The sequence below is a fragment of the Phocoena sinus genome, chromosome 19 (assembly GCF_008692025.1).
Source record: "Phocoena sinus isolate mPhoSin1 chromosome 19, mPhoSin1.pri, whole genome shotgun sequence".
NCBI classification, from domain to species: Eukaryota; Metazoa; Chordata; class Mammalia; order Artiodactyla; family Phocoenidae; genus Phocoena; species Phocoena sinus.
Genome location: NC_045781.1, coordinates 1,338,021 through 1,479,892, shown reverse-complemented (window position 1 = coordinate 1,479,892; position 141,872 = coordinate 1,338,021). Strand labels below are relative to the sequence as shown.

Below are 141,872 nucleotides of genomic sequence, written 5' to 3'. Positions count from 1 at the left end.
CTAGAAAAGCATATGTGTGACATGTAAAAAAAAAAAAAGTGAAGATCTTAGCCAAGTTTAAGCAAGAGATAGTGAAGTCTGAAAAGCCAGAAAATGAAGCTGAGCCTGTGGCTTTTCTCTCCAAAATGTGCTTCTTTTTAATACTTGAAAACATGGCTCATTAACTGCTTGGAGTGATAGATTGAGACAATCTTTTGAAAGTCTTGCCAGAAACGTGAGAATGAATACGGAAGCTATGTTGTAGTGTGTATTTACTGTTCTAAGAAATGTTCAGTGAGCACCTACTGGGTTTTAGGCACAATTAGGTGAATGTGACACATGTGGAATAGGTTTGCCAGCTGCTCTGTGTATGAAGGAATGTTGCATATTTCCTAAAATTCTGTATTTGTCTATTTAGCATTCATTTGTGGCAAGGCCAAACAAATCATTTCTCTCTCTCGCAATTCAGTTTTCACAGGTTCTCAAACATATTGTATATTTAATATTAATATTACATATTATAAACACCCTTAGAACAAACCCTAACATGTATTTTTTCTTCTTGCTAAATAAGGGATGTGTCCACCTAGGTATTCTGTGCTTCTTTAGCCATAAAAGCATTGTAGAAATTAAGTAACCTCCACTAAGGAAAAGTAAAAATAAGATAAATTCCCTAAGAAAAGGACATAGAAAATGGACCCAGTGTGTCTAACAGGGACCCAAAATAAAATGGAGTCGGGAGGGAGGGGCCTTCCTCCCCACCCCCACTGGGCAGCTCCACTGTCCGCTTCTTAATTCTAAAATATTTCTAGCGCAATGATGACCCCCTTCTCTCCTTGGCCTAGGGCAGCCCGCCCCCTCCATAGCAGGGCTGTTGATCCAAGCAGACAGGGCCAAGGGGCCAATCTGGAAAGGCCAGCAGGGGCCTCTCCCAATACTCTTGGGGACAAAATATATTTAATGGTTAAGGGAGTCATCCCAAGTCTGACAGCTAGAACAGTAGAAAGGGCCAGAGGCCCTCCCACACAATCTTGAACCTACTCCAGGACTAGGATCCAAGGGTAGTTGATCTGCACCGTTGATTCAGTATAGTTCAGAACTCCGCCATGGCATAGATATTTTTAAAATTTATTTATTGGCTGCACCATGCGGCACTCGGGATCTTAATTCCCCGACCAGGGATCGAACCTGTGACCCCTGCAGTGGAAGCACGGAGTCTTAACCACTGGACTGCCAAGGAATTCCTCGGATTTTTTTTTTTATAAATTTATTTTATTTATTTTTGGCTGCATTGGGTCTTCACTGCTGCACACAGGCTTTCTCTAGTTGTGGTGAGCGGGGGCGACTGTTGCAGTGCGCGGGCTTCTCATTGCAGTGGCTTCTCTTGTTTGGAGCACAGGCTCTAGGCACGTGGGCTTCAGTAGTTGTAGTGCACAGGCTCAGTAGTTGTGGCTCGCGGGCTCTAGAGTGCAGGCTTAGCAGTTGTGGTGCATGGGCTTAGCTGCTCTGCGGCATGTGGGATCTTCCCGGACTAGGGCTCGAACCCGGGTCCCCTGAATTGGCAGGCGGATTCTTAACCACTGTGCCACAAGGGAAGCCCTCCCTGGATATTTTTAAAGGAAAAAAAAGTTTTCTTTTCTCCCTCTTCCTGAATATATGGTAAAATTCCAAGTCTTCATCACTGCCTTTCCTTTGGAACCACATCTAAAAGAGAGTAGCTTGTCCTACACTGGTCTACACTTATGGCTAAATTTTCCTGTATTCCTAACTGTTCTGTATATGCTGCATTTAGACTTACTTATGGCAAAGAAGGCATTCTTTTAAATGAAAAATAAACTCAAGAAATCATGAAGATATATAAAAGCTACATACGCCTAAAAATCTCTGAATTCAGGTCCCATTTTCTGTTACATAGGAGTGAACAGAACTCCCACACCCACCCTTTTTTAATATAATAAAAAGGGCCTTAGCATGGTTGCAACTGTCATCACTACAGTAAGCTGGTTTACAGATGTTTTCCATTGAATATCACAATAAAGAGTACCTTGTGGGCTTCCCTGGTGGCGCAGTGGTTGAGAGTCCGCCTGCTGGTACAGGGGACGCGGGTTCGTGCCCCGGTCCGGGAAGATCCCACATGCCGCGGAGCGGCTGGGCCCGTGAGCCGTGGCCACTGAGCCTGCGCGTCCGGAGCCTGTGCTCCGCAACGGGAGAGGCCACAACAGTGAGAGGCCCGCGTACCGCAAAAAAAAAAAAAAAAGAGTACCTTGTGCTATGAAAAAATTAAATAAAATGGAGTCAGGCCGTCATGACAGACCTGGTGTTCAGTCATGTACTCTGTGTTCTTAGAAAAACCATGACCAAAAACTGTAAGGACTTCAGATTCTGCTAAGGGTCCTACCTAGAAAAGTCCCTGAGGAGAAGCTCTAATGACAGCCAATCATCAAAAACTGGAAGTCAAGCTGCATATGTTACTGAACCAAACTTGGGTCCACTTGCCCCATGCACAGTAATGCCAATCTACTGACACTGGGTTGTGGTGAAGGAAAGTACCAGGTTTATTGCAGGGCACCAAGCAAGGAGAATGGGTACCTTATGCTCAGAAGATCTGAACTCCCTGATGGGCTTTCAGCGAGGGGTTTTTAATGACAGGAGAGGGTCACAGGGTGTGTGATCAGCTCATGAACAATTCCTGATTGGTTGATGTTTAGGTAACAGGGTGGTATTTCAGAAATCTCAATTATCAATTACCTGGCTCCAACCTGTCTGGTGGTAGCATGCAGTGAACTTCCTGCACCTGGTGGGGGTTTTAGTATCTGCAAAACAACTCAAGGATATGGCTCAAGATATTATCTACAGGCTTTGAGAAGGAACTAAAGGTCCTTGACTTTGTTTCATGGCTAAACTATCATCATTTTGTCTCACTTGAATGCTTTCCTTTGTTTCTACATTTTCTTACTTCTCTGATTAAATTTGTTCTTTGGAACTGAAAGAAGGCCTAAAAGGCTAAAGCTTCCCAAAAAGTAAGAGGCAGGGGACACAGGGGTGGGGAGTTCTCTTCATGGGAAGGCCATACAGGGTCCTGCTCCATTTCACAAGGGCTTGTGGTCAAGCTGCAAGGACCATCCATTCCCTTTACAAGTCTGCCAACTGTGGCTTTTGTAGGTTTTGCTTTTAAAAATTCCTCACCCCCTTCACCACCCCTCCCAAACGTAGTTTCATTTATAGCTGAATGCTGTACATCTCTGGTTTGCAAACCTCGTGAATGATAAGCTGTCCTTTTGCTTTAAGATAACCCTTGGGGCTTCCCTGGTGGTGCAGTGGTTGAGAATCCTCCTGACAATACAGAGGACATGGGTTCAAGCCCTGGTCTAGGAAGATCCCACATGCCATGGAGCAACTAAGCCCGTGCACCACAGCTGCTGAGCCTGTGCTCTAGAACCCACGAGCTACAACTACTGAGCCCATGTGCCACAACTCCTGAGCTCACGTGCCACAACTACTGAAGCCAGTGCGCCTAGATCCCATGCTCCACAATAGGAGAAGCCACCACAATGAGAAGTCCACGCACCGCAATGAAGAGTAGCTCCCACTCGCCGCAACTGGAGAAAGCCCACATGCAGCAACAAAGACCCAACACAGCCATAAATAAACAAACAAATAAATAAAAGAATGATCTCTGGGAGCTGAGAGAGGCTGTGTACCCCCAAGAGTTACAGTGTTACAAAAAAAAATAATAACCCTTGATTCTTTTCTGGGATTTTTTTCTAATTTAGGAGGGTAGTATAATCTCCACCCTTTACCTCCTGCATGTGACTAGGTTTCATGTGGACATCCGTGGATTGCTGAGACTCTCATTTTTAGAGTGTTGAGAGTTTAGCTAAGCTACTCCGTCGTGTTGCTACCTTGGCATCCATTTTGTTTGGTCAAGCAGCCTGCAGGGGCCTTAACCTGACACTTCCCCCTCATGAAATCACATGCCCTGTTAGCTATCCCCAACAATGCTGAGGAACATGGGACATCTTCTTTGGACAAGGGACCCAACTCAGGCTACTGCCAAATGCCCCTCCTCAAGCTGATTCTGGGAGGCAAATAATCTTCATATCCAGGATAAGAAATTGGTGAGGTCCTTCAGACATTCCCAGGAGGCCTCGTGCAGCAATGCAAACTGAACCAAATATGGACTGACAGCTATTCTTTATCCTCTTGCTATTCCATCCTGAATAGCAAATACAAACTAGAGGTGCCCACAAAATCCGTTCACTGTTTCATTCTGTTGTCAATCCACAGCATACAGTAAATAGAACTCCATGGGTAAATGTCCCTTAATCAATAAGAACTTTACCATCACAAACACCAGCAGTGTGAGCTGGAGAGTCCTGGGTCGGGTGACTTTGAGGGTGGAAAAATCAACCCAACCATTACAAGTCAATCAAATATACTCACTAAGAAGGGCAATCTCCACAAGCTGCCTGCAGAAGCCAGCTGGAGTCCTCTTTTCCAGAACTGGGTAATATCCCACACAAAACAATCAGCGGGAAGGGAATGAGATACCCCCAAAGTCAAGAGATGGGTGAGTCCTCCAGATGAAGGGAGGAAGCATAGCTTCCTGCCTGCTGAGCACTGTACAGATGATTCATACACACTGCGGCACTCTGCGTGTGGCAGAGGAGGGAAGGCTAACGTAACAGACACTGGTAACAACTTATTTCTGGCAAGGACTCCAGGAAGGTCTGGAAGTGCAAGGTGTATCATGAAAGCTTCCAATATACGTGGTACTTAAGAGAATCTCCCTAGGGGACTTTGGTGGTGCATTGCTTAAGAGTCCGCCTGCCAATGCAGGGGACACTGGTTCGAGACCTCATCCAGGAAGATCCCACATGCCGCGGAGCAACTGGGCCTGTGCGCCACAGCTGCTGAGCCCGCGTGCCACAGCTGCTGAGGCCCACGTTCCTAGAGCCCAGGCTCCACAACGAGAGGTCACCACAACGAGAAGTCTGCGAACTGCAGCGAGGAGTGGCCCCTGCTTGCCGCAACTAGAGAAAACCTGTGCACAGCAACGAAGAAGACCCAACTCAGCCAAAAAAAAAAAAAGGTGCTGGACTTCTTAACCTTGAAAAAATATGTTCCTGGTGACACTTGGGTAGATAAAAGGCAGAATTCTGTGTTACCTAGGGCTTAGAATGAGACAAGGGCATCAGGCAGGGCACACAACGGGCTGTACAGGGACACAGTAAGCAACCTGGAGCTGTACGGAGCACCCTATGTATAGCAAGAGGTCTGGGGCTAGCTAGGTCTCTGAGGCTCCCCATGGATGATGTGGCTGGAATAATTTCATGGTGTCAGGAGCATAGAGGCTGTCTCCAGTTGCCTGGTATCCTGGCTCTAGGACATAAGGGATGGTGTATAGCAGTCCAGAGTGTGAGTGCCTGATATAGACAGTGATTGGGTGTGGACTTAATCAGCTGCTCCAAAAGGGGAAATGACTAGCATCAAGCCAGGGACTCAAAACTGGAGCAAGACAGTATTTTCATAAAACTATATATCAAAACACTGTGGTACTGTCATAAAGACAAACATTTAGACCAATGAAACAACAGAGTGCCCAGAACTGGAAGCCAATATATTTGATGAAATAATCGACAAGTGTGCTAAGACAATTCAATGGGAGGAGGAAAGTCTTTTTTTAATATTTATTATTTATTTATTTATTTGGCTGCGCCAGGTCTCAGTTGCATCACGTGGGATCTTCGTTGAGGCATGTGGGATCTTTTAGTAGTGGCATTTGAACTCTTGATTGCAGCATGTGGGATCTATTTCCCTGACCAGGAATTGAACCTGGGCCCCCTGCATTGGGAGCGTGGAACCTTAGACACTGGACCACCAGGGAAGTCCTGGGAGGAGAAAAGTCTTATCAACAAATTGTAGGAAAGTGGATATCTGCCTTCAAATGAATGAAATTGGACCCTTACCTTACACCACACCCAAAAATGAGCTCAAAATGGATCAAAGACCTAACAGTAAGATATAAACCCATAAACTCTTAGATGAAGACAAAGGGAAAAAGCTTCGTGATCCTGGATTTGGAAATAACTTCTTGGCATTGGAAAAGCATAGGAAACAAAAGCAAAACTCGATAAAATTACAAACTTCTGTGCAAAGGACACAATCGACAGAGTGAAACGACAATCTATTGAATGGAAGAAAAACATTTGCAAATCATATATTTGATAAGTATCTAGATATACACAAAGAACTGCTACAACTCAACAATCAGAAAATAATCTGATTTTAAAAGGGGAAAATATAGCCATTTAAAAAAAGAATATACAGGACTTCCCTGGCGGCTCAGTGGTTAAGAACACGCCTGCCAATGCAGGGACACGGGTTTGAGCCCTGGTCCGGGCAGATCCCACATGCTGTGGAGCAGCTAAGCCCGTGAGCCACAACTACCGAGGCTGCGTTCTAGAGCCTGTGAGCCACAACTACTGAGCTTGTGTGCCACAACTACTGAAGCCTGTGCCTACAGCCTGTGCTCCGCAACAAGAAAAGCCACCGCAATAAGAAGCCCACGCACCGCAACGAAGAGTAGCCCCCACTCGCTGCAACTAGAGACAGTCCACGCAACAACGAAGACCCAACACAGCCAAAAATAAATAAATAAATAAATTTTAAAAAAAGAATATACACAATTGGCCAAGAAGTATGTGATCATTAATCATTAGGGAAATGCTAAATAAAATCACAATGAGACACTACACATTCATTAGGATAGCTACTAGTAAACATGAAATGGAAAATAAAATTATGTTGAAGAGGATGTGGAGATACTGGAACTCTGTGGACCTTTGATGGGAACATAAAATGGTACAGCCAATAAAGGAAACAGTTCAAAATACTAAAAATAGAATGACCGGGACTTCCCTGGTGGTGCAGTGGTTAACAATGTGCCTGCCAATGTGGGGGACGTGGGTTTGAGCCCTGGTCTGGGAAGATCCCACATGCCATGGAGCAACTAAGCCCACGTGCCACAACTACTGAGCCTGCGCTCTAGAGCCCGCGAGCCACAACTACTGAGCCCACGTGCTGCAACTACTGAAGCCCACACGCCTAGAGCCCGTGCTCTGAAACAAGAGAAGACACCGCAATGAGAAACCCGCGCACCACAACAAAGAGTAGCCCCGCTCGCTGCAACTAGACAAAGCCCGTGTGCAGCAACAAAGACCCAATGCAACAAAAAATAAATTAAATAAATTAATTTATTTAAAAGAAATAGAATGACCATATGATCCAGCAATTCCACTTCTGGCTATACACCCAAAAGAATTGAAAGCAGAATCTCAAGGAGGTATTTGTGCAGTCATTCTCACAGCTGCACTCTTTACAACAGCTAAAATATGGAAACTAAGGAAGTGTCCATCAATGGATGAATGCATGAGGATGTAGTATATGCATAAAATGGAGTATTATTCAGCCTTAAAAAGGAAGGGAATTCTGAAACATGACACATGATAGATTAATCTTGAGATTATTATAACTGAAGTAAGGTATTCACAAAAAGACACAAACTGGGGACTTCTCTGGTGGCGCAGTGGTTAAGAATCCACCTGCCAATGCAGGGGACACGGGTTCGATCCCTGGCCTGGGAAGATCTCACATGCCACACAGCAATTAAGCCCGTGTGCCACAACTACTGAAGCCCGTGTGCCTAGAGCCCATGCTCCACAACAGAAGTCACCGCAGTGGGAAACCCGTGCAGTGCAACGAAGAGTAGCCCCTGCTCACTGCAACTAGAGAAAGCCCACGTGCAGCAACGAAGACCCAATGCAGCCAAAAATAAATAAATAAAAAAATAATTGTAAAAAATCACTTTAAAAAATATAAATAAAATGCAATACATAAGATAGCAAGTTTTATGTATGTGTGCTTTAACACAGTAAGAAGGAAAAAAAAAAACCCAAAGTACATAATATGTACTTCACAATGCCATTCAGAGCAGACTTTTGGCTGAAGTCCTTTCCCCATTTGCTTCCTTCATAAGTTCTCTCTCTGGTGTGAATTTTTTGGAGCCAAATGAATGAGAGTTTTGGCTATAGACTTTCCAACATTCACTGCACTCAGAAGGCATTTCTCCAGTGTAAATTCAACAATGTTTAATGAGGCCAGAATCATATGTAAAGAAGTTCCCATATTTGCTGTTCTTTTTTTTTTTTTTTTGGCTGCGTTCAGTCTTTGTTGCTGTACGCGGGCTTTCTCTAGTTGCTTCGAGCAGGGGTTACTCTTCTTTGTAGTGCACAGGCTTCTCATTGAGGTGGCTTCTCTTGTTGCGGAGCACCAGCTCTAGGAGCACGGGCTTCAGTACTTGTGGCACGCGGGCTCAGTTGCTCCGATGTATGTGGGATCTTCCTGGACCAGGGATAGAACCCGTGTCCCCTGCATTGGCAGGCGAATTCTTAACCACTGCACCACCAGGGAAGGCCCCCATATTCGCTGTTCTTATAAGGCCTTGTATCAACATGAACTTGCTGGTGTGTAACAAATCTGGCGTTTTACTACAAAAATTTCTCACATTAGCTGCACTAATAAGGCCTTTCTCTAGTGGGATTTGTCCAATGTCTCATGAGTGTGGAGCTGCAACGAAAGAATTTCCTACATCAAAACACTCATAAGACCTTTCTCCAGTATGAATTCTCTGATGTCTAATGAGTGACATGGTACCTTCACACACACATAACCTGACACATATACTTGAGCTGTTTTGCAGAAACTTAGACCCCCACCCAGGTGGAGGATGCTGACCACAACCGTTATATTCCAGAAACATCACCCTCTTACCTCAACACCAACCAATCAGAAGAAGGTCCACGAGCTGCATCCCTCAACCCTCTAAATGCCCGTCCCTAAAATCTATCAGGAAGTTTGGGTCTTTTGAGCTACAGCTGCTTGTTCTCCTTGCTTGATACCCTGCAATTAACACTATACTTTCCTTCACCACAACCCAGTGTTAGTAGATTAGCTTTGCTGCACAGCGGGCTAGAAGACCCAAGTTCAGTTTGATAGCAGACATTAGACATTTAAAAAATATCTGCTACCTACAGCCTTGCGGTTTCAAGAGTCCCCCTTGTAACTATGCATACATTTCCAACTCCAATCAATCCTTGCTTTACAAGCACCCTTACCTCATGACAGCTCCAAATATAATTCTTCATAAAAAATTTATGGAACTAACTGTGACCTTCTGTTTTTTGCCTTTATAACCTTCCTCCATTTTGTAGTCCAGGGGACCACAATTTTAGTGCTTCTCAAAACTATGTCTCCCAGGCTGCAGTCCTAACAAGCCCCAAATAAATGCGTCTTAACTTCAATCAGGTATTCGTTTCCGAAATTTTGGTTAACACTCATAACACATAAAAGTATTATGCAATAGACTATGTTGTCATTAATTTTTACTGTCCATCTCCTTTGACCAGAAAGTCAGACTCATGAGGGTAGGGACATTTGTCTCTTTGGATCTTGATGGGTCCCATGCAGCCAAAATAGTGCTTGGAATGGAGTAGGCACTTAATGAGTGCTTGTTAAGGAGGGTATAAATATGATGGCACAGATGCCCTGTTTGTTTTTAGCATTCTGGCAAAGATATCTGCTCTATGTCACCCTTCAAGCTGGCATTGTTTGGTATACTAAAAAATGATTTAAATAAATAAATAATAAATCACAACTTGGAGAGCTATATCCACAGATTAGCCAAGTTTCTTGTGTACCTACGCGCTCAGCTTCATTCCCTCATTCTCAGACTTCAGTGTTCCTTCAGTCTTCACTGAGATCCTAACCTCTTTCACATGGTCAAGAGCTATTTTGGCCACCACTTTTGCATAACTAAATAATGATTGATTTCAGCAATTTCAACATTTCACAAATATTTTCCTGAGATAAGCTCAACTCTCCATGTATTTTCACTGCACTTGCAGGTGAAATTATACTGACTCACCAGCAAGGAAAGGAGATCATGTAATCCAATCCTTTACCTCTGGGTTCAGATGCTCCCTTTCCAAATGAACTATGAGTCACTCTCCAGACAGAAAGTTACATATGGTAAGTCCCTCTTCCTTTTCAGATAGGTAGATCTTAGCTTCTAGAGAAGAACTGAATACATATTAAAATGTGGAGCAAGAAATATGTGTCGGTCCCTGAATGGGACAGTGTCACAGGCTTTACGTTTTTTTGTGATGGAATCAGAGACACAGAGCCTGGTCCACCTGCTTCTGGCTGCCCCACATCCCTCCTCTGTCTTGCCCTTCATGGCCCTGTCTGAAGTCTTTACTTTCTTGACACTGACCTAACACAGTGAGGCTCATAAATTGAGTCTAAAGCTTCAGCTTACATGTACTGGAAGATCAACAAGACAATGTTTATTGACTGCAGCTCAGCATGGATGCACTTTGTGTCTGAGCGAAAACCCGGTATCATGTGCCCATTTGGTTTTGCCGGTTTGGGGAACATCTTAAATATTATTGTCACTGTACCTCTCTGTGATCAGCACAGACTACATTTCAAGGAAATCTGGGTGCGTCCCCTTTAAGAAACGTGAAACCCCGCGCCGTGCTCACAGCCTTTGTACTTCCCAGCAACCCTCCGGGTGAGGCGGAACATTTCTCTGGAGGTTGGGGGTCACCGCCTCTGCCGGGGACGGGAGCGTTGTGAACTACATTACCCTGAAAGCACTGCGCCGCGCGTCAGGGGCACTGGACCAATGAAGACTCGGGAAGAGGCACTTCCGTTCTGGAGGACGGCGTTTGGGCGGGCCTTCCGGCGTGGATCGGCGACATTTTGTAAACACGGATCTGTTCACTGGTGGTGAGGTTGAGGACGCTGGTCCAGCCCGAGATCAAGGAACCAGGAAGCTGCTGTGCCCGCTGCTCTGAGGCAGCTCTGAGGCGGGTCTAAGGCTCGGCGTGGGTGCCATCCAGCCTGACTCTGTTGCGGGGCCGGGACGGGGGCTGCAGTGCCCGGGCCCCACCTTCGCACACAGACTCCCTTGGCGGCGGCAGCGCTGATGGGTCCGATTCAGGTAAATGCTGCGCCCTCAGGGCCCTCCCCCAACTCTTCTCATTCTGCACTGTTTCTGATCTTACCAATTTTTTCTTACACGTGTCCTATGTTTATATTTATTCGTGCCCCCAAACCTTGGTTTTCCGAATTTTAAAATAATGACCTGCCTGGAGAAAAATTGCACAGAACTTATACATACAGTTGAATAAGCAGCCCTAAAATTAGTATCTGTTAAGCGCTGAGGTCAAAAAATGCGATCCCAGAAGCCGCCAGTGGGGTCCTTCAAAACAATTATACCCATCTCTCAAAAGTTAAAGTATTGTCTGTTGTTTAAAGTAAGCGTTTCCTTGCTTTTCTTGATAGTTTTGCCAACTATGTAGAAAATATTCGATGGCTGTAGTTTAGTTCCGGTCGCTTGTTTTAAAACTTAATTAATGGAATCATATAAGTATTATGATGTGTTTTTCTTCATTTGCACAATATGGTGTGACCTTACGCATGTTTTTCATGCAGGGTATCTATTTTCCTTTTTGTGTACTATTCTGTAGATATGAATACATGAGTAAAATGTCTGTACGTTTTCCTGTTGAAGGCTTTTTTTTTGCCTATGGTTTTTTGTTTGGGTTTTGTTTGGTTTTTTTTTTTTTTTTTCCGGTTTGCTTTCTGTATCTATAAGCACTAGTACTGTAGCCATACTTGGAATGTGTTCTGGAGTATATAAAGCACACATCTGTCTAGTTTATATGTTAAATTTTTTATTGTATTTAAATTAACGTTTCCACTTACTCATCTTGTTTTGCTCTGTGTTACTAATTTTAACTTAGTTCTTTGAATGAAAATTATACTTAAACTATTTCATAATTATATTTTGACACACACTTATGCCTTACATAAACTTACTTTTTTACAGTCTGCACACACACAGAGGGTTTTCGTGTTTTAAGAGATTGTGCTCTTCCACTAATATTTATTTTACTGTTAAATAATTTTCCTCTGGTGATCTTGTAAGAGAAAATGATTAAAATATTTTGTTAAAATACTTGTTTTAAGAGGGCTGAAAAGAATCATTGTAAGGATAAAAAGTCATAATGCTTCGAAACCCTAGCAGGATATTAAGAGCTCAAGAAGATATTTCCATGTCTATGAGGATGGAATAGAGGCCAGGTCCTATATCTTATTTCCTTTCTCTTAAGTTTAAAGAGTCCAAAATGAGGTCCAGTTATCCCCAACTGCTGGAGGCCAAGCACTTTTACTGATTCTAGGAACATCCCCTTTATCAGAGATTCATTTTGAATGCATAGTCAGAAAAATGGTGGTTCTGTTCTCTTCCACCAGAGAGAAAAGCATGTAGGAAATTACAGATAATCTGAATATTTATGGAAAATTTAACACCAAAGAATATGGATAAGTATTAAAAGTACATATTCTTAAATTATACTATACAATGTTATAGTAATTTCAAATCAGAATTTAATCTATGGATTATGTAAGCTGGAATTTTATATAAAACAATAATTTTTAATATGACCAGAGTAAAATTTGAAAAGGAAGTATAAGAACTCCGGGCCACCTGTTAGGGCCAGCTACAAGCTATGGGAAGAGAAAAATATGATATAGGCAAGGGACAAACAGATAGAAAAAGGGAAACAAATGGAAGTGTCTGGAAGTGTAAGAAACAGACCTGTACATAAAATGAGACTAAATTTTGATATTTGTTGCTCAGGGCTTTAATAGTGCTATATGACCTGCCAACACCACTTCCTCGCCAACACGATCCCTTATTCTTCTGGCTCACTGGGCCCCAGTCACACCATCCTCGTGGGTGCTGCTCAAACACACCAGGCATGACTCTGACAGGATTTTCACCTTTTTGTCCCACTTCTGGGAAGCCGTTTCTCAAGTTATCCATGTGACTTTATGGCACAACTCTATAACATTTTCTGCCCTCTTTTACATGCTTTATTTTTCCCTTGAGCATTTATCTTTGACTTCAGTATTAAACGGTTCACTCATTAATCTTCTTTTTCGTCTATGTTGCTGATGGGAATTAAAGTTACATGGCCCTGCTCTTCCCACAGGTTCCACACTCAGCAGAACCACTTATGGACACTGCCCTGGTGAGTGTCAGGTGTCCTGGAACTCTTTTGCTGCCACCCTTCCTGGCCTTGGTATCTCAAGACCCTAGAGAAACCGTAAGCCCAGGTTTCTAAGTCCAGGCCAGAGGTTATATGGACAGATACCCATTTTTGGCAGCCAGTAGACTGAGATGTGAAGGTTGTCTTAGGTACAGGGGTTAGTATGTACAAATGCTTGGGGATGAGAGTGAGATGGGAGTGTTCTAGGACTTCTAGGTCTCTATTAATGTCTGGTGAGGATGGAGAGCAAGGGGGCCGGAGTCAGGCCTAGAGTGGTACTTTGAGAAGTTGCACCTAGAATGGTACTCTCAGAAGTCTGAGAGTGATAGCAGCCATGGTATATTTGGAACAGAGGAGAAAAATGATCTTACTTAGGATTTAAAAGGCTACCCCTGGGTGCAGAGTGCAGAACAGACTGGGAGAGGAAGACAAGGAGATTATCAAGGAGGCTGTTGCAGTCATCCAGATAAGCATTGGTTGTGGCTGGACAGGGTGGGTGGATGTGGAGGTAGGAGAAACACTTGGCTTCTGGATTTGCTTTTAAAGTAGGGGCTGACCAGATTTTCTAAGGTAGAGGGATCACAGATGACTCCAGAGTGTTTTCCCTTTGCATCTGGGAGTGTGGAAGTACCATCAAACTGAGATGCAGAAGTCAGTGGTAGGAGTCCTTTTTAGTGAGAGTATTAGGATTTGGGTTTTGGCCATGTTGAGTTTCAGCTGTTTCAGTGACTCCCAAGTATAGGAGACAAGTGGACAGCTGAACATGCAGATGTAGAGTGCTGGGGAGGGTTCAGGATGCATTAGGGGACAAGGGAGGAAAGGGGGGCTGTGGGTGTCACAAAGACATTCAAGGAACAGGACTGATCATCAGTGGCACAGAAGGGGGTGGTGAAAGTCCAGCAGGTGGCCCAGGTTTTCATGGGAGAGTGGCTGTGAAATTGATGCAAAGGGAAAGCAGAAATGGAGGTGAAGTGATAGTGAAGTCAGGCTGCTGACTTCCTATGCACTCACCAGGCTTTTGTGGTGGAACTTGGGGAGTTTCTGTTACAGTGTCAGATGAGTTTACCTTAGGTGTGTCAAGTGGGTGTGGATTTTAAATGGGTGTTTAAAGGTTCTAATTGGTGAAGAGACATAGTGAGGAATACAGAAGTGGAACCAGACCAGAGGTATTTAGATCTACATGTTTTGACTGAGGTTAAAGTCAGGAACAAGGCCTGGTGGGGAAGCCTTCAGAACAGGGCTGGGGAGCCACCAGTGGAGAGATGGGGTACGGTGGGATCCTGTTGCATGGGCAGGCACTTTCTGGTGCCATGTGCAGAGGATATGTGAGGAGGCAGGAGACATGCCAATTTTGTGGGCCGGGTGGTGGTGATGGGGATCAGATGTATGAGGAGTTAGCCAGTGAGTAATATGCATGTGGGGAAGGTGTGTGACCACGTTGCCCCAGGGCCCTCATGCAAGGAGTTTGAGAGGACGATGAGCCCAAGTTTGTTTGTGTCTAGGTAACGTGATCCTGGGGACTCTCAGGCTGTTGTCGCGCAAGAGAGGGAGGGGGCCCTGCATACCAGGTCCACAGCTTAGATGGCATCTATCTGTCCACCTGCCTGTTGTTGCTGAGAGTTGTACCTAGTGCTCAAGGAAGCACGAAGAGTTATTCGGTACCAGTGCCTTCTGAGTTAGGGAGCTGGGGAGGATGATGAACCCAGAGTGAGTATGGGTTAGGGGTACTTACAGGGTCCTGGGGAGAGAGGCTGCTTATGGAGACATCTGTCCCTGTCATCACAGGGCTCTGTGACCTTTGAGGACGTGGCTGTGTACTTTTCCCAGGAGGAATGGAGGCTTCTTGATGAGGCCCAGAGATTCCTGTACCACGATGTCATGCTGGAGACCTTTGCACTTGTTGCATCATTGGGTAAGGCTCTCACACCTATCCCAGCATCCTGGGCAGGCCTCTGCCTTTCCCCTTTTTTCCAAAGGCAAGTCTGTTTTTTCACAGCTAGACAGTGACCACATCTCTATTACTGCTTCCCTGTCATCTGTGCTGTCAGTGCTAAGGCTGAGTGTGTATATGACCTCCTTTCACAAGTAGACCTAATGGCAAGTGCTCTGAAGTTTTTTCAGTGAAGGTTTTCTGTGTCAGATGACTTGGAATTAGTCCAGTGGGTTTCATTAGTCTCAGCCACTCCCTGCTAAGTTGACTGTAGACCCATGCCACCTCTGTACTCCAGGTTCTGCCCTTTTCTGGCTGTCATTTCCTGGGGCCTGACAGTACCAGGAATTGCTCGGACCCGACATGGTCACTTTTTGTGGGGTCCACCTGGCTGTTGCTGTGATATTCTCCTCAAAGATTCAATATGTGATACTGTTTTTCTTTCCTGAGATTGTTTTGGAATTGATTGCCCTTGTGGGCCAGTGCTGACCGCTCACCTGTCCTGTCTTTCCCTTAGGACTTGCATTTTCTAGGTCGCATGTTGTCCAAGTGAAGTTGAGAGGAGAACCCTGGGTACTTGACAGAGTGTACATGACTCCAGGCACAACATGAGGGGCTCAAAGTGAACCTGGGTCTGGTGATTGGCATCAGGGGAAGGATGTGATATTATGGTTGGAGTCAAGTCATATCAGGAACATGTCCTGTGCCCAGCACTGTTTTGGTGTCAAGGACAGTGACTGTGTACCTCATTTCTATCTTTCCTACCCATTCTTGACACTTTACTTCTGTCATATCTACTCTGACTTCGAACCCAGGACTATCCCTCACTTCTCTGTCTTCCATTCCGCATTGGTCCTCCCCATCCTCACTCCTCTGTGCTTTTCAGTATTGGCCTACACTTAACGTGTCATGAGTTCTGCACCTATCCTCAAAATAGTCCTTGAATACCAGGTACTCAGTGACAATCGGATTTTCCTGGGCCTGGACACAGCTTTCCATACAGCACACATGTGTCACCAGCAACCAAGGCCCTGGTGAAAACCGTTCCTGGAGGAGTGAGTTGTGGACCCCAGCTCCTCCGTGTGCTCCACCCCATCCTTGTGCGTTTTGCCTGGTGAGTCCTCCCTGTTCTGTGACGTGGAGAGGCACAGTCCTGCACAGCTGCGCTTTCTTTACCTGCCCCCAGCTCCCTTGTCCTGAAAACAGTCCCATGGATTATTTCCTTGGTATGTCAGACACATATTTGATATTTGTGATGGGGCTGCCTCCTTCTACCAAAATCTACATGAAGTTCATACATATGTCTGTGCTTTCAGGTTGTTGGCATGGAGCAGAGGTCAAGGAGACACCTTCTGAGCAGAATGTTTTTGTAGAAATGCCACGAATAAATACTTCAAAGACAAACCTGTCCACCCAGGAGGCCTATCCCTGGGAGAGGTGTAGCCCAGACTTAGAAGGTGGTTTGCATCTAGCTGAGGACCTCGGAACAAACCCTGGCCAGAAACTGTGTGGGTCAGGTGTGAAATTTTACCAGCACAGTGGAAAGAAACTCTTTAGAAGAGATGTGGGTAAGGCCTTTATGAACAGCCACACAGTCCATGCATCCAAGAAGTCTTCCACATGCCAGGAGGCTGGGAAGAATTTCCCTGGTAGCTCTAGCCTTCTCCAGCACCAGGTCACTCCACAAAAGGACGCCGAATGTGTGGAAGCCTTTCACAATGAACAAAGGCACTATAAGTGCAGTGAATGTGGTAAAGCCTTCTGCCGCAAGTACAGGCTTGCTCAGCACCAGAGAGTCCACACTGGAGAGAGGCCTTATGAATGCAGTGAATGTGGGAAAACCTTCAGCTATAAACACATACTTATTCAGCACCAGAGAGTCCACACTGGAGAAAGGCCGTATGAGTGCAGGGAATGTGGGAAAGCTTTTAGCAACAAACCCACACTTGTTCGGCACCAGCGAATTCACACTGGAGAAAGGCCTTATGAGTGTAGTGAATGTGGGAAATTCTTTAGCCAAAGCTCCAGCCTCAGTGAACATCAGAGAATTCACACTGGATCACGGCCTTATAAATGCAATGAATGTGGAAAATTCTTTACGTCCAACTCCAACCTAATTAAACACCGGCGAGTTCACACAGGCACAAGGCCTTATGAGTGCAGTGAATGTGGGAAATTCTTTAACCAAAGTCCCAGCCTCATTAAACATCAGAGAATCCACACTGGTGAACGGCCATATGAATGCAGTGAATGTGGGAAACTTTTTAGCCAAAGCTCTACTCTCATTAAACACCAGAGAGTTCACACTGGAGCAAGGCCTTATAAATGCATTGAATGTGGGAAACTTTTTAGCCAAAGCTTTGGCCTCACTCAACACCAGAGAATTCACACTGGAGAAAGACCATATGAGTGCACTGAATGCGGAGAATTTTTTAGCCAAAACACCCAACTTACTCAACACCGAAAAGTTCACACTACAGAGAGGCCTCTTGAGTGTAGCAAATGTGGAAAAGTCTTCAGTGAAAGGTCTGCTCTGACTGAGCACCAGAAACTTCACAGCCCAGACAGACGCTTTGAGTGCAGCGAATGTAGGAAAGCTTTCAGCCGAAGGTCTAACCTCATTCGTCACCAGAAAGTTCATACCGGAGAAAGGCCTTCAAATGAGATGAGGAGAGCAGTGAATGAGCTGTCTCCTTAGTTAATACATCATACTGAATAGGCTCTGTGAGGGAGTCATCAACTGGAAGTTGAATGCCATACATCTGAACAGCCCTAGTGTGTAGATTGCCTGTGAGCACCAGGTTCATAGGAAGCTTTTAAGGAGCTACACTCTACTTTCTAACCTGTGCAGGGCCCTTGCCAGACTAACGTCAGTGTGAGTTTCTGTGGTAAAAATCATCTTACCTCTACCAAGTGGCAGTCGCCTCAGTGTAATCAGCGTAGGTAGACCTCTGTGCTCTTGCATCCTGTGGAGGGAAGCATGAGTAGCCTGAGCACTTGGGTGTTACCATTCTCTTGTGTCTAACTGACTAGGCCATGGACTTAACCAGCTTTGACCAAGGTGACCCAGTCTGGGTTCTGCTGGTGGCTTACAGAGGGTTACCTTTTTCAGTGGCATTATTTCATGTCATACTCCGGATGGATTTTTCTAGCTCTATGTCACCTGTTTGGGAATTTTGTATACCTCAGTCGGGATAGTATCATGGCAGAGAATAGTTTTCATTGCAGTTTGTGTCTAATTTGCATTGCTGTCCAAGGCCTCCTGCAGGGCTTTGTGGGAATAATGTTGTGACCTGGATATCAGAATTTTTGGTGGGTCCTTACCACCCTTAGATGAGGAGAGTTGTGAGAACCACCAGTGTTTGTTTGTTTTTGTGTCATACGCGGGCCTCTCACTGTTGTGGCCTCTCCCATTGCAGAGCACAGGCTCCGGACGCGCAGGCTCAGCGGCCATGGCTCACGGGCCCAGCCACTCTGCAGCATGTGGGATCTTCCCAGATTGGGGCACGAACCCATGTCCCCTGCATCAGCAGGCAGACTCTCAACCACTGTGCCACCAGGGAAGCCCCACCAGTGTTTTTTGGAGCAGCATGAGTTGTTCTCTTTTTCACAGAGGATGTCACATCATACCCCCAGTACTGTTCAAGAGAAGAAGTTCTCTAAGTCCAGCTGGAAAAGAGCCATGAGCCATAATGTCCACAACGTGGTAGGCTGGTGTTGCTGAGCGTTAGATTACAGACATTAGGTGGGAACCATATTTGGTACAGAAACACTCAGGGAATTAGTAGGAAGTGAAAGACAAGCAAACAAGTAGGGATGAGCCTTTTCTAAAGCTGCATCCAATAAAGCAACTGTACTCTGATAAAAAGACAAATTGCTGTAATTTGGGATTTTTAGGAAAATAAAAAATAAAGTTGCATTCACAAATGTACCAGGATTATGGCCATAAAGGATAAAGTTTTTGCAGAAATCCTTAGGAGGTACAGGGCTGTTTCTCTTCTCCTGAGGTCCAAGTCAGTGTCAGACTGAATACTGTAAAGGTTTTAGGATCCCACAGCATCTCCAAATTGTTTATCTCAAGGCCGTTGCTGCAGTGAAAAGAAAAAATGAGGAAGGGGAAAATCGTGTAATCCTGGCATGTTATTTTTATGACTCGGGAAGAGGTCCTGGATAACTCAAGTAGAAACACCTTTCATTGCTATAAAGACAGGTGTCTTTATTGCTACTGTGACAGTCCCTCCCATGAGACAAGAAAATGTGATGGAGTTAATGTGTTGGTTTCCAGAGTTCTACTTTTCCAAAAAGGAGATTCAGATTTTTATGTGAAGCCAATTTTTATTAAAATTTAATCGAGCTATATCGTTGGTAGGCACTCAACTGAATATACTTAAAATGTACAGCTTGGTAAGTTTTTAGTATGTGTAAAATCACAACCATCACTATAATAACAAACATCCATCAGTTCCATATCTACCTTGACATCTCTCCATGGGCTCCCAGGCAACTACTGTTGACTTTCTTTCACATTCAATTAGTTAATGTTTTCTAGAGGTTTAATATCATTGGAATCTTAATGTGTTTACTTTTGTATTTGCCTTTTTCTTTCATGGTGCATAATTATCTTGAGAATCATCCAAGTTGCTGATGTGAATAGTTCTGTTTTTTTTTTTCTTTTTGCCATGCCGCAAGGCTTGTGGGATCTTAGTTCCCTGACCAGGGACTGAACCCAGGCCCTGAGCGGTGAAAGCACAGAGTCCTAACCACTTGGCCACTAGGGAATTCCATAATAGTTTATTGTTTTAATTCCTAAAAAATACACTGTTTGGATATACCACCCTTTGATTGTTTATCCATTCATCTGTTAAATGATGGGGTTTTGTGGTTTGTTTTTGGTTTGGCTATCACAGATAGTCTTATTATGAATGTACATAAAATCCTTTATATGAATATATGGTTTCATCTTCTAAAGTGAATGACTGTACCCTTTTGCATTCCCATCAATTGTATGGGAGCATTCAAGGTCCCCTATATCCTTCACCTGTACTTGGTTGTTATATTAAATGTATTAAATATTAACCTGTTTTAAAAGTGTGTAGAGTTATCTTACTGTGGTCTGATGACATTTCCCTAATGGTTCATCATGTTGAACATTTTTAATGTGCTCATTTGCCAGCTGTGTATCTTAGATGTTCACAGTAGTTATTTTCCAACTGATAGTGAATGTTGGCTGATATTTCACTATAATAACTATATAATAACTAATTTCAGCTATAATAACTAAGAAGACAATAAAAGAAATGTGTTAGAACTTGAGTTTTCTGAAGTTACTTTGCTGGGTGGAATGTTTGTGCTATTCCCAGTGTACAGTCCCCATTAACTTATTCTCCATTACTTTTTTTTTTTTTAATTGATTTTTGGCTGGGTTGAATCTTCGTTGGTGGGAGCGGGCTTTCTCTAGTTGCGGCGAGCGGGGGCTGCTCTTCGTTGCGGTGTGCAGGCTTCTCATTGCGGTGGCTTCTCTCGCTGCGGAGCACAGGTTCTAGGCATGCAGGCTTCAGTAGTTGTAGCTCATGGCCTCTAGAGCACAGGCTCTGTAGTTGTGGCACATGGGTTTAGTTGTTCTGTGGCATGTGGCATCTTCCCGGACCAGAGCTTGAACCAGTGTCCCCTGCATTGGCATGCAGATTCTCAACCACTGCACCACCAGGGAAGCCCCGTTACTTTCTTAAGTCTAGACAAGTAATAAAACAATGAATCGACCCTTGGTTGTAGTGTTTGCCAATATCCCTGGTACAAATACTCCAACTGTGGCAATTTCAAGCTGTGAACATGAGGTTGTTACCAAACCAGGTAGCATTTCCAGAGGTGCACAAGCCAAACACTGAGACACCAAGGTTTGCGGGAGAGAAAAAATTCATTCACAGGGCAGCCAAGGGAGGAGACAGGAGAGCAAGCCTGAGATCCACCTCCCTGGAGTTGGGGTCCTTGAGTTATTTATGGGATAAAGACACAAGGTGGTCTTAGGTGTGGGGAAAGGTGATAGGGTGTGAGAAAAGGTGAGGTGATTGGTGTGTGCGGATGTATCTGCATTACATGCTTCTTCATGGGATACATGTTCAGAAATAGTCACTTTGCATGATCTGAGGGTGGAGTTTTTGGCCATCTGATGTCCAAAGGGCATTCACTGAACACTTGTGCAGGCCAAATTTTACGGGTTGGTAGTTATAATCAGTCTTAACTAGCTCAAAGTGTGTAAGAGCTGACTCTTAAGTTCCTAAAAAAACAACTGGGGGGACTTCCCCGGTGGCACAGTGGTTAAGAATCCGCTTGCTGGGCTTCCCTTGTGGCGCAGTGGTTGAGAGTCCGCCTGCCGATGCAGGGGACACGGGTTCGTGCCCCGGTCCGGGAAGATCCCACATGCCGCGGAGAGGCTGGGCCCGTGAGCCATGGCCGCTGAGCCTGCGCGTCCAGAGCCTGTGCTCCGCAACGGGAGAGGCCACAACAGTGAGAGGCCCACGTACCACAAAAAAAAAAAAAAAAAAAAAGAATCTGCCTGCCAATGCAGGGAACACGGGTTCAAGCCCTGGTCCGGGAGGATCCCACACGACGTGGAGCAAGTAAGCCCACGCGCCTAGAGCCCGTGCTATGCAATGAGAAGCCACTGCAATGAGAAGCCGGTGCACCACAACGATGAGTAGCCCCCGCTCGCCACAAGTAGAGAAAGCCCGCATGCAGCAACAAAGACCCAAGACAGCCAAAAACAAAAACAAAAACAACTGGGGCTCCCTTTACTATAGTGACCCATACATCAGAGGTGTTATTTTACAGGGGTCGTTAGGGAGTCTTGTGATATTACTTAGGCCATATGAAGCTTGGAGCATATGCAACTAAAGAGAGAAAAGCTAAAACAAGCTTAATCAGTGAAGGCAGTTTAAAAGCAGAGGGGTTTTGACAAGCTGTTCCATTAGCTGTGGTTCTGTAAGACAAACTCAAGGATTTCTGTTACTCACCAGCTTCTGTTAACCCTATGGGGCATGGTTTCAAGGTCATCCAGTGTGGACTTGGGAAGATGTGAAGTAGCACACCATTACAGTCTGTTTCCATTATACAGATACCCATAAATAACATTGAGAACATAGATTAGGATAAAATGTAAAAGAATTCCGAAGGGACAGGTTTTGAGTATTTTCACTTGACCTGTGTAAAGGATGACATCACAGGCCTGAGTTGTCCAGTCTATTCATTCCAAAGAAATGTGTGGCACTTACTTGCCCAACTCCTGCGAGACAATCTCCAAGCTCTTGATACATTCACTAATAAAAATGTCTTTATTTACCTGGTCCTTGGTTTGTGCTAGGCAGTTTATGCTAATACTGTGATTTATGGTTGGGGGGCCTTAGGTCTCTGTATCAGTTTGACATTTGGAGAAGCTAGAGAGTAAGGTCAGCCACACAGGTGTCTCTGTGTGTGACAGATACTCCAAAAGAACCCTGGACAACACCAAGGCTTGTGTGAGGTTCCCTGGTTAGCAGTACTCCATGTGTGCTGTCACAAATTGATGCTGTGAGACTTAAGCGAGGGGGCAACTGGAACCTGGCAATGTGGTCCCACTTGGACTCTCCTATAGCGCCATCTTCCTTTACTGCTTTTAATCTGTATCCTTTCACTGTAATAAACTGTAGCTACTGAGCTTAACTTTAACTTTCTTTCACCTGTAACAGTTTCTCTAGAACTATTTTTTTTTTTGGCTGCTTGGGTCTTTATTGCTACTCGTGGGCTTTCTCTAGTTGCAGCAAGCTACTCTTCATTGTGGTGCACGGGCTTCTCATTGTGGTGGCTTCTTGTGGAGCACGGGCTATAGGCGTGGACTTCAGTCATAGAGCCAGTGATGGTGTCCCATCCAGTGACCAACACATATTTCTTACTCCACATTTTGATATGTATTCAGTGTTATTTATTTATTTATTTATTTATTTATTTATGGCTGTGTTGGGTCTCGTTGCTGTGCGCGGGCTTTCTCTAGTTGCAGTGAGTGGGGGTTACTCTTCGTTGCACTGCGCGGGCTTCTCATTGTCGTGGCTTCTCTTGTTGCAGAGCACCGGCTCTAGGTGCACAGGCTTCAGTAGTTATGGCACACGGGCTCAGTAGTTGTGGCTCACGGGCTCTAGAGCACAGGCTCAGTAGTTGTGGCGCATGGGCTTAGTTGCTCTGCAGCATGTGGGATCTTCCCGGACCAGGGCTCGAACCCGTGTCCCCTGCATTGGCAGGCGGATTCTTAACCACTGCACCACCAGGGAAGCCCTCTAGAACTATTTTTCCTAATTTAATTGAGTAACTACATAATCACTGTTAATAACTTTCTCTAATATTCATTTCAAGTATTTTTCAGAGATGATTTGAACTCCCTGTGCATTCACTGTTGCTGCAATTTCAGGTTACTTGATAAATCAGTTCCCATCAAGGAGATGGAATCATGGAATCCCAAACCTTTGTCTCTCGAGTAGGATGCCCCCTTCGTACCCAGGCTTCGAAGGTTAGAAGGCCACAAGCTATCTTGGCAGGAAATGACATGTGATAATTCACTCTCCTTTATGGATAGGTTTCAATCCTTAAATATGCCTGTTTCTGAAAGTCTGCCGATTCCTGAATGCCAGACTTCCCAAAAGCTCATATGAGACCTGCTCTGGCTTTTTTTGAGGTGACTGCCTGACAATTAGAACTCTCCCTTACAGGCAGGCAAACAGGAAGTTTCCTTTTTTTGTTGTTGAATCAGATACCAAGTTCAATTCACTGTTAGTTCACAAGTTTGCAAACCTTTCAACGGTTCAACCTGTTAAAACTTAGTTATGAGTTTGGACTTGTGACAAACTGATACACATGTGAGATTGAAAAGGCAATACTTTCTATTCTTGCTGAACTTGCTGTTATCTATATTTTGCATATACTGAATACAAAAATGGAAAATGCAAATGTAAATTTTGTGATGAATTTCCTGAAGAGTAGATATTCACTAAATGTGGTAAAAGTCCTCTCCGAGGTCTTTGTATGATACGCAGTTGTTCATTCAAAATTGAAAATGATGGACAGGTTACTAACTGTTAAGCATGAGAGATGTATGATTTCCTCAACTAGTGTCAAAGCAAGTGAAAAAATAATTTTTAAGACAAATTCAGATTAAGAAGGTAAAATAGTAATAGGAGAAGTTGTAAAGAGCTTCCACACTGAGTATCATCAGTCCTCCAGCACACACTACTGTTGAGCCTGTGTCTCACTAATCAACGTTCAGTGGACAAAAGGAACAAGATAAACTGGATATATTCACTGTAGAAGCTATGTTACAACCTATTATGTTTATTGTGGAAGTCCCACTGAGATACTGTCTGCACCGTCACCGCAGACCCCAGCCTTCCACCAGCTGCAGTACCCACAGATGTCCCTTGTGCCTTGCTGCTCAAGGTCAACTTGAGTCCGTGAAGACATGGTGAGTCAGCAGTAGGTCTAAACTCTGCTGTGTTGAGTTTCGTGGCTTTTCGTTCTCAGTTTGACACCTGGATTTTATTGTTAGTTCCCTGTTGTTTGAGATAATTGGTGGATCACGCCATTCCTTTTCATACCGTTTTTGATGTCCTTTGAGTTATGTGTTTTGTTTTTTGGGTTTTTTTTCTGGGCTGTCTGGACCACACAGGGAAGTCCTCTGTGCCTGTGTTTCTGAATAGCATAACTATCCTAAGGATGATTTGGGCCTTCAATGGCCACTCTGGGGGACACTTGATTTGAACAAAAGGGTTAATTTGAAAGACACCTTTGAAAATAAAGGAAATAAGAGTTCTCAGGCCCAATGGATAGTATTTTTTCTTAGTATGCAGAGGACTCCAAATTAAATTCTGAAATAAAAGTTACATCACTAGGGCTTCTCTGGTGGTGCAGTGGTTGAGAATCTGCCTGCCAATGCAGGGGACACGGGTTCGAGCCCTGGTCCAGGAAGATCCCACATGCCGCAGAGCAACTGGGCCCATGAGCCACAACTACTGAGCCTGCGCGTCTGGAGCTTGTGCTCCGCAATGAGAGGCCGCGATAGTGAGAGGCCTGCACACCGCGATGAAGAGTGGCCCCTGCTTGGGCTTCCCTGGTGGCGCAGTGGTTAAGAGTCCGCCTGCCGATGCAGGGGACACGGGTTCGTGCCCACATGCCGCGGAGTGGCTGGGCCCGTGAGCCATGGCCGCTGGGCCTGCGCGTCCAGAGCCTGTGCTCCGCAACAGGAGAGGCCACAACAGTGAGAGGCCCGCGTACCGCAAACAAAACAAAACAAAACAAAACAAAGAGTGGCCCCTGCTTGCCACAACTGGAGAAAGCCCTCGCACAGAAACGAAGACCCAACACAGCCAAAAATAAATACACATAAAAAAAAAAAGTTTAAAAAGTTAGATCACTAAAAGATTTTTTGGCCAAAACTAATGAGCAAGTCGACAAACTTCAGCAGGAACAAACTAGACTCATTCCCCTGTAAATCCACCCTCTCTTTGTCCTGCAGTAGCCTCCCACATCCAGTGCTCCCACCCCCTTATCCTTCTGATCTCTCTCCTTAGCACCTCTCCCCCTACTCTTTCCCTTTTGCTCAAACCCCCTACTGTAACTGAGCAAAAGCCAAACTGACATTGAGTGTTTGCAGCAAAGTAAGAGTTTGTTGCAGGGCACCAATCAAGGGAGTGGGAGACAAGTCTGACACCCACTGCAATTGGGTCTTTGAGTTGTGGGGTTTTAGAGGGGAGGAACAAAGAAGCTGGGGTTAATCATCTGGTGACATTTCTTAATCATAGTTTCAGGAATAAGGATGCCTATGATTTATGAGTCTCTGGTCTGGTGGTCCATGACCAGGAAAAATCGACTGTATAGTAATTTAATCATTAAAACAAAAATATTTTTAAACTATAGGAGATTTTCAGACAGACTAGAAAAAATTCCTAATTTCAACAGTTGGGAGTCACAGAGGTGCTGATGTTAAGAGCAACTGTTTCATGTCATTTTACCAATGGTGTTAAATGTGAAGGTGGAGACCTAATTCAAAAATAGAACTTGGAATAATTAGCCCCGGGACATCCCTGGTGTTCCAGTGGTAAAGAATCCGCCGTACAATGCAGGGGATGCGGGTTCGATCCCTGGTCAGGGAACTAAGATCCCGTGTGCCAAAACTACTGAGCCCGTGAGCCTCAACGAAGATCCCACGCATGCCACAACTGAAGACCTGATGCAGCCAAAAATAAAGTAAACAAATAATAATTTAAAAAAAGAATAATTAGCCCCTTTTGAACTACAAAACCTGGCAGCTCATATTTACAAGACAGGATCTGAAGAAAACATGTGTCCTTGCAGATCAGCAGGGACTATGGGGCCCACATCCCAACCAACCACCTATTGAAAAGCACACTTGTAAATACTGTCAACAGAAGAGAAACTGGAAAAAAGCGTCTCCCATCTTATGAAGAAAAACCAAGTTATTTCAAATAACTCACAGATTTTCCCCATTTCAACAGTTAACACTTGGACCATTGACTGAAAAATCACAAGCATTCCTCCTGCTCTGTGATACCATCCCTGTAAATTTAATAGAAAAAAAACTTACTAAACTACACACTGCTAATTATCCTATGGGTAAAAGGAGAAATTACAAGGGAAATTTAAAAAACATAAATATTTTGAACTAGATGAAGATAAAAATGTTACATATAAAAATTGATGTAGGAACTCCCCTGGTGGTGCAGTGGTTAAGACTCCACACCCCCAATGCAGGGAGCCCAGGTTCGATCCCTGGTCAGGGAACTAGATCTCACATGCATGCCACAACTAAGAGTTCACATGCCAAAACTAAGGAGCCCGCGAGCTGCAACTAAGGAGCCTGCCTGTCGCAACTAAGACCTGGTGCAGCCAAATAAATAATTAAATATTTTTTAAAAATCCCCAGATCTACAAAGCCATTATCACTCATCTATATAGATATAAAATACATTAACAAAATACCAGAAAACTGTCTTGGCAACATACACAAAGGATTATACAACATGATCTGGGGGATTTGTCCCAGGAAATGCAAGGTTGGCTTAACATCTGAATATCAATTAATGGAATAAACCATATAATAAAATAAAAGACAATAAGACCCCCCCACACACAGCCACACGATTATTATCTCAATAAATGGAAAAAACTGGAACGGAGAGTGTAGAAATAGATGAACACAAATACATTCAAGTGGTTTTTGAAAAGGGAACAAAGGAAAAGGAATGGAGAAAGAAGTCTTTTCAACAAATGGGCTTTAAAAAGTGATCCAGGGACTTCCCTGGTGGTCCAGTGGTTAAGACGCTACGTTCCCAGGGACTTCCCTGGTGGCGCAGTGGTTAAGAATCCGCCTGCCAATGCAGGGGACATGGGGTCAAGCCCTGGTCCAAGAAGATCCCACATGTCATGGTGCAACTAAGCCCGTGTGCCATAACTACTGAGCCTGCACTCTAGAGCCCATGAGCCATAACTACTGAGCCTGTGTGCCACAGCTACTGAAGCCGGTGCATCTACAGCCTATGCTCCACAACAAGAGAAACCACCACAATGAGAAGCCTCCACACCACAATGAAGAGTAGCCCCCGCTAGACACAACTAGAGAAAGCCTGCACGCAGCACTGAAGACCTAATGAAGACAAAAATATAAATAAATAAATACATTTATTTAGAAAAAAGAAAAAAGACTCCATGCTCCCAATGCAGGGGCTCCGGTAGGGGAACTAGGATCCCACATACCGCAAGTGCGCCTGCGCACTGCAACTAGAGAAGCCCGTACGCCACAGTGAGGACCCAGTGAGACAAAATAAAATTAATTTAAAAAAAATGCTAAGAGATAGTAAAATAGGTAATAAATTACGTATCCTGTTTATAAAATAAATAAATAAACAATAAAAAAGTGGCCTAGGGAATTCTCTGGTGGTCCAGTGGTTAGGGCTCCATTTCCAATGCAGGGGGCATGGGTTTGATACCTGGTAGGGGAACTAAGATCCCGCAAACTGTGCAGCACAGCCAAAAAAAAAAGTGATCCAGACACACATCTTATACCTTTACAAATATTTTCTCAAAACTATAAAACACCTCGAAGATAACATAGGAGACAATGTAAGTTACCTTGGGTTTAGCAATCACTTTTTAGATGCAACACCAAAAACACAATCCATGAAAGAAAAACTTAGTAATCTGGACTTGACTAAAATTTAAAATTTCTGCTCTGCAAGACACTGTTAAAAGAATATGGGGGGCTTCCCTGGTGGCGCAGTGGTTGAGAGTCCGCCTGCCGATGCGGGGGACACGGGTTCGTGCCCCGGTCCGGGAGGATCCCACATGCCGCGGAGCAGCTGGGCCCGTGAGCCATGGCCGCTGAGCCTGCACGTCCGGAGCCTGTGCTCCGCAATGGGAGAGGCCACAACAGTGAGAGGCCCACATACCGTAAAAAAAAAAAAAAAAAAAAAAAAAAAAAAGAATATGAAGAGGGACTTCCCTGGTGGTCCAGTGATAAAAAATCTGCCTTCCAATGCAGGGGACATGGGTTCAATCCCTGGTCAGGGAACTAAGATCCCACATGCCACGGGGCAACTAAGCCCGCACGCCACAACTGAGCTCACACACCTCAACAAGAGAGCCCGCGTGCTGCAAACTACAGAGCCCATGCACCCTGGAGCCCGCATGCCACAACTAGACAGAGAAAACCCACACACCACAACTAGAGAGAAGCCTATGCACCACAATGAAGAACGTGCACGCCACCACAAAGGATCCCACGCGCTGCAACTAAGACCTGATGCAGCCAAAAAAAAAAAAAAAAAGCTAGCCATCAAAAGCTTATTTAAAAAAAAGAAGAATATGAAGATATTCATCATATATTATTAGGGAACTGCAAGTGAAAGCAACAACAATATACTATTACTACACACCTATGTGAATGGCAAAAGTCCAAAACACTGACATCAAATGCTGATGAGGATATGGAGCAACAGGAACACTCACCCACTGCTGGTGGGAGTGCAGAATGACAGCCACTTTGGAAGAGAGTTTCTTACAAAACTAAACATACTCTTACTATATGACCCAGTAAATCATGCTCCTTGGCTTGAACCCAAACAAACTGAAAACTTATACCCACACAAAACCTACACACAATGCATAATGCAGGTTTATTGATAAGTGCCAAAACTTGGAAGCAATCAAGATGTCCCTCAGTCAGTGAATGGATAAACAAACTGTGGTATAGCCATACAATGGAACGTTATTCAGTAATACCTTATACACAAATCTTCATTGGAGCTTTATTTGTAACAGACAAAAATTGGAAACAACCCAAACATCCACTAACAGGTGAATAGATAAAAAACAAATGTGGTATATCTATACAATGGAATAATTCTCAACAATACAAACGAACAACTGATACATGCAACAAGATGGATTAATCTCAAAATAGTTATAGTTAGTGAAAAATGCCAGAGTCCCACTTCCCAGAAACTATATACCATAGGATTCTGTTTATATGAAATACTAGAAAGTGCTTGCTATTACTTGTGAATTGTGAGAAAGGGGGTTAGAAAGGACTGGAAGGAAAGGATTATAAAGGGACACAAGGAATATTTAGGTTGTGTGGGATATCTCCATTATCTTGGTTGTGTGGTCTCATCAGTATATACACACATGGTGAAACATAACACGTTTTACACTTTACATATATTCATTTTATTTCATGTCACAATACCTCAATAAAGATGTTAAGAACTCAATGTTCCCCATAAAAATCCATATTTACCATTCCTCTTGGAAAGTCACATCTGGCAACTGTTCTGGTTCAACCATATCCCTCTCCCCACAATTTAGGGGGATAAGCCCTTCCTCAATATCAGCAAAAACTGGAGAGCAATGAAGTCCACATCCATTACTGTCACTAGGAATGTTGGCTGGGTCAGACAAGCCCGATCCCTGGATCTCCCTTTTGTCAGTGCTGGGGTTCCTACCTGTGCCTGTGATGGCCATAACATCAACAGTCGAGGGAGGTACAGAAATCTGCAAACCTTTAGATTATCTACTGTGACAGTGCACTGGCCACAGGAGACTCAGATATCTGAAGGTCCTTAGAATTTCTGTACCATTCATGCCATACAGCCAAAATCACATGGACATTTACAGATACCTCCGTTAGAATAGGCACACATCCTCTCACTAGCCACAGTCATCCCCACTCCATTATCTCAGCGTTTCTATACCAACTATGATTCCCATATTGCCCTAAAAGGCTAAAGCCTTCCAGTCAATGATACTTGCCTATGGGATTCTGGACATCAAGGATTGGCTCCTGTACAGGTCCAGGAGACAGAAATCCCTCAAAAGTGATGGGGAATATGGGACATTCCCTAGGAACAAAGGACCCAATTCATGTTGCTTCCACAAGCACTGGAGATTTCCACACCAACTGTGCCCTCCTCAGAATGAACTCTGGGCTCACAGGAAATCCTGACTTCTAAGCCACAGGATTAGGTGCACAAAGCTCTTCAGTCTTTTCTAGCAAGCCTTGGGCAACAATGCAAACTAGGCCAAACTAGACTGAGAGGTGTTCTCTGCCATCCTACTGTTCCTTCTGAGACACATAAAGTTGGTGCCAACAAAAGGTGTTCCTCCCTTCAGGCTGGCGAAACCCAATTTTTTCTCAATTCATTAGACACAATGAACTGACCTCCCAAGAGTAAAAACTGCCACAGCAGGCCTTTATCACTGCACAAACCAGAGTAGCATGGGGCAGGGAGTTCCAAAGTTGGGTGACTTGAAAGCAGGATAAATAAGTCACAGCTATCATGTTACAGTCAACATTGTCAAGGAAATCTTATCTGGTTATCACCAGCAGATTCCAGTTCAGATCCTTTCGGCCAGAGACAGATCATGGTCACTCAGAACCCCGTCATGGGGAAGGAAATGAGGATCTTCAATACACTCAGAACATTCCCAATCCCCTAGAGGGATCAGGAGAGACAGCACAGGGCTCCACCTTTCCTGAGCATATTGGAGTAACTGACAGACACTGTGGAAACTTAACACCAATGAGATGGCTTCCACCACAGGCACTGGCAGTGATATAACTGTCAAGAGCCCTGGACAGTTGAGGAAGTGCAATGCACCTCATGAGAGCTTCTCACCTATGTGGTACTTGTTGGGAGTCTCCCCAGGGTGGACGTACAATTGTACAAGGTTGACCTGCTGGCTCCCTCACAAAGGGCACTCACAGAGCTCTTCTCTGGTGTGAGTCCTAATACCTTGAACAAGAATACAGCACATTTTCTGCATTCATAAGGCCTTTCTCTAGTATGAACTTTCTGGCTGCTAAACAAGTGTAACAGATGCAGCTAAAGGGCCACCAAAGATGTTGCATTCATGAGGCCCTTCGCCAGTGTGAACTTTCTGGTGCCGAACAAGATGGGAGTTTCTGCTATAGGCTTTCCCACATTCACTGCACATGTAAGGCTTCTCTCCAGTGTGAACCCTCTGGTGAAGGATGAGGCTAGAGTTGCGGCTAAAGAATTTCCCACATTCACTGCACTCATAAGGCCTCGCTCCAGTGTGGACTTTCTTGTGCTGAACAAGGTGGGAGCTACTAATGTAGGCTTTCCCACATTCACTACACACATAAGGCCTTGCCCCACTGTGAACCCTCTGGTGTAGAATGAGGCTGGAGTTGTGGCTAAAGCATTTCCCACATTCACTGCACTCAAAAGGCTTCGCTCCAGTGTGAATTCTCTGATGCACAATGAGGTTGTAGCTATGGCTAAAGAATTTTCCACATTTGCTACACTCATAAGGCCTTTCTCCAGTGTGGATTTTCTGGTGCTGTACTAGTGTGTCTTTACGGCTGAAGGCCTTTCCACACTCGCTGCACTCATACGGCCTTGCTCCAGTGTGAATTATCTGGTGCTGAACAAGTGTGTCTTTGCAGCCAAAAGCCTTCCCACATTTGCCACACAAATAAGACCTTGCTCCTGTGTGGACTCTCCTATGTTTAATGAGGCTGGAGTTATGGCTAAAGAATTTTCCACATTCTATGCACTCATAAGGCCTTGCCCCAGTGTGAATTCTCCAGTGCTCAATAAGGTGAGAGCTTTGGCTAAAGAATTTCCCACATTCACTGCACTCATAAGGCCTTTCTCCAGTGTGAACTCTCTGGTGCTGCACAAGGTGGGAGCTTCTGCTGTAGGCTTTTCCACATTCACTGCAGTCATAAGACCTTTCTCCAGTGTGAACTCTCTGGTGCTGAACAAGCGTGTTTTTGCGGCTAAAAGCTTTTCCACATTCGCCACACTCATAAGGCCTTTCTCCAGTGTGAATTCTTTGGTGCTGAACAAGGTGCGAGCTTCTGCTGTAAGCTTTTCCACATTCACTGCATGTATACTGTCGTTTTCCAGTGTGAAACTTCTGGTGGGTTTTTAGGTGAGACAGGTGAATGAAGGCCTTTCTACACTCCTTACACACATGTGAAATTTCTCCACTATGAATTTTATTGTGATGAATAAGAGCCGATTTCTCCTTGGACAGATCTCCACATGGTAGGCACCTAAAAGCTTGCACTTCAGCCTGAGTTATCTGGTTGTCAAGGAGAGTGAAGGTGTTCAGGAAGGCTTTCCCATTGTCACTGCAATTGAGAAGCATCAGTTCATCATGGTCTCCCTGGTGTCGCCTGAGTCTGGAGCTTTGTGGAAAGGGCTCCATGAACTCAGCCCTTCTGCATGGACTCATTCCATTGTGAGTACTTTGGTGCTGGAAGAGGCCAGAGCTATCTGGTAAGTCCATCCCTTCCTCTCTGCAAGTAAAAGGTCTCCCTAACATGTGGACAGCACAGCTCTTCACAAGGGAGGCCCCATCATCATCCCTTCTGATGGGATTCTTCCCACTATATTGCTTCTGAGGCTGATAAAAGTTTTCACTGAACAGGAATCCTCGCCCACAGGGGTCACATGTGTACTGTTTCTGTGCAGGGCATGATCTCTGGTGTTCAGCCAGGTGCAAAATGTCTTTCAAGAGTGGGTCACATATCTCACATGGGTGGGCTTTCTGGATAAATGGACATGACTCAGGAGTCCTGACCTCTGATACTCCTACAAAAATGCTCTGCTCAGAAGGGGCCTCCTCATTGTCTGATTCACACCAACAACCTGAAAGCAAAGAAATGCTAGTGAAGGACATGTTGACTTTGGTGGGAAGCAGCAACTCCATCACATATGCGTGTGTGACACACCAATGAATGAGTCCACTGGCTTTTGGCAGGATGAGGGAGCCAGGATCAGGGTGAGGAAGCATCCATTGTCAGTCCTGGGCCTCTAAACGTCACAGTATGGAGGAACTCTAATGCTGGGTTAAGACACAATGATGGTGGACAGTACCAGAAGTAAAGGCAAGGTCTCCAACTCACTCCTCTACAAAAGGGTTTCAGCAGGGCCTCAGCTGCTGGTGTCAGGTGAGCTCTGTGCAGAAGGCTGTGTCCAAGCCCAGGAAAATCTGATTGCAAGTAAGTAGCTGGTTCTTAAGGACTACATACAGATATGTGCACAACTCATGACACATTATAGTAGCCAATGTTGCAGAGCAATATGGACGGAGAAGAGGAGAATGAGTGAGAAACACAGAGGCCAGAGAGGTGGGGAAACAACAAAGGGATGGAAGACAGAAGAGAAACGTCAAGTGCCAAGAATGGGGAAGGAAAGGGAGAAGTGAGGTACTGCTATGTGCCTTGGCAAGAAAACACTGGTGAACACAAAGCATGTTCAGTATGATGTGAACTCAGCCCTAAGATGGCTCTCTTTCAGCTCCCATGCAGCAGGGCAAGGCCCTCTATGGCCTCTCTCACTGTGGCTGGAGTCAGGGCTCCCTGTCAGGCACCCGGGGCTTCCTGCCCCTCTCCACCTGGGCAACTACATGGGATCTGGAAGATGGAGGTTGTAAAAAAAACAAAACAAAACATAGGGGAAACTAACACAACATTATGAATTAACTATACTGCAAGAAAAAACAAAACAAAACATAGAGCAGATGAGTGACCTAGAAAGACCCATCCCACAAAAAATAGAAAATGTTAAAAAAAAAAAAGACAAAAAAACCCGAAGGAGGATTCGGCGGAACATCCCTGTGTCTTCCACAAGCAGTGACCATGTCAGTACCTACAATTCCTGGCATAGTCATGCACCAGGAAATCTCAGCCAGAAGATAGGGGCAGAACATGGACACAGAGGCATTATGGACATGGAAGTGCCCAAGCCAGACAGAATCTGTGAAGCAGACTGAAAGAGCCCTGAACTCCTAACCCAATCCTGAAAGGTTTGGGGCACAGGTGTCAGGACTGCTCAGCGAGGGAGGGGACACCACACACGGCCCAGCCTTGGCACCCACAGTACCTACTCAGGGAAACAAAGAAGGGAAGGAGAATAGTCACTGATTTGGCTGGACTGAAAGAGCTGCCCCAAGGGAAGTGGGGAGAAAGCAAACCCCAAGGACACTGGAGCAGGCATGAGGGCCTGTGGAAGGCAGCCTCTCCGATGGTCCCCAAGAATGCCTACCTCCCAGTATTTCCACCCCTGTGTAGGCCGCTTCCCTTGACCATAGGCTGGACTGATTGACCCATTTCTATGATGGGATCATTTTCTACAGGTCAGGTTAGAAAAAGACCAGCCATCATCCTGGACGTTCTCTCTTGCACACTTGCTCAGAGAAGGCACTTTCCACGTTATGAGGTGCACTACAGAAAGGCCACCATGACAAGGAACCGAGGGAGGCCTCTGACCAACAGCCAGTGAGGAACTAACGCTCACAGTTCAACAAAGCCGCAAGAAATTACATCTTGGAAACACAAAACATGAGTGAGTTTGTAAGTGGATTCTTCCCGAGAATGGCCTTCAGATGAGAACACAGCTTTGGCTGACAGCTTGACTGAAACCTCATGAGAGACCCTGAGCCAAAAGCACCCAGGTAAGCTGTGATGAGCGAGGTTCCTGATACACTGAAAGTTACATAACGCATTTTAATTGTTTTAAGTCACTAACTTTTGGAGTAATTTGCCATGTACCAATAGATAACTGAAACAGGGACTTACCCAGCGAGGCCACAAGTGCAAAGTTCTCCAGCATCACATCACGGTACAGGAGTCTCTGAACTTCCTCAAGGAGCTCCCACTCCTCCCGGGAGAAGTACACAAGTACATCCTCAAAGGTCACACAGCCCTGCCACGAAGGGGACAGTTGAGCTCACAGACAACAGGACTTCCCAGTCTACCCATTAACCTACCCACCCCCTGGTCCCTATCCTCCCCAGCTGCCCAATTCAGAGGCGATACTAGACCTTAACACCACTATTACCTGCTCTCTCTTGTCTCTCTGATTGCTGTGTGCAGCCCAGAACAGAACCAGGCATCTGAGCAGATATATTAATATATTATGGAAGCTATGGGCCTTGCATGAGGGGCACCAAACACTCTCCGGCTGGCATCCTCCAGAACATGCCTCCCAGGCACAACTTTGAGGCCATCAGTCCACACTCCTCCGAACATGTACATCACTCTGAACCACCTTCGTAATATCGGGACCACACCTCATTAACACTGACAACCTTCTGATCCACACCATATGCACCTCCAAGGCAACCTCCACTCCTGAAGCCACTCTGCATACAGTATCCAGGAAGTACTCATATGTCTTTATGACAGGCACCACTGCCACCCAGGTGCCTAAGGACTCCCAACTCAACCTTACCTCCAAGCATTTACACATGCTGTTCCTGGGTCTAATACACTCTTCCAGTCCTCATCCTATTGGCTGCAAGAAGCAGGAACCTCTTCATATAACTCTCGATCTAAATTTAGGATGCTGGGCTAGAAAGGACCCCTCCGTTAAAGCCCCCAGACTCAAGTGCAGGGGGCAGGGCAGGTGAAGAGTCCCAGAATCTCACTATGTCTCATCAGAAAATCTCCAACGACCCTAGTTTAAAAACATACAAAATCCATACACCTCTCTAACGTCCACTGCCACCACTCTGGTACACCCACCATCAACACTCACCTGGACTATTGCTGTAGACTCCATCCTGGTCTCCCTGCCCACCCTCAGGCTTCCCCAATCTTTCCACTCTGCTACAAGAGAAAGCCTGTTAACACCTATGTCAGATCACCTCCCTTCTTTGTTACAAACTTTCCATGGCTCCCGCCACCACCAGAAAAGAGGCCCAGCTCCTCAGGCTGCCATTCTAGGCCTGATTCCTGACTGCCTGCTCTCTATTCTCACCAAACATAACATAAACCTGCGGTTTCCTGAACACTCCTAATTCATTCTCACCTCCAAGTGTTCGTACCAGTTGGCTCCTGGGCCTTGGAAGCCATTTCACGCCTCACCCCGTCAACACTGGGAATGGGAACCTCGCCACATATCCACCGTCAAGGACCGCCCTTCACCGCCTTTATACTCAAGAGAAGGGGGCGATGAAGGTGAAGTGCTGAAAGCTCTAGAACACACCATCCCCTACACCTGAAGCGGTGAGGGCTTGAGGGACCCTCCACTCACCTGAGCCCGGTCCATAGGCGTCGCGGCCGCCATGGAATCCTCTGAGCAGAACCGGGTCGAGAAACTGGCGACTGGAGCGGGCTCTGCGGGAGCAGCCGAACCCCCACCCCACACTGGGCGGAGTGGCCTCGGGACGACTGTCGCACTCAGAGCCCCAGGCTCCCACTTGTAAAAAGGCGCTCAGGCTCAGGGTGCCGCCTCCGGAAGCGGACGAGGACGGAGGGCGGGTGCGAAGGCCTCGGAAAGAGCACAGCCCCGGCCAGCACCTCCGCGCAAGGCGGCCCGTAACACGACGGGGACCATGGATCCTAATACCGACGCGGAGGGAGAGCTTATCCTTTCTACTGTCCTTCCCCGTTCGCTTCCGAAGAGCCGCGTGTAAGGCGGACCCCAGCAACGCCTCCCAGCCAACCTCCTGAGCCACTCCCGACAGCCTTGGCGCAAGCAGAAGACGTCACGGCCGCGACGCCGGAAGTCCCGCCTCTGCCGGCAAGGGCGGCAGGAAACGCCCGTCTTCCGGACTGTCATTGGCGCAGCGCGGATGTGCCGGGCACAGACTTCTGGGTAAAGGAGTTTGTGTCCTCTTACCAACTAGGTAAGGGACCCCTTTCCGGCTCTCCACGACAGCGTGCGGAGTCTGGTGAAGGGAGAAAGATCGGGGAGGAATTTGGTCGCAGAGGACCAGAGCCCCTCTTAAAGGCGACGCGTCCAGATTTCCGTGGTCACCTGTGACAACGCCGCGTCCTCCGCCGTCTCCAGCAGGTGGAGCATTCTTTCATCCTGGGAGAACTGCTTCACCTCTCTTGAGTTTTGGGGACTGAGATTTAAATTGAACAATGAATATCCCTCTCTCGTGCAGTCTTCGTTTAAAAACATGAAATGTTCCTCTAATTCGTTCATACCCAAATTGGGTCAGCATCACTGTGAACTTACTAATAATGCAAGTTCTCGGATCCAACCTACACCTTCTGACACAGAAACCCCCGCGGGTGGGAGCTCTCATTAAAAGTCATGAGCACCTCCTTCCCCCAAAGTTCAACTAAAATGGGAATATACTACAGCCTACCTCATGGGAAGTGAAATGAAAAGTGCTTACCACAAGGCCTGGTGCTAAATACACACAAGCTATTATTGTTATTCATCATCTCCACAAGGTTCTCACACATACAGCTATAGGAGGATATCAGAGGCTCCTCTTCGCAGAATCACTGATTATGTTTTTTAAAATATAAAATACAATCACTCCCTGAGTCAGCAAGTAGCATTATAGGCAATGGTTAAAATTTTTGCATAAAGCACACATGTATACCTTTAGTTTAACTTTTTTTTTTAACTTTAGCTGCAGGAAGTTTTCATAAACTACAGGTAACTCTACTGTCAAAGTGATAAATTTTTACAGGACATATTATTCAAAACTTAGAACTATCAAGACTAATTGTCCTTAGGCTTAAGTGGACAGTGGAATTAATATAGTTTCATATTATGGTTTATTTCATAAGATGATGTCATATTTCAGGTCTAATTCACAAGAACAAAGGCTCAAACTCCTCCTGCCTTCCCATTGAACTCTGAGAGCAGGGAAATCCAGGTATAAATGCATGATCATGAGATGGCCCAACCTGATATCTAGTGCCTCAGGGTCACCAGGTATGGTCCTCCTTCTCATGAAGATATTATCTTCCCATCACCTGGACCTCCAGCTCCCAAAGGAGCAATCAGTAACTCCTGGGGAGGTGTGAAAACTGGCACCAGTGAGACCCAAAGAGGCAACCCCAAGAAGGAGCATAAATGAGAAGATAAATCAAAGAAATATTTTACACGATCACTCCTGCCCATTTCAATTGGCCAAAATTCACTTGCATGGTCCCAAATTAAGTAAGGGAAGCTGGGACATACCTGTCCTCTTCGGTGTCCAGAAGGAGAAAACAGTATTGGTGAACACCTAGTGACTTTCTAGCACAATCCATTGATTTGATCACCAGATGCCCACTTTATTATTCATTCTCTACATTCTACACTCTTTTTATTTTTTTATTTTTATTTTGTGTGTGTGTGTTTGTTGTTTTTACATTCTACACTTTTATATCCTCACTGAAGTGATATCCAAAACTCTATGCATTCACTGACTGCATTGCAAAGTTAGTATCTCTACGTGATGTCTTCTGCAACATACATGTACCTCCACTCACACTCAATATAAAGTTATGTGTCAGGGACACAGTGGAAGGACATAATGAAACCGTTGGAAGAAATAACCGCCATCAGGTTTCTGTATGCAACAAATGCATCTTTGAAGAAAGCAAGTAAAATATGACTATTTGAGACCAAAGGTGAGAAATTTAATGAAAAAAAATAACCAACACGAATACTTTAAAAACTATGTTTAAGGTTGGAAGAAAGTGATCCCAGGTGAGTGGTCTGCGATGATAAAAGGAATGAGAATCTGGGAGAGGGGTGCATTTGTGTATGAATACAACCACTCATTATCTGTATAAAACATTAACATTTCATTTTTGGAGACAGAATGATGGAATTACCTTGCATATCCTCAATAACACATAAGCTGAGATGAGCAAATTAATGTTTAAATCTCTTATATTTTCCAGAAAAAGATCAAAGATGTTAATAATGTTACACTACGTGTTAAATACATTGTCATTTTTCAGCTTAAACACTAATAAACAGAATCAGAATATATACACTGCAAATCTGAAGAAGGAAAAATTGAAATGTAAAGAAATATTCAATAGAAACTTTAAAAAAAGAAGTGTATAGATCAACTGAGGCAAAGAAAAGCACACCCACAGAAGATATATTTAAACACAACTATATCAGCTATCACATGAAATGAGTATGAAGTAAATGCTTACATTAGCAGTCAATAATTTTTGATATTAAAAATATCCAACAGGGCTTCCCTGGTGGCGCAGTGGTTGAGAGTCCGCCTGCCGATGTGGCGGATGCAGGTTCGTGCCCCGGTCCAGGAGGATCCCACATGCCGCGGAGCGGCTGGGCCCGTGGGCCATGGCCACTGTGCCTGCGCGTCCGGAGCCTGTGCTCCGCAGTGGGAGAGGCCACAACAGTGAGAGGCCTGCGTACCACAAAAAGAAAAAAAAAAGAATACATGAAACAGTTACTGATCTAAACACTAAATGAACTGACATCCCTCAAAATATGTGTGTAGGTAGGCAGTTAATGAACATGTTGAATTAGTTAAATTTATCCAAACACTTAATAATTGGTCTGCATGTTAATATACCTTTAAGTATTTCCTTATGATGAAAAATTTTATGTATCACATTCAGACTAGTCAGTCCTAAGCTATTCCCCTTATTCTCCACATTTTTACTGGGAAAAACCCAATAAAGGCTCTGGTCTAGGTCTCCCCTTGCGCCTGCTTCTGCCTCCTGCTCAAATCTGGTGCTTCCTCACATGGCCCTGTGTGGCATAGTGTTCACTGTACACTTGAGGAATAGAAATCATAGAAATCTTTTTCAACAATACTGACCTCTCCGTGTGCTCATTTACTCATTTACGTCCATAAATTCAAATCTGGTGGGTACAATGGTTCATACACTTACCTCTTCAGGATCTTCAGTTCATCCATGTTAGGATGTAGAGAATAAGGGGAATAGCTTATGATCGACTAGTCTGAATAATTCAGGTGGGTTTTACAGCTTCAGAGCTGTCCCTAGCTGTCTGGTATCTTGCCCTGGGTTGATTTAGGGCAGGGGATATATTGACTTGGTGTATGAGAGTTAGATAAGGAGGTGGTTCAGACCATGGGCTCTGAATGATAGGGAGAGACATAAACACATTTGGCTTTTAGTTTGGCCCTAGGATTGATGGATGGAGACTAGACAAATACAGAATGGAAGGAAATACAGCACACAAAGCTGCTCATGGTGTGAACTAACCCAATTTTTACAGGGCCTTGTGGTCTTTGAGGACGTGGTCATATATTTCTCCCAGGAGGAGTGGGGACTCCTTGATGAGGCTCAGAGGCTCCTGTACCGTCATGTGATGCTACAGAACATTGTACCTTTGTTTTCCATAGGTAAGGCCCTCTCACTTACCCCAGCATCCTGGGCTGGGCTCTGTTCTTCCCCGTTTTCCCAGGGGCACCTCTGACCTTCCCACAGTGAGACCATGGGTACTGCTTTCTTTCGTGGTTTCCTGGCATGTGTGTTGTTGGTGCCAGGGATGGGCTCTGTGCAATGTAGTCCTTCTCTCCCAGAAGTCCCATCCCTGCTGCTCTCGGGTCTTGTAAGACAGGGCTCAGGAGTCAGAACTCTTGAAGTTTGTCTAAAAGATCCCACCAGCCTTGCATGTCCCTAGTTGGGTGACTCTGTCTAGAGACATGGAACCTCGGTGTCCCAGGCCTTCCCCTGCCTTTTGCTGACAGTCTTTGGAGCCTGCCTAGGCCAGGAAGTTCAGGCATTGACCTGGTCACTACTTGTGGGGACCACAGGGTTGTTTCTTTAAAGACCCTCCTTTGATATCCTTGTAATTTTGTTTTATTTTATTTTGTCTTATTTATCTACAAAGTTTTGCTGTTATTGTTGAAGTACAGTTGATTTACAATGTTGTGTTAATTACTACTGTACAGCAAAGTGGTTCAGCTATACATATATGTACATTTTTTTCTTTACATTCTTTTCCATTATAGTTTATCATAGGATATTGAATATAGTTCTCTGTGCTATGTAGTAGGACCTTGTTGTTTATACATTTTATATATAAAAGCTTATGTCTGCTAACCCCAACATCCCAATCTAACCCTTCCTCATCTCCCTTCCCATTGGCAACCACCAGTCTCTTGTCTATGAATGAGCCTGTTACTGTCTTATAGATATGTTCATTTGTGTCATATTTTAGATTCCACATATAAGTGACATAATATGGTATTTGTATTCCTCTTTCTGACTTACTTCACTTAGTATAATCATCACTGGTTCCATCCATGTTGCTGGAAATGGCATTATTTTGTTCTTTTTTTATGGCTGAGTAGTATTCCATTGTATAAATATACCACTTCTTCTTTATGCATTCCTCTGTTGATGGACATTTAGGTTGTTTCCATGTCTTGGCTATTGTAAATAGTGCTGCTGTGAACATAGGGGTGCATGCATCTTTTTAAATTATAGTTTTGCCGGGATATATGCCCAGGATTGGGATTGCTGGATCCTATGTTAATTCTATTTTTAGTTTTCTGAGGAGCCTCTATACTGTTTTCCACAGTGGCTGCACCAACTCACATTCTCACCAACAGTGTAAAAGGGTTCCCTTTTCTCCATACCCTCTCCGCATTTGTTATTTGTAGACTTTTAATGATGGCCTTTCTGACTGGTGTGAGGTGGTACCTCACTGAGTTTTGATTTGCATTTCTCTACTAATTAACGATGTTGAGCATCTTTTAATATGCCTATTTGCCATCTGTATTTCTTCTTTGGAGAAATGCCTATTTAGGTCTTCTGCCCATTTTTGGATTGGGTTGTTTGGTTTTTTTAATTGTTGAGTTGTATGGCTGTTTGTGTATTTTGGAAATTAAGCCCTTGTCGGTCACATAGTTTGGAAATATTTACTCCCATTCTGTAAGTTGTCTTTTCGTTTTCTTTATGGCTTTCTTCGCTGTACAAAAGCTTATAAGTTTGATTAGGTCCCATTTGTTTATTTTTGATTTTATTTCTATTGCCTTGGGAGACTGACCTAAGAAAACATTGATATGATTTATCTCAGAGAATGTTTTGCCTATGTTCTCTTCTAGGAGTTTTATGGAGTCATGTCTTATGTTTAAGTCTTTAAGCCAATTGAGTTTATTTTTGTGTATGATGAGAGGCTGTGTTCTAAATTTTTTATGCGTTTATCAGCATCTCTCTTATTCCAGGTTGTTGGCACAGTGCCCAGGATGAGGAGGCCCTTTCAGAGCAAGGTGATGTTGTTAGAGAGTCACAGGTCAAGACTCCAAAACTAGGTCCATCCATCCAGAAGTCTCATTCTTGTGAGATATGTGGCCCACTCTTGAAACACATTTTACACTTGGCTGAGCACGATGGGACACACCCCGAGCAAGAGGTGTACACGTGTGTGTCAAGTCTCTCCCAGCACCAAAAGGAGCTGAGTCGAAAGAAACACCCCCGATAGGATGAGGGGAGGAATTCATTTGTGAAGAACTGCAGCATTCACGTGACAGAGAGGACCTTGACGTGCAGGGCGGGAGTGAAAGACTTTCCGGCCAGTTCAAGCCTTCTCCAGCACCAAGCCCTTCACACAGAAGGGAAGCCACACAGCGACATGGAAGGCAGGGCGACCTTTGACAGTGGACAGAATGATTGCAAGTGCAGTGAATGTGGGAAAACCTTTAGCCACAAACACATACTTGTTAAGCACCAGAAAAAACATTGCAGTGAAAGTGGAAAGACCTTCATCAGAAGGTTCCACCTGGTTCAGCACCAGACAATACATACTGAAATGAAGCTATATGAGCACCTTGGATGCAGAAGATTCTTTACACAAAGCTCTGGCCTCATTGAACAGCAGACAGTTCACACTAGGCCAACACCTTATGAGTGCAGCCAGTGTGGGAAGTGCGTCAAAGACAACTTCACACTCATTGTTCATCAGAGAGTTCACACGGGAGAAAAGCCATATAAATGCAGTGAATGCGGGAAAGTCGTTAGGTACAGCTTCACACTCAAAAGACATCAGAGAGTTCACATTGGAGAAAGGCCATATGAATGCAGTGTGCGTGGGAAATTTTTTGTAGACAGCTCCATGCTCATTATTCATCAGAGAGTTCACACTAGGGGAAGGCGTTTTGAATGCACCAAATGTAGAAAATTCTTTAGGTACCATTTCATGCTTGAGAAGCATCAGAAAGCTCACACTGGAGAAAGGCCTTATGAGTGTAGTGTATGTGGGAAACTCTTTAGGCACAACTCAAATCACATTAGGCATTAGAGAAGTCACACAGGAGAAAGGTCTTATGAGTGCAGTGTATGTGGTAGACTCTTCAGCCAAAACTCCCACCTCATTCAGCACCAAGAAGTTCATGCTAAAAAGTATTGCAAACAGGGAAAGACTTCAAAGAAAAGTCTGATCTGATTTAGCACTGGGAAGTACTGCTATGCAGGTGTTTAAAAATTTTTTTTATAGTGTGGTAAAATACATGTAACATAGAATTTACAATCTTAACCATATTTAAGAGTAAGTTCTTCAGTAATAATACATTCACCTTTTGTGCAAGCAAATATTCAGAAGTCTTTTCATCTTGTAAAACTGGAACTAAACACATTAGATAGCAACTCTTCATCCCCCCTTTCTTATCCCCTGACAATTATTCTAATTTAAGTCTATAAATTTGTCCACTCAGGGGAGCTTATATAAGAGTCATAAAGTTTTTCTCCTTTGGTGGCTGGCCTACTTCACTGAAGACAATGTCCTCAAGGTTCAACCACTTCCTAGCATGTGTCAGAATTTCCTTCCTTTTTGAGTGAATAATACTCCATTTTATGTATATGTTACTTTTTCTGTATCCCATCATCAGTTGCCTCTTGGATTGCTTTCCCTATTTGCCTATTGCACTAATGCTGTTATAAGCATGATTGCACAAGTATTTCTTTGAGGCCCTGCTTTCAGTCCTTTTTAGGTATATTCCCAGATGAGAATTGTTGCATCATGTGGTAATTCAATATTTAAATTTTTTGAGGAACTGAAGGGCTGTTTTCCATAGTAGCTGTACCATTTTACACCAATGCAGCTTGAAGGTTCCAATTTCTCTGCGCCCTCAGCAACACTTTTTATTTTCTTCTCGTTGTTTTATTTTTTTTAACACTATCTTCAGGGACACAAGGTGATTATTTCACTGTGGTTTTGATTTACATTTAATGATTTTGAACATTTTTTTCATCTGCTTGTTGGCTGTTTGTATTTGGCCTTTGGGAAAATGTCTCTTCCAATCCTTTCCCCATTTTTTAATGGGGTTATTATTTATTGTTGTTGTTATTTAGATGTTGGAGTTCTTTATATATTCTGTGTAGTAACTCCTTAACAGATAAATAATTTGCAAATATTTTCTTCCACTCTGAGGGTTGTCTTTTCACTCTCTCCATTTAGTCCTTTATTGCACAGAAATTTTAAATTTCAGTATAGTCCAATTTATTTCTGTTATTGTTGCCAGTGTCTTTGGTATCACGTCCAAGAAATTATTGTCAGTGTCGTGAAGCTTTTTTCCTGTTTTCTTCTAAGAGTATTACACTTTTAAGTCCTAATATTTGGGTCTTTCATTCATTTTGAGTTCATTTTTATATATCATGTTAGGTAAAGGTGCAACTTCATTCTTTTGCGTGTGGATATCTAGTTTTTTCAACACCATCTGCTGAAAAACTCATTTCCCTTTGAATGGTCTCTGCACCCTTTTAAAACATCTGAGCATGTGTGTGAAGGTTTGTTTCTGTGCTCTCTATTTCATTCCTTTCTCCGCTATGTGAGTCTATGTCAATATCACAGCATTTTGATATATATGTTTAAAGTTTTTAAATAGTGGTTTGACTCAGTTTTGAAGCCCTAGCAAGTGGACTGTCTGTTCCCCTTCTAGAACAGCTGATGAAGCCCACATCCCCAACCACTTTTCTTATCAGGCTCTCATACTCTAGACTACCAGACACCAAGGTGTCAGACAGTGATAGCCCCTATGTTCTGGAACCCATACAATTATTCAAAATAGCCAGTCCACAGACAGCTCATGAAACCTAGCTAATCCCATCACTCTTGTCACACATAAACTGCCCACCACAGCTCCAGGTTGCTGTCATCCTGTCCCTGGACACAGCCCTCTGTGTTGCCCTAACGTCTTTCCTCATTCTGAGCTGTAAGTAACAAACAGTTCTGTCTTTCATGTATCCCAGTGTCATTGTTCTGTGTGTTCCACCATCAAGAACCTTTTGATCTTACAGAACAACTCCACACCCAGCAGGGTATTATGAGTACAGCAGATGTTGGACAGTCTTCAGCCACTAGTCCGTCTCCATTCAGCACCAGGAAGCTCACACTGGAGAAAGACGTTACATGTGCAGCCACTGTGCTCTTGGCTTTTTAACATAATAACAGATGAAAGCTCTGAAGATTAGCCCCTGTGAGGGAGATATCCCCCAGAAACTGCATCTCGTACATCCAGACGTCCTCACTAGGGAGATTCACGGTAAGGGCCAAGTTTGCGGGAAACTTTGGTGAACTCTGTTGCACTTTCAGACCTGCCTGGGGCCGTCAATGGAGTTCTGTCACTGCCCATGTGTATTACAGAAGCTACCCTCCTGCTATTAGCTGGAAGGGAGTTTGGTCACTATAGTTAATAATACTGTATTGCCAGTTTGAAACTTGCTAAGAGAGTAAATCATAAAAGTTCTCAACATAAAAAACTTTTGTAACTATGAGGACAATATAAAGTAGACTTATTGTGGTGATCATTTTGCAATATAAACAAATACCGAATCATTATGTTGTACAGCTGAAACTAATAAATATTGTATGTTAATTATATCAATTTTGGGAACTCCCTGGCTGTCCAATGGTTAGGGCTCCCCACTTCCACTGCAGGGGCCATGGGTTGGAGGTGGTCAAAAAAAAAATCTCAATTTTGTTAAAAAGCAGGGAGAACAGATTGCTGTGCTCTCTTGCTTTATCTAGAGTATTTGCCAGCCATTTGAGCACTTTGGTGAGAACTCATACCCCACTTGATTTGTTTGGGTGTGGACATCACCCAGCTTGGACAGAGGACTGGATCTGGCTTCGGTTGGCAGTTTTCAGAGGTTTCCCATGTTCAGGGTCGTTATTGATTGTCTCCTGATATTCTTGACAGATTTTTTTCCAGCCTCCATTTTACTTACCCTAGGAACTCCGGGCTTACCTTGCTGGGTTTTTTGGGATTTTGTTTTGTTTGAATTTTATTTTATTTTTTTATACAGCAGGTTCTTATTAGTTATCCATTTTATACCTTGCTGGTTTTTGCAGCAAAGGTCTTATTGAGTTTTTTTTTTTTTAATTGAAGTATAGTTGATTTACAATGTTGTGTTAATTACTGCTGTACAGCAAAATGATTCAGTTATACGTATATATACATTTTTAAAAATATTCTTTTCCATTATGGTTTATGATAGGATATATATATATATATATATATTTTTTTTTTTTTTTTTTTTTTGCGGTATGCAGGCCTCTCACTGTTGTGGCCTCTCCTGTTGCAGAGCACAGACCCCGGACGCGCAGGCTCAGCGGCCATGGCTCACGGGCCTGGCTGCTCCGCAGCATGTGGGATTTCCCCGTACCAGGGCATGAACCTGTGTCCCCTGCATCGGCAGGCGGACTCTCAACCACTGCGCCACCAGGGAAGCTCTATCATAGGATATTGAATATAGTTCTCTGTGCTATACAGAGGGTCTTGTTGTTTATCCATTCTGTATATAAAAGCTTTTACATCTGCTAATCCCAACCTCCTACTCCATCCCTCCCCTAAGGCTTATTGTTTAAGCTACTTTTATTCTTGGGATTCTATTTACTGTATGTTGTGAGGGAGAATAGAATTGGGTTCTACCAGAATAATAAGTACAGAGTTCTGGGGCTCTCAACTTTGTGTGCTCCAAAGGAAATAGAATGAGGACAAACAACAGCTCTCAGGGTAGATTTGGCCTAATTTCCTTGTTGCCTGAGGCCTCCTAGGAAAGTCTGAAGGACACCTGCACCACGATCTCATGCCCTGGATGTGAGGATTATTTGTAGTTCCACAGTCACTTGGGGCAGGTGGTTTGGAAACAACTGTAAGGCCAACTGGCCCGAGGCAGGGGAACACAATCAGACTCACAGGTTGAAACTGACCTGGAGACTTTCCGGACCACCCAGTTCCAGGAACTGACCTGGGGACTTTCCACCCAGCCCAGCGTTCCCGCCTTTCGAGGGGCGGGACTAACGGTCCCCCACGATACCCGAAAAGACCACCAAATAAGGAATACCCTGCGCCCTCCCGGATTCACCACACCCCTTTCCCTTCTTTCCCTATAAATTCTGCCCAAACCCTCACCCAGCCGCTACTTCTCTGGTCCCTTTCTCTCGGACAAGTGAACCTCGCCCGGGAGCGTACCCAAATAAAGCTTGTTTAAGCTCTCCTCCGTTTTTGGGGCCGTTCCTTACAACAACAGTATTTGGCAGTACCGTGAAATGAGGCCCTTGAATTTAGTGGATGTCCCATGGCATAATTGACAGATATTTGTCTCCTGAGACCCACCTAGGAGCTGTGTGTCCTGAGGAGAAAAATCATGCAGGTATATGCATGTAAGACTTAACAAGGCCCAGGGTGGGTAACATATTCTGTACAAAAACAGTGATTGGATTAACTGGAACCGGGGGGAGACTTCAGCAAAGTAGAGTGGATAAGCCCCTTTTAAAGGGGTATCTGTAAATGTTCCAGAAACTGGCTGGTAAGAAAGTGTACATAACTTGGGACCTACAGTACAGTCCACTGAAATCTGGGTATATCCCCTTTAAGAACCTGAAAACCTGGCCCACCTCAGAGCCTCAGGGTACTACTCCGCAACTCTCGCGTTGGGGCGGGACCTTTCCAGGAAGCCGGGAGCACCGCCCCTTGCCTGGGCCTGGGGTGCTATGAACTACGTTACCCGGAAGGCACTGAGCCGCAGGAGAGAAGCACTTCCGTTCTAGAAGACGGCGTCTGGGCGGGCCTTCCGGCGTGGACCGCGGGCGACGTTTTGTTAACTCGGGGAGCTAACTTGTTAACTTGTGGGGAGCTTCGGAACCGTTGGCCGGCCTGAGGTTAGGCAGCCGGGAAGCTGCTGTGTCCGCTGATCTGAGGAGGGTCTGAGGCTCGGCGTGGGCGCCATCTAGCCTGACTCTGTCTCGGGGCCGGGACAGGGGCCACCGTGCTCGGGACCCTCATTCACCCATACACTCCGCTGTTGGCGGCGGAGCTGATGGGTCCAATCCAGGTAAATCCTGCGCCCTCCGAGCCCTCCCCCAACTCTTATTCTGCAGTATTTTGGTTCTAAATCGAGGTTCTCTAACGAGTGTCCTATACTTATTTGTCCCCCCAAACCTTGGTTTTCCCAATTTTGAAATATGAACTGCGTGGGGAAAAAAAATTGCAGAGAACTTACACATGCAGATGAATAAGCCACTTTAAAATTAATATGTGTTCTCCGCTCAGGTCAAAAAATGCGATATCAATAGGACCCCATAAGGCTCCTGTGCGGTCCTTCCAAAACAATTATCTCCATTTCTCCAAGGTTAAGGTGTTATCTGATGTTTCAAGTAAGCATCTTTCTTGATAGTTTTGCCAACTATGTGGAAAATATTCGACTGTAGTTTAATTTCTCTCGCTTGTTGTAAGACTTTTTATGAATGGAATCATATAAATATTATGTTTTCCTTCAGGTGCACAATATGGTGTGACTTTACCCATGTTTTTAATGACCATTCTTTTTCCTTTTTGTGCAGTATTGAGTATATAGTACTCAATGTATGAGTATGAGTAAAGTGGTGTATTTACAAATTCTCTATGTGTTCTGGGGTATATAAAGCATGTATTTGTCTAGCATGTATGTTAAAATTATTGTATTTAATTGAACATTTCCACTTTTTTTTCTTAATGATTGCTTTTATTATTTATTTTTGGCTGCATTGGGTCTTCATTGATGCGCGTGGGCTTTCTCTATTTGCGGCTTGCAGGGGCTACTCTTAGTTGTGGCGTGCGGGCTTCTTATTGCGGTGGCTCCTCTTGTTGCGGAGCATGGGCTCTAGGCGCGGGCTCAGTAGTTGTGGCGCACGGGCTTAGTTGCTCTGCGGCATATGGGATCTTCCTGGACCAGGGTTCGAACCTGTGTCCTCTGCATTGGCAGGCAGATTCTTAACCACTGCGTTGCCAGGGAAGTCCCGAACATTTCCACTTTTTGGTCTTGTTTTACGCCATCTTACTAACTTTAACGTAGTTCTTTGAGTGAAATTGTTATAATTATTCTTCATCTATACCATCTTTATATTTTGATACACACTTATGCGTTACATAAATGTACACTTTTACAGTATTCACACACTTAGATGGTTTTTCTAAGTGATTTTACTCTTCGAGTAATATTTATTTTACCGGAAAATCATCTTTCTTTGGTGGTGTTGCAAGAGAAAATGATTAAGATAGCTTGTTAAAATTTTTGTTTTAAGGGGGACAAAATGAAAATCATTGTAAGGATAAAAAGTTACAATGCTTCGAATCCCTAGCAAGATGTTAAGAACTCAAGAAGATATTTCCATCTTTCTATAATGAGGATGGAACAGCAGTCATGTCCTAGCTTATCTCCTTTTCCTAAGTTTGAAGAGTCGGAAGTGAGGTCCAGTTATCCTGAACTGCTGGAGGCCAAGCACTATTACTCCAACACCCCCTTTATCACAGATTCATTTTCAGTGTGAAGCAAGTAAATGGTAGTTCTGTCCTCTATCACAGGATGAAAAAAAACTAGTAGGAAATTACAGAAATCTCTCTGACCGTTTATGGAATAAAGCATGGATATATCAAAGAATATGGATAGATATAAAAAGTACATATCCTGGAATTCTATTGTATAATGTTATGATAATTTCAAATCAGAATTTAATATATGGATTATGTAAGCTGGAATTTTGTATAAAACAATAATCTTTAATATAACCAAATTAAAATTTGTAAAGGAAGTATAAGAACTCCTGTTGGCCACTTGTTAAGGCCACCTACAAGCTATGGGAAGAGAAGAATCTATTATTGCCAGGGGAGAAACAGAAGAAGGGAATCAAATGGAAGTGTCAGAAACAGACCTGTACATAAAATGAGACTTAATTTTTGATATTTGTGACTTAGGACTATAATAGTGCATTATGACCTGCCACAACCATTTCCTCGCCAACACAATCCCTTATTCTTCTGGCTCACTAGGCTCCAGTCACACTAACCTCGTGGATGCTGCTCAAACACACCAGACATGACTCTCATAGAGAGTCTTTGTACTCATTTTTCCCATTTCAGGAAAGCTTAAGATGTGCACATGATTTTATGGCACAACTCTATAACATTTTCTGTCCTGTTTTACATGCTTTATTTTTTCTTGAGCATTTGTCTTGCCTGAAATAGTAAATGGTTCACTCATTAATATTCTTTTTTATCTGTATCACAGATGGGAATTAACGTTACATGGCCCTGCTCATCCCACAGACTCCACATTCAGCAGAACCACTTATGGACCATGCACTGGTGAGTGTCACGTGTCCTGCAACTCTTTTGCTGCCATTCTTCCTGGCCTTCGTGTCTCAAGACCCTAGAGAGCCCTACGCTCAGGTTTCTAAGTCCAGGCCAGAGCTTATATGGAGAGATTCCCATTTTTTGGCAGCCAGTAGACTGAGATGTGAAAGGTTGTCTTAGGTACAGGGATTAGTATGTACAAAAGCTTGGGGATGAGATTGAGTTGGGAATGCTCTATGACTTGTATGTGTTAGTTAATGTCTGGTGGGAACAGAGAGCAAGGGGGCAAGAGTCAGGCCTAGAATGGTACCCTGAGAAGGTAGGTTTCTGTTCTGAGATTGATGGCAGACATGAAATTTTTGGAACAGGAGGGGAAGTGATCTTAGGTCTTAAGAGGCTATCCTGGGCTGTAGTGTGCAGAAGTTTCTAAAGTAGGGTCTGACCAGATTTTCTAACGTGGAGCAATCACAGATGCCTCCAAAGATTTTTCCCTGTGCATCTGGAAGTGTGGAAGTGCCATCAACTGAGATGGGGAAGTCAGTGGTAGGAGTCCGTTTCAGTGAGACTATTAGGAATTGGATTGCAGCCGAGTTCCAGATGTTCCAGAGGCTCCCAAGTATAAGAGACAAGTGGACAGCTGAACATTCAGATCTAGAGTGCTGGGGGAGGCTTCAGGATGCATTAGGTGACAAGGGAGGAGAGGGGGGCTCTCACAAAGACAGACAAGAAAAAGTAGTGGTCATCAGCAGGAAGGTAGGGGGAAGGGAAAGTCCAGCAGGTGGCCAAGGTTTTCGTGGGAGAGTGGCCGTGAAATTGATGCAGAGGGAAAGCAGAAATGGAGGTAAAGTGATACCAAAGTCAGGCTGGTGCTTATTTCTCTTCCTACGCACTCACCAGGCTTTTTTGGTGGAGCTTAGGGTTTTTCTGTCAACGGCTGGGGAGCTGCCAGTGGAGACTTGGGGTATGCTGGGATCCTGTTGCATTGGCAAGCACTTTCTGAGTGCCATGTGAGGAAGGGTATATGAGGAGACAGGAGACATACCAATTTTATGGACCAGACTGTGGCGATGGGGATCTGATGTATGAGGAGTTATCCAGTGAGTTATATGCATGTGGGGAAGGTGTGTGAAGTAATTACCCGAGGTACTAGGAGTTTAAGAGAGAAGGATAGGCCTAAGTGTGTTTGTGTCTGGGAGACATTATCCTGGGGACTCTCAGGCTGTCATCTTGCAGGAGAGGGAGGGGGCCCTACATACCAGGAGCACAGACTTAGATGTCCACCTGCCTCTTGTTGCTGAGGCTGGATCTAGTGATCAAGGAAGCATGAAGAGTTATTAGGTACCACTGCCCTCTAAGTCAGGGAACTGGGGAGGAAGATGAGCCTAGAGTGAATATGAGCTGGGATTAGGTGTCCTTATGGGGTCCTGGGGAAAGAAGCTGCTTATGGACACATCTGTCCCCATCATCACAGGGCCCTGTGACCTTTGAGGACATGGCTGTGTACTTTTCCCAGGAGGAATGGAGGCTTCTTGGTGAGGCCCAGAGACTCCTGTACCATGGCGTGATGCTGGAGACTTTTGCACTTGTTGCATCATTGGGTAAGGCCCTCCCACCTACCCCAGCATCCTGGGCAGGTCTCTGTCTTTCCCATTTTTCCCAAAGGCAAGTCTGTTTTTTCACAGCTAGGTAGTGAGCACATCTCTATTACTGCTTCCCTGTCATACATTCTGTAGGTGCCAAGGCTGGGTGAGTGTATACTACCTCCTTTCAGAAGTATCCCCAGTACCAGAGGCTCTGAAGTTTTCTGGGTCATAAGACTTGGAAATAGTTCGGTGGGTTCCATTAGCCTCAGCCACTCCCTGCTAAGTTGACTCTGTAGACGCATGCATCTCTGTGCTCCAGGTTCTGCCCCCTTCCAGCTGACATTTCCTGGGCCCTGACTGTACCAGGAATTGTTGGGACTCAACGTGGTCACTATTTGTGGGATCCACTTGGCTGTTGCTGTGAGACCCTCCTCAGAGATTCTTTTTGTGATATTATTTTTCTTTCCTGAGGTTGTTTTGGGATTGGTTGTACCCCTGGGCCAGTACTGACCACTCACCTGTCGTGTCTTTTCCTTAGGACTTGCATTTTCTAGGTCCCATGTTATGTCCAGCTGGAGCTGGGAGGTGAACCCTGGGTACATGACAGAGTGGACATGACTCCAGCCACAGCATGAAGGGCTCAAAGTGGGCTTGGCTTCAGTGATTGGCATCAGGGGGAGGAAGTGATGATATGGCTGGGTTCAAATTACATCAGGAACATGTCTGGTGCCCCACAATGTTTTGGAGCCAAAGCCATTGACTGTGTACCTCATTTCTGTGTGCACTGCCACCATCATTGGGTCTTTTGCTTGGTGAGTCTTCCCTGTTCTGTGATGTGGAGAGGCCCAGTCCTGCACAGAGGCCCTTTCCTAATCAGACCCCAACTCCCTTGTCCTGAAAACCGTCCCAAGGATTTTTTCCTTGGCATGTCAGACACATATTTGTGATGGGGCTTCCCCCTTCTACCAAAATCTGTATGAAGTTCACCCGTATTTCTCTGCTTTCAGGTTGTTGATATGGAGTAGAGGTCAAGGAGACACGTTCTGAGCAAAATGATTTGTAGAAGTGCCACAAATAAATACTTCAAAGACAAACCTGTCCACCCAGAAGGGCTGTCCCTGGGAGATAGGTAGTCTGGAATTAGAAGGTGGTGTGCATTTAGCTGAAGAGCTGGGAACAAACCCTAGCTAGAACTTTTGTGGGGCAAGTGTAAAATTTCACCAACACAGTAGAGAGAAACTCTTTAGAAGAGACACGGATAAGGAGTTTATGAAGAGCTGCACAGTCCATGCAACCAAGAAGTCTTTCTCATTCCAGGAGCCTGGGAAGGATTTCCCTGGTAGCTCGGGCCTTCTCCAGCACCAGGTCACTGCACAAAAGGACACCAAGTGTGTGGAGGCCTTTCACAATGGACAAAGGCACTATAAGTTCAGTGAATGTGGGAAAACCTTCAGCCAGAAACACTCACTTGCTCAGCATTAGAGTTTCCACACTGGAAAGAGGCCTTATGAGTGCAGGGAATGTGAGAAAACCTTCAGCTGCAAAAACTCACTTGTTCAGCACCAGCAAGTCCACACTGGAGAATGGCCTTATGAATGCAGTGAATGTGGGAAAATCTTCAGTTATAAACACAAACTTGTTCAGCACCTGAGACTCCACACTGGAGAAAAGCCATGAGTGCAATGAATGTGGGAAAGCTTTTAGCTACAAACTCACAGCTGTTCAGCACCAGCGAATTCACACTGGAGAAAGGCCTTATGAGTGCAGTGTATGTGGGAAATTCTTTACTCAAAACTCCAGCCTTATTGTGCACCAGAGAATTCACACTGCCTCACAGCCTTATAAATGCAGTATATGTGGGAGACCTTTCAGCAACAAACCCACACTTGTTCAGCATCAGCGAATTCACAGTGGAGAAAGACCTTATGAGTGCAGTGAATGTGGGAAATTCTTCTGCCACAGCTACAAACTTGCTCAGCACCAGAGAGTCTGCACTGGAGAGAGGCCTTACGAATGCAACGAATGTGGGAAAGCTTTTAGCAACCAATTGACACTTGTTCTGCACCAGGGAATTCACACTGGAGAAAGGCCTTATAAGTGCAGTGAATGTGGCAAGTTGTTTAGCCAGAGCTCCAACCTTATTGTGCACCAGCGAATTCATACTGTAGTGAAGCCTTTTGAGTGCAGTGAATGTGGGAAACGTTTTAGCCAAAGCTCTACTCTCATTAAGCACCAGAGTTCACACTAGAGAAAAACCACATGAGTGCACTAAATGTGGAGAATTCTTTAGCCAAAACACCCAGCTTACTCAACACCAAAATGTTCACACCACAGAAAGGCCTCACAAGTGCAGCAAATGTGGAAAAGTTTTCTGTCAAAGGTCTGTTCTGACTGAGAACCAGAAACTTCATAGTCAAGATAGGCCTTATGAGTACAGCAAATGTAGGAAAGTTTTCAGTCAAAAGTCTAACCTCATCTGTCACCAGAAATTTCATGCTGGAGAAAAGGCCTTCAAATGAGGAGAGCAGCAAATGAGCTGTCTCCTTAGTTATACATCATACTGAATAGGCTCTGTGAGGGAGTCATCAACTGGAATTTGAACGCCATACATCTGAACAGCCCTTGTCTGCAGATTGCCTATGAGTACCAGGTTCATAGGAAGCTTTTCAGTAGCCATGCTGTACTTCCTAACCTGACCACAGCCCTTTCCAGACTTAATGTCACTGTGAGTTTCTTACTTCTTCCAAGTGGCAGATCCCCATACTGGGCATCAGTCACCTTACTGTAGTCAGGGTAGGTAGACTTTTGTGCTGTCCTGTCCTGTCCCCTGGAGCAAAGCATGAATAGCCTGAGCACTTGGGTTTTGTTATTCTCTCCCATCAACTGGCTAAGACAGGACCTAACCAGCTTTGACCGTGGGGATCCAGGTTGGATTCTGCTGGTGGCTCACAGAGGTTTACCTTCTTTGGCGGCATTGTCTCATGTCATGCTCACAATGGATTTTTCTAGCTCCAGGTCACCCTTTTTGGAAACTGCTCTGCTCTGTGCCATAATAAAGACTATTATTTAAGCCCCCTTTCATCTTGGGGTTTGTTCACTGTTAGACTGATGTTGAGAACCATATTGGACTGTCAGGATGAAAAGGAACAGGTTTTGTGAGTGTTGCAAACTTTGTATACCTCAGTGGGCATAGTATCATGGCAGAGAATAGTGTTCACTCCAGTTGTGGTCTAATTTGCATTGTTTTCCAAGGCCTCCTAGGGTAGACTGCAGGGCTCTGTGGGACTAATGTTGAGTCCTGGATGTCATAATTTTTGGTGGGTTCAGAGGTCATGCTGAGATGAGGACAGTCAGGAGAACAACCAGTGATTTGGGAGCTACATGAGAGTGGAAGTCGTGTAGTCCAGGCATGTGACTTTTAGGACCCAGGCAGAGGCCCTTGGTAACTCAAGTGGAAACACCTTTCATTGTTCACCAGTCTTCATTGCCACTGCAATAGAATCCTTCCCAAGGACAAGGAGAGGGGGTGGGGTTAACGTGTGGTTGGCAGAGTTCCACAGAAAAGAGATTCAGATTTTTATGTGAAGCCAATTTCTATTAAAACTTAATTGGGCTTCCCTGGTGACGCGGTGGTTGAGAGTCCGCCTGCCGATGCGGGGGATACAGGTTTGTGCCCCGGTCTGGGGAGATCCCACATGCTGCGGAGCGGCTGGGCCCGTGAGCCATGGCTGCTGAGCCTGCGCATCCGGAGCCTGTTGCTCCGCAACAGGAGAGGCCACAGCAGTGAGAGGCCCGCGTACCGCAAAAAAAAAAAAAAAAAAACTTAATTGAGCTATATAGTTGGTATGCATTAAAATGAACATACCTAAAATGTACAGTTTGGTAAGTTTTCATACTTGTAAAGCCATGGATCCATCATCATAATAACAAACATCCAACACCAATATCTACCTTCTGACATGTCTCCCAGGACTCCCTGGCAACTACAATTGATTTACTTTTCCCCCCACTCAATTAGTGTTTTCTAGACTGTTAATATCATCACCATCTTAATGTTCACTTTAGTATTTGTTTTTTTCTTTCATGATGCATAATTATTTTGAGAATCATCTAAGTTGCAGGTGTGAATAGTTCATTTTCTTCAAAAGGGGTCTTGTGGTTTGTTTCCAGTTTTGGCCACCACAAATAAGCTTACTATCAACATGTGCATAAAATTCTTCATATGAATGTATGGTTTCATATTCTAAAATGAATGACTGTAGCCTTAATGCATTCCCATCAACAGTATGGAACCATTCCAGTTCCCCTATAGTCCTCACCAGTACTTGATTGGTATGGTCAGTAGCTAAAATATTGCTTGTTTTAAAGTGTGTAGTATAGTCTAATTGCATTTCCCTAATTCATAATGTTGAACATTTTTATTGTGTTTATTTGCCAGGTGTATGTCTTCTTTGATAAATGCCTGCCTGTTCTTTTATTTATTAACTGAGAAGACAAATGTGTTGTAACTTCACTTTTCTTCAGTGACTTTGCTGGGTGGAATAAGTGTTTCTGCTATTCACAACATTTAGTCCTCATTATTAACTTTCTCAATTACTTTTAAGTTCTAGACAGTTAATAAAACAACCAATTGAGCCTTATTATGTTTGCCAATTTCATGGTATAAATACTCCAATTTTGAGCAGAGGCAAGGTGCTTCAGATATTTAGAGAATAAAAAGGCATGGTGGTCTTAGGCGTGGGGATAGGCAATCAGAGGAAGAGAAATGGTGAGGTAGTCAATGTGTGCAGGTGTATCTGCATTATAGGCTTCATCATGGGATGCATTTTCAGAAATGGAGTTACTTTGCATGATCTGAGGGTGGAGTTTTTGGCCATCTGATGTCAAAACGTCATTCACTGGACACCTGTGCAGGCCAAGTACTAGATGTTGGTGGTTCCAATCAGTCTTAACCAGCTCAAACTGGACAAGAGTTGACTCCAAGTTTCCTAAGAAACAACTTGTGCCCCCTTTACTACAGTGACCACTAGGTCAGGGGTGTTACCTACACGGGTGATTAAGGAGTCTTGTGATTATTACCTGGGCCATGTGAAGCTTGGAGCGTATGCAGCTAAAGGGTGTGGGGGGAACCACCAAAGAGCTTAATCACTGAATGTAGTTTACAAGCACAGGAGTTTTAATAATGCTGTTCCCTTATATATGGTTCTGTATGCCGAGCTCAAGAACTTTAGTTATTGGCTTCTGTCAACCCTGTGGGGCACATTTCAAGGTCATCCAACGTGGACCTGGGAAGACGTGCAGTAAGCACACCTTTCTACTCTATTTCCATTATACAGATGCCCATAAATAACTTTAAGAACACAGAAAAGAGTAAAATGCAATAAAACAGGAAGAATGTAAGTTTTGACTATTTTCACTTGACCAGTATAAACAACTACATCACAGGCCTGAGTTGTCCAATCTCTACTCAATCCGAAGAAATGTTTGGCACTTACTCGCCCAACTCCTCGGTGATAACCTCTAAACCCTTGAAACATTTGGCCTAATAGGAGTGTCTATTTACTTGGGGTTTTGGGCCATGTCAGGCAGTTTATGCTAATACTGTAATTTATGGCTGGGGGGGGCAGGGGGTACTTAAGGTCTCTCTGTATCAGTTTGACATTTGGAGAAGCTAGGCAGTAACTAAGGTCAGCCAAACAGGTGCCCCTTGGTCTATTAGATATACTCAAAAAAACTGGACAATACCAAGGCTTATATGGGTTTCCTGTTTAGCGTGTTGTCACATATGGATGTTGTGAGACTTTTAAGCGAGGCGGCAACTAACTGGAAATGGCAATGTGATCTCTCCTGGACTGTCCTATTGCACCATCTTCCTTTGCTGATTTTCACCTGTATCCTTTCACTGTAATCATCCATAGCCCTTTAACAGCATCTGTGAGTTCTTCTATAGAATCTGAGGGTGGTCTTGGGCATGTCAGAACGTAATTGTGTTCTTAAAAGGCTTTGTTAAGTAAAATTGGCTTGGGCTTCCCTGGTGGCACAGTGGTTAAGACTCTGCCTGCCAATGCAGGGGACACGGGTTCGACCCCTGGCCTGGGAAGATCCCACATGCTACAGAGCAACTAAGTCCATGTGTCACAACTACTGAACCTGTGTGCCACAACTACTGAATCCCGTGCGCCTAGAACCTGTGCTCTGCAACAAGCCACGACAATAAGTAGCCCCCGCTTGCCGCAACTAGAGAACGTCCACACACAGCAACGAAAACCCAGCACAGCCAAAATAAATTTATTTTTTAAAAAAAAGTATAATTGGCTTAAAGCATTTTAAAAGCACATGGTTTGATAAAGTATTTGCACATACTTACACATCTGAAGCCAAAAGTTTTCTCCTGCCATTTATAACTCATCCCCCCTTTAACCTATAGAACTGATACTAGAAAACACTCTTCTTTCTTGCAATAGGTGTTTTAGGATTTGCCCTGTTTCTCAATTTCACCTATACTGGATCTCATACTATTTGACATGGTGACCAATGTTGGAGAGATAATAAAACAAAATCTGCCCAGCCAGAAAATCTCCATAAAGTAGAGAAAGAACATACTTTTACTGTTCCATGAGCACGAAACTAAACTGTGGTGCATGTCACACACAACCCACTAAAGGGATTGTAAAGACAGAAACCACACCCCTTTTTGATACACCAAGCAGACAGAGCCCATTCCATTAAAGCACTCAAGATGAATGCTCACTTGCCTTCAAGTGAGAGGACTTGACAGCCCCATTTGTTACTGTTTATCTCAATGTGCCTGGGAATTCGGGTGATGCTCTGCAGGAGCTATTCGTCTTTATCCAAAGAAAGCCTAGAGCTTCTCATCCATGTCTGTATGACTGGAAAGGTGGGAAGCCCGACGCCTCTGTCGCACGCGCGGAGACCGAGAGACGGAGGCACCATATTCCATGATGTTTTCTTTCCAAAGAGGTGGCACCAGACATTAAAAGAAACACTCCTTGGTTGTGGTGGGAAAAATGTCCACCTATTCAGAAGTGGGAAGCCCTAAAGGGCTGGAGGCGGGGGCTGAACCAATAAAACGACGGCGCCTGCGCTGGGGCCGACCCGCGGCTGACGGGGTCCTCTGGCCCCCGCAGCCCCGACCTCCCCAGCCGTCCTTCTCCCCAACCCCGGGGCCGTGGGGGAAGAGGCGGCCGGACTCTCCCTCCTGGTTCGCTCGCGGGCAGAGCAGGTCCGTCTGGCCTCCGGATCGGAACCCCGCAAAATCCCATGGAGACGCCTCCGCAGACCCGGCCCCGGGGTAGCCCGCGGCTGAACCTCTCGCGCCCTCCTCGGGCCTCCCCACCCAGCCCGGTTCTCACCTCCGGACGCGAAGACCCCCTCCAGCTGCCCTCGGCGGCCGAAGGGGCCCCGGCGGAGGCTGATCCAACTGACTGAGCGGCCCCACACCTGGGCCATGAGCGCGGCTACAGCCTCTTCCCCATGGATCTGCAGCTACAACCTCCAGAGGAAGCACGAGGCGCGCCCGCCCGTCACGACCGGGACGATCCCGCCAGTCCCGCGGACCTCTGCCTTGGGCACCGCGGCCGAATCCCTTCCCCCGCAGAGGTCTCCCGAGCTCGGCAAGGAAGGAACCATACAAGAGGGCGGCCATCTGCAAACCAAGGCCTCCGAGGAACCAGACCTGACAGCATCTTGATCTTGGACTTCTGGTCTCCAGAACTGTGAGAGGATATGTTATCTGCTGTTCAGGCCACCAAGTCTGTGGCATTTTATGATGACAATCCTAGCAAACTAATACAATTACCAATTCACTTATGCATGAGCATTTGCAGAATTATTTTTTCCCTAGCTATTGGCTTTTATCAGTAAAGCTGGTGTTGCTGTGAACATTAGAGTACAAGCATTTCTGTGGACACAATTTTATTCCTCTTGGAGATAAACCTACAAGTTAGATGGCTGTGTCACATGATAAGTTCATCTGTAGTTTTACAGATGTCAACAGTTTTCTAAAGTGGGTTTTAACATTTTGCATTCCAACAGTAATGTATGGGAGTTCTGTTGCACAACTTCACTGACTTGGCATTGTTGGTTTGACCATTCAAGTGAGTATGTACTTGTGTCTCATTGTGGTCTTGATTTGTACTTCCCTAGTGATTAATTATGTTGACCATATCTTCACATGCTTATTATTCAAGTGTCTTCTCTGGTGAAATAGGTATTCAAAACTTTTACTTTTTTTTTTTTTTTTTTTTTTTTAAGTAATGAATGTGTTTTTATTTCTCTTATAATTTAAAAACTGTGAACATTCTGTAATTCAGCAGCAGCCTTTACTTCCAGGTGACTTCTTCACTGGGTCTTAATTCCCTTTTATATAACAGACTCTTGTTCCGGAAGGCAATTAGCTTTTCATCATTCTTTCTGTCTAGGTAACATCCAACGACAAATCCCACAGGGACAAGTATATGTACCCAGTGGTCACGCACAATCTGAAGTAAGTTCATCATGAATGCTGAAGCCTCGAGAACAACAACCCAAAACTTTTACTTTTTAAAAAATGTTTTCTTATTGTTGTAAAGGTTATTTTAAAATTCTGGACACCAGTTATTAATCAGATGTACTTTGGCTTGTACTTTTTTTAAAAATTAATTTATCTATTTTTGGCTGCGTTGGGTCTTTGTTGCGGCAAGCGGGGGCTACTCTTCGTTGAGGTGTGCGGGCTCCGCATTGCGGTTGCTTCTCTTGTTGCAGAGCATGGGCTCCCGGCACGCGGGGTTCAGTAGTTGTGGCTCACGGGCTCTAGAGCGCAGGCTCAGTAGTTTTGGTGTTAGTTGCTCCGCGGCATGTGGGATCTTCCCGGACCAGGGTTCGAACCTGTGTCCCCTGCATTGGCAGACAGATTCTTAACCACTGCATCACCAGGGAAGTCCCCTATAGTAATTCTTAAAATTACATTAAAACCTTTCAAATGTGTTGTCCTTTCCAAAATTTGTTTTGGGTATTTTAGGTCTTTTGAATTTCCATATGAATTTTAGAATCATTTTGTCAATTTCTACCAAAATCACTGGGAATTTGATAACTGTGTGAACCTACAGAACAATTATGGGAGAATAAATTAAAATATTAAGTCCTTAGATTCAGAAATGTGGTGTGTCTCAGTAATGTTTTGTAAATTTGCTTAATAGTTTTTGAATATATTTTGTTAAATATATTCCTAAATATTTCATATTTTGATGCTAGAGTAAGGGGTATAGTTTTCCAATTTCCAAACATTTATTGTATACTGACCTTGTATCCTGGCACCTTGACTGATCTATTAGATCTCTTAACTTTTTAAATATATAATTAAGGATGTTCTAAATAGATAAGCATGTCATCTGTGAATAATGACCATTTTGGTTCTTCCTTTACAATTTGTACATTGCTTATTTCCTTTAATTTTCTTATGTCACTGGCACAGATTTTCAGTGCAACATTACATAGAAGTTGTGAGAGTGGACATTCCTGCTTATTCCTAATATTAGGGAGAAAGCATTCAGTCTTTCCCCATTAAGTGTAATGTTAGCTTTAGGTTTCTAATGCTGCCGTATATCAGTTTAAAGAAATTGATTCTGACGCCAGTTCTCTGACACCAACTACCCAGAGTTTGTGTCATTCTAGACATCTGTAAGGGTTCAGTCCTCCACCAGAAAGCCCTCACTTCAGACATGCGCTTCAAGTCGTTGCGTCCAACTGCACTTCTGAACAGCTGGCTATAATTTCAGGGGTTCCCACGATCCCCTCAGGTTCGGTAATTTGCTAGAATGACTCACAGAACTCACTAAAAGTGCTATACCTACGATTCTAGTTTTGTTATAAAGAATACAGCTCAGGGGGCTTCCCTGGTGGCGCAGTGGTTGAGAGTCCACCTGCCAATGCAGGGGACATGGGTTCGTGCCCCGGTCCGGGAAGATCCCACATGCCGCGGAGCGGCTGGGCCCGTGAGCCATGGCTGCTGAGCCTGCGCATCCGGAGCCTGTGCTCCGCAAAGGGAGAGGCCACAACAGTGGGAGGCCCGCGTACCGCAAAAAAAAAAAAAAAAAAAAAAAAAAAAAGAATACAGCTCAGGAATAGCCCATGGAAAGAATGCAGAGAGCAAGGTATGGGAGGGTCCCAGGTGTGAAGCTTCCATAACCTCTGTCTCTGGGGAGTCAAGGCATATCACTCTCCTGCACATCAATGTGTTCACCAACCAGGAAGTCCCACCAAGCCTTGGTGTCCAGTGTTTCGATTGGAATCTCATTACATAGATACAACTGATTAGATCATGGCCACATGCCTGAACATCTAGCCCCTCTGCTCTCCACACAGGTCTTTCTGGCTCAGTTTCAAACGTCTAATCATATGACTGGTTTTTCTGGTAACCAGTCCCCATCCGGAAACTTTCGAGGGGCTTACCAAGAATCACTTCATTAGCACAAGAAAGACTCCTATCACTCCAGGAATTTCAAGATATTTCAAGCTCTGTGCCAGGAACCTGGGACACCTTCTAGTTAATATAGATTAAATTAATGTATTTTCAATTGTTAAACCAACCTTATATACATGATGTCTCACTAGATTATAATTATTATCAGGAATGTAAATTTGCTTTAACAATTGAAAACATACTACAGACAGACAGACACACACACACACAATTCCCTAAAATTTTTTGAAAGATTTTTTGCATCTATGCTCACACGTTGGTCTATAATTTTAATTTCATTACCTAGTTTTGCTCTTAGGGTTAATATTGGCTTCTAAAAATTAGTTGGGAAGTGTCCCATATGTTATTACTTATTTTTTGGAAGAGTCTGATGGAATCTTAATTATTCATTAAATATTTGGTAGAATTTGTTAGTGAAACCACCTTGGCTTTAAACTTTAAGTGAGAGGGCTTCTTACATTTAAATGTAGATTACCATTACTAGTAATTTGGAAATACTAATTAAATGTCTTTAATGAACAAAGGATTTTTAAGATTATCTATTTCTTCTTGAGGGAACGTGGTCAGTTGGTATATTTCAATGAATTTTTGTCCTCCACATTTCCATTTATTGGGAAAGAGTCATTTAAAATAATTACACAGGGGGCTTCCCTGGTGGCGCAGTGGTTGGGAGTCTGCCTGCCGATGCAGGGGACGCGGCTTTGTGCCCCAGTCCAGGAGGATCCCACATGCCGCAGAGCGGCTGGACCCATGGGCCATGGCCACTGGGCCTGTGCATCCGGGGCCTGTGCTCTGCGGTGGGAGAGGCCACAACAGTAAGGGGCCCACGTGCCGCAAAAATAAATAAATAAAATAAAATAAAATAACATAAAATAATCACACAGGTGATTATTGGACCACCCTGGTGGTCCAAGGGTTAAGACTCCACACTTCCAATGCAGGGGGCACGGGTTCGATCCCCGGTCAGAGAACTGAGATTCTGTATGCTGCATGGCACAGCCAAAAAATAAAATGAAATAAAGTAATCACATATTACCCATTATGTTTCAAAGACATCTAGTGCTATTCCTTCTTTCCTTGCTCATATTTGTAAATGTGTGATTTCTCTTTTTTTTTTCCGATGTGGTTTGGAGGTGTTATCAATTCTACTAATTTATTCAAAGTGTCTGCTTTAGGGGGAATTCATAGATTTTCTTGAAAAAAATTTATAACATATATGAAACTGATTCTTAATACACTGGACATCAAGCAAATAACAGTGACCTATGAAAGAGGACAAACGATGTGAGCCACGTGGCCGTCCCAGCTTACTATAAAAAGAAATTCCCAGGCCCTAATACAAAAATGCTGAGTCCAGTCAGACCCCAAAAGTCACCCTGAGTTGAGACAAAATTTAGAATCTGGGCCTGCGAAGGTGTCTGGAGTCCAACAGAGCACAGTACAGGAGAGAGAAAACTTCAGAAACATACAGAGGGTCATCCTCAAGTATGACCTCATGTACATTAGTACATCCTCATGTACTAATCTGTACATGCAGGCAGGAAATAACCAGAGCTGGGTAAAGAAACACCCAAAAGGATTCAATGAAACAATTTCCAAGGCTAATGTAGAGAATGGAATAGCACCTGTTCTAACCAGTTTAAATGGGAATCCTTATGAAGCATGAGGTAGAGAATACAGAATGATTGTGTCTCAGTAGGGGGAGATAAGTTAGCCTTAAAATGAATGCTGCAGTAATTCAACCTAAAAATGTTTGGAATCAAGATCCCAAAAGATCATATTGCTTCCAAGGAACTTAAACAATACCAAGAATACCTACTGAAATGCAAGTATTTTCAGTACCCAAAAAGGCAAAATTGAGTGTTCAATCAAAACTACACAACGTTAACAGTATCTGACAAGATAGATTTTACAGCAAAGAATATTCCTATAGATAAAGAGCACCCTTTCTTAATGATAAAAGAGGTCTACTCATTAAGTGGACATAACAGTAGGAAATGTTTATTCACCTAATAAAAAGACTTCAAAATATACAAAGCAAAACCTGATAGAACTAAACCTGATAAATAGGCAAATCCATTTTTATATTCAGAGATGTCAACAACCTTATTCAAATAATTGACAGAATACTACCCCCCACCCACCACCAGTAAGGATATAGAAAACTCGGACATTGTCAACCGTCTTAACCGAGTTGACATTTGTAGAACTCTCCATCAAACAAGAACACAATATACATTTATTTTAAGCTAACATGAAATACAAGATAACCCATATTCTGGGCCATAAAAAAAATATCAATAAATGTAAATAATTCAAGTCATAAAATATATACTCTGACTGCAATGAATTAGAAATCAATTACCAAAAAGATAAGGAAAACCCCAAATAACACACTTCTAAAAAGAACAATGTGTCAAAGAAGAAATTTAAAAGGAAACCAGAAAAGATTTTAAATGTAATTAAAATGAAAATACAACATATAAAGTTTTGTGGGAGGCAACTAAAGCAGTTGTTACACAGTGACTTTTAGAATTTAGCACCTATGTTAGGAAAAAACCCAAAAGTTTCAAATGAAGGATCTCAGGATCTATGTTAAAAAGTAGGAGAAGAACAGAAATGAAATACAATAAAAGCAAAAGGCAATGGTAAAAGTCAAAATGGGGGGAAAAAAAGGAACAGGAAAAAACAGAAAAATCAGTGAAATCAAGTGCATTCAGAAGATCAATAAAGCTGATAAACTACTGATGAAGAAAGAAAGAGAAATATAGACATTACCAGTGTTGGGAATAAGAGAGGTGGCATCACTACAGATTCTACAGGTACTAAAATAATAAAAGGATAGCTTGAAAAATTTGACTACTTAAATAAACAAACTCTTTGAGAAAGATACAAATCACCCAAGCTCACTGTAGGGGGAAAAAAAAAGATAAATTCTATAAACCTATGTTCACTATGGAAATTAAATTTATAGTTAGAAACCTTCCCACAAAATAGACTCCAGGCCCAAATACTTCACCAGTGAATTCCACCAAACAATTAAGAAAGAAAGAATGTCAATTCTTCACAAACTCTTCCAGAAAATTGAAGAGCAGGGGACACTTAACCAACTTATTATGTAAAGCCAGCATTACACTGACAGCAACCAAACCCATGCATTAAAAAGATTAGAGACTAACATCCCTCATGAGCATAGATGCAAAAATCTTTAAAAAAAAAAAAAAAGAAAAAAAAGAAAACCAGCATATAAAATTCAACAATGCATAAAAGAGTAGTACATTATGACCAAATAGGGTTTACCTCAGAAATGCAAGGTTGGTTTAACTTTTGAAATCAGTCAATATGATTCCTCATTAAAAGACTAAAAAGGTAAAAGAAAGAAAAACATCTATGATTGTGGTCACCAGTATTCAAGAAATGCTCCCACAAATCCCTACCTCTTTGTATTTTCACTGTTGTGAAGTGAGTCCCCTTCCACCCTGAACCAGGATTAGTCTGTGTTACCCACAGAGTAAGTCAGAAACGATGGCACATCACTTCCAGGTGAAGGTTATGAGCCACAGATACTGTGGCTTCATTCCCGTGAGTTCTCTCCTGGGACACTTGCTTTGGAACTGTTTCTCTAAAGTGGAATACTTTAAGCAAAAGTATGGATGAAAAAGAATGAATTACTGATACACAGAACACTGATAAATCACAACATAATTATGCATAGTTTGAAGAGCCATATACATACTAGTACCTTTTAAATTACTCTATACACACACACATTTAAAATTCTAGGAAATCCAAACAGATCTATAATGACAGAAAGCAAGATGAGTGGTTGCCTGGGAATGGGTGAGGGCAAGAGATATTATAAAAGGAATCAGGAAACTTGGTTTCAAAGGTGCAAACATGTATCAATTTATACACTATAAATATGTGCAATTAATTGCAGAAAATGTTTAGATTGCTCAGACTGTAACTGTAGCTGTAAGATTATGAGACACAAATATGAGTCCTGAGAAGTTCCATAAACCCTCATACCAAAGTCACAGTGATAGAAACATTTGTGGATACGCCTTTAGAAGAGTTATATTCCCTATAGTTGGCTATAGTCTCCCAACTTCCTATTTATCAGTTGTCCTTTTAGGGGACAGTGACATCTGCCTACCAAATAATAGATTTCAGGGATGCTGGTAGGTCCCAGGGAATCAAACTCTCCTAAAGAGGGCTGGGGAATATGAAGCATTCCCTGGGAACAAGGGACCCAATTCATGCTGCTCCCAGGCACATCAGAAGTTGTCATGACAAATGCCCCTTGCTCAAGAAGACCTTGGTCACACAAATCATCTTGGCATACAGGACACACGATTAGGCCTGCAAAGATTGGTATTCTTTCCTAGGAGGCCTTGAGTAGCAATGCAAATTAGGCTGAAACTAGAATAAGAGCTGTTCTTTCTTCACCATTCTGCAAATACCACTGAGACACAACAGTTGGACCTCTCACACAAGCTGTTCATTCTTTCAGGCTGGCAGAGCCCAATTCTGTTCTCAACTCAACCCACAAAGTGAACAGAATCCCAGGATTCAACGTAGTTAAAAACTAAGGTATTTGTTGCAAACCCAGAAGAATATGAGTCAGACAATTCCCAAGTTAGGTGACTTGGGGGCTGGACAAATCCATCACGAGTGCCACATGAGACCAATAAAGTCTGAAAAATGGAAATCTCTGCAAGCAGCCAGCAGAACAAAGCTTACGTTCTTCTGGCCAAAATTGGGTCACATCCACGCTTAACCAGTAGGGGAGCAGGAAGGAGTGAGGATCTTCAATGGGCTCAGGCTACCAATGATTCCCTCCAGAGAAGGGAGGAAGAGCAGAGATCTTGCCCATCAAAGCACTCTGGGGTGACTTACACACAATGTGGCACCCTGCTGTTGCACAGACATATGGATTCTTTCAGAGACACTGGCAGTGATATGCTTCTGGCAAGTGTGCAGAGGCCTCTCACAGTAAACAAAGGCATGTTACGAAGTGCAATATTGCTCCAGAAACCTTCCCATATACCTGGCACACAGAAGCATCTCCTCAGGGTGGGAGTTCAAATGTATGAGACTCATCTTCCAGCTGATGGCTACTCACATAGGCTACTCTCAGAGCTGCTCTCTGGTGTCACCCACTATGGCATATTCCTTGCTATCCTAAGGCCTTTCTCCAGCATGAACTTTCCAATGTCTGATGAGGGAAGCTCTTTGCCTGAAGGCCTTCCCACACTCACTGCACTTATACGGTCTTTCTCCAGTGTGGATTCTATGGTGCTGAACAAGCACATGTTTGTGGCTAAAGGCTTTTCCACACTCACTGCACACATATGGCTTTTCGCCATTGTGAACTCTCTGGTGTGCAATAAGGTCGGAACTTTGGCTGAAGAACTTCCCACATGCAATGCACTCATAAGGCCTTGCCCCAGTATGAACACTCCAGTGCTTAATGAGTCTGTATTTGTGACCAAAGTATTTCCCACATTCGCTGCACTCATAAGGCCTTTCTCCAGTATGGATACTCTCATGCTGAACAAGTGTGGATTTGTGACTGTAGGCTTTCCCACATTCACTGCATTTGTAAGGTCTTGCTCCAGTATGGACTCTCTGGTGTACAATAAGGTTAGAGCTATGATTAAAAACTTTCCCACATATGCCACACTCATAAGGCATTTCTCCAGTGTGGATCCTCTGGTGCTGCGCAAGTATGGGTTTGCGGCTGAACGTTTTCCCACACTCACTGCACTCATAAGGCCTTTCTCCAGTGTGGACTCTCTGGTGCTGAACAAGTGAGTCTTTACGGCTGAAGGCTTTCCCACATTCATTGCACTTGTAATGCCTTTGTCCACTGTGAAAGGCCTCTGCACACTTGGTGTTACTTTGTGGCTTCCACTTACTAAGAGGAGCATGGTGCTGGAATATGCTTGAGCTAGCTGAGAAGTCCTTACAACCCTCCCCTGTGGTAAAGGGCATGTCCAATGATTGGACAGAGCAGCTGTTCACAAGAAAGGCCCTACCCTCATCCCTTCTGCAGTGTTTCTCTCCACTGTGCTGCTTCTGGTGGTGAAGGTTTGCACTGAAACAGAGGTGTTTCCCACATGCCAAACACATGTATGGTTTTTGCCCAGGGTGTGTTTCCTGGTGCTCAGCCAAGTACAAAACATCTTTCAAGATCGGGCCACATGTCTCACAGGGGTGGGCCTTCTGGGAAGACGGAAACGTCTTAGGAATCGTGACCTGTGACACTCCTTTTACAGAAACGCTCTGCTCAAAATGTATCTCCTCCTCCTCCATTCCATGCGAACAACCTGAAAGCAGACAAATGCTGGTGAAGGACACATTGACACTGGTGGGAAGGGGCAGTCTCATTACAAATGTGTATCTATCAGAACTAACATGAAGGTCTGCTATCAGACAAGAGGCCAGAGCTCAAGTTGAGTAAAGGGCTGCTATGCAGTAGTTGGCATCTAAAGGTCACAGGATGGAAGTGGCCTTGATGGGAAGAGGACACAAATGTGAGGAGCAGCCTAGGAAGAACAGGGTGTCTAATGAAGTCATCCACAAATGGATTTTAGCAAGGCCTTGGCTACTAGGGAGATGTACAGAAGGGTGTGTTCCCTGAATAGCTACAATCAAATAGACTAGGTGGTATTTAAGAATTATTTGAGGTATGTGCACATTTCATGACACATTAAGCATATAAGCCAGTTTTGGAAAGCAGTGGAGAGGAACAGCTGAGATGTGGGCAGAGGTGGGGAACAGTCAAAGGCTAAAAGTCAGAACATAAAAGATAAGTATGTAAATGGGAAAGTAAAGATAAGAATGAAGTGTGGCCATTGGCCTTGGCACTCAAACAACTGTGGGCACAGAGAGGTTGGGGAATGATTAGAACCCAGCCCGACATCACACCTTTCCCCAGCTCCGACCCACCAGGGCCACCCCCACCCTGAGCCTCTCTGGTCATGGCTGGAGTCATGTTGGCCCACTCAGATAGCCAGGGCTCACTGTCCAGCTCCAGTGGGGCAATCTCATGGAAATGGAAGATGCATATCCTAAGGAAAAGACAGGTAAATGGCCAGCACTGGTCTGGGTGACCCACCCCTCAGAGAAGACAACTAAATACTATAAAAATAACTCTGAAGAAGTGTCTTGCAGGAATAGCCTAGCGGTCCCAACAAGTAGTGACCATACTTGTCCTTGCAATTCCTGACACAGGCAGGCTACTAGAAATGTCAGCAAGAGGAAGGGGGTAGAACCTGGGACACAGGGATGGCATGGATCTGGACAGACGCACCCAGTAACGGAGAGAACAAACTGGAGATGATCCACTGGGTGACAGCAGGACGCTTCATGCCTGCATCCATCCATGTAAGCCTTCAAGGCAGCAGGTACTGGGACTGCTCAGAAGTCAGAGGTGCTAGTGCACAAAGCTCACACCTGGCATCCACAGCACCTACCCTAGGGAACGGGGGAGGGAGGTAATGCCTACGGCTCTGATAGAAGAAACAGGGAAGGGGGAGAGCCCAGTCCAGGACACTGCAGGGGATGTGAGGGCCTTACCCAGTGAGGCCATAAGGGCAAAGTTCTCCAGCATCACTTCGCGGTACAGGAGCCTCTGAGCCTCATCAAGGAGCCCCCACTCCTCCTGGGAGAAGTACACGAACACGTCCTCAAAGTTCACTTTCCCCTGCCACAATGGGGAGAGCCGAGTCTGTGAGTAGTCTCTCTCCTAAGGACCCCCATCTTGCCCCCACAGAGTTCCCTTCAGCATTCCTTCCGACCTAGGTCATCAACTCATTGGAAATACCAGGGCCAGGTGCCACATATGTCTGCTCTCTCCTTAAGGTCCCTTTGATCACGGTGTCCACCCACACCAACAACAGGCAGGTGGGCAGAAAGGCGCCATCTAAGCTCTGGGGTTGGCATGTGGGGCCGCACCGCATCCCCACCCACGTCCTTCCAGCCAGTTCTCCTGGAGTTGCTAAGGCCATGCTTACCAGACAACCAAAGTTGGGCTCATCTTTCTCCCATAAGTCCCCAACACCTGGGACCAAGGGCCATCAGTTCATACTCCTTTGCCACATGCACACCAGTCTTTTGGATCACTCTCAATCTCACAACTCTTGGCTCCCCACCCAGTTGTTGGCCTCCACCACCACCTTCCTGGCTCATTAACTGCAATGCCGTTGTGATGTGTAGATTCTCCCTTGTAGACCTAGGTACACACCATCTTCTGCTTTTTGGATGTTCTCCATCCTGAGCCCCTCCACAGGACTTCAGCCCTGTGTCCAGCAGCTCACTTGATACCTCCACTCAGTGTTTTCTGGAACATCTCAGACTCTTCACATGGCCACAAATAAACTCCTGATACCCATGCAGAGTTACTTCTACCGCTAACTTGCCCATCTCAGCTGATGGAGCTTCTACCCTTCTGACTGATAAGGCCTAACATCTTGGGGCTGTCTATTTCACACATCAGAAAATATGACCCAGTCACTTTTCCCATCTACAAAGCCAGCCCTCTGGGCCATCCATTACCACTCACCTGGAATACTGAAGCAGTCTCCTCCCCGGTCTCCTTGTCTCTATCCTAATTCCCTCTTCCGTCACCACATACAGTCTGTTCTCCACTTGGCATCCAGAAAGAGGCTGTTAAAACTTGGATCAGATTACCTCCCTCCTCTGCTACACACCCGCCATGGCTACACCACCCTCAGAACAGAGGTCTCGCTTGTCAGCTGGCCATTTCAGGCCTGACTCCTGCCCGCCTGCTCTTGATTGCTACTAGATATGGTGGAGACCTGTAGTTTCTTGAAAACTCCCATCTCAATCTCTCCTTCAATTATTTGCACATGCTGGTTCCTGTTCCTGGAACAAACTTCCACACCTTATTCCAGTGGTCACCAGAAAATGGGAACCCTTGCATGTAACCCCTGGTCTAGACCCAGAACCCTGGGCTTGGGGTTTCTCCAGGGTCCTCAGACACAAGAGCTGGGAGAGTACAAGTAAAGTGTTCGGGACTTCCCTGGTGGTGCAGTGGTTAAGAATCCACCTACCAATGCAGGGGACATGGGTCTGAGCCCTGGTCCGGGAAGATCCCACATGCCGCAGAGCAACTAAGCCCACGTGCCACAACTACTGAGCCTGCGCTCTAGAGCCCGTGAGCCACAACTACTGAGCCCGCACGCCACAACTACTGAAGCCGCATGCCTAGAGCCTGTGCTCTGCAACGAGAAGCCACTGCAATGAGAAGCCTGCGCACCGCAACCAAGAGTAGCCCCCGCTCACCGCAACTAGAGAAAGCCCGCGCACAGTAACGAAGACCCAACGCAGCCAAAAATAAATTTATTTTTAAAAAAGTAAAGTGTTCTATGACACCACAATCCTGAAGCCCTCATGGGTGGGGGTGGAATCGATGAGAGCCTGGACATCCTTCCCTCACCTGTATAAAGCCCATAATTACTACTGAGATCAGGAGAACCTGTGGTAAGAAGGAGACTATGAGAGACAAGCAACCATGAAAGAGGCCCAAGGGCTCAGGCCTATCTTCTACTCCTGCCCTGCCACAGACCTGGGGCTGTCTGTCATCTGAGCCTCAGTCCAGCTGTGTTGCCTTGGACTATGTCTCAACTTTTCTGGGGCCCACTCTCCGCACCCTCACCTCAAGTCTGTACACACCTGGGCAGTCTACGGAATACTTTTGAAACCATCAGATATTGCCTCTCTGTTCAGAATCTTCCGTAGCTCCCATCACCCTGAGAATTGAGGCACAGCTGCTCGGACTCTTGGTCTTTTCAGACACCAAAGGCCCTAGATTTCCCAAATGCTCCGGCTGTATCGCACCCCCAAGCCTCTGCACATGCTGGCCCCTCGCCTGTAACATCTTTCCACATCCCATCATGCTGGCTGTCAGAAGTGGGACCCGACCAAGAGAGTCCCCACTGTCTGGACACATGGTCCTGAGCTGCAGGGACCTGAGCCGTCCCTCATTCGACGCTTCAGGATTCAGAGATGGAGGTAGGGGGAACAACCCAGGGGTGCAGCACCCACCTGAGCCGGGTCCATCAGCACGGCGGCCGCCACCGGCACCTGAGGACCGGGGAGGGCGAGGGGGAGGGGAGTAGCTGGAGAGCGACAGGTGCGAGGTCCCGGGCTCCGGCGGCCGGGTCACCTGAGCGGTGCCACTGCCGATCCTCAGGTTAGCGCAGACAACGCCTCTCGCGTTTTCCCTGTCCTATCACCTCGGGTGTGACGTCGCGTTCCGGAGACTGACTCGGTGGACTAATCCGAAAGCAAACAAAATGTCCGCCCAACAACGGAAAAGGAAGTCCCGCCCCGGCGTCCCCCGTACGAACGGAAACGCCCCTTTACTGGGCCTTCATTGGCCCAGAGCCGCCAAGGCTCCTAGGTAATGTAGTTCCCACAGCACCAACGATGGAGTGGGACTTCCGCGCCACCTCCAGGTCAAAGGCGGAGCCACCTAGCTAGCGGAGCCTAGAAATTGTACCGTTTAGTTTGAGGATTAGGCGGAGCGTTGCTTCCTCTTATAGGAGACGCACCCATATTTCCGGTGAGTGTAGTCTGTAACACATCACAAAAATGTTCAGAAACATATTATTTGGGGCTTCTTTACATAGAGAATGCTCACCAGAAAAATCAAATGCACACACCATATACTAATGTCGCTCAGACCTCCATAGCTGGAAGCTAATAAATAGTATTTGTTATCAAATATACACAGCGTAGCGCGAAGCACTTGGGTTTGTTATGTGGGCCTCAGCATTTAGAATCAGGAACAAGAGAAGAGACTCCAGACACGGGCACCACGTTAAGTGCAATAGGGATGTGGGACACTGATGAACAGGTGGACAATGCTGGTGTCTCTGGTTACCTCAGAAAATATTTCTCCTGCCTTTATAATCAGTGATTGTGTCTAACCCAGTGAGTAATACTTTTTACAAGAAATGTCACCGAGCCCACACTCGTTCTGCTCGCCTCACGACAGGCCAATCAATTGGGAGACGAGCTTTTGGAGCAAGGGATAACTTTATTCGGAAAGCCAGCAGACCCAGAATAAGGCAGACTTGTATCTCAAAAAAATCCATTATCCCTCAGTCCGGATTCCGGCTCCTTTTATAAAAGGGGAAGGGGCCCACTGCGGTGCTGACCAACGGCTGAGGGGGGCTCCTATAGCTAGTGCCTGCCCCGCCCCTATTACAGAAATATTTCACTCTGTATACACAGATGTATTCAATTCCTTTTAGGTATTTTACAAAGATCTGAAAAGAAAAGTGACGGAAGAAATATTCACTTCTTAAGGTATGGGGAAGTCATTCTGGCTTATATATAATTTAACTTGAACTTCAGGCTAACCAAAACAGCCTGTTTGTGGCCAAATATGCACTGTACATCTGCTTTAATTATTAAAGAAAAAGGCACATTGACCAGAAGTAAGGAATGTCCATTTTAAAGATAAAGATTAAAGGCCTCCCTCCCAGGGATGCCAATGCTAGTACTCCTTTGATCATAAGACTTTCTTCCCAGGTGACAAGGCCATACTGAGTTGTGTACGTGCTGATCTGTTTTTGTTTCTTTGAAACGTTGAAGGAGTGTATTCCAGACTTGTTTGATGTTCCTTGTTATAACAAGGTAAAACTGTGCTCAAAACCATGCTTCTCTAGAGCAGTTCCTCAGAGTAATCTGAGAAGCTGTCTCCTGGGCTATAGTCCTCAGTTTGGATCAAAAAAACCTCTTTTCTATTCCCATTGTAGGTTGTTTATTGATTATTTTCCATCGACAAAGGTAATTTACCAAATGTCACTTGTCAATTAGAAGGACAATAAGAATTGTTTCTGTGCAGAAGAAATAACTACCATACTAAATTTCTATACACAGTAAAAATGCCTTTTAAGAAAGTGTGATGTAAGACTATTTGAGGATAAACATGACGACTGTAATGGAAAACAAACCCACAGAAAATAAAATTCTAAACATAATTTTCTAAACTGAAAATAATATTCAAGTACAAAGAAGGCTGATCCAGACGAAAAGTCTGCAAAGAGAGTTGGAATGAGGATTGAGAGAAGTGTGCATCTTTTGATTAAAATAACTGCTCGTTATCTGTGTAAAACATGAATATGTCTCCTTATAGAGTTAAAGTGATGGAATTCCATGTATAACCTCAGAACATATACATTGAGAGGAGGCTAGTTGCTTAATGTTCTGAATCCCTTATATTTCCAATCAGGAATAAATGTATTCCTAACCCTATACTCTAATGTATTAAATAAGCTTTTGCAATTTTTAGCTTAAATATAATAAATGCAACCAGAATATACTTTTCAAACTAGAAAAGGAAAAATTTGGAATATAAATGATCAATAGAATGGTAAAAACAGTAGTAAAAGAAATGGAACTAGTCCTATGAGGTGGATTTGTCACCTAGGTTAATATGAGGAAACTGAGGCAGCAAAGGGTCTATGATACTCTCAGTTATGGCTGTTAAGTAGCACATCTGGGAATGGAGTCCACAGAGCCACAGCTTTAACCACTACCCAACACAGCCTCCAATCCAATGTCATCTATCTGGCCCCTTCTGTGTCGGAGAAATGAGGTCATGGAAAATTCAACTGCCCAGGTAACTGACATGAGGACAGGGATAAGTCTTGCCTTTTTTCTTGTCCCAGAAATATTAGCCTTCATCTTTATTTATTCCCTAAACATGTTTTTCCTGGGCACTGACCAAGAAACCAGAACAGGAAAAGCCCTGCCGGCCCACAGATACAGAGTGTTTGAGGGGGATAACTCTCATTGCCTGAGCCTTGCTCTGTCATCACAACCATCCACATGCCGTCACATCTGCTTCTCAACACCTTCAACTCCACCCCCTTGGACCGGTCTATCAACATAACATTTCTGGACTACAAAACAGCCTCCACCCTGTATCAGCATCAGTTCTTGCTCTACCTCAGCTCATGCTCCACACATCAGACAGAAGGTGATTTCAAAACAAATCAGGTTATATTTGGCAAATTTGAGTGGACCAAAAGTACACCAGTATGGGACTTCTCCTGTAGTCTAGTTGTTAAGACTCTGCACTTAAAGTGCAGGGGGCGTGGGTTCCACCCCGGGCTGGGGACCTAAGATCCCACATGCTGCGCAGTGCGTCCAAAAAAATTTTTTTTTTTTTTGCGGTACGTGGGCCTCTCACTGTTGTGGCCTCTCCCGTTGTGGGGCACAGGCTCCGGACGCGCAGGCCCAGCGGCCATGGCTCACGGGCCCAGCCGTCTGCGGCATGTGGGATCCTCCCGGACCGGGGCACGAACCCGTGTCCCCTGCATCGGCAGGCGGACCCCCAACCACTGCGCCACCAGGGAAGCCCCCAAAAAATTTTTTAAAAAGCACATCGGTGACCAAAGGGGCAAAGATCTCAGTCTTCCCTGTTACCTCCCCTCCAAAATTTAGCTTTGGGGTTAGTAACACACTTCCCATCATCAGTTACCATTGATCATGCACAACCTTGCCCTGTCTGTGGTCAGCCTCATTGTAAATATATGTGGTGACAAAATCCAGGAGAGGCATAGCAGCTTCCTGAAGTCCCACACAGCCAATCTGAGGTAGACTTAGACACATAGCCCATGCTCTCTGCTCTAGTGCTCTCCTGCAGGTGAGTGGAGGCCTCTTTCTTCTTTGTGGAGTAAACAAAATGTCGACAGCTTTCAGGAATGGAGTTGTGGATTTCATACAGAAGGAGTAACAGCTGTGGAGTCCTACTGATTACTCCTTTAGCCCAGAGTCTGGCAACAATATTCAAAGTATCCAATCCTAGCCTTACTCGGTGTACCTACTCAGCCTCACCCATTCCTTTTCATGACAACTCCAATAAAGGCTCTGGGACATGCTTTCCCCCTCCCCTTTCTGCCTCATGATCCACCTTGGTGCTTCCCCATGTGGCCCTGCATGGCATGCCCTGCCTCCTGTTTCTAGGGATCTGTGTGTAATCTTCTTCCTTCATGAAAATTATTTGTGTCTGTCTGTGTTACCATACCTGATTAAAACAAATCTGAGGTACATTTTCAGAGAGTAGATAATCATTTTACCTAAACTAAATGATTAAATAGTCTGTTCTTTTCTCATTAATCAAGTTATTTCAAATTCCACACCCATTTGAAGCTGTTTTAGTCTGTTGAGATCATCAATTTATCAATTCCTGTGACAAAATAAAACTGTTGCAGCTTCACACCACACTTTGTGGAGAGAGTCCTCCTCACCACTGACTAACCATGAGCACCCAGATCTAGCAGAATTCTTATGCCGAGGTGGAGGCCGCCGTCAGCCGCCTGATCAACCCGCACCTGCAGGCCTCGTCCACCTACCTCTCCCTGAGCTTCTACTCTGAATCTGACGAGGTGGCTCTGGAGGGTGTGGGCTGCTTCTTTCGGGAGTTGGCTGAGGAGAAGCGCGAAGGTGCCCAGCTTCTCTTGAAGATGTGGAAGCAGTGGGGCAGCTGCAGGGCGGGCAAAAGCTGTCCCCGAACGAGCGGAGTGCCAGCGTGGACCCATGGAGGCCGCCATAACGCTGGAGAAGAGCCTGAACCAGACCCTCTTGGATCTGCATGCCCTGGGTTCTGTGAGCCGCAGACGCCCAGCTCTGTGAGTTCCTGGAGAGCCGCTTCCTGGAAGAGGAGACGAAGCTCCTCAAGAAGATGGGCGACCATCTGACCAACCTGCGCAGGCTGGCTGGCCCCCAGGCCGGGCTGGGCAAGTGTTTTCCAAAGGCTGTCCTGCAAGCACGACTAGGAGCCTCCGGAGCCCAGCGGCCTCTGCGGGACCCCTCTGCCTCTGCCCTCCTCGAGATCTCTGCCCGAGCCTCTTCCTTCAGCCAGGAAGCAAGTTTTTAACCACCCTGAAACCTTCACCTGAGCCATGGTGCAAAATAGAAACAAAGAATGTTCTTTTGCAGAGGGAAAAAAAAGCTAGGCTGTGATTTAAAAAAAAAAGTATCTGAATAGTATTAATGATTTGTAGTCTGTTTAATTCTCAAGATTGTCTAAAGAAATGGGTCCTAACTTTTGGGTACCAACTGGGTACATAGAGTATCTGATAAACTATGCTTTCTGTCAAGAAGAATAAATACACCTATTCTGAAGATGTTGTATAGGGGATTCCCTGGTGGTCCAGTGGTTAGGAGTCTGTGCTTTCACTGCCCTGGGCCCAGGTTCAATTCCTTGTCGGAGAGCTAAGATCCCACAAGTCGCGGTGTAGCCAAAAAGAAAAAAAATGTTACACAGAATTTTAGGGTTTTCATGACTTCTCTGGAGTCATTCTGGGTACTGGATTCAACTCTGGTTTTCTAAAATTTAAGTGTGGTTTTGCTGAGCAGAGAGCTGAGTACCTTGACTGGATCATATTGTGTTTGTCCCTCAACCCTCAAACTCATGACAAAATTGCTTTTCCTGATTTTCAAGTTGGTGTGATGCCATCTGCATATATTGAAGAAAGAGTCCTGAGAAGTTCATCTCTGAGTCTCCCATTAGGTTGCTACTGAGAACACTGATTATTACATCATACACTGACCTCTTTATGAAGCCTCTTGAGAAATTTCTTTCTGGTCTTAATATTAGGAATAACAGTGCTTTGCTTGGGTAATTGGGTGTTTTTGTTTTATGGACACTGTAAATGATGTAACTAATTAAGTTTCGTCTTCTGCCTGCTAAAAAGCTTAGAGCCAAATTTGTGGTCCACCCAGAGTAAACGAGTAGAATCGTATAAGCATTTTGTACATGTTTTATTCCTGGCTCTTCTGTTACTAATTCCTTGGTGTATTTTGTGGATTTTAAGCCACCTTAAACAATTTCTGGAACAAGGTTGTGTATAAACAGATAAAGTAAACTTTAAAAATACAAAAAAATAGGGACTTCCCTGGTGGTGCAGTGGTTAAGAATCCGCCTGCCAATGCAGGGGACACAGTTCAAGCCCTGGTCCAGGAAGATCCCACGTGCTGCGGAGCAACTAAACCCGTGTGCCACAACTACTGAGCCTGCGCTCTGGAGCCTGCGAACCACAACTACTGAGCCCATGCACCACAACTACTGAAGCCCTCGTGCCTACAGCCTGTGCTCCACAACAAGAGAAGCCACTGCAATGAGAAGCCCGCGCACCACAAAGAAGAGTAGCCCCCACTTGCTGCAACTAGAGAAAGCCCACGCACAGCAACGAAGACCCAAATGCAGCCAAAAATAAATTTTAAAAGATAAATTTTTTTAAATGCAAAAAAATAAACTGTCTACCTAGCTTTTTTAATTTTAAAAACTGTCATACATTCAGTGGGATGTTCATATGAGATGTATAAATTGTTGTTTTCTTTTACAAAGACCACACCTATAAAACTCACCTCGTGTAATTTTTTTTAGGCATCCCCTGTCCCTTGTTACATTTACATGTTCCTCTGGGCCCCTAGAGCTCACCTGACATTTTCTTTTTTTTAATTTTTTGGCCACAACGCATGGCATGTGGGATCTTAGTTCCCCAACCAGGGATCTAACCTGCAACCCCTGCAGTGGAAGTATGGAGTCTTCACCACTGGACCGCCAAGGAAGTCCCCACACCTGACATTTTGATAATCATTCTTTTGATGTCTTTATAGTTTTACTGCTTACCTATACTTCCCTAAACGACAGACTATCTTTTATTGCCAAATTCTGAATTTTCCATAGATTGTATCATAGTGTATTTTTTTATTTTTTTTTTTGCGATACGCGGGCCTCTTACAGCTATGGCCTGTCCCGCTGCAGAGCACAGGCTCTGGATGCGCAGGCCCAACGGCCATGGCTCACGGGCCCAGCCGCTCCGTGGTATATGGGATCCTCCCAGACCAGGGCACGAACCCGTGTCCCCTGCATTGGCAGGCAGACTCTCAACAACTGCGCCACCAGGGAAGCCCATATATGCATTTTTCTGACTAGATTCTGTAACATGTTTGTTAGATTTATCCACAGAGATTCATGATATGGTGGTCAGCTCATTTCCATAGCTCATCAGTAATTGATAGGGTGAATAATCCAGAATCTACTCTTCCAAGATGTGATTTCAAGAAAATGACACATATCTTCTGTGCTTGGCTTAATAGAGGAGTTTATCTGCACCTCATCTCACACTTGTCAGTGGGACTATCTCTCCTGACTCTCCTCCCTCCCATTTACTTGCCACATTGTGGTCTGATCTAAATAACTAATGTAACTTGGGTTTCTATCATCCTATGTTCTTAACTCCAATATTGACTCCTTTTGTGATGTGTGTGATTTCTGATGTGATGTGTGTATAAAGTATACAATTGGAAGGAGCCTTTTGAGGTATGTGTGTCAGTTCCATCAAGCATGAAATAAAGCCTTGTCTGGAGGCTGACTCCATGTCTTAGGAGCCTTCACTTTTTTTTTTTTTCCTGAGGCTTCACTTTCAGTCATTGCTGTAACTAAGCCACGACTGATCCATGCATGCTGATAAGAAGAGGCAGGCATTTTGGGGATCTCCTGCCAAGATGACCTGAGGTGACACAGTTGGCATTAGAAACTCTCCCCCTCCCAAAATGAATATCTGGTCTTGGAGATAATGTGCTATAAATATGGGTGAGCTGGGACTGTCAGTTTGACACACCATCTCTTTGTGAGGATCCACTCGCCAAGGCATTGGTCACAGGAGGCTATGCCTGAGTGGACAATTTTCACCTCATCATTGGCGACCCAGGGATAATCTGAATGCCTCCTTGAGGAGACTGGTCTTGAAACTGAACAGCCCTATATAGAGCCCTTCCCAGTGACAGAACCCCTGAGTCCCTGCTTACTGGTGATTAAGAAAAAGATGGTGGCCCATGCACTTATGGTCAATTAATCTATGACAAAGGAGGCAAGAATATATACAATGGAATCAGCTAGTACTGAACACCCCCTTCCAGAAAGTTCCAGGAAGGAGTGAAAGCTTCATCATCTTTTGCCCTCATGAGTCATTCCAAAGCTGTGAGGAGGTTAGTCACTGCTCAGTCCGCAGACGAAACTTACAGGAGAAAAATCAGGGAAATGAAGATTGACACAAAAGAAGGAGTCAGTGGTAAAGTAGGTGGTAGGAGAACACATAATAAAGTGTTGGCATCTCTTTTATCAACAGCTGCCTGGTGTCAACAATGGTCCAAAATCCTTCCCACCTGCAGGGAGTTAGCTTTGTATCTCGAAATGGAAGGGCAGTGGAACAAAAAGAGTAATAAGGGATGAAGGGGAGAAATCTGGTGGGAGAGGAGTGTTGGCTTATGGGTTTGAGGTTTATTGTCCTGCTTGGACACCAATGCTGAGCCCTTAAGAAGGGAAAGGGCACAGATGAGTTTGGGGTGAAGAAGGAAGGTGAACACTTGGGATCCTCGACTATCTCATCACCTACATCCAGAACTCAGAGTCTTCGCTTTACCACCATTGTTTTTTATATTGGGCGTCCCATTGTCAAAGGAAATTGGTAATGTATAACTGGTTCATTCCAAGGAAACTGCTTTATTGGCCCTCAAGATCCTCTTTAAATCCTTAAGGGAAGGAAAGCCTGGAGCACCAGCTGTGCAGGAACATTAAAATACAGGCCAATCTACAATAAGGATAGTCTCTAGATGAGAGTCTGGCAGAGTTCTTGACCCTGATTTCCCCTCCACCTCCATCTCTGCAGCTCTGTCTGTTACTGAACTCAAGTCCTTGTGCCTGACACAGAGTGAGGCCAAACAATACCAATACATCGGAGTTTTGAGCAGAAAAAGGCGTATTGCAGGGCGATGAAAGGAGACGGGTGACTAATGCCTTAAAAACCCCGAACTCTCTGAAAGCTGTCAGCAAAGACCTTTTATAGGAAAGGTGAGGGAGGGGCACGGTTAGTTGTTGCAAACTTCTTGGTATCAGATCCTTTGTTCTTGAGGTCAGGTAACGGTGTTCCTGTAAAACTCCACCAAACAAGACTGGCCTGTATTTCTTATCCTCTGTTCTGACAAGAAAGGGCAAGGTCCCAAGGCACAAGTTTCACCCTCTGAGGCCCAGGTGCTGGCTAAAAGAAGAGGGTCCCTGCTCCGGCCAGTTACCCTGTCAGGTGAAGAGGTAGATCTTAGCTGGCCGTGCCCTCAGGGCCAAGTCCACAGACCCTGCCCAGTCGTCATCACTGGGGGAGCAAGGCACCAAGGACCCAACTGGCCCTCGATCTCCTCAGGCTGCCCAAACGGGGTGGTGGGACGTGTGTGTGCATGTCTGCAGGGTTCTGCAAACCGCGATCCAGGAGGTGGGGATGAGGGGAGACGTTTGCCGTCGCCTCGAGGCCTGGGCCCCACCAGTCAGCGGCGTTGGCAAGGCCTCTGGAGCTCTGCAGGACACAGCCCCCAGCCTTCCCCGCCAGGGTCCCCCAGCTCACCCACCCGCCTAAGGCCAGAGGGCCTGGGTGGGGTGGGGGGGAGTCCGGGATCCGTCTCTTACCACACTCTCCGCTGGAGGACCACCACCAGTCATACCGTTAGCCCAGCGGGACCTCTAACCTGGGCGCCCCGCTCAGGTCTGGCGCTAACAGTCACCCCTAGCGTTCTGGCGGTAACGGTTGCCCGGTAACGGTCGCGCTGTAACGGCGCGTGCAAACAGCTGCGTGCCCGCCCCGCCCCTATTACGTGTCCAATTCCTCAAGGTTTGGCGGTGTGTGAACTACATTACCCAGCAGGCGCTGCTCTCCCCGGTGGCTGTGCTCGGACATTTCCGCGCGCGTGAGGAACACGCTGGGCGGGACTTTTGGCGTCCGCTTAGGGGCGGTCGTTTTGGGGTCTGTTGGGTCTCTCCGCCTTGTCTGAGGCTCCGGAAAGCTGCTTTGAACTGGGGTGACGAGAGCGGGAAGGCACGAGAGGAGGCAGGCGCTGCACTGCACTGAGGCGGGTCTGACGTTCGGGCAGCAGCGCCCGGAGGTGACCCGATTCTGGGTCGGGGACAGGTGATGCCTGGGGCCCGACCTGGTCCGCCGCTCCCGGCCCGGCTCCGCCCACAGACTCCGATGGCTGCGGCAGCGCTTAGAGTCCCGGCTCAGGTAAACACTCGTCCTCCGGTCTCTCACCGCCCTCACCCCACCGGACACCAAAGGCCCCACTGATCGTCCCCTGCTCGATCCCCTGGGTCCAAGTCAGTAGGGAGCTCGTTGGGGGAGGGGTCCCCCATTTCTGTCAGCCAGTATGATGGGGTGTGGGAGAGGGTTACAGGCAGAGGGACCGGCACAATCAAAGACTTGGAACAATAACCGAACTGAGAGGCTTAAACTTGAAGTTTCTCTAGAGTCTGCACGGAACAGCTTAAGGGGATGAGTCCCACGTGAAAAGGCAGCCGGAGCAGCTGGGCCTTCATTCTGCGGCCGCTGGTGGCCACGGAGGGTTGTGAAGTGGAGAGACTCTATGTGTCAAAGTTTTCCAAAGTCTTCTCAGGGAAAAACAGACGGGGGTGCGGGTGATAAGAGTGGAGACTAGGAGACCTATGAGTAAGTAAGCACAATAGACTAATAGAGAGTGCTAGTGCGGACTGGACCATTGCTGGTGGCAACAGCGGGGAGGATTGATCAGATTTCTTATGGGCTTTAAGCATTGAACAGACAGGATTTCCTGCTGCCCCAGATGTGGCTGTGAAAAAGGAGGGAAGGAAGGACGATGCTGTTTCTTGGTTTGCAGGGAGCAGGCTTCAGGGATAAGACTGGGAGTTGGATTTCGGACATGGTAACCCTGAGATGTCCCAGAGTGGACGTGTCATGTGGATAGCTTGCTTACTCACTCATGGGTTTCTGCGGAGGGATCTGGGCTGGAGATATCCAAGGGATGATGGTGGTGGCCTGGACCAGGGCAAGCACTGTGGGTCCTATTTAGGAAGGAGAATCAAAGTTTTTATTTCAGTTAAGCCTGGAGGGTGGGGCTACCTCCAGAGGGGTGGAGTCCTGTGCTCCAAAGTGGTTCTGGCTGGTGTGTGCAGGAATGGAGGGTTATAGGGTATAAGGACCCAGGTCTGGGGTGGAGACTGAGATGTTCAGTGGTGTAGATTTGCCACTCCAGGCTCAGCAGGGCCTCATTTCCACTCCTTGTGGAGAAAAAGAATACTCAGCGAGGCTAGTAGAGCATCTCCTTTGGTGCCTAAGTTCCCCCAGCTTTTAGGGCAGGAGGGATGAGCAGCTGCTCCAGTGCAAATGCCCCTAGCAGGATTCCCTTCAGGAGAGTGTACAGCAGGCAGTTAGGTTGCCAGTAGGACTAGTATCTACTCAATATTCTCAGGCCCAAGTCCCCAGTTTATTAAATCGTGAGTTTATGAAATACTCATTTAACACTAACTGGTAAAAATATATATATACGTGTGTACATAAATTAAAATAACATGGCTTTTAAATAACAAATAACATATAAAAAACAAATAAATAACATGGCTTTAACAAGTTAATGATTATAAACACTTAATAATTGGTTGAAATTTCAATATACTGCTAAGCATTCAATTAAATCAAACATCTTCATTATTGTATTTTCTTAGTTAAAAGGCATGTTAAAAAACTGCATTTTTAATACCTACCAGGAAATCTTGACAGAAGCATCACTTATGAGGACAGTAAGAGTTGATATTTAGAACGTGTTGCATATGAATGCATTTGACACAGACAGCAGCCCCACTGAGTGGACACCATTGTTATCCCCATTTGACAGACCACAACACTGAGGCACAGGGAGGTTGAGTATTTGTCCAAGGTCGCACAGCTGGTAAGAGGCATCACTGAGGACTGAGGCCCAGATGGTATAAGGCACCTTGATTGAGCCTTTGGGCCCAACATTATTGCCTGCTTCTCACAGCCTTGCTTTTCCATAGGTTGCTGTTCCTGCAGAATCCCTTGCAGACCATGAAGAGGTAAGTGAAAGGTATACTCGGTCTTCACCCTTTTCACCTCCCACCTGCATGGGCTCCAGGATTGTAGTGTCTTGGGACTCTACCTGCTACTCTCCCTACCCTGCCATCTGAGATCCCTGGAAGGTGGTCATCCAAGGTCAGGTCCCTGAGTCCAGGCCAGGAATTATACAGATTGGTTTCCATTTCTGGCAACCGGTGGCATGACGCTTAGTAGAAATTCCATTCACAGTGGTCAACATTAGAAGATGCTAGAGGTGAGGTTGAGCTGGGAATGCCCAGGCAACCTTAGGTCTCCATTATGTCTGGTGGAAATAGCAGGAAGCAGGCGTTAGATCTGGAATGGTGGGCTGAAGAGGTGGGCCTCTATCCGGAGGGTGGTGGGAGCCATAGAAGGTTTGGAGCAGAGGAGGGAACTGATCTGACCCAGGCTTAACAAGCATTTTCTGCTGCAGAGTAGAGAGAAGACTGTTGGGTTACAGGGAGACCAGGGAGGAGGCTACTGCCATAGTCCAGATGAGTGTTGGTAGCTGGACCAGAGTAGTGGCAGTGGAGGTGGGAGACATGTTGGAGTCTGTGTCTGTTTTTTTTAAGTAGGTCTGAGCAGACTTTCTGATGTGGAGGGTGGGAGAGAGAAGAGGAAGTGTCGGGTGACTCTGAGATGTTTGGCCTTAGTAGCTAGAAGCAGGGTTAGTACTACCATGTCGAAGTCGGCGGCAAGAGTAATTTTCAGTGGGAATATTAGGAGCTAGGTTCTGGCTGTTGAACTGAGATGCTCCAGAAAACCCTTGAGTGGATTCATCCAGTGGATACCTGGACACACACATCTTGAGTTCAGATTGGATTCACCCACAGTATGGATGGTGTGTGGACCAGGATGGAACTGTGATCAGATTTGGCAGGGGGCACCTTCAGGTCCTGTGGCAGTGTGTTAGGTGACAAGGGAGGAGTGTGTGGGGCCAAGGACTGGGTCTCTTGCTAGATGGGGTGGTGGGCTTCACAGAAACACGTGAGGGAACGTAGTGGCCATGGGGAGGCGTTGTAGGAGTGAGGAGGATCTGGCTGGTGACCAGGGTTTCCATGGGGAGTGGATATGAGACAAGGCAGGGAGATGACAGCAAACCTGGTGCTATTGCTTATTCATCAAGCTATGGGCTCCCCAGACTTGTTCTTATCCCCACTGTGACCTGGAGGTTAGCACAAGATCACACAGTGTCCTCTGGGACAGCTGTTAGGCCTGATGTGAGAGACAGGTGGATCTGGGCTTTTGTTTGTTTTTTTTTTTTTTTTAATATTTTGGCTGCGCTGCGCACATGTGGGATCTTAGTTCCCCGACCAGGGATGGAACCCGAGCCTCCTGCATTGGAAGCACAGAGTCTTAACCACTGGACCACCAGGGAAGTCCCTGGACCTGGGCTTTGAATAAGTATCAGAGGAAGCTGAGACTGATGAGGGGACAGCTTTGTAACACAGAAGTGGAAGAGGGCTGAGTGTACCTGAGATCTGTGCATCGTTTTGGGTGGCTGACGATGAAGCAAGGATAAGGGCCAAGTAAGGAGGCCTTCAAAGCAGGCCTGGGGGTTGCCCCTGGCAGTTAGTGCCTTTGGAACACTGGGACAGTAGGATTCTGATTGCACTTGCCAAGCACCCTCAGGATGCCACGTGCACACTGGCACGTGGTGAGGCCAGGGAGATTCAGGATGTGGCGTAGTGGGTGGTGGTGGCCGTGAGGGGTTGGGGCTGTGAAGGGAGGTGTGGTGTAAAGAACAATGTATAGGGCTTCCCTGGTGGTACAGTGGTTAAAAATCCACCTGCCAATGCAGGGGACATGGGTTTGAGCCCTGGTCCAGGAAGATCCCACATGCCGTGGAGCAACTAAGCCCGTGTGCTACAACTACTCAGCCTGCGCTCTAGAGCCCGCAAGCCACAAATACTGAGCCTGTGTTCCACAACTACTGAAGCCCTCTTGCCTAGGTCCTGTGCTCCACAACAGGAGAAGCCAGTGCAATAAGAAGCCCGTGCACCGCAATGAAGAGTAGCCCCCGCTCGCCACAACTAGAGAAAGCCTGCGTGCAGTAAAGAAGACCCAACGCAGCCAAAAATAAATAAATAAATTTATATTTAAAAAAAAAAAAAGAACGATGTACATGTTGGGAGGGAGTGTCAACTGATGGCCCCAGGCCCTTGGACTGGGGCCTGAGGGAAGGACAGTGACTCAGTTTTGGTTGTGTTTGGGAAGCACAATCTAGAGGATCCCAGGTAAGCTGTCTGGCAGAAGGGTGAGGCTCTGCAGGCCAGCACCAGGGCTCAGATGACACATACCCCCCTGCCTGTTGTTGATGAGGGCCAAACACAGTGATCGATGGGACGGCCAGCAGAGGGTGGGCATCAATGGCACCAGGGCCTGGGATCTCCTCTGAGGTTGGTGGCTTGGGAGGAGGGTGGATATTTGGGGAGATGCTTAGAGTCCTGGGAAGGAGGCTGCACATAAACGGAACCATCCCCATCTTGGCAGGGCCGAGTGACATTTGAGGATGTGGCTGTCTACTTCTCACAGGAGGAGTGGGGGCTCCTTGACAGAGCCCAGAGACTCCTGTACCGCAGTGTGATGCTGGAGAACTTCTCCCTGATGGCCTCTCTGGGTAAGTTCCTTGCACCCCACAGCTTAGGCGGGGCTCTGTTCTTCCCCTTCTCCAAGGGCAGGTCTGTCCTTCCCAAAGCTGGTCCATGGGTACTGTGTCCTTCTCTGTGTGCTGTAGTAGGTGTTGTGAGTGAAAGCCTGGGCTGGGTACACTACCCCTTCTGTCCCCAAGCTGCTGCTGCCCCAAAGTTGTGCAGGAAAGGGTTTGGGGATCAGGAGTGTTGTAGTCCAACCTATGGATCACACGCTACTGGCCTTTCCCTGGCCTGATGCTGCGGAGATCCATGGCAGTCCTGTGCCCCCAGTTCTGCCCTCTTCCTTTGGCTGACATGGGATCGGCCTGTGCCAGGAATCGAGGTACCAACACGGCCACTGCTTGACTGGGTTGTTCCTGCAAGATCCTTCTCCAAGCTTCTTGTTTGTAATATTCAGTCTTCATCCCTGTGGGCTGCCGTGGAGCGGGTTGCTTTGACCTGCCTGCCTTGTCCCTCCCTTAGGACTCACATCTTCCAGGACCCAGGAAGTTACTCAGCTGGAGCAGTGGGGAGAGCCCTTTGTGCCTGCCTGTGGAGTCGTGATCACAGCCACGCCAAGAGGTGCTTGGAGGGAGGAAGTGGGGAAGAGGGAACTCAGGGATGGGTTCAAATCATACCAGGAGTCTCTCCGTGGTGCCCTGATGTTTTGGTGTCAAACAAGGGGCCAAGGCTGATTTTCTCCTTTTCTTCCTCAGCTCTGCCCGCTGCTCAGGGCAGCTCTGGTTTCTGACCCAGGGCTGTCCCCCACCCGTCCTCCACTGCTCCCTCTCCAGTGCTCACCAATAGTAGACCCATTTTGTGCTCTTTTATGACATGGCCAGGCAGATGCAGCCACGAGAGGAAACACAGGACAGCCTAAGGGAAAAAACAAAGTTTATTATGCTCACAGGTCCAGAGAGATAGTCACTGCACACCAAGAGGGGGGTCACGTGGGAGGAGCACGAGGGAGCAGGCTCAGTGGAGCAGGGGGGAAGCAGAGGGTGAGGATCTGTTGGCAAGTGTCTCTGTTGGTGGTTGGGGGAAGAATGCAAGAAAAGGCATGAGGGAATTTATTTATTTATTTAGGGCCGCGTTGGGTCTTTGTTGCTGCGTGTGGGCTGCTCTTTGTTGCGGTGCATGGGTTCTCATTGCGGTGACTTCTCTTGTTGTAGAGTGTGGGCTCTAGGCACACGGGCTTCAGTAGTTGTGGCATATGGGCTCTGTAGTTGTGGCTCACAGGCTCTAGAGCGCAGGCCCAGTAGCTGTGGTGTATGGGCTTAGCTGCTCCGTGGCATGTGGGATCTTCCCAGACAAGGGCTCGAACCCATGTCCCCTGCATTGGCAGACAGATTCTTAACCACTACACCATCAGGGAAGTCCCAACACGAGGGGATTTTATTGGTGCATTTAAACGTACTAGGTCACACTCAGAGGAGAACCAGAAGGGCAACTTGTGGCAGGGACCAGCCTCCTCACACTGGTGCCACTGGCGGGGTGCTCACAGCCTCTTTGTGGGGATGCCAAGGGAGCAGGAAAACAGGGAGCTTCAAAGGTTGCAATATAGTTGACCCTGTGGTGTCTCAACATCGTTATCAACTCTCATTGGGATGGGTGACGCTTGCCACCTGGGTTGTGGCGATGTTAGAAGTGACAGGAATAGTTTGTTCTTGCCACCAAAGGCAATCTTTGACAAAGGTGACAACTAAGAAGGGTCCTACCAGATATATAATGAGGGTTTGAAACCCAGGCCGCAGCCAGCACGGCAGGTAGTAGGGGAAAGGCAAGAGAACAGATCAGGCACCTCCGGGTTTAAGGGAGTCTTTTGGAAGCTTTTGGTTCTGTTACGAAAGATTTTTACCACTTGTCCTAATCCTCGTAGCTTGGCCTGTAGCTGTCCTGAGCCACCTTTCCTGGCTAGTAAACAATCAGGAGCCAGTCTGTTATCCATGACCATTTGGGCTCAAAGACTTTTAGGTTTGTTGAATAAGGGCGAAGGTTTCCTACGTGATCTGAGAGGGCCGCTGAAAGGCGCTGGTTGGCAGACGTGATCTGATCTTGTTGGACAAAGGCTGCTGTACTGGTGCCAAACCTGGTGTCTCCTGCAGCTACCACAAGCCTGATTAAGATGGGAATAAATAGGGACTTCCCTGGTGGTCCAGTGGTTAAGACTCCACACTTCTGCTGCTGGGGGCATGGACCCAATCCCTGGTTGGGGAATTAAGATCCCGCATGCCACACGACATAGCCAAAAAAATAAAAAAATAAGATGGGAATAGATAATTGCCTGTTTTGCCCAGCGTCCTTGGGTTGATGGAAAAAGGGAGGTACCTGGTGGATAAAGAACTGGAGTGGGGATGGGACCCGGTCCACGTCCTGGCAGTAATTGTGGGCTGGGCTGTTTAAATAACTCATTGGCAACTTTGTAAATGTATGTTGGGTTACTTCAAAAGTAAAGGCGGGGCTTCCCTGGTGGCGCAGTGGTTGAGAGTCCGCCTGCCGATGCAGGGGACATGGGTTCGTGCCCCAGTCCAGGAAGATCCCACATGCCGCGGAGAGGCTGGGCCCGTGAGCCATGGCCGCTGAGCCTGCGCGTCCGGAGCCTATGCTCCGCAATGGGAGAGGCCACAACAGTGAGAGGCCCATGTACAGAAAAAAAAAAAAAAAAAAGTAAAGGCGAACTGGGGCTGTGACTAAGGGGTCATAGGCCCAGAATAAAATATACTGGGCCAGATCCACTGTGGCCAAGTAGTCACTGGTGCCCTCTTGATGTCTTCAGTTAATTGGATTATGTTAGGTGTTGGACCCCTGATGGGGGGAACTTGAGCTTTGAGGTTTCGATAATCAACAGTTAAGTGCCACTCCTATTAAGGAGAAATAGCAGGAACCATCTCCCCTTCTTTTAGTAGATCTTGAACAACCAGTCAAAGGCCAGTACCTTGTTTCAGGTGATACTATGGCATGTTTACTACCTTCACCAGCAGGGGCAACTCCACAGGTTCTCACTTTGTGAGAGGGACTTGAGCTTGTTCAGGTGTCATACACATCTGTCTCTCAGAGGAAAACTCAAAGCATCAGGGGTCACCATCATGGGCAGCTGTTTGATAAAGATTGTTGACACCTGGTGCAGTGTGTTTGCCATGACTAGTTCTACCAGTATCACCCTGGAGGCAGTAGGGAGCGTCAGCAATTCAGGAAAGAATGCTAGGCGTGGGGGGTGGTTACCCGCACACCAGGCGGCGGATGTGATATGTCAGAATTTGTGAGTCAGGGTGTGCGGAGCTCTCGTGGCACGTCTGGAGATAGTTCCATCCGTGGCCTCCCATTTGGTGTGAGATATACCAATAAAGTTAAGCAACAAAGCTCTGTATCGGGATGGGCGCCTGCAAGAACAACTCCTGGACTCTGTGACAAAGAGGGCCTCCTGATTTAGAAACGGGCTCAGGGTTCTCCTTGTCTGAATGCCCAAAGAACTGACAGATCCATCGAACCATTCCAGTTTTTGCAGAGGAGCACATGGGCTTCCTTTACTGTTTCCCATTGGGCATCTCCAGGCCATGAAAATCCAATTCAGTTAACGGCAGGGCTTCTGAGTCCCAAGTGGTGGTAGAGGCTTCAGATTCCTCATCTGAGGCCTTTATAATCCCATCAAAAGTTTTGGTCTCTGTCACACCTACCCTGGCGTTTGGGATGCCCTCTGTCCTCCCTGAGGTCCTTCAGCCCCAAAATATCAGGTGAGAATTGAACTTGGAGGGCCAAAATATCTTTAATTATGCATCTTAGCCTCTTTCCAAATGCTGGCAGCTGCCTCATCTCTGGGGCTGAATGTGCACCCATGTTAAATGCTCTCAGTAACCAATCAGCTCCCTTTCCCCACCTCTTTGAATGAAATCTTTAAGAATCATTGGTATTTCTAGTCTTGTGAAATTGCAAGTTTCACCTTTTAATTCCTTATGATCTCCTGTGTTCTTGAGCTGCTGGGTCTGAGAAGACCTTGGATGCTTCCTTTCTGTAGCCCCTCTCGTAGCCCCTCGGCTTCCCTTTCTAAAGTGACTTCAGCTGGGTTGGGATCCATTCAGGACAGCTCTGGTGGCCAGATCTTTTCCGATTGTTCCTAGACCTCAGGAGCTGAGCAGTAGTTGGCATGTTGATAGGCAGTGGCACTAAGTAGAGCCCAGCAATGTTGCAAAGATGTTTTACTTTGAAATAATTGGCTCACCTCCTCTGGTTATTGGGAGTTGCTGGAATTAAATGTTCCTGCTAAGATCCTGGCCTGTAAGATCTTGAGCCACTGATCTCCAGGAATGGTGCCCCCAATACCCATGGGATCAGGAGACAAAGAGCGACAGCAGTGAAGAAGAGGTTGCCAGCACCATCGACCTTCACAGAGTGCCATGGTGGACTTCTCTGAAGGGGATGCAGCATCACTGGTTAGGACTGAGGAGAGGAACATGGGGAAGGTGCAAGGGGATTTCACTGGTGAGTTTAAATGGCCCTGGGTCTCAGTCAGGAAGGTAGGTAAGAGAACTTGTGGCAGGGGCCCACCTTCTCACACTGGTGCACATGGTGGCATAGTTTACAGCTTGTTTGTGGGGCTGTTGAGGCAACAGGAGAATGGGAAATTTTCCAGGTCACAATACAAGCTTTCACTCCATGTGTCATGAGGTGTACGCATTTCCTTAATAGTCCTTGAACACCAGCTACTCAATTGCCTTCAATTTTTCTGTGCCTGGACACACCCTTCTGCACTGTGTTCCTGTGTCACCAGCAGCTGAAACCCTGCTGAAAGCCATTTGAGGAGGAGTGTGTTGGAGACGCTGCCTTTCCTCCCTGGGATGCACCCCATCTTGTATCCTTGCTACTCATGAGTCCCCATGATCTATGAGGTTGTCAGGTCTGGCACTGCACAGCGAGCTCTCCCTCACCCTGTCAGTAATCCCAGGGACTCCATACTGGCTGTGTCAGACACATTTGTGAGGGTGCTGCCCTGTCCCGCCAAAGTCTACATACTATTCATCAGCATTTCTCTGCTTTCAGGTTGTTGGTGTGGAGCGGAGGCAGAGGACGTGGCACCTGAGCAGGGTGTTTATGTAGAGGGAGTGCTCACAGCAAACCTTCACCAACACCAGAAGCTGAGCTCTGGAGAGAAACCCTCAAGAAGAGAAGAGGATGAGGAGGGTGGGAAGGTCTCCCCAACTAGCTCTGGTCTTCCCAAGCATCAGGTGGCTCACAGCAGAGGGGAGCCACATAGGAGCACTGAAAGTGGGGAGGGGTTTCACCCTGGAAAAAGGCATTACAGATGCAGTGAGTGCGGGAAAGCCTTTGGTCAGAAATACTTACTTGTTCAGCACCAGAGACTACACACTGGAGAAAAGCCTTATGAATGCAGCGAATGTGGCAAATTATTTAGCCATAAATCCAACCTTTTTATACACCAAATAGTTCACACTGGTGAAAAGCCTTACCAGTGTAGTGAATGCGGAAAATCTTTTAGTCGCAATGCTGACCTCATTCAACACCGGAGAGTTCACACTGGAGAAAAGCCTTTTAAATGTAGTGAATGTGGAAAAGCCTTCAGGCATAATTCCACACTTGTTCAGCATCACAGAATCCACACTGGAGTGAGGCCTTATGAGTGCAGCGAATGTGGGAAGTTCTTTAGCTTTAACTCAAGCCTCATGAAACATCAGAGAGTTCACACTGGAGAAAGGCCTTATAAGTGCAGCGAGTGTGGGAAATTCTATAGCCACAAATCAAGCCTTATTAATCACTGGCGAGTTCACACTGGAGAAAGGCCTTATGAGTGCAGCGAATGTGGGAAATTCTTTAGCCAAAGCTCTAGCCTCATGCAACACCGAAAAGTTCACACTGGAGAAAAGCCTTTTAAGTGCAATGAATGTGGAAGATTCTTTAGTGAGAATTCTAGCCTCGTTAAACACCAGAGGGTTCACACTGGAGCAAGGCCTTATGAGTGCAGGGAATGTGGGAAATTGTTCCGCCACAGCTCCAGCCTTGTTAAACATCGGAGGATTCACACTGGAGAAATGCCCTATGAGTGCAGCAGTTGTGGGAAATCATTTAGCCAGCGTTTCAACCTCATTCAACACCATAAAGTTCACAGTGGAGAAAAGTCTTGAATGCAGCTAATGTGGAAAAGTCTTTAACCAAAGGTCCACTCTGATTCAGCAACAGAAACTTCACAGCTCAAACAGGCCTTATGAATACGGGGACATGAAGAAAGGTTGCAGCCAAAGTCTTAACCCTGTTTGGCACCAGAAAGTTCAGACTGGGAAAGGCCTTAAGAGCGCAGGGCATGTGCTGTCTCCTGGTCAACCTAACTTAAACATAGAAGCTCTGAGAGCAGACTTTATGAGTGAGCCAACAATTGAATATCATTCATCCAAACATGCACACTGGAGCAGGATGAGAATTGCTGACATCCTGCTCCTCTTGAGAGGCTAGTCCTCTGCCAGGCAGCTCTAATGAGAGGGAGCCCTGTGTTCTTGGCTGCCTCAGTCTGGAGTTTTCATCTCTGAGTTCGAAGCAGGGAGAGGGGGTGTGGCCTTGGTTCAGATGTGACTGGCTCTTGCTGTTCGTCCTGAGTATTAGATTTCCTTAAATGTTTCCTCATTTACTGTGTAGACTTAGGATCATTTCTAGAGGCTTTAGATGGTGTTTTTATAATTTTTCACCAGTGTCATTGGGAATCAGGGCTTGCAGAGCTCCTTACACTGTCATGCTGGAAGTTGATGCAAATATTTAACTTTTTAAGAACTTGCCACCTTGTGTTCTAAATGGTTATGCCATCTCACATTTCCTGGAGTGTATTTGTTTTCCAGTTTCTTCACATCCTTCCTGACCTTTGTATGTAAGACACTGGCCATTCATTTTAGCCATTCTAGTAGGTATGTAGTAGTATTTCACTGTGGTTTTAATTTGCATTTCCCTAATGACTCCCTGTGTATTTGCCATCCATATATCTTTAGTGAATTATCTGTTCAAAGTTTTTTGCCTACTATTAAGGAACTGTCTTGCAATTTCTTAATATATTCTGGGTGCAAGTTACTCATTTGATATATGCTTTACCAATATTTCCTCACAGTCTGTGGCTTTGTTTTTCACTTCTTAACGTTATCTTTCCTAGAGGAGAATTTCTTTATTTTCATGAAAGCCAATTTACCCATTCGTTTTTTATTGATTGTACTTTTGGTATTGTACTCTTTCTCTTATCTTTGCCTATAAAAAAAAGCCTTATCTGAGTATGCTATTGGAGTCTTAAGACCCTTTTAAATATCCAGTCTTGGGACTTCCCTGGCAGCACAGTGGTTAAGAATCCACCTGCCAATGCAGGGGACACAGGTTCGAGCCCTGGTCCGGGTAGATCCCACATGCTGTGGAGCAACTAAGCCCGTGCACCACAATTATTGAGCCTGCAATCTAGAGCCCATGCTCTAGAGCCCACAAGCCACAATTACTGAAGCCTGCATGCCTAGAGCCCATGCTCTGCAACAAGAGAAGCCACCGCAATACACAATGAAGAGTAGCCCCTGCTTGCCACAACCAGAGAAAGACTGTGCGCAGCAACAAAGACCTAACACAGCCAAAAATAAATAAATAAATCAATAAATTTTAAAAATAAATATCCAATCTTGTGAAATTTCTGTAAATTTAAATACACATAAAAAACAATGTATGTAGAAATGTTTACATATGAACACATTCCCTATCTCTTCTGAGACAGCCTAGAAAGAAGTGGCATTCCAGCAGCTGTGAGCATATTTATTGTCCAGTTATTGGCTTATGAATACGATATTTCAATAAAAAGAACCAGAACTCCTTAGATAAGAGGCTATTTCCAGGTTGGAGCTGGAAAAGTATAACACGAGCATAGGAAATATTCTTGCATTAGAAAGTAAAGAAGTACTTGAAGGGAATTTCCTGGCGATCCAATGGTGAGGACTCAGTGCTCTCACTGCCGTGGCCTGTGTTCAGTCTCTGGTCGGGGAACTAAGATCCCACAAGCTGCGTAGCATGGCCAAAAAAAAAAAAAGTACTTGATGAATAATGTTGATGTATTAGCTTTCTATTGCTGTCCTAACAAATTACCAGAAACTTATGGCTTAAACAACATAAATTTATATTATAGTTCTATATGTCATATGCCCACTGAGGCCTGGGATGGGCTCACTGTGCTAAACTCAAGTTGTTGGCAGGGTTGTGTTTTTTTTCATGGAGTGGAGGAAATTCTGTTTCCTGCTCATTTTTCTTTTTTTTGAGGTACGCGGGCCTCTCACCACTGTGGCCTCTCCCATCACGGAGCTCAGGCTCCAGACATGCAGGCTCAGCGGCCATGGCTCACGGGCCTAGCCGCTCCACGGCATGTGAGATCCTCCCGGACCGGGGCATGAACATGCGTCCCCTGCATCGGCAGGTGGACTCTCAACCACTGCACCACCAGGGAAGCCTCTGTTTCCTCTTCATTTGAGTCATTAGGCAATTTCAGTTCCTTGTGGTTGTAGAGCTGATATTCCTGTTTTCTTGGTGGCTGTCAGCTACCAGGTCATCCCTGGAACATGTAAAAACTCTTAAAGAATATTTAAAGATGAAACAGTACCAATTACATAGAAATTCTTCTAAAACAAGATTCAAGTACTTCCCAACTAGTTAAGTGAATGATGCTATTAAAACACTATGGACCAATACCCACATGATCACAGATACAACAAAAGCCTTAACAAAATTTTAGCACACTGAATCCAGCCATATACATATGTAAGCACATAAATCATAACCTAGTGATGTTTATCAGGAAAGCAAAGATTTAACAACTGAATCTATAATCTATATTAATAGACTAAAATAAAAACAATCATCTCAAAGATGTAGTGGAAGAATTTCACAGAATTCAAAACCAGTGAATGATACAAATTCTCAGCAAATTAGGATTAGATGGGAACTTCCTCAGCCTGATATAGTGTATCTATGAAAAAAACAACAGCTAATATATTTGATGGTGAAAGCCTAATGCTTTTGCCCTGATATTGGGAATAATGCAAGTATGTCTATGCTCATCACTTAACATTATACTAGTGGTCTGTGTTAGTAACAAAAAAAAAATTCTAAAGATTGTAAAGGTAGAACCAAAACTGTCTATTCATGTAAGACATGATTATGTTGAAAATTACAACTCATTCACCAAAAAGCTGCTAGGTCTAATGATTGAGAATGATTGAGTTTAGCAAAGTCCCAGGATAAAAAAGCCAATATACAAAAATTACTTGTGTTTACATATACTAGCAATGAATGTTTGGAAATTGAAAAAAAGAAATCCGTTACAATACCATCAAAATATGAAGTATTTAGAAATAAATTGAATAAAATATGTTCAAAAACAATAAAATTATCAAACACTGCTGGCAAATTCTATAAAACATTTACAGGGTAAATAATACTACAATAACTTGTCCTTTCAGAAAATAAGAGAAGGATCAAATGCTTTCCAGCTCATTTTAAGAGAAAAACCTAATTGATATAAAAATGTAATGTCTACAAAAAATTAGTAATTACAGAACTATAGTCCTAATTAATACAGGTGAAAAAATCCTTAACAAAATATAGAGCAAATTAAATCTAGAAAAAAGTAAAAATAATAAAATATGGGGCTTCCCTGGTGGCGCAATGGTTGAGAGTCCACCTGCCGATGCAGGGGACGTGGGTTTGTACCCCGGTCCGGTAGGATCCCACATGCCACGGAGCGGCTGGGCCTGTGGGCCATGACCACTGGGCCTGCGCATCCAGAGCCTGTGCTCCACAGCAGGAGAAACCACAGCAGTGAGAGGCCCACATACCGAAAAAGAAATGTTAATAATAAAAAAATATGTATCATTAGATCTTGTCAGAGGAAAACACAGCTGACTGAATACTAGGGAAACAATCACCCCCACAGTGTGTTCTGTAGCCAGAGAGAGCTTGTTACGACCTGAATCAGGGCACCTCCATCAGCTCTAAACCGTCTATGGCTCCCACCACCCTCAGAAGGCCCAGCTCCTCATTTGCCATTTCACAGCTGATTCCTGCCCACCTGCTCTCTGGTCCCAAAAGACATAGTGTAGACTTGTGGTTTCTAGAACATTCCCAGGTCAGTGCCACAACGAAGCATATGCACATGCTAGTTCTTGTGCCTGGCAACCCTTACCTCATCCTATTGGGTTCCAGAAATTGGAAGTGCGTCACACAATCCCCGTTTTCGATTAAGGACCATAGGCCAAGAATAACTCACCTCTGAGTACCTCAAAAGTCCACGCACCGCAATGAAGAGTAGCCCCCGCTCGCCACAACTAGAGAAAGCCCACGTGCAGCAACAAATACCCAGCACAGCCAAAAATAAATAAATAGCTAAATAAATAAATAACAACAACAAAAAAAAACCCCAAAGAGAGACACCGTTCCTCAGTCTGCCATTCCAGACCTGACTTCTGTCTCGCCACTCTGTCCCCAACAGGCAAAATGGAGATTCGCAATTCCGTCCACCTCAGCCTCACCTCCCAGCATTTTCACCTAGTGGTTCAAGTGCCTAGGACACCCCTGCACAGATCATCAATTAACTGAGTTGGGAACTCTTCCATATAAATCCTGGCCTGGATTCAGGGCACTAGGCTGGGACTGACTGACCGGCCTCCACGGCCCCCAGGCTCAAAGGCAGAGTAAGGGGAAGTGAAGAGACCCAGGAAAATTTCGCTGTATATGGGGGCGCCGGGATGATGTGGCTGGAGGTCCAAAGGGCCTGAGGGGCCATCCACTCACCAGTGCCGGGTCCGTCTGTGCCTCTGCCACGGCCATGAGACCCTTTCCAGGGACCTGGGCCTTGCAACACAGGAGACCAGGGAGGGTCCCAACGGTTCAGCTGACGCCCCTCGCCTGCCCCGCCCACCCTCAGCCCTGCCTCCGTGCAGGGAGGGGAGGAAGCCTCTTCCCAAGACTTTCTGTTCCTGGCCCTCGAGCCCGCTTATGGCTCGGGAGCTGCGTGCGATCCCGAGGACAGACGCAGGCGCAGCCAATACGACGGTCACGAGAATTCCGCCGGAAGTCTCGCCCAACGTGGGATCCCAGTCCTGCACAGTCATTGGCTCGGAGCTACCGCCTCTTGCCACAGAGCCTCCTGGGTAATATTGCTTCCGCAGCACCACCTGGCACCTCGAAGGGCGCCCTTCCGGGAATCTCTGCGAAGGATCAGAGGTGCCCGCGTGACGGCTTCTGGGAAACGAAGTCGTCGGGCTCTAGAGGCGGAGCGAGGCGTCTTTGCTTCTTAAATAGCCACCACCCCATTTACGGGTCGTGTCTTCTGCAGCTAAGGAAAATGGTTGGACGTGTTATTTCGTACGTGCCCAAAAGCTAAAATCCCCAAGGGACACACCAGACCATGATATCATGCAGATAGAAAGTGACTACATTCAAAGATTCGACCTATGGCTTCCCTGGTGGCGCAGTGGTTGAGAGTCCGCCTGCTGATGCAGGGGACACGGGTTCGTGCCCCGGTCTGGGAAGATCCCACATGCCGCGAAGCGACTAGGTCCGTGAGCTATCGCCGATGAGCCTGCGCGTCCGGAGCCTGTGCTCCGTAACGGGAGAGGCCACAGCAGTGAGAGGCCCGCGTACCGCAAAAAAAAAAAAAAAAAAAAAAAGATTCCACCTAATATTATCTTGCTGCTCTTCAGTTTCAGGGAGACTGAAGCTTGAGAGTCATTCTGTGAGCTCCAATACTGGTGAGGGACGAGAGGGAAAAGACTCCATAGAGGAGAAAAATGCAGCGATATTAGGCAGCCTTGAATAACGTGGGCAAGGTGCTGTCTGCTTTTCCGTCAGAAAACACCTCTGCCTCTATACTCACTGATTGTATTTGTATCCAACCCAGCTGTTATATCAAGATAGTATTTCTTACACCATTTTCCAAGGCATGTTCATTTCTTTTAGTAGTGTGACACCTAAGATCTATTTGAAAAGGAGAGATATCACCAAATTTCATTTCCTGCTACGACATTTCCTGCAGTGGTGGAATTGTGTAGAAAAAGGCCACCTAAACTCTGAGATAAACGTTCTGGTTTTCTGGATTTCGATCTGTTTGCTCTAATGGCAATAACATCTGCCAAAGGATTTGAAAGTATCTCTGAAAAACATTTGTGAAAGGCAAGTGACTCCCCACCAGTTTCAGTCTACTAGCAAGATTATACACAATTACTTCATTCTATACATTAAACTTTATCCAATAAAAATTCACTAAGAAGATGCCACCTGTTTTCATTATATAGGATCTTTATTACTGAGGATATGCCCATGATTGTGGTTACAAAGCTCCAAGTCCTCAGATCAGAACATGGCTTCACCTCCTAATCGGCCTCACACTACAGTAATCAAGATGACTCAAGGTTTTTGTCCAAGCTGGAAGGATGGATTTGTCATTAACTGAGATAGAAAGGGTAGTGGTGGTGTTCATGGAGGAGGTTAGGAGGAAATATTAGAGTCTCACTTTTGAACATATTTTGTTTTAGAGTCAGTCAAACAGCCAAGTGAAACAGACTTTAGGCATTTCAATGTAGGACTCTGATTTATTTATTTATTTATTTATTGTAAAACAAGTGAGAAGTTTTATTCTTTGATGGACTTTTAAATTTTATTTTATTTAAAAAATAAATTTATTTATTTATTTTTGGCTGCATTGGGTCTTTGCTGCTGCTCATGGGTCTTCTCTAGTTGTGGTGAGCAGGGGCTATTTTTCATTGCAGTGCACGGGCTTCTCATTGCAGTGGCTTCTTTTGTTGTGGAGCACAGGCTCTATGCACATGGGCTTCAGTAGTTGTGGCACGTGGGCTCAGTAGTTGTGACTTGCAGGCTCTAGAGCACAGGCTCAGTAGTTGTGGTACATGGGCTTAGTTGCTCCACGGCATGTGGGATCCCGAACCCGACAGGGATCAAACCCTTGTCGCCTGCATTGGCAGGTGGATTCTTAACCACTGCACTACCAGGGAAGCCCTTTGATGGACTTTTTAAGAATGATCATAGTTATGCAATCTAGGCTCTGCAACAGAAGAAGAAATTCATGTTCAGAAAATAACACCAAGTGGGACTTCCCTGGTGGCATAGTGGTTAAGCATCTGCCTCCCAGTGCAGGGGACACGGGTTAGAGCCCTGGTCTGGGAAGATCCCACATGCCATGGAGCAACTAAGCCTGTGTACCACAACTACTGAGCCTGCGTTCTAGAGCCCATGAGCCACAACTACTGAAGCACACGTGCCTAGAGCCTGTGCTCTGCAACAAGAGAAGCCACCGCAATGAGACGCCTGTGCACCACAATGAAGAGTAGCCCCCACTCGCTGCAACTAGAGAAAGCCCGTGCACAGCAACGAAGACCCAACACAGCCAAAATAAATAATAAGAAAGAAAGAAAGAAAGAAACACCAAGGAAAATGCCTCATATATGAATTCCTGCAGTTACAGGTAAGTCCAATGTTTTAGAAAAAGTAAACAAAGAAAGCAGTCTCTCTGGGAAATATTTAAGGACTGTCTGACCTGGAGTTACAGAAAGATACTCCCTTGTCTCAAGGTGGGACAAATATGTGGTACCATTTACATTCCAGATCTCCAAAAGGGATCAGGCTGAGGGAGATTCCAGCTGGGCCCACACCCTTACTTAGCTCTTTTCCTTGCCTTGTACTCTATCATTAAACTTCTCCTGTTAATTTCCCCTAAATAAGTCATATGTCATTGAACCCTGTGTCAGGTTCTGCTTTTGCAAAACCCAACTTTAGGCAGAACACATTTGGTCAAAACCTAAAATATTAATCATGTTAAGTATGTCAGTGATATTAAGTTTCTTTTCCATGAGAATATGAGCAAAGGCCAGGTAACCTGCCTTAAATGTGTAACTGCAGAATCAGACTAAAACTGGCCCTGCCCTGTTTGTAACAAGATACTCAGTTGTTTCGCAAAGACAACAGAATAAAACCACAAGTTACGTGGCCAAACCATGCACTAAGATTTCAACCACAAACAACACTCAGAACCATAGTTCCTCCCCCTGTCCCTGCATGTAATTCTCTTCTTTTAGAGTGACTTTGTCTGGTTTTGGTATCAGGGCAATTGTAGAATAAATTTGGGAGTGTTCCATCCTCTTCAATTTTTTGGAATAGTTTGAAAAGGACTTGTATTAGCTCTTCTTTATATGTTTGGTAGAATTCCCCTGTGAAGCCATCCAGTCCTGAAGTTTTATTTCCTGGGATTTTTTTAAATTCCAAAAAAACAGAATATACATACTTTTCAAGTGCACATGGAACATTCTCTAGGATAGGCCACATACTAGGACACAAAACAAGCCTTAACAAACTTAAGAAGACAGAAATTATTTAAAGTGTCTTTTTTTTTTACCACAATGGTATAAAGTTAGAAATCAACCACACAAAGAAAAATGAGGAAAAAAATGATTACACGGAGACTAAACAACAATGCTACTAAAAAAGCAGTGGGTCAATGATGAAGTCAAACAGGAAATCAGAAAATACACTGAAACAAATGACAATGAAAACACAGCCTTACAAAATCTGAGATGTAGCAAAAGCAGTCCTAAGAGGGAAGTTCATAGTGATACAGGCCTTCCTCAACAAGCAAACAAACAAAATCTCAAAAGAAAACCCCAACTTAATAAAAACCATTTATGACAAACCCACAGCCAATATAATACTCAATGGTGAAAAGCTGAAAGCCTTCCCACTAAATTCTGGAACAAGACAAGGATGCCCACACTCACCACTTCTATCAACATTGTATTGGAAATCCTAGCTACAGCAATCAGACAAGAAAAAGGTAAAGAGGTAAAATGGTCATTATATGCAGATGACATGATACTCTATATAGAAAACCCTAAAGATTCCACACAAAAACGATTAGGACTAATTAATTAATTCAGCAAGGTAGCAGGATACAAGAGTAATATACAGAAACCTGTTGCATTTCTTTAAAATAACAATGAAGTGTCAGAAAGTAAAAAAACAAAATCCTATTTAAAATCACATCAAAAATAAAATAAAATAAAATACCTAGGAATAAACCTGACCAAGGAGGTGAAAGACACTGATACTATGAAACTGAAGATGATTCAAAGAAATGGAAAGATATTCCATGCTCTTGGATTGGAAGAATTAATAGTGTTAAAATTGCCATACTAGCCAAAGCAGTCTACAGATTTAATGTGATCCCTATCAAATTACCCATGACATTTTCCACATAATTAGAACAAATAATCCTAAAATTTATATGGACCCACAAAAGACCCAGAATTGCAAAAGCAATCCTGAGTAAAAAGAACAAAGCTGGAGGCATAACCCACTGGACTTCAGACAATACTATAAAGCTACAGTAATCAACACAGTGTGGTACTGACACAAAAACAGACACATAGATCAATGCAACAGAATAGAGAGCCCAGAAATAAACCCACACACACACAGTCAATTAATCTTCAACAAAGGAGGTAAGGATATATAATGGGAAGCAGACAAGATTTCAGCAAAGGATGTTGGGAAAGGTGGACAGCTGCATGTAAATCAATGAAGTTGGAACACACCCTTACACCATACACAAAAATAAACTCAAAATGGCTTAAAGGCTGGGACTTCCCTGGCAGTCCAGTGGTTAAGACTCTGTGCCTCCACTACAGGAGACACGGGTTTGATCCCTGGTTGGGGAACTAAGATCCTGCATGCTTTGTGGTGCAGAAAAAAAAAAAAAAAGGCTTAAAGACTTAAGCATATGATACCATAAAACTCCTATAAGAGAACATAGGCAAAACATTCTCTGACATAAATCATATTAATGTTTGCTTAGTTCATTCTCCCAAGGCAAAAGAAATAAAAGCAAAAATAAACAAATGGGACCTAATCAAACTTATAAGCCTTTGCACAGCAAAGGAAACCATAAACAAAAAGAAAAGACAATCTACAACTGGGAGAAAATATTTGCAAATGATGCAACTGACAAGGGGTTAATTTCCAAAATATACAAACAGCTCAAAAAACTCAACATAAAAAAAAAAAATAAACAACACAATAAAAAGTGTGCAGAAGACCAAAACAGACATTTCTCCAAGAAGACATAAAGATGACAAACAGGCACATGAAAAGATGCTCAACACTGCTAATTATTAGAGAAATGCAAATCAAAACTATAATAAGGTATCACCTCACACCAGTCAAAATGGTGGGATGAAATCACAATAAGGTAAAGAGGATATAGACGATAGAAAGATAGATGACAGAAGAATGGATCCATTTTTATAGGTGAGGAATGGAAGCCAAGGTCTTAGGAGTGTAGAGAGTGGCGATTACTGATAAAGAGGACATCCAAGTACTTGAGATGCAATGAACAGCCTTCCACCAAGGATAAAAATTTAGAGACACATCATTAAAGTCTTCATGACACAACATGCCCCTCATCAGCAGATACCACACAGACACTAGGCCTCTACTCAGAGTAGGAACTCATCTTCTTCATCTTATTACTCACAACCTACCTTATCTTGAAGCTTCTACAGTGAACCCTGTTTATAGTCAGTGTGTTTAGTGAGAAGCCAGTGAGACAAGTTTCAAAACAGTGCAACTGAGGAGAAAGGGGAAGTGTCAGGCACTCCTGATGTACGTTGATGAGGGGCAACATGCCTCTGGTTTCCTCAGCAAATGCCTTTCCTGATTTTATGGCTTTGTTCTTATCTGTCTATATCTATGTATCTATATATATAACCTTCCTAAGGTGGTTCCTTTTTTACTGTCCTGACCTCAGGAAGTGAAATTTATTTTAAGAATAGTTATTGTTGGGTTTCCTGACATAAATGTTTTCTAAGAATCAGATACTTGAAGAGATACTTACCAAATGTGTATTTGCTCCCGTAACAAGGACTGCCGTGGCAGAAACTGAGAGTCTGCAATGGGGACACAAAAGCCCGAGATAAATGTTTAGAACCCAATGATGTCATCTGCTCTTGGAAGTGATTACCACATCACCTGTAAGTGCACTGACAGTGTCTGCAGAAAGGAGACAAACTCTGAAAAACATTTGGGACTGTGTAACTACCAAGAGCTATTAAAAGTGCTTAATGAGATAGATATCAGGATTTCCCTGGTGATCCAGGGGTGAAGACTCCACGTTTCCACTGCAAGGAGAGTGGGTTCGATCCCTGGTCAGGGAAATAATATCCTGCATGTCGCACACTCAGGAAAAAAAAAAAAAGGATATGCACCAGGAGTGGCAGAAATTGATGGCGGAAAACCTGTTTTTGAAATAATCAAACTCCCAATGGAATGTGAGAAAAAAAAACCCTCTGAGATCTAATAAGAGAAGGAAGCCAATAAAATAACTATTGGGACTTTTTAGTTGATTTAAAGGCTTTTTGCAAAATATGATTTGTCCCATAACTCAGAGCATTTTGAGGGTAGTAAAACTGAAGGAAAAGGCAGGGTGAGGAGAAAGGCAGGGTAAGGAGAGTTAGAAAGTATACCCACAGTTGTGCAATTGAACGTTAAATGAGCGTTGTCATTTTGTTATGTATTTCAAGACATCAATATGTACCATAGGTGTTTCAGACATGTTTCTAGGAATATGAAATATATCAGTGCACAACATGTAAATACATATTCCCCTACTGGAACTTAGTCTGTATTTGATAGAAATATACAATAAGCAGTTCATCTATGATATTAAGTTGCATAGTGTAATAGAAGGTGATGGGTTCTAAGGAAGAAGGGCAGCAAATTGGTGACGAAAAAATTAGGAGTTTATGATGGGTCCAGACACTAAACTGAGTGTCCATATTTGGACTCATAGTTAAGACGAAAACTGTGGACATATTTTAGGTGGTTTATCTCTTCCTTTCCAATTGCTAAATATTCATTATTTTGCCGTATTTTTTTGTTGTTGTATTGGATGAAATTGGAACTCCAGGATGATACTGAATAAGAGAACAAAGAGCAGCTGTCCTCCTTTTATTCTAACGGGAATACTTTAATAATGGTTCAAAGGGATAGTATTTCTAATAGCTGTTTGTAGATGTTATTTATAAGATTAAGAAGGATCACTACTAGGGAGTTCCGTGGTGGCCTAGTGGTTAGGATTCCGGTCTTTTGCTGCCGTGGCCCAGGTTCAATTCCTGGCCAGGGAACTGAGGTCCCACACGTCGCCAAAAAAAAAAAAAAAAAAAAGAAAGATCACTTCTGTCCTTAGTTTCATATCTCTTTAAGTGTAATAGGTATGAACAATTCATAAACTGAAGATTTTTAAAAATTCCCTTTCACAATATCATAAGATGTAGAAAATACCTGGAGATGTGTAAGACCTACAAACAGAAAACTAAAAAAGACTGCTAATAAAAATTAAGCAAGATCTAAATAAAAGGAGATCTATCAAGTTTATAGATTGGGACACTCAGTATTTCTTTCTAAATTGAAGATTAAATGCAATCCCAGTCAAAATTCTAGTAGGATTTTTTTGTGATGCACAAATTGAAAAGTGGATTCTGAGCTTCATATTGAGGAATTCCCTGGAGATCCAGTGGTTAGGACTCTGCGCTTCCAAGGCAGGGGGCACAGGTTCAATCCCTGTTTGGGGAAGTAAGATCCTGCATGCCACAGCATGTCCAAAACCAACCCCCCCCCCCCCCCAAAAAAAAATAAAGTCTTTCTCTGGAAAGGTGACTAAAATGAGAAGAACAAGTCTGGAAGAATATTGGTAAATATTTCCATTAGAGGACCTTAATCAATAATCCATGAAGAAACATCAAAACTCAGTAATTAAGATGACAAAATTATATGAACAGAAATTTCAAAACAGAAATATGGCTGTCTGATTCACTTTGCTGTACACCTGAAACACAGCATTGTAAATTAACTATACTCCAATAAAAACTAAAAAGAAAAAAAGAAATATGGTTGGAAATTAACACATGGAAAACCTCTCACATTGTGTCAATAGTTAAAATCACTAGATACACCTATGACATCACTGAAATTAGAAAGCCTGAACATACCAAGTGTTGGTAAAAATGTAAAAAACAGGAACTCATGTTCTGCTGCTTCTCGTGAGACTATAAAAAGATACTACCATTTTAGAAAAGTTAGACTGGCCACATATAAGGTATACATTCACCTACTCTACTACATAGGAGTTGTGCTGCCAGATATTAACTCAAGTGAAGGAAAGCATAAGTCCAGAAGGCATTGCCCCAGTGTGAACTTTGTTTTTTGTGAGCTTGGAGCTGCTTACAAAGAACTACATTCATAAGGCTTTTCTCTAGTGTGGATTCTCTGATGGACAACAAGACTTCTTCTGTAGACAAAGACTTCCCCACATTCACTGCACATATAAGGCCTTTCTCCAGTGTGGATTCTCTGGTGGACAACAAGACTTGTTTTGTAAGTGAAGGGCTTCCCACATTCACTGCATTTAAAAGGCTTTACTCCAGTGTGGACTTTTTGGTGCTGAACAAGTGTATACTTGCGCATGAAGGCTTTCTCACATTCATTACATTTATAGGGTCTTTCTCCAGTATGGATTCTCTGGTGCTCAGCAAGTTTAACTTTGCCATTGAGAGCTTTCCCACATTCGCTGCACTCATAACACCTTTGTGCAATGTGAACATTCTCATGTCTATTGAGGGCAAAACTGCTTGTAAAGAATTTCCCACATTTGTTACACCCATAAGCCTTCTCTAAAGTGTGAATTCTCTTATGCACAATAAGACTTCCTTTGTAGACATAGGCTTTCCCACATTCACTGCACATATAAGGCCTTTCTCCAGTGTGGATTCGCTGGTGATAAAGAAGCCTTTTTTTGAAGACAAAGGACTTTCCACATTTGCTACACCCATAAGGCCTTTCTCCACTGTGGATCCTCTGGTGCACAAGAAGGTTATTTTTGTACAGGAAGCACTTTCCACATTCACCGCACTTATGAGGATTTTCTCCAGTGTGGATTTTTTGGTGCTGAACAAGTGAATCCTTGCGAAGGAAGGCTTTCCCACATTCATTACACTCATATGGTCTTTTTCCAGTGTGGATTCTCTGGTGCTCAAAAAGTTTATATTTGTGGGCAAAGACTTTCCCACAATTACAGCATTCATAAGGCCTTTCTCCTGTGTGAACTTTCCGATGATGAATAAGACTGGAGCTGTGTCTAAAGAACTTCCCGCAGTCACTGCACTCATAAGGTTTTTCTCCAGTGTGAACTCTCAGGTGCTCCGTGAATTTAAACTTTTTACTGAAGGCTTTACCACATTCGCTGCACTTGTGATGCCCTTGCCCAGGGTGAGAGACCTCCCTGCTCTGCCTGCTTCTACATGGATGTTCTCCATCATGGGAGGGCTGGTGCTGGGGAAAGCCCAAGGTGCCTAGGAAAGACTTCTCAACCTCTCTGCACGTGAACATATTGTCAGCCAAGTACAAAGCATCTTTCTCTGCCTGGACACTTGTAACAGAAGTAAGAGGCTTCAGGATAGATGGCTCCAGCTTTGGATTCCTGTCTTCCGTCACTTGTTCTACAGAAACACATTGTTCAGAAACGGCCTCCTCAGCTTCTACTCCATGCCAACAACCTGAAAGGAAAACAAAAAAAAACTGATAAAGTGCACAGAGACTTTTATGGGACAGGAGCCCGTTATAGTTTTTGTACGACACATCAGAGAAGTCCATTGTGCAGGATTCAAACAAGGGAGGCAGACAGGTAGAAGAAGGGGCTACTGTGAGTACTGGACCTCTGATGGTCACAGAATAGGGAGAGATCTTATAAACAGCAAGAACACAGGACACCAGGATATGGCACTGTACTAGGAGTAGAGGCCTGGAACAACCCACTCCTCGGCCGACGGTGTTCAGCAGAATTTTTTGGTGGTGACAAGTGTACTGGGTAGAATGTGTGTCCCACTCCAGGAAAAGGCATTCACACCATTCACACCTGACTACCAAGAGTTCAAGGACTATATAAGTACTTTCACCTCCCAAGATACATTAAGAAGAGACTATTAGACAACATTGCAGAGTGAGAGGAAAAGGAGAAATGTGGATGACACTGAGATAGAAAGAGCCAGGAGAAAGAACCCACAGTAGATACATAAAAGGGGCAAAGTGTCAAAATGGGGAAGAACGATAGAATGAGGTACAGCCATGATGAGTTTAAGACTAAAACAGTCGTGGAGAAAGGACATTTCCCTATAGGATTAGAACTCATCAATGTATCACGCCTTCCTACAGCTCCTACTCACCAGGCCCAGGATACATTTAACCCTCCTCCTATGACTAGAGAGGACCCTACCTTGCCAGGCACCCAGGGTTGCCTCCATCCCTCAGCTCAGGCTGGGTGACTATGAACCCTACCAGATCAAAGTCCTCAGTGGAAAATAGGGCCAATAGGAGAAAGACACTGGCCCAGAGTGAACCAACCAATGACAGGCTTCAGGAAAAAGATGTATCACTAGAAGAACCTTAAGGAGTCTTGCAAACATAATCTAGGGTTGACCACAAGTGGTGACCATGTAAGTGTCTGTAATTTCTGACACAGGCAGTGCACAAGAAAAGGTTAGAACATGTGACACGGATCTTGCACACATCTGAACAGTCAACACAACAACTGGTGGCAAAGCTAAGTGGTATCAGTCGGGCAGGCTTCAAGCCTCTGAGACCAAAGCCTTCTGTGAAAGGTTTCAACATCTATGGTATAGGGCTGAACAACACACAGGGTGGGGGAACACAGCTCAAGTGACAGGAAATCAGGGAAGTAAGCAGTGTCCAAGGTCCAGGCTCGGAAGGATGGAGTGAGCCATGCAAAAAGAAGGGCAGAGTCCCGTATGGGGCGATGGTGTGGGAACAGGGGTCCTTACCCAGGGAGGCTATAAGTGACAGGTTCTCCAGCATCACGTCACAGTACAGGAGTCTCTGAGCATTGTTAAGGAGACCCCACTCCTCCTGGGAGAAGGACACAGCCACATCCTCAAAGATCACATGGCCCTGTCATGAGGGGGACAAGTGAGTTCACAGCAGCCTCTGCAACCAGGACCCCCAGGTCATGGTTGTCCACCCCAGTAACCCAGCTCAGAAGACACACTAGGTCCTGATGCCACAGGAACTTGCTAGCATTACATCATTCAGTTAAAACGGAGAGGGAGACAGGCAGTCTCACAGACGCTCTGTGGTTGCCACACACCCCCTCAGCCGCTCTCCTCAGAGTCGACTCTCCTAAGATCACACAGATCACATCACATACAATGACACTTGTGCTCAGACCCCTGGAGTAAAGCCTGGGGACAAGGGCCCTGAGTCCATGCTCACACTCCTTCCCTCTCCACTGCCCAGCCCTGCAGGGTCACAGCTCCCTCACGTGCCTGACCGTGACTCCCACCCCACCCCACGCCACCACCTCAGCCCCAGGACTTCAGCACCTCATCGTGTTCCCCACATGCCACCCAGCACGCGGTGCTTCCCCAGGCCTCTGCGGGAACTCCCGCAAGACCCCAGCAATATCTCAGACTCAGCATGGGAACATGGAACTCTGGACAGTCCTTCTGTCCATTACTCCTACTTCTGACTTCCCGTCTCAGACATGGCATCCCCACCGTCACCTAGAGCCAAACATCCTGGGGTCATGTCAGACTACTCTCTCTCATCCTGTACAGCAGAAAATCAGCTCTACCACAAACGAGATTCAGAGACTCACCTCCTCTCCTGCTACAGAGCCATTGCCAGGATCCAGTCACAATCGACATTCACCAGGACTGTGCCCTCCACTGGGCCCCCGGCTCCACCCTCACCACCAGTCTTCCTCTCGGCAGGCAGAACAGCCTCTTCAGACCCAGCGTCAGATCACTTCCCTCCTCTGTGGCCAACGTGTCATGGACCCGCCCCCTCAGGAGAGGCCCAGCTCCTCAGGCTGCTATCCCAGGAATGACTCATGCCCCCAGGCTTTATCAGCCCACGTCATGAGTTTGGCAGTTCCCTGAAGACTCCCCTCTCAGTCTCATCTCCAGTCTGTGCCCAAGGACATGTTATCACTTGACCTTCTCCATTGGACACATGGGAACACCTCCATACAACTGCTGGCTTTGATTAATGGTCCTGTGCCTGAGATGATGCCAGGGCCCAGACCTAAGGGCCCACAATCCCAGGACAACACTGTCTCCTATATCTGTGTGTCAGGACCAGGGGTAGGGATGACGTGTGGGTAGGTACTGGGGTTTCTTCCACTTACCTGTCCAGGGGCCATAAATGCTGCTGCTACCATGGGAACCTGTGAAAAGAGGGAGGATCGGAGATAAAGGTGATCATGGTGTGGATGTACAGGCTGAACTGTTTCCTCCCTTCCTTTTCCTGGAGATGAGTCATCTGAGGTTGCCCTCTGACCTCGGATCCTCAGTCTTCAGAGCTATAACTTGACAACTCTATGGCCCTGAACAAAAAGACTCAACGTCCCTGAGACTCAGTGTCTTTATGTGTATAATAGCAATATTTATGGTGCCAATCTCATGATGTTAGTGTAGACATCAAATGCATTAGTGCATATCTAATGCTAAGACTGAGCTATTACAGAACACAGGATTAACATTTCTGTAAATGTTTTTGAAAACTGGGTATTTCCTACATGTCCTTCAAATCATTATATAAATGTGACTTTTAATCAATACCTTGAGGTTTCTGTGATTCCCTATCTGACACCAAATATATGATGTCTCTTCCACCACCAATGATCTGATTCTATGATACCAACTGGGTGACTGACATTTAATCATATTCTGACACTACCTGAGGTTAGGGACAGAATTTAAAGGTTTAAGGACTCAGTCCCACAAGACTGCCCTCTTTAAAGAGGCCAGTTCCAATGTCTGGTTCCCAGGCTAACGGTACTTCTGTTCTACTTGGCTACAAATTCAGGATTTCCCATGAACCTTTCCTAAGTTATGATAATTTGCTAAAAGGACCCACCACAGTTAGGAAAACAGTTTTATTATTTCTCTGGTTTATTATAATGGATACAACTTAGGAGCAGCCCAATGGAAGAGATATCTAGGTCGGGGGGGGGGGGGTGGGGCGCTAGAGGGCACCAGGGTGTTTCCAGGCCCTTTCAGTACATGCCACCCTCCCAGCACTTCTGCAATTTCAATGTGTTCACCAATCTGAAGGAACCTTGAATTTCATTCTTCAGCAGTTTTTATACCTAGTCTCTAGTTTCCTTCTGATCCTTGGGAGGCCCCAGGGCTGGGGGGTTGGGGGGGAGTATAAACTTCTAATTGCTTGGTTTTTCTGGTGACCAGTCCCCTCCTGAGTCTACCTAGGGGCCCTGCCCTAAGTCACCTCATCATAATAAACTCCTGTGTGACAAAATGGGGTCGTTGTGAAAAAAAAGTCCTAACCCCCAGGAAATTCCAAGGGGTTCAGAGGTCTATGTGAAGAGCCCAAGGCAAAAACTAAATTTTATATATATATGTATTTATTATTATTTTATACAGATATATTAAGCAGTTATTATTTGCTTACACAAGATTAACTTATTAAATCTATACCTTTTTAACTTTGTAGTTTCCTGGGAGAGCTGAGGCACCTCTGTCCTTGACTGGGCCTGGGCTTCAATGACTGGTCAACATTGCCCACTTTTTGCTGGCTCAAAAACGAATGCACAGTCGGCTAAGTGTTCAGAGGAGTGAATCTACACAATCTAACACATCCTTCTCCATCTCCATTCCAGGCAAGACTCCTTACACCTTATACCCTTGCTTCCCCAGAAAGCTCTGGAACCACAGGACCCTCCCATCTTCAGGTAGCCTCTGAAAGTCTCACCTGCTCTGCACTGCCCGCCAGCCCCAGGTCTCTCTTCTTTCATCTCAGGTCCCCTTTCCCAGAAAAGTGACCAAACTTTCCCTCTTAAATTTGAGATTCAGAATTGGCCGGAGTCCAGGACTTAGTCTGTAACTACATGGACATCAGTGAGCCACAGACCTCCTCCTTCAATTCCAGACTACAGATTCCACCGGCCCCTATGTTACCTCAACTTTGGAATCTCAGAAGCAGCATGTCCCGAATCCAACTTTTAATCTCTCCCTGAAACTGACTTCTCACATCAGTTGCTGGTCTCAAGTCTTCCAGATGCTCAGCCAAAAGAAAATGCTTATTGTCCTTTACTCTGTCCTTAGGTCAGAGCCACATTCACTGCACCAGGAAATCCTGCTAATTATCTTTAAGAATTATTAAGAATCTTATTACTTATACTTCCTTCGTAAAAAAATTAGTAAACAGAAACCTCAATTAGAGTTGGCACACCAGAAGGGGTCAGCCCTCACTGACCTGAAACAATAACGGAATCCAAAAGGATGAAGACTCCTTCTTTCCTGGAAAGGACTCAGCCAATGAAAAGCAAAGGCATGGACTCTTTAAAAAACAAAAAACCCATGGACTCTTTGGTGGCTACAGCCCTGCTAACATCCTTTTTTAATCTCCATAAAAGTGATATCTCACCATAGCTGCACACCCCAATTGCAATTCCCTAACGATGGTTGGGGTGGGGGGAGGATGGGAAGGAGGGCAGCGGCGGAGGGGGGGAACCATCTTTGCAATAGAAATAGCGGGCAGTCTATTTGCTTCAGGTCAACAACTTCCATAGGCACCACTCTGGTCCAGAAGCCATCTTACTCTCTGGAGTGGAATGCACTGGGCTCTCCCAGGTCTCCCTGCCTCCACTCTCAGGACAGAGTCTGTTCCAATCTGTTCTCCCCTGAGCAGCCTTTGGAATACTTTAAAACTCTAACTCAGACCGTGTGTCTGATTTATTCACAACCCTCCGCAGCACCCAGAATGCTGACAGTTGGCCCAGACTGTTGACTCCTCCCTAAATTCTCTGTTCCCTGCAGAAATGACTGGAACCCCAGGTTTCCCGAATGCTCCCGGCTCTTGAGCACCTCCAAGTCTTTGCACGAGCCAAACCCACAGCCTTTAATACGCTCCACACTGCGTCACACAGCCTGTCAGAAATGGGACCACCACACACGCACACCTAAAGTTCTGGAAGCAGGGGACTGAACCCCAGTGCCCTGAGCAGGAGACCCTCCCTGGGGGCTTGAGATTTCGGTCAGGATCGGGTTGGGGGGGGGGCGGACCAGTCACCTGGGCCGGGTCCTGCACCGCGTTGGTTGACATAGGACCCTGTGGGCGCGGTGGTGCCAGGAGACGCGCAGGATAATGGCGGAGACCTTGGCCGAAAATCCCGGAAGCGGGTTCCGCAACCCGCTCACTCCTGGGCAGTGTGGACGGCGCCCCTCTGGTTCTTTCCTGTTTCTCTAAGCTCGGCTCCACCGAATGATCCTGAGTCTCGGGTCCTGCAGACGGCAGCAAAAGCAGCCAAACGACCTCCTTCAGGAAGGAGCCGGAAGTCCCACCCACTCCTAGTTCACAATCCCGGAAGAGCCCCTGTTCGGGGCCATCACTGGTGTGGAGAACAAGGCCGGTCCGCACACAGTCTCCTGGGTAATGTAGTTCCCATCGGTCCACCGAGTCGGGGGCGGAGGAGGCCCTCCCCCAAACTCCGGGGCACTAATGGGCCAAGTCCGTGCGGGAAGAACAACACATCAAAGCAGACCCATCAAACCCTGTATGTTTAATCTTTTTAAAATTCTGATTTAACTCTCATTTCTCAACATAAAAGTTGATACAAGATTAGAAAAAAAGCATTCCAGTTGTGTAAAGACTGAGAGTAGCCAGAGTCCTTATTTGTTGTTTTTGTTTTTTATGAAAACCTTGGAAGTATTTTCAAATAAGAAAAACCAAGTTAATAAGATTTTGGAATAAAAAAGGGAATTATGTGCAATAAAGTATGTTGATCATTGGCTAAAAAAAAAATACATGAAATTAGAAAACATAACTGTATAGTGGATACTGTCAACCTAAATTAACCTGAGAGACAATAATCAAGTACAACGCGTTACCTTGTGACCAAAGAATTGCAATTCGGGGCACACATTTAAGTAGCAACAAAAAAGATGTCGGGCTAGGCCATCTGTCCCCAACCCTTTTGGCACAGGGGACCGGTTTCACGGGCGTTGGGGGTTTGGGGATGGGTGGCGGTGGGGCGGGGGTGTGGGCTAGGGAATAAAAGTAAGGAGCTTTTAAAGACAAAGAGAGGTTTGCATTACAAAGAATTTTAATTGGAGTTGGAGGCAGAAGCTAGTCTCCACTGAACAGGACTGAATGCTAAGGCTATCACTACAGGGAAGTAATAGTCCATTAGTGTGACAAGTTGCAGGTGTTTTTGCAGAATCCTTGGAATATTTGCAGGTTGGCCCAGATCAAAAGTTCATGGTTTCACAAGATGGGGAAGTGCAGGAGGTCCACTAATTAATAGCCTCTCAGCTCCATGTTAAAAATCCCTTGACAGGGGACTTCCCTGGTGGTGCAGTGGTTAAGAATCCGCCTGCCAATGCAGGGGACGTGGGTTCGAGCCCTGGTCCGAGAAGATCCCACATGCCGCTGAGTAACTAAGCCCATGCGCCACAACTACTGAGCCTGCGCTCTAGAGCCCGCGAGCTACAACTACTGAAGCCCGCGAGCTACAACTACTGAAGCCCACGTGCCACAACTACTGAAGCCTGCACACTTAGAGCCCGTGCTCCACAACAAGAGAAGCCACCACAATGAGAAGCCCGCGCACCACAACGAAGAGTAGCCCCCGCTCGCCGCAACTAGAGAAAGCCCGCACACAGCAAAGAAGACCCAATGCAGCCATAAATAAATAAATAAATAAATATATATATATATATAATTTTTTTAAAATCCCTTGACAGAAGTGACTCATTTTTATTTCACATTTCACAACACTATTAATTTGGCATGCCTTGCAGGACTTCTCAAAGCAAATATAAAAATTATCACAGGGGCTTCCCTGGTGGCGCAGTGGTTGAGAGTCCTCCTGCCGATGCAGGGGACGCGGGTTCGTGCCCTGGTCCGGGAAGATCCCACATGCCGCGGAGTGGCTGGGCCCGTGAGCCATGGCCGCTGAGCCTGCGCGTCCGGAGCCTGTGCTCCGCAACGGGAGAGGCCACAACAGTGAGAGGCCCGCGTACTGCAAAAAAAAAAAAAAAAAAAAAAAAAAAAAAAAAAAAAAAAAAAAAAAATTATCACAGCATGTACACAAACTATATGATAATAACAGACTTCTTTAAAAAAACGTAAAAATTGAAATGACAAGAAAACACTTAGGAAGATATTGAGACATCTATAAATTATTAAAGATTTAATATATAAATAATAAATAAATTCGATAATTACTACAAATAAAAGATTTAAAACCTGAGAAGGCAAAATTCTTCTATGTCACTTCAGTTTAGAATTATGAAAGCAACCAACATTTTTTAAAAAGTAGTCTTATTTTCCATTAGGAAAATGAAAATGAAACGAATCAGACTGATGAGCCTAAGGAAGTCTGACATTACCAAATGTTGGTAAAACTAAAGAAATTAGTAAATATCACAAACTGCCATTGGGTATCTATTAAAATTACTTTGCAGAAGTATTTAGCGTTATGCAGTTACTTTACACCTCTGCCCCTTTGTGCAAAAAATACTTTCTATTGATACATGCACTACGTAAACCAGTGTAATAATAAGAAAACATGTCAGATATCTCTAAGTAGCACTGCTATACCTACCAAAAGCATGAAAAAAAAAAAAGAAGCAAAGAAAGATTTCAAGATTTGAATGTAAAATTGAATTAAAAAAATTCAATGCCATGGAGCAACTAAGCCCATGCACCACAACTACTGAGCCTGCGCTCTAGAGCGCGGGAGCCACAACTACTGAGCCCATGTGCCACAACTACTGAAGTCCCCGCGCCTAGAGCCCGTGCTCCACAACAAGAGAAGCCACCACAATGAGGAGCCTGAGCACCATAACGAAGAGTAGCTCCCGCTCGCCGCAACTAGAGAAAAGCCCACTTGCAGCAATGAAGACCCAAAGCAGCCAAAAATAAATAAGTTTTAAAAATTCAGACCATGTAAACCTATACAATTATGAAAAAAAACTTAATACATGTTAAGAGAAAATTTCACAGACTTTAATTTTGGGATATAGTTTGCTTTTACGTAGTGACTCATGAACTGGAAAGCATCCAGTCTAGAAAATAGAGAGGAGCTCTGAAGAGCTATTCAGAATGCACAGATTACATAGACAAAAATACTTGAGAACAAGGAATTCATACTAGGCAATGGCTGATTGGTCATAGAAAGGTTAATTTTCTTTATGTGGGGCACAGGGAAGTTTTGGAACAAGGTTGTGAAAAACTAAAGCTTATCAGGCATATTCTGATTGGCTGGCCTTAGATTTCCGCTCCTGAAAGAGCCAGATATCTGCAAGAGATAGAAATTGAAGTAAGTTTCAGCATTCAGATTTGGGTCTTAGCATGAGCCACTCTGTCTTGGGACTAGTTTAGATATTTTAACACATGACGGGGGAATAAAAAGTAAAATCATAAACGTTATATTGTTTTTTGGCTTTTATGAATAAAGCTGCTGTTACTGTGAATATTTCCACCGAAGTATTCCTGAGTCATAAGATTTAATTTTTCTTAAGGATATACCTACAATTGAGATTACCGTGTCGTATGATATGTATATGTATAGCATTACAAGAGAGTACAACAGTATTTTCTAAAGTTATTTATCAATTTGTATTCCCTCAAGAAATATATGAGTTGTAGCTGTTTCATCTCTTCATTAACTTGAAATTGTCAGTGCTTGAATTTTAGTCATTCCAATGAGTGTGTAGTAGTCCCTCACTGTGGCTTTAAAATGTGTTTACAATGCTGAGTAATAAGGAGAAGCATATTTTCATTTTCTTATTTACCATTTATACTTCTTTGGTGACACATGCCTTCAGAAGTTTTGCGAATATTTTGAATTGTGTTATTTTTCGTTATTGTTATAAGGACCATTTATATATTGAGAATCACAGTCATTTTTCAGAGATAGTTCTTACAAATATCTTTCTCTAGGTTGTGACTTGAGTTCTTACTTTCTTAACTATCTCTTGAAAAGCAAAGTTTTAATTTTGATTAAGCTTCAATTAATTTATTTTCTTTGGTTGATGACCTTTGTGTTTTTATTTATTTTTGTTTATTTTTATAAATTAATTTATTTTTGGTTGCATTGGGTCTTTGTTGCTGTGCGCAGGCTATTTCTAGCTGTGGAGAGCAGGGGCTTCTCATTGCAGTGGCTTCTCTTGTTGCGGAGCACGGGCTGGAGGTGCGAGGGCTGAGTAGTTGTGGCTCCCAGGCTCTAGAGTGCAGGCTCAGTAGTTGTGGCACACAGGCTTAGTTGCTACACGGCATGTAGGATCTTCCCGGGGATCGAACCCGTGTCCCCTGCATTGGCAGGTGGATTCTTAACCACTGTGCCACCAGGGAAGTCCCACCTTTTGGTTTTTAAATAATCCTTACCCTTAACCAAAAACAAGTCCTAAGTCATCTTTTCTACTGCATTTTTTTCCTCTGACATAAAGAACTGTGTGGGGGGACTTAAATAAATATATAAATATGAAAATAAATAAATATGAAAAAATAAAATAAAATGTTGATTGCTCAGACTGATGTACATGGATTACCTTTATCAAGATCTTTCTTTTGTAGACTTCCAAGAACAAATGTAGGATATTTGTAAAAGCTATTTTAACATTGTCTACTTATCCTTGTATGTTACTATTCAATTAGATTTTGTTTGTATGTTTGTTGTGGCCGCACCATGTGGCTTGGGGATCTTATCTCCCTGACCAGGGATCGAACCGGGCCCCCGGCAGTGGAGGCACGGTCAATTGGATTTTTTTCTTTCTTTCTGCTAACATGTATTATATTTCTTATTGTTTGCCTGGATTATAATTACCCTCTTCACATGCCATGATGGACACACTGAAGACGAACGTTTTCCCTTTTTTCTGCCTTAAAGTTTTCAAAAGGAAGTCTCCATTCGTGCTTTGTTATTGATAATTTTCTGACTGTGAATAATTTCCCTTTTTTATGAGAGAACAATTTTATACTCACAGGCTTCAGAAGGCAGCATGAGCTCCCTGGGACTTGATTTAATTATTTCAATTTCATTGTTGTGTTTTGAGGGCAAGTCTCCATTTGTAGCCAATCAAACTGGTTTTCCAATTTACCAGAGTAATGCATGTTTCCCTCCTGGAATAAATCTACTTAAGTTAAATAAAAAGTACATCCATTTAAGTTGAAAGCACTGGTATCAATGGCCATCACTAATGTCCACTGACACTGACCACGTCAGGCCTGTTCCAGGCACTGTCGATTACCACACGTTTAATTCTGGCACCCCTGTGCTCTCAAAGTCACGAAAATACAGCTAATGCATTGTCTCTCATTAAGCTCAACTTACATTAGAAGATGCCCCTCCATTGTGAGATGCTATCCTCTGCCTTCTTTCCAGGTAAAAGTCCTTTATTTTTTGAAATGTGGGTGTGAAATGCCCTTTTTTTACCAAATCTGTGTGAGCTTTCTAGTCAAAAAATTTTTTTTAGTGATTCATGAACTGCTAACATCTGGGAATCACCAAATCACCGCCCCCCATAGGCTCCCTCTGTTATCCCATTAAATTCTCCCTATCCCACTGACCCCTCACCTCCACTTTCCCCTTCCTGCTGCATGTCCTTTCCTCCTTTGTGTAGCACCCAAGAGTCCAGTTCTGGAGGCCGACTGATGCGTCAAATTCCAGCTTCACTGCTTTGCCCTGTGTGACCCTGTGCTAGTCAATGAGCTGTTTGTGTGTCAGTTTCCTCCTTGGTAAAATAGGATAATGTCGTAGCTACTGCTCAGGACTGTAGGAGGGTCTATTGGTTAGTGTATGAAAAGTGCATAGGGCAGCACCTGGTGCTCCCTAATGAATGGGTCTGTTGATGGTTACAATCCCAGCTGCCATCATCAACATCATTGTCATCACCATCCCCATCATCATCATGGTCACCATCGTGCCAGACCTTGGCCCATTCTGGGGCCATGTGGCATAGTTTTGTGGTTATACAGCACAAACACCATGTACAGCCAAACTGTGTCTCTAGCTTGGTTCAGCTGCTCATCAGTTCCCTGCCTTTCAGCAAGTACATTTATCTCCCTGAGCCTCGATTTCCTTTTATGGAAAATGATGCCTTTCAGGCACCTGCTTCATGGGGAGGCTGTGAGGAAAACCCAAAATAGAATCCTTTAGTGCAAGGCCCACAGGAAGAGATGCCTAACGCTGTAAGATGAAGGTGCAAACCATGTTCCTGAATAAGGAGACCAAAGTATGTGTACACAAGGACAGACATGAACTGACTAGATGGCACGTATAATTTTGTTATGCCTGGGTAATTAATTAAAAAGCCCAGGAAAAGTATCAATAAAAACCTTAATTAAAACTTATAAATATATTTAACATTTCAAATAAAATACTTCTATTTCATAAAACAAGTACAGGCTAAATTTTTTTTTTTTTTTTTTTTTTTGCCACTCTGCAGAACTTGTGGGATCTTAGTTCCCCGACCAGGGATTGAACCCAGGCCCTTGGCAGTGAGAGCACCCAGTCCTAACCACCGGACTGCCTGGGAATTCCCTAGTATGGGCTAAATTTAGATACCAATGAAAGAATAGGCAAAACAATTACATTGAAAAAAATCAGAAAGTGAATGACTCTCAGAGACTCATGGAATCAGGCAAGTGGGCATTTTTCGGCATCACAGAATTGTTCTATACCTAGACTGGGAAGTTTTTTCATGTATAAATGCATTTATCAGTCATCAAATTGTACAGTTGATGTTCGTGTATTCCCCTGAAATAAACTTTACATTGAAAAAGTTTGAAACACTTCCTGAACTTTAGTTAATGGCTTGTATCTTGCCATGGCATGAGTAGTGTTTGTGAACCTAAATGCAGTGTAGTCAAAGAAGGCCCGGAAGCAACGGTTCACCTATGTCCTTGAGCACATCCAAGACCCAGTTCTTGATTTCTCAATACCTTTCTCTACCAAAAAGAAAATCTCCTTAGAGAAAAGACTGATTCCTGGCAGAGAAAGGAAATTTGCAGGATGAAACTGTAATATCTTTTGTATCAGAGCTAAGTGCACAAAATGTGATGGTGACATGAAAATGGGACAAACCAGCATAAAGGAACTCCCATGGACTCAAATCTGGGAAATTTTGAGATTCAAAACAAATGACGGGCTTCCCTGGTGGTGCAGTGGTTAAGAATCCGCCTGCCAGTGCAGGGGACACAGGTTTGAGCCCTGGTCTGGGAAGATCCCACACGCCACGGAGCAGCTAAGCCTGTGTGCCACAACTACTGAGCCTGTGCTCTAGAGCCCACGAGCCACAACTACTGAGCCCATGTGCCACAATTAGAGAAAACCCACATGCAGCAACGAAGACCCAACGCAGCCAAAAAACAAAAAAAAAAGGCTCTGAAGGGACTTTCCTGGTGGTCCAGTGGCTAAGAATCTGCCTTCCAATACAGGTTTGATCCCTGGTGGGGGAACTAAGAGCCCACATGCAGCGGGACAACTAAGTCCACACGCCACAACTAGAGAAGCCCGTGCGCCACAACGAACACTCAGCGCAGCCAAAAAAAAAAAAAAAAAAAACAGGGCTCTGAAGAAGGCCCCGAGTGAGAAAAATGATCATTTTATATTTTTCTGTACGGCGCATTTTTTTTTTAATTTTCTTTTTGGCTGCATTGGGTCTTCGTTGCTGCATGTGGGCTTTCTCTAGTTGTGGCGAGCGGGGGCTACTCTTTGTTGCGGTGTGCAGGATCCTCATTGCGGTGGTTTCTCTTGTTGTGGAGCACAGGCTCTAGGCACACGGGCTCAGTAGTTGTGGCCTGCGAGCTCAGTAGTTGTGGCTCTCGGGCTCTACACCGCAGGCTCAGTAGCTGTGGCGCGTGGGCTTAGTCACTCTGCAGCGTGTGGGATCCTCCTGGACTAGGGCTTAAACCCGTGTCCCCTGCATTGGCAGGCAGATTCTTAACCACTGAACCACAAGGGAAGCCCCTGTATGGCACATTTTTTCACATTATTTCAGTTAATACTGATTATCTTGCGTAGCTTGAAAACTAGCCTCAAAGGAAAAAAAATCTCAGGACAAATTTCAAGTACTTATATCCAATGCCAGCACAAGGGAGTAAGTCCATGGTGGCAACTGTGAAACCCATACAAACACGAGACCTGCATGTATACTTCTAGACTCACCTGTTAAAATTCCTGGCATTTTACTCTGTAAAAACATAAAAAACAGCTTCACACAAACATTTATAAGATCGGACAAGGAGGATCCTTCTCCTTTACCATGAATTTAACTTGGATGTGTGTTTTATTTTACTGGTTTTACCTATAATTCAACCGCTAGAAAGCAGCAGAGGGGGACTTGGAAATGTCCTTTCCACAGGGTTAGAGAGGCTGAAACAGTGGAAAGAGGAAAGAACTAGCACTCACCTCAGAAGGCCACAGCCATACAGGATGAGCACCTTGCTGTCAGAGACAATAAAGAAAACAAACCCTCCGACAAACCACTTTCAATACATCAGCCGGTGTGACCCTTCAAAGACATGGCAGATCAAGCCATTCCTCTGCTTCCAATCCTCCAATGTCTCCCCATTTCATTCAGAGTCAAAGCCAAGACCCTAATAGTGTTATGCAGCGATTGACTGCAGTTGGACTCCCAATTTCCTTTCTGAATTAATCTCCTACTATTCCCTCTCTTCATCACTGATTCAGCTCCATCACCTCCTTGGTGTGCCTCGAATATTGCAGGTTATGTCCCAGCCGTAAAGCCCTTGAACTGGACGTTCCCTCTACATGGGGAGAACTTTCTCCAAATACCCACATAGCTAGAACCTTCTTCTCTTCCCAAGTTTTTGCATAAACGTCAGTTTTGAGAAGAGGCCCCACTTTAACCATTCTATTTAAAATTATGACGTGTTCTTATCCCCTCACAGATTGGTGTGTATCATTGAACTTACACTGCTCCATTTTTTCCCTTCAGTAAAACTTATGACCTTCTAGTATTTTATACAATTTATTGTTTATTATGCTGCTTATGTAAACTCTGTAGGGCAAGATTGTTTCTTTCTTCAACCTGTTTTGTTCAGTGATGCCTTTCAAGTGCCCAGAACAGTGATTCTGGCATCCAATAAATATTGAAGTGAATGAATGAATGATTAAAAAAAAGAAAAAGAAAAAAACCCACATAGAATGGAATCAAGAGTGAGAATTGGGGGGGGGGATAAATTGGGAGATTGGGATTGACATATACACACTACTATATATAAAACAGATAACCAACAACAGCCTATGGTATAGAACAGGGAACTATACTCAATACTTTGTAATAACATATAAGGGAAAATAATCTGAAAAAGAATGAGTATATGTATAACTCATATACATGAGTATATGTATATATGTATAACTGAATCACTTTGCTGTACACCTTTGCTGTACAACATTATAAATCAACTATACTCCAATAAAATTTTTAAAAATAGATAAATAAAGCCTCTAAGTGACATGGATCAAGTTATCTTCCACCTTGCTAAACATCTTTTCAAAGAACCTATTGAGGGCTTCCCTGGTGGTGCAGTGGTTAAGAATCCACCTGCCAACGCAGGGGACATGGGTTTGAGCCCTAGTCCAGGAAGATCCCACATGCTGTGGAGCAACTAAGCCCGTGCGCCACAACTACTGAGCCCGCGTGCCTAGAGTCTGTGCTCCACAACAAGAAAAGCCACCGCAATGAGGAGCTTGCGCACCACAACGAAGAGTAGCCCCTGCTCACTGCAACCAGAGAAAAGCCTGCACACAGCAATGAAGACCCAATGCGGTCAAAGATAAAATAAATAAAAAATTAAAAGAAAAAAAAAAAAGAACCTATTGAAGACTGAAAATGCAGCCAGTTAATAGACTCAAGTAATTACCTGTCTACCATTAAACAAATACAACATATTTTCACTGAGGTTTGTTGAATTTGACTGAATTTCCCTAAATACCCTAAATGTTTCTATTCCGCAAACTGTGTGCATATACTAATAAACGTACTTCTTTTTAAACTAAAAAAAGAAGAAGAAGAAGAAAGAGTGAGAGATAGTATCAGGCATTTAAAACCAGATGAACAGGAGTTTACCTATAAAAAAAAAATTCAACGTCTTTAGGGGTGCACATTTTAATGTGGCGATCCCTATGTGGACCATTCTCTCCTTAGATATAAAATACAAGTATTGTGTGATGCTATTTTCGGTATTCTAATTTCTTACAAGTTCAAGTAGCTCATGACTCAAGCCCTCATATTTCTCACAAAGAGTTATGCCAATGGCTAGAGATGTTCGGAACAAAGCCTTCCAACAAATGTTGGTGGAGCTGCCCTCAACGTCCAAGTTTCATGACACAAGACAGCAGTGAACACATAAAAACAAAGGGCTGGGGTCCTTTGCTCCCTCAAACATTGCCCCACCAAAAAACAGAACTGATGAAAAACTGCAACAGGCTTGGCAGGAAAGTCTGAAAGAGCTTACGAAAGCATTTGTTTTTTTCCGTTCATAGTCTTTGTCTCTATCCCCTCCACCTCTTTGTTATTTTTCTTTTTTCTTTATTGGCCACACCGTGGGGCTTGCGGGATCTTAGTTCCCCTACAGGGATCAAAGCTAGGTCCTCCGACAGTGAAAGCGTGGAGTCCTAACCACTGGGACTCTGCAGGGAATTCCCTTGTTAGTTTTCTTTTTAACATAATGCAGAGATGGCTTAAGTGCAAACCAAGGGGGAGCCCTGTGGCTGAATGTTGTTATAAGCGCACAACGAACCCTGAGTCTGTCTCCTCTGCACTTCCTCACAGGGAAAGCCCAAGCTCCATCAAGTTCCAATATGACTCTACGTGACTAGTGGTGACCTGTCACAGGAGGCTTTCTCACGGCAATAATTAAGTGGTTCCTCTTCATTACACATTCTCAGGTGGCGAGGATGAGTCTTTTCTTTTGGCTGAGGAGCGTCCTTCTGGTTACATTCAGAACGTCTTTCCCCGGTATGTTCTCTGATGTTGACAGAGGTGGATGGACCTACGGGTGGCATAGCTTCATGTGCTGAGTTTCTCCACAGAATGAATCCTCTGAACGATGAGCAGAGGCCGAAGGCTTTTGACACTTCCACTGCATTCGCAAGGCGTCTTCTCCCACGTGACCACTTGTGCATTTGAAAAGCAGACAAAAAACCTTCCCAGAATTCTTTACACTCAAAGGGTTCTTCTCTCCAGCATGGATCCCCTCATGAAAGACAAAAGAGGAGCAGCGGTGAAGGCCTTTTTCTCAAGTATGAACCCGCTGGTGCTGCAGGAGATGTGACCTGCGTTTGAAGGCCTTCCCACACTCGGCACACTTGTATGGCGTCTCCCCGGTGTGGATGACAGAGTGCTGGATGAGGTACGTGCTCCGGTGAAAGGCCTTCCCGCACTGGGCACACTCGTAGGGCTTCTCCCCCGTGTGAATCCGCTGATGCTGTAGGAGTTCTGAGCTGCACCTGAAGGCCTTCCCACACTCTGTGCAATCGTAAGGCTTCTCTCCAGTGTGGATGATGTAGTGCTGGATGAGGTGTGCTCTGTTGCTAAATGATTTTTCACATTCTTTGCATTCAAAGGGTTTTTCTCCAGTGTGGGTCCTATTGTGGCGAATAAAAGTAGAGCGGTGGGTGAAGGCCTTTCGACACTGGCTGCACTCATAGGGCTTCTCCCCGGTGTGGATCGGCTGGTGCTGCAGGAGGTACGACCTGCGTTTGAAGGCCTTCCCACACTCGGCACATTTGTATGGCGTCTCCCCGGTGTGGATGACGTAGTGCCGGGTCAGGGTTGAGCTCTGGCTGAAGGCTTTCCCACACGCGTTGCATTCATAGGGCTTCATTCCAGTGTGAATCCGCTGATGTCGAACAAGGTACCACTTCCTGTTAAAACTCTTCCCGCACTGCTTGCACTTGTAGAGGTTATGAATCAGGGGGCCTTTTCCTGGTGTCTGTGGGTCATGCTCACAGAGAACATCTCCCTGAGAGACTCTCTCCTGGAATGCCCTGGAGTGCACACCATCATCCGTCTCCAAACCATCATCTTCAAGGCTCGTTTTCCCAGGATGGGTTTCCTTGTGGGCGTCTGTCTCTGGCCTCAGCTGACCTTTCTGCACTTCCAAAAGCTCTTCTGGATCCATGGCTTGCCTCGACCTGCAGTCCCTTGAAGATCCCAGAGTCAGGCTTCCCTGGAGCAACACTCCTTCAGACAAAACCAGCTCTCTGGTCTGACGTTTTGCTCTGTCATCTGAAAAGAATCCAATACACAAAGGGGGACTTTCGGTGATACAACACAGAAGAAACAGAAGCAACACTTCAGTGAACAAATGAGGATGAAATCAGCACCTCTGATATCTGCTATGTTTTAATGTCAGTGTATCCTAGATTTCCAGTTACTTTCTATGACCCTTGTACCCTAACACCATTAAAGGGAAAATCTGGCAGGAGGCCGGACCGGGAGACAGAGGATCTGGAGTAGGGGAGGGAGGACAGTTTCAATAATACTGTCTGGAGAGCACCTGCCTCAAGGATTGATGTCTTGGTTCTGTGAGAGTGTAGGGAAGTGGCACCTAGCAAGACTGGGAAGAAAAGGTCATCTTCCCTGGGAGGTGTCCCATGAGCTGGGTCCTAATGCAGACATCAGAGTTGCCAGAAAGAAAAAAGGATGGGGTACTGGGTAGAAACGGAAGGAATAAGCGTGGGTAGATCCACCTTTGGAAAGTGCTTAAGAGTTATAAGAAGAAAAGGTACTATCACTCAGCCATAAAAAAGAAGGAAATCATGCCGTTTGCAGCAACCTGGATGGACCTGGAGATTATCATACTAAGTGAAGTGAGTCAGAGAAAGACAAATATCATAGGATATCACTTATATGTGGAATGTAAAAACAATGATACAAATGAACTTATTTACAAAACAGAAACAGACTCACAGACATAGAAAACAAACTCATGGTTACTAAAGGGGAAAGGCTGGGGGGAGGGAAAGATAAATTAGGAGTTTGGGTTTAGCAGATACACACTACTATATATAAAGTAAACAAGGACCTACTGTATAGCACAGGGAACTATACTCAATACCTTGTAATAACCTATAAGGGAAAAGGATCTGAAAATGAATGGATATATGTATATGTATAACTGAATCACTTTACTATACACCTGAAGCACAACATTGTAAATCAACTATATTTCAATTAAAAAAGAAAAAAGTGCCTAGAAAATGGCCTGGGATGTAATAAGTGCTATTTAATTGGCCTATAAATAAAACACTGAAAATACTGTTTAAATTTAAAAAAAAACAAAGAGGTACTTCACTGGTGGTCCAGTGGTTAGGACTCCCATGCTTCCACTACAGGGGTCCTGGGTTTGATCCCTGGTCAGGGAACTAAGATCCCACAAGCCACACAGTGCAGCAAAAAAAGACAGTTACAAGAAGAAAGTGGCACCAGAAGCCTGGTGAAGGCAAGCCTGAAGGGGCGGTTACAGGAAGAAGAGAATAAAAATCTCAGAAGAAAAGGGGTAGTGGGACACACAAACTCAAACGGTATGAAAGACGAGTTTCTGCTCTGTTGAGAGGCATTAGAGTGGTGTTAGCAGGGAGAGCTCTGGAGTCACAATGCCTCAGTTTGAGGAGCGGCTTGTGGGTTCCCTGACGAGGGGTCAAACCTGTGCTCCCTGAAGTGGAGGGGCACAGCCCTAACCACTAGACCGTCAGGGAAGTCCCTCCTTTCTTCTTTTTTTTTTCCTTTAAATTTATGTATTTTATTTATTTATTTTTGCTTGCATTGGGTCTTCGTTGCTGTACGTGGTCTTTCTCTAGTTGTGGCAAGTGGGGGTTATACTTCATTGTGTTGTGCGGGCTTCTCATTGCGGTGGCTTCTCTTGTTGCGGAGCATGGGCTCTAGGCGTGCGGGCTTCAGTAGTTGTGTCACGCAGGCCCTAGAGCGCAGGCTCAGTAGTTGCTCTGCAGCATGTGGGATCTTCCCGGACCAGGGCTCAAACCCGTGTCCTCTGCATTGGCAGACAGATTCTTAACCACTGAGCCACCAGGGAAACCCCCTCCTTTCTTCTTTACGTCATAATTTCCTCACCTAAGAGACTAGAGGACTCTCAGTTTCTCCGGTTGTCATGAGGGTTAAATGAGAAAATGCCTGTAAAGCTCTCAGCACATTTCTTGACGCGGTGCGAGTATGTATGGTGGTTAATTTTATATGTCAACTTGGCTTGGCTACTGTGCTGAGCTCTTTGGTCAAACATCATTCTGGAGGTTGCTGTGAGGTACTTTTTAGATATGACTGACACTGGAATCATCAAACTTTGAGAAAGGCAGGTTACCCTTCTTAATGTGGATGGGCCTCATCCGATCAATCAATGTCCTTGGGACTTCCCTGGTGGCGCAGGGGTTAAGAATCCACCTGCCAATTCAGGGAATACAGGTTCGAGCCCTGGTCTGGGAGGATACCACAAGCTGCGGTGCAACTGAGCCTGTGCGCCGCAACTACTGAGCCTGGGTTCTAGAGCCCGTGAGCCACAACTACTGAGCCCACGTGCTGCAACTACTGAAGCCCGTGCACCTAGAGCCCGTGCTCCACAACAAGAGAAGCCACCACAATGAGAAGCCCATGCACTGCAATGAAGAGTAGCCCCTGCTCACCGCAACTAGAGAAAGCCCACATGGAGCAACGATGACCAAACGCAGCCAGAAAAGTAAATAAATAAATAAACTTAAAAAAAAGAAAAATCGGGGGCTTCCCTGGTGGCGCAGTGGTTGAGAGTCCGCCTGCCGATGCAGGGGACGCGGGTTCGTGCCCCGGTCTGGGAGGATCCCACATGCCGCGGAGCGGCTGGGCCCGTGAGCCATGGCCGCTGAGCCTGCGCGTCCGGAGCCTGTCCTCCGCAACGGGAGAGGCCACAGCAGTGAGAGGCCCGCGTAACGCATAAAAAAAAAAAAAAAAAAAAAAAAAAAGAAAAATCAATGTCCTTAAGGGAAAAGGCTGAGATGCCCTGGGAGGGAAGGGATTCTGCCTCCAGACTCAGGACTGCAAGCATCTACTCTTCCAGCTTACTGGACTGCCCTGAAGATTTTGAAATCACTTAACCCTCACAATCACATGAAGCCTAATCAATAGAATAAAACTTTGATTTATCTCCTTTTGGCTCTGATTCTCTGAAGAAGTCTAATGTTATTATTCTCATTGCTGTGCTGGGCAATTAGGATGACAGCAATGCCATTAGCAAGGACAATCCATCTTATTCTACAGGCCAAAGAGAGTGGCCTCAGTAGAAACCAACCCTACGGACACCCAGCACCTAGAACTAAGACAATAAATTTCTGTTGTTTGAGGCACGCCCCGTCACCCAAAAGGAAAAGAAAAATAAAACCTATCCACGGTGATAGAGTGTAAACAGTGGGTAACACTGTAGGACAAGCTATTGACAAGGATGAAGCACCAGGAACCTGTCACAGAACTGGAAATAGTCTAAACTTTGGGTGAGGTGGAGGATACCTCAGTTTATACATATGTGAAAAGTAAAGATGATTTCCCACTCTTGGGCATATATCCAGACACAACTCTAATTCGAAAAGCTATATGCACCCCTATGTTCACAGCAGCACTATTTACAATACAATATTGTAAATAGTGTATTGTAAATACACTATTTACAATACAATATTGGAAATACCCTAAATGTCCATTGACAGAGGAATGGATAAAGAAGATGTGGTACCTACATACAATGGAATATTACTCAGCCATGAAAAAGAATGAAATAATGCCATTTGCAGCAACATGGATGGATCTAGAGATTGTCATGCTAAGCAAAGTAACTCAGAGAAAGACAAATACCATATGATATCACTTATATGTGGAATCTAAAAAAAAAATGACACAATGACACAAATGAACTTACCTACAAAACAGAAACAGACTCACAGGTATAGAGAGCAGACTTGTGGTTGCCAAGGGGGTTGGTGGAGAGAGATGGATTGGGAGTTTGGGATTAGCAGATGCAAACAATTACATGTAGGATGGATAAACAAGGTCCCATTTTATAGCACAGGGAACTATATTCAATACCCTGTGATAAACCATAATGGAAAAGAATGTATACATATGTATAACTGAATCACTTTGCTGTACAGCAGAAATTAACACAACATTCTAAATCAACTATACTGCAATAAAAATTTTTTAAAAATTGAAAAAAGAAAAAGTGAACCTGAAGGATTGATATGTATCACTGTATACTTCCGATATAAAAAAATTAAGTAGATTTTAAAAACAAAAGGTATGGAAGTCAAATATATAGAGTCAATCCTTGAATAACACGGGTCTAAAACCCATAGGTCCACTTATACACGATTTCAGCCCTTTGTATCTGTGAGTTCTGCATTCATGAAGTCAACCGACCATGGATCAAAATACTACATAATCTGCAGTTGACTGAATCTGAAAATATGGAACTGTGCATATGGAGGGGGACGGCCCACCATAAGGACCTTAGCATCCACGGATGTTGGGATCTGCGGGAGCACTGGAACCCATCCCCCACATACACCACAGGACAACTGTCCATCATTTCCAAAATGAGACAACTCTTTCAAGAGTTGTGAGCTTCCCTGGTGGCGCAGTGGTTAAGAATCCGCCTGCCAATGCAGGGGACACAGGTTCGATCCGTGGTCTGGGAAGATCCCACATCCTGCGGAGCAACTAACCCCATGCGCCACAACTACTGAGCCTGTGCTCTAGAGCCCATGAGCCACAACTACTGAGCCTGCGTGCCCCAACTACTGAATCCCATGAGCCTAGAACCTGTGCTCCACGAGAGAAGCCACCGCAATGAGAAGCCCACGCACTGCAACGAAGAGTAGCCCCCGCTTGCCACAACTAGAAAAAGCTCACGTGCAGCAATGAAGACCCAACAGATCCAAAAATAAATAAATAAAATAAATAAATTTATTAAAAAAAAAAAAAAAAGATGACGAGAGGGACTTCCCTGGTGGCACAGTGGTTAAGAAACCGCCTGCCAAAGCAGGGGACATGGGTTCGATCCCTGGTCACGGAAAATCCCACATGCCGCCGAGCAAGTAAGCCCGTGTGCCACAACTACGGAGTCTGCACTCTCGAGCCCACGAGCCCACGTGCTGCAACTACTGAAGGTCGTGCACCTAGAGCCCGTACTCCGCCACCGCAAATGAGAAGCCCACACACCGCAACGAAGAGTAGCCCCCGCTCGCTGCAACTAGAGAAAGCCTGCACGCAGCAATGAAGACCCAATGCAGCCAAAAATAAATAAAATAAAATAAATAAATTTATATATATAAAAAAAGATGACGAGAGCTTGAACTAGGGTGCTGGTGATGGACTCAGGACACACGGATAATCTCAAACGGGCAGGCCTGGGGATGGACGGATGTTGGTTTGATGGAGAGAGAGGCTGGCTGAGGTGTTGCTAATCTTCTCATCAGCTTAGATGGCAGGACGTTCTCAGAACCAGGCACGGGGTAGGAGTGGGCAGGATCCCGGGGGTCTTCTAAGGCATGACAAGCTTGAGGGGTCTCTGAGACACGCAAGTGGAGATCTAGGAATAAGGAAATGGGGGGCGGGGTGGCGTGTGGAAGAGAGCATCGGTAGTGGGGTTGGCCAAAGACACTTACAGGCGGGCTGAGAAGCCTGAAGGACCGACAGAGAGGAGACACCGTGACTCACTGTGGATTATTCAAGCTACAGCCAGCAGCAGAGATGTGGGGCTGAAAACCCCAAACATCCGCTTGGTGTTCTTAAGGGCAAGAGGGGCAGGAAGGTACAGTGCAAGGGGCTGCTTCTGAGTGTCTTGTGGACAAACAGGAGGATGGATAAATGGATGGAGAAGGTGGGAAAGAGTTCCATAGAGAGTATAGCATAGATCATAACTTCAAGGGGAAGAAAGGCCCCTCTTCCTCTGAGTCTAGAAGTCCAGGAAAAATGCGTGATACCACCATTCACTCTGGTTAATACAATTACATGGATACGGTAAGAACTGACCTTAGTCGCCCCTCTGTATAGACCAGGCGCTATACTAAGCAGTTTTCTGCATTATCTCATTACACCTTCAAACAACCCACTCACATACACACTAGCCTCGCTCTGACTTCCTGAGAGCAGGGCGAGTAGAGTAGACAGAGGTCATACAAACCAAGCCCACTGGCTCTTCTCCTTCGGCCCAGAGCAAAACCACACTCTCCAGTCCTGAGCATCCAGCTGCGGCCAAATGCCTAGTCCTTGCCTGTGGGATACAGGGGAGTAAAGTATGTGTGCATCTGGGTGCGACCTGGCCCCTATCCCTTGCTGTTTCCCCTCCACCAGCTGGATTATGCTGGACCAACCTTAGAGCTATACGTTGGCGTCAGAAGGTGCCTGGATCTCTAGATGCAACTAGAGATTATCATACTAAGTGAAGTAAGTCAGAAAGAGAAAGACAAATACCATATGATGTCACTTATATGTGGAATCTAAAATATGACACAAATGAACCTACTTATGAAAGAGAAACAGACCCACAGACATAGAGAACAGACTTGCGTTTGTCAAGGAGGAGGGTGGGTGGGGAGGGAAGGAGTGGGAGTTTTGGATTAGCAGATGCAAACTATTATATATAGGATGAATAAACAACAAGGTCCTACTGTAGAGCACAGGGAACTATATTCAATATCCTGTTATAAACCATAATGGAAAAGGACATAAAAAAGGAATTATATATGTGTATAACTGAGTCATTTTGCTGTATGGCAGAAATTAGCACGACAGTGTAAGTCAACTGTACTTCAATAAAAAAAAAAAAAGAGAAAATAAAAATTAAAAAAAAAAGAAAGAAGAAGAAGGTGCCTGGGTCTCTAAGTAATGGTGTGGTCCCAAGCTGGCCAGCTGATGCACACTATACTTTGATGTGAGAGAAACCACCAGACCCCACAAAGGGGGTTGCACATAGCAGCTCAGAGGCACTGGTCCCCATGCATTCTCAAGGTTGCTGGGAACCCACCTGCCCAGCAGCTATTGGCTCCTACCTGGGCACATGCTACGTGGGAGGCCTCTCCTTCCCATCCACGGCTCCTGCCCATGTTCCAGCAAGTGGATCAACTCTGGTTTGGGAACTGGATGCCCTGTGGATGGAGAAAAGAACAGGACGCAGGTGTTTTGATGAGAAGAATGAAACCCTTCCATCCTATCTGGGACTTCATGACAGGAACAAGACCATGAATGTAGCGGCTCCCAAAGTAAAGAAAATGTTGATCTGTGACTGGGAATCCGACGGCACAAACACCACTCCTGGGCTGCAACTGCTATAGAGGGTGGTGCTGTCTGTCTACACAGCACCACTTCCCTTAAACTTCATCAGTGGAAGCCAGCCCCATGCAGGGTCATGCCACTTTCACACACAGCCACGGGACCCTGGGAATACTCCAATAAAAAACAAAAAAACCCCACAACGCTGAAGTCAAAATAATGGCATTAAGGTCCTAGCAAGTTCACGTAGAAGGCTCAGGGCTGTGAGCTAGAGGCTGGTCCCTCTGTTGAACAGAAAAATTAGCCACAAAGGGGGCCATGGAATACTCACTCACACTGATCTGAGACTCTCTTGACAACAATCAGCGTGCCAGACAGAGAAGGTAAAAGGACTGGCTTTTGCAGGGTGTCCACCTGTGGCATTCCATGACATTCCTGTGCACCTTCTAAAATGATCTCCTGCCCAGGGGAGGATCACGGCCCAGGCCTCAGAAAGCATGTGATGATGACGTAGACACGAGGGGCCTTTGAACCAAATTGTGCTGTTTAGGAAGATCCCTGGATGGCACTGATGACAAATGCCATGTAGGGGTCTCCCTCACTCACCCACTTGTCTGAGAACAGCCCTGCTAACTGGGCTGTGGGGACACCTGACATCACCAGGCTGGGTCAGTCAGCTTCCCTCCTGTGGAATCTGCAACAAGGACCTCAAACTGAGGCCCGAGGTTCCTGGGCACTGGGATGGGGCTGGTGTTCATAAGGACATTGTTTCTATCCCACCGATCACTGCTACAGACACAGGGAGACCAGGCAGAAGGAGAAGCGACCAGAAAAATGCAGGGCCTGTGGGGAGGAGGAAAGGTGACTCCTGTGACCTTGATCAGCCCGGAAACAAGGCGGGTGAGGTCCCCCACATGTGTGAGAGCTAAGCACTTACCCAGTGAGACCAGGAGCCCACAGATCTCCAGCATCACCTCTTGGTACAGGGTCCTCTGATCCAGGTCAAGTTGTCCCCACTCCTCCCGGGTAAAGGTCACGGCCACATCCTTGAAGGTCACCAACACCTGGACAGTCAAACAGGTAGTGGTGTTGGGCTTTTGCACTTGGATAGGATCAATCCTGTCACTCTGTTGCCGGTGAAGATGCAGAGAGACCCAGGCCTGAACCACTGAGGCCTGCTGATCGCCGAGTTCTGTGTTGGGCTCAAGGGGGAGGTGGAAGCAGTCTCTGGATATAATGCAACTGTGGCTGAGAGAAAAGCCTCCGTGAAGGAAGCCACTAGAGATGACACAGACAATGGTGTTCCATGAGGACTGGGGGCAGATGGTACGTGCTCTGGGAAAAATGTTCATGATGATAATTCCAACAATGGTAACAGCAAAGTGACAGGTGCTGAGCCTCCCTGGTCCTCACGGTGCACCTGCCCCAGGCTGCGGTCTTCACACGCTGCGGTAAAGTGACTAAAGATCCCTCGCTCTGGAGCCAGATTTCTGGGGTTTGAATGAAGACTCTTAAATCTGACACTTGGGACTTCCCTGGTGGTGCACTGGTTAAGAATCTGCCTGCCAATGCAGGAGACATGGGTTCGAGCCCTGGTCAGGGAACATCCCACATGCCACGGAGCAACTAAGCCCGAGTGCCACAACTATGGAGCCTGTGCTCTAGAGCCCATGAGCCACAATTACTGAGCCCGCCTGCCACAACTACTGAAGCCCATGTGCTCTAGGGCCCGTGCTCCGCAACAAAGAGAAGCCACCGCAATGAGAAGCCCACGCACCGCAATGAAGAGTAGCTCCTGCTTGCCACAACTAGAGAAAGCCCGCGTGCAGCAACAAAGACCCAACACAGCCAAAAATAAATAAATAAATTTATATATACAAAAAAATCTGACACTTGCTGGCAGTGTGATCATGGGGAGGACGACATCCCATCATTTCTCCAAGCATCAATTTCCACATCAATACAACAATCACTCCCACTATGCCAATTCTTAGAACTAAAGAGAAAATGTTCCCATACCAGATGCTGTGGAGTGCCTGGCCCAGTTAAGTGTTCAGTGTATTTTGTGACTTTCACTAATCCACAGCCCACAAGGTAAATGCCATCGTCACCACCACGTCACAGCCAGAGGCCTGAGGCTCAGGCAGCTCTAGAAAATCAACCACAACCTCAAATTTAAGGAAAAGTGGGGGAATTCCCTGGTGGTTCAGTGGTTAGGACTCCACGCTTTCACTGCTGAGGCCCCAAGCTCAATAGTTGGTCAGGGAACTAAAATCCTACAAGCGATGTTGTGTGGCAAAAAAAAAAAGGGTGGGGGCGGTGGCGAAGCAGTGCAGAGGTAGCAGCTGCACGAGGGGCTGCGGCGTCAGAGGTGAACCAGCAACCCAAACACCTGGGTTAACCACGTCTCGTCCACGACCCTCCTAGGTGAGAATTATGAAGATGACGACCTAGTAAACTCTGATGAGGTTATGAAGAAACCATTTCCAGTACAGATTGTTCTTGCACATGAAGATGACCATAATTTTGAGCTTGATGAAGAAGCTTTGGAGCAGATATTGCTACAGGAGCACATAAGAGATCTTCACATAGTAGTGGTATCCGTGGCAGGAGCTTTTCGTAAAGGGAAATCATTTCTACTGGACTTCATGCTTAGATGTATGTATAACAAGGATTCTCAAAGTTGGATTGGTGGAAACAATGAAGCACTGACTGGCTTTACATGGCGAGTTGGTTGCGAAAGAGAAACAACAGGCATACGTCTGGAATGAACAAAAGTGGCTGTGCTGCTAATGGATACCCAAGGTGCCATTGATAGCCAGTCAACTATCAGAGATTGTGCAACAGTGTTTGCTCTGAGCATTATGACTGGCTCTCTCCAGGTATATAATTTGTCTCAAAATATTCAAGAAGATGATCTTCAACACTTGCAATTATTTACAGAATATGGCAGACTTGCAATGAAAGAAATCTACCAGAAACCATTTCAGACATTAATGTTTTTGATTCGAAACTGGAGTTATCCTTATGAACATTCATATTGTTTGGAAAGTGGAAAACAATTCCTTGAAAAGAGATTGCAGGTAAAACAAAATCAACCTGAAGAGCTACAGAATGTAAGGAAGCACATTCACAATTGTTTCTCAAATCTTGGTTGCTTCCTTTTGCCACATCCTAGTCTTAAAGTTGCAACTAATCCTAGTTTTTTTGTGGCCTCTCCCGTTGAGGAGCACGGGTTCCGAACGCGCAGGCTCAGCGGCCATGGTTCACGGGCCTAGCCACTCCGCGGCATGTGCGATCTTCCCGGACCGGGACACGAACCCATGTCCCCTGCATCGGCAGGCGGACTCTCAACCACTGCACCACCAGGGAAGCCCATCCTAGTTTTGATGGGAGATTGAAAATATTGATGAAGAGTTTAAACGAGAGCTTTGAAATGTGGTTCCAGTGCTACTTGCCCCAGAAAATTTGGTAGCAAAAGAGATAAGAGACGAAAGTCATTTGTAGAGATCTTGTAGAATACTTTAAGGCTTATATTAAAATTTATGTAAAAAGTCCATGCTTCAGGCAACAGGTGAAGCTGATAATTTTGCTGCAGTAGCAGGAGCAAGAAAGAAAGTATGGAGCAGGTAGGCGGTGGGGACAAGCCTCACATTGCACCTTCAGATCTGGAAGCGAAAACACCTGGATCTCAAGGAAGTGGCGATTAAACAGTTTCGTTCAGTAAAAAAAAATGGGTGGAGATGAATTCTACCGTCGTTATCAGGACCAGCTTGAGGCTGAAATAGAAGAAACCTAGGCAAATTTTATAAAGAAACCTATGCAAATTTTATAAAGCACAATGATGGCAAAAATATCTTCTATGCTGCTCATACGCCTGCCACACTGTTTGCAGGCATGTTTGCTATGTATATAATCTCAGGACTGACTGGTTTCGTTGCCCTAAACTCTATAGCTGTCTGTGTAACCTTGTCATGGGGTTAGCACTGAGGCCTCTTTGTACTTGGGCATATGTTACATACTCTGGGGAGTTCAGAGAAATTTGAACAATGACTGATCAGATTGCTGAAACACTATGGGAACAAGTATTGAAGCCCCTGGGCGACAATTTGACAGAGGAAAACATAAGGCAGTCTGTAACAAACTCTATCAAAGCAAGCCTGACTGTCCAGCTGTCTCATCATGCCAGATTAAAGACTGACTGACAGTTCATCTCCTCATAGACTCCACTCTTTCTTCTTTTCATGCTAGCTGTACAATGAGAACGCAAATAAAAATAAACCAAAGTTTACAATCAACTGTAGGAGTAGTTTAGTATAACTGGCTTCACAGATGGCTGCCACAGAGTTGAAATTGTTGGTTTTAAGCGTTCTATTTATGGCTCCTAAGACATGAAGACTAACTGTGCGTTAGTTTTCATGCACACTTGTGCCATGTTTAATTCTTTTTTTTCCCTTTTTACTTAATCTAATGTTAGTGAAATCTGTCTTATGTAAAGGATATTTCAGGGAAATATTTTAAGAAATCTATTTAGAGTCTCTTTAACACAGTGTCCCATTGAAATTTTAATTTTTAGAGGTTATGAATCACTGTATCAAGAACCAGGTTGCAACGACAATGAAGCCTTTATTGAGCCACGGCATTAAAAGTACATATTGCTTTACTGCCTTCAATACCAGTATTACATAAATGCATGTATCAGGAACTTCACAGAAATTACATGATAACTCTTGTAGCTAAGAAAATGACTCTGAGGTGTACATTTGTCTTGCCTTTGAAAATTTATAAACCTGTCCTAAAAGGAGATGCATATCTGGGAAACTGAACTGTCTTTATGCAGTTTAGCCTTCATGTACATAAAATATGCCGTTAATTTTATTGGGGGAGAAATTCCAACCAAAAATGTTGCCTACAGCTATGAGTTAAGAGTATCTATACAGTGTAGAGCTTTTATTTTCTAAAATTGCAGATAGGGCATGTATATGAATTATAAATATATAAACATGATTTTGTATTAAAAGTTTTGTAGTTTATGACAAAATCTAGTTCTGTGGTAGGCTAATGAGTACAGTCACTGTGAAGGAATGTTTGTGGCTCGTGTCAGTGTGTGAATGCAGAGACAATTTGAAGTTTTTGATATATTTGTGATATTTATCTTCTTGAGCACTGCAATCTCACCCCCCCACCCCCCAAGAGAATTCAATGGGAATGTTTATCGTGACTTTGTCCTCTAGCATTTTAAAGTTCTTTCCTGTAATTTATTTTCAGTACATAATTAAAATTTTGTTATATATATATATATGTATGTATATAAAGGAACAGAAGTGGGAATTGAACATCCAGCCAGAAAAAGATGGCACAGAGTTGTCAGAAGATGGGCAGGTGGGAGCAAGGGGTACCTTAGCTAGAATTAAAACAGCCAGGAAAAGACTGTCCTAAGAGGTGACAGTGATGCACAGGAAGGGTGGGGAGAGATAGCCCTGCAGAGATCTGGGAACAGGACCCCAGATGAAGGAAAATGCAAGGGGAAAAGCTGCAAATTGGGCAGGAATTTTGCAAGTTCAGGACCTCCTGGCTGACTGCGGTGAGTAAGGGAAGAAGGGGAGAGGAAGAAGCATGGGGGAAGTCATGGGGCAGATCCAGTACAGGCCTGTGGGCCACAGTGCAGGAGGTTGTACTTATTATAAGTGTGATGGGAGCACCTGAGTGGCAGACCCATTTATTCATTTAACCATTTATTGAGTGCCCTTTACAAGCCCAGGCTGTTCTAGGTCTTGGCAGAGAGCAGCAACAGGCGCTCATGGTCCAGGGCTGGAAAGAGATGCTAAACAAGTAACGATATAAATGAGCAAGACAATGTCAGAGGGACGCAGATTCCAAAGTCAAGAAAATAGAGTTTCCCTGGTGGTGCAGTGGTTAAGAATCCGCCTGCCAGTGCAGGGGACAGGGGTTTGAGCCCTGGTCCGGGAAGATCCCAAGTGCCACGCGGAGCAACTAAGCCCGTGCACCACAACTACTGAGCACTCTAGAGCCCGTGTACCACAACTACTGAGTCTTTGAGCCACAACTACTGAAGCCCACGCACCTACAGCCTGTGCTCCACAACAAGAGAAGCCACCGTAATGAGAAGCCCGCACAACCCAAGGAAGAGTAGCCTCCGCTGGCCACAACTAGAGAGAGCCTGCATGCAGCAACGAAGACCCAACACAGTTAAAAATAAAACAAATAAATTTTAAAAAGAAAGAAAATAGCGCGAGATGACAAGAGGTTACAGTCTGCTTTAGACAGGGCACCACGAAAAGCCTCTTTCAGGACAGCACACTGGAGTGAGTCTGATATAAAGTGAGGAAGGAGCCAAGTGAATGGGAAGTTAACAAATAAGACAAGTCCTGACAGCGATCAGGACTATGATGAGGGTACTCAGGGCCACGGCTATGGAATTACCCAGGACCTCTTGTGTTTTCATGTCCAAACGGACACCACACTCCTGCACACTACCACCACTTACCATATGTAACTGAGCTTCAAATAGGAAAACAGATTCAGTGGGAAGCCAGTTCGACTGGCTGTAAACTGAAAGACAAATTCCTTGGCCTTCTGGGCGCCCTGCCTGTCCTGACACCCTTTCTGTCCTAGCAGGGCTGCAATCCCCAAGCTGCTGCAGGCTACTCCTGCCTCTTCCTCACCCCAGCCCTTATCTTTGTAGAGGTTACACAGCTGGGATGCCCAAGGGTCAGATTCCCCCAGGGATGAGCCTCTAACATCAACAGAGGCTCAAGAGGCACCTCCGTGGAAAGAGAGCCAGAGTGATGCTCCCTGCACCGTGCTGGACGCAGGGGGATACACGTCACCTATGTGGTTTTTCTAGTTCCCTCAACCCAGTTGGAGGAACTGTAGCATAAAAGCCAAGGACAGGGACTTCCCTGGCCGTCCAGTGGTTAAGACTCCGCGCTCCCAATGCAGGGAGCACGGGTTCCAGCCCTGGTCGGGAAACTAGGATCCCGCATGCCTCACCACGCAGCCAAGAAAAACAAAACAAAACATAACCAAGAACAGCAGGGAAAGCTGCTCAAGGTCCTAGACTCGGGAAGAGGCGGGGCCGCAACACACAGAAAGGTCTCCGGACTGTGCGGCCTGCGCTCCTCCCTGCGGGTCCTTCCACGCCAGCGGTATGGGGTCAGGGGGATTCGAGAAGCCACATCTCTCCCTACCACACAGCGTCCCACTCACTGACTGACAGAAATGGGACTCTCCGTGTGAAGCCCCTAACCTGGATTCCCACCCGAAGCACAAGCGAGCCCAACCCGAGGCTCCGACAAACAATGCCCTGGGGAGGACAAGGTGATGACTCACAGGACACCACCATCCTGCACAGCAGCGCGCCTCGGCCACGTGGGTGGGGTCCTAGCGGGCGTGGCCTGGCGCACCGTCCACTCACCTGCGCCGGGGTCACCAGCGCCGCCATCGCACCGCGGGGAGCGTAGGACCACGTGAGGGCGCCGGAGACCGGCGGGTCCAGCGGACTTGGCTGACCCTCCCCCAGGTCGTACAAAGGCGCAGGTGGGCCCTCCAGGCTGTCCTCCCCGCTCCGTCCCGACGACCCAGGTAGAAGTCACCTAAGATAGAGACACAACTGCCCCATCACGAACAAACGGCCTCCCTGGCGACACAGGAAGTCCCGCCCCTGACAACGCGAGTCACTAACGCCCGTTTTCTGTGACGTCATCAGAGCGGCGCTCACAGCTATTCCGCGGAGCATAGTCTTCAGGGTAATGTAGTTCTTGTCCAGCATCCGCTCGGGAATGGGAGTCTGCTCCTTGGAGCCAGTGTCCCACAGGCAGGAGACTGGAGCTGGCAAAGGGCCTACAGAGGATCCAACGAAGGAGGCGAGGCATTGGATGTTTCTAAAGGGAACACACCCAGTTTCCCTGTTGTGTTTCCTTTATCTTGTCATTTAAGATGCACCTAACTGAGCAAGTGGACATACTGTATGGTAAACTTTTTAAACTTCGTATTCTGCTGCCTCCCATCGCCACAGTCTGTGAGCACCCCGCCCAGATGACTGAGTACACCAGAGTGATGAGGCTGTGGCACCTGACACAAGCTCCCCTTGTCCTCCCTTGTGACCTAGTGACATCACAAGGCACCAATGAAATTCCCTCATGACATCTGCCTGGGTACTCCCCGCCCCCCCGACCGACCTTGTCTTGGGGGCCTCTCTCTCTCTGTCTGGGCTCTCCTCCTGATTGGTTGAGCCTGCTCCGAGGGTATCATGATATCACGCAGATACAAAGTACCTACAGTCATAGATGGGAACTAATAAACTTTATCTTGCTACTGTTCAAATACATGCAGACTGAAGTTTCACAGTTCTGTGCGTTTCAGCGTGTTTGCTCAGGGTCTAGAGAGAACCGACTTCACACATGGCCATTACTAGGATGTTGCAGAAGAAGAGGTTGGGCGTCCCTTAAACAGGTGGACAATAGAAAAACTTTGCTTTCTATAAATGTTTAAATAAATTCATGAAGATCTTCAAAAGTATGTTTGGGGGGGCTTCCCTGGTGGCGCAGTGGTTGAGAGTCCGCCTGCTGATGCAGAGGACACGGGTTCATGCCCCGGTCGGGGAAGATCCCACATGCTGCAGAGCGGCTAGGCCCGTAAGCTATGGCCGTTGAGCCTTCGCGTCCGGAGCCCGTGCTCCGCAACGGGAGAGGCCACAACAGTGAGAGGCTCGCGTACCGCAAAAAAAAAAAAAAGTATGTTTGGAACATATACAGAAGATTTATTTTACAAAAAGTGAAAGTGCTTTAACATAAATTATAAATTTAAGTGTATGTTATTATCCAAATATCTTCATATTTATT

At 45.1% G+C, this 141,872-nt stretch overlaps 8 protein-coding genes and 2 pseudogenes across 15 annotated transcripts; 5 read left to right on the top strand and 5 right to left on the bottom strand.

Moving 5' to 3' along the window:
* The first annotated feature begins 10,765 nt into the window (after positions 1 to 10,765).
* Positions 10,766 to 20,181, top strand: LOC116743528 (zinc finger protein 501-like). Of its 4 annotated transcripts, XR_004346805.1 has the most exons (5): positions 10,768 to 11,044; positions 13,104 to 13,142; positions 14,946 to 15,072; positions 16,042 to 16,204; positions 16,407 to 20,181. XR_004346805.1 is itself a non-coding variant. In XM_032612053.1 (4 exons), exons 1-4 carry the CDS (start codon positions 11,030 to 11,032, stop codon positions 17,786 to 17,788), a joined length of 1,563 nt encoding a protein of 520 aa, XP_032467944.1. In that variant the 5' UTR covers positions 10,776 to 11,029; the 3' UTR covers positions 17,789 to 20,181. The 4 variants fall into 4 exon arrangements, 3 of the variants coding, with proteins under 3 accessions (XP_032467946.1, XP_032467944.1, XP_032467945.1); XM_032612053.1 differs by lacking the exon at positions 16,042 to 16,204 and having other exon boundaries at positions 10,776 to 11,044; XM_032612055.1 differs by lacking the exons at positions 13,104 to 13,142; positions 14,946 to 15,072; positions 16,042 to 16,204 and having other exon boundaries at positions 10,766 to 11,044.
* A 9,234-nt stretch (positions 20,182 to 29,415) lies between these two features.
* On the bottom strand, positions 29,416 to 37,162 carry LOC116743519 (zinc finger protein 304-like). Its single transcript, XM_032612039.1, has 3 exons — positions 36,696 to 37,162; positions 35,237 to 35,363; positions 29,416 to 33,305 (listed from the first exon to the last, which is right to left on the bottom strand). Exons 1-3 carry the CDS (start codon positions 36,726 to 36,728, stop codon positions 31,483 to 31,485), a joined length of 1,983 nt encoding a protein of 660 aa, XP_032467930.1. The 5' UTR covers positions 36,729 to 37,162; the 3' UTR covers positions 29,416 to 31,482.
* Positions 37,163 to 50,916: 13,754 nt separating this feature from the next.
* On the top strand, positions 50,917 to 54,924 carry LOC116744030 (zinc finger protein 154-like). Its single transcript, XM_032613316.1, is given in 3 exon segments — positions 50,917 to 50,976; positions 54,030 to 54,217; positions 54,219 to 54,924. Coding segments are annotated over 3 exon segments (825 nt in total). The 3' UTR covers positions 54,796 to 54,924.
* A 5,884-nt stretch (positions 54,925 to 60,808) lies between these two features.
* LOC116743541 (NADH dehydrogenase [ubiquinone] 1 beta subcomplex subunit 1) lies at positions 60,809 to 61,112 on the bottom strand. Its single transcript, XM_032612080.1, has one exon. It carries the CDS (start codon positions 61,064 to 61,066, stop codon positions 60,890 to 60,892), a length of 177 nt encoding a protein of 58 aa, XP_032467971.1. The 5' UTR covers positions 61,067 to 61,112; the 3' UTR covers positions 60,809 to 60,889.
* A 3,717-nt stretch (positions 61,113 to 64,829) lies between these two features.
* LOC116743533 (zinc finger protein 772-like) lies at positions 64,830 to 73,368 on the bottom strand. 3 transcript variants are annotated; one of them, XM_032612065.1, is made up of 3 exons: positions 73,102 to 73,368; positions 70,612 to 70,738; positions 64,830 to 69,359 (listed from the first exon to the last, which is right to left on the bottom strand). In XM_032612065.1, the coding sequence occupies exons 1-3, from the start codon at positions 73,114 to 73,116 to the stop codon at positions 68,212 to 68,214; spliced, it is 1,290 nt and encodes a 429-aa protein (XP_032467956.1). In that variant the 5' UTR covers positions 73,117 to 73,368; the 3' UTR covers positions 64,830 to 68,211. The 3 variants fall into 3 exon arrangements, with proteins under 3 accessions (XP_032467956.1, XP_032467957.1, XP_032467958.1); XM_032612066.1 differs by lacking the exon at positions 73,102 to 73,368 and adding an exon at positions 70,346 to 70,509 and having other exon boundaries at positions 70,612 to 72,163; XM_032612067.1 differs by lacking the exon at positions 73,102 to 73,368 and adding an exon at positions 71,597 to 72,163.
* Positions 73,369 to 77,333: 3,965 nt separating this feature from the next.
* Positions 77,334 to 77,849, top strand: LOC116743538 (annotated as a pseudogene).
* Positions 77,850 to 82,831: 4,982 nt separating this feature from the next.
* Positions 82,832 to 94,878, top strand: LOC116743530 (zinc finger protein 773-like). 2 transcript variants are annotated; one of them, XM_032612058.1, is made up of 6 exons: positions 82,832 to 83,129; positions 84,932 to 84,970; positions 86,942 to 87,226; positions 87,483 to 87,609; positions 88,106 to 88,204; positions 92,657 to 94,878. In XM_032612058.1, exons 4-6 carry the CDS (start codon positions 87,576 to 87,578, stop codon positions 93,754 to 93,756), a joined length of 1,233 nt encoding a protein of 410 aa, XP_032467949.1. In that variant the 5' UTR covers positions 82,832 to 83,129; positions 84,932 to 84,970; positions 86,942 to 87,226; positions 87,483 to 87,575; the 3' UTR covers positions 93,757 to 94,878. The 2 variants fall into 2 exon arrangements, with proteins under 2 accessions (XP_032467949.1, XP_032467948.1); XM_032612057.1 differs by lacking the exon at positions 86,942 to 87,226.
* Positions 94,879 to 106,372: 11,494 nt separating this feature from the next.
* Positions 106,373 to 114,061, bottom strand: LOC116743529 (zinc finger protein 549-like). Its single transcript, XM_032612056.1, has 4 exons — positions 113,795 to 114,061; positions 110,892 to 110,930; positions 109,528 to 109,654; positions 106,373 to 108,246 (listed from the first exon to the last, which is right to left on the bottom strand). The coding sequence occupies exons 1-4, from the start codon at positions 113,825 to 113,827 to the stop codon at positions 106,916 to 106,918; spliced, it is 1,530 nt and encodes a 509-aa protein (XP_032467947.1). The 5' UTR covers positions 113,828 to 114,061; the 3' UTR covers positions 106,373 to 106,915.
* Positions 114,062 to 122,706: 8,645 nt separating this feature from the next.
* Positions 122,707 to 140,717, bottom strand: ZNF550 (zinc finger protein 550). 2 transcript variants are annotated; one of them, XM_032612068.1, is made up of 4 exons: positions 140,447 to 140,717; positions 133,946 to 134,072; positions 132,789 to 132,884; positions 122,707 to 125,988 (listed from the first exon to the last, which is right to left on the bottom strand). In XM_032612068.1, exons 1-4 carry the CDS (start codon positions 140,471 to 140,473, stop codon positions 124,997 to 124,999), a joined length of 1,242 nt encoding a protein of 413 aa, XP_032467959.1. In that variant the 5' UTR covers positions 140,474 to 140,717; the 3' UTR covers positions 122,707 to 124,996. The 2 variants fall into 2 exon arrangements, with proteins under 2 accessions (XP_032467959.1, XP_032467960.1); XM_032612069.1 differs by lacking the exons at positions 133,946 to 134,072; positions 140,447 to 140,717 and adding an exon at positions 131,921 to 132,010 and having other exon boundaries at positions 123,858 to 125,988; positions 132,789 to 132,821.
* Positions 135,480 to 137,054, top strand: LOC116743552 (annotated as a pseudogene).
* Positions 140,718 to 141,872: the final 1,155 nt, after the last annotated feature.

Bases quoted from the DNA above. Each gene is read 5' to 3' on its own strand.
- LOC116743528 (XM_032612053.1), top strand. The intron at 13,143-14,945 runs GTGAGTGTCAGG...CTGTCATCACAG, and splicing joins CACTTATGGACACTGCCCTG to GGCTCTGTGACCTTTGAGGA. The intron at 15,073-16,406 runs GTAAGGCTCTCA...CTGTGCTTTCAG, and splicing joins TGCACTTGTTGCATCATTGG to GTTGTTGGCATGGAGCAGAG.
- LOC116743519 (XM_032612039.1), bottom strand. From the start codon at position 36,728: ATGGCGGCCGCGACGCCTATGGACCGGGCTCAG. The intron at 35,364-36,695 runs GTGAGTGGAGGG...CCTTCGTGGCAG, and splicing joins CGCCTATGGACCGGGCTCAG to GGCTGTGTGACCTTTGAGGA. The intron at 33,306-35,236 runs GTAAGTCCCTGT...CTTTGCTTTCAG, and splicing joins TGCACTTGTGGCCTCGCTGG to GTTGTTGGTGTGAATCAGAC.
- LOC116743541 (XM_032612080.1), bottom strand. From the start codon at position 61,066: ATGATGAACTTACTTCAGATTGTGCGTGACCACTGGGTACATATACTT.
- LOC116743533 (XM_032612065.1), bottom strand. The intron at 69,360-70,611 runs GTAAGGCCCTCA...GTCTGCTTTCAG, and splicing joins TGCCCTTATGGCCTCACTGG to GTTGTTCGCATGGAATGGAG.
- LOC116743530 (XM_032612057.1), top strand. From the start codon at position 83,040: ATGCCTGGGGCCCGACCTGGTCCGCCGCTCCCGGCCCGGCTCCGCCCA. The intron at 83,130-84,931 runs GTAAACACTCGT...GCTTTTCCATAG, and splicing joins CGCTTAGAGTCCCGGCTCAG to GTTGCTGTTCCTGCAGAATC. The intron at 84,971-87,482 runs GTAAGTGAAAGG...CCATCTTGGCAG, and splicing joins CCCTTGCAGACCATGAAGAG to GGCCGAGTGACATTTGAGGA.
- LOC116743529 (XM_032612056.1), bottom strand. From the start codon at position 113,827: ATGTCAACCAACGCGGTGCAGGACCCGGCCCAG. The intron at 109,655-110,891 runs GTAAGTGGAAGA...CCCTCATGACAG, and splicing joins CATTTATGGCCCCTGGACAG to GGCCATGTGATCTTTGAGGA. The intron at 108,247-109,527 runs GTAAGGACCCCT...TTTTCCTTTCAG, and splicing joins GTCACTTATAGCCTCCCTGG to GTTGTTGGCATGGAGTAGAA.
- ZNF550 (XM_032612068.1), bottom strand. From the start codon at position 140,473: ATGGCGGCGCTGGTGACCCCGGCGCAG. The intron at 134,073-140,446 runs GTGAGTGGACGG...TTGACTGTCCAG, and splicing joins CGCTGGTGACCCCGGCGCAG to GTGTTGGTGACCTTCAAGGA. The intron at 132,885-133,945 runs GTAAGTGCTTAG...CTCCATCCACAG, and splicing joins TGGGCTCCTGGTCTCACTGG to GGCATCCAGTTCCCAAACCA.